General features: G+C 39.0%; 2 protein-coding genes and 1 long non-coding RNA gene across 4 annotated transcripts; 1 reads left to right on the top strand and 2 right to left on the bottom strand.

Moving 5' to 3' along the window:
* Window positions 1-39,923: 39,923 nt before the first annotated feature.
* Window positions 39,924-71,690, top strand: LOC118581521. The gene is made up of 3 exons (XR_004944711.1): window positions 39,924-40,251; window positions 54,394-54,587; window positions 71,022-71,690. It is a non-coding gene; the product is annotated as an uncharacterized LOC118581521 (long non-coding RNA).
* Aqr (aquarius intron-binding spliceosomal factor) lies at window positions 39,965-119,768 on the bottom strand. Its single transcript, XM_036183707.1, has 35 exons — window positions 119,506-119,768; window positions 114,944-115,000; window positions 113,028-113,068; window positions 109,746-109,781; window positions 105,386-105,506; window positions 103,781-103,921; window positions 101,404-101,472; window positions 100,039-100,139; window positions 98,757-98,833; window positions 93,729-93,793; window positions 92,741-92,857; window positions 91,178-91,291; window positions 87,654-87,757; window positions 86,225-86,327; window positions 83,447-83,567; window positions 80,684-80,825; window positions 76,642-76,820; window positions 73,174-73,341; window positions 72,386-72,555; window positions 69,285-69,526; window positions 66,051-66,197; window positions 65,483-65,552; window positions 64,703-64,813; window positions 62,676-62,785; window positions 60,425-60,560; window positions 59,198-59,407; window positions 57,097-57,234; window positions 56,236-56,307; window positions 54,873-55,060; window positions 54,108-54,279; window positions 50,133-50,303; window positions 48,215-48,300; window positions 45,205-45,379; window positions 43,249-43,362; window positions 39,965-41,095 (listed from the first exon to the last, which is right to left on the bottom strand). The coding sequence occupies exons 1-35, from the start codon at window positions 119,578-119,580 to the stop codon at window positions 40,784-40,786; spliced, it is 4,455 nt and encodes a 1,484-aa protein (XP_036039600.1). The 5' UTR covers window positions 119,581-119,768; the 3' UTR covers window positions 39,965-40,783.
* Window positions 119,769-128,377: 8,609 nt separating this feature from the next.
* Window positions 128,378-136,681, bottom strand: Znf770 (zinc finger protein 770). Of its 2 annotated transcripts, none has more exons than XM_036184279.1 (2): window positions 136,572-136,681; window positions 128,378-132,617 (listed from the first exon to the last, which is right to left on the bottom strand). In XM_036184279.1, exon 2 carries the CDS (start codon window positions 132,574-132,576, stop codon window positions 130,453-130,455), a length of 2,124 nt encoding a protein of 707 aa, XP_036040172.1. In that variant the 5' UTR covers window positions 132,577-132,617; window positions 136,572-136,681; the 3' UTR covers window positions 128,378-130,452. The 2 variants fall into 2 exon arrangements, with proteins under 2 accessions (XP_036040172.1, XP_036040174.1); XM_036184281.1 differs by lacking the exon at window positions 136,572-136,681 and adding an exon at window positions 136,429-136,551.
* Between the last annotated feature and the right edge of the window lie 7,498 nt (window positions 136,682-144,179).

A 144,179-nucleotide genomic window follows, 5' to 3' on the forward strand; every position in this document is an offset into this window, starting at 1 on the left:
ATGCCTGCCTAGTGCCTTCAGTGGCCTAAAGAGTACATTGCATCCCCTGGAACTGGAATTACAGATGGTTGTGAGCTACTGTGTTGGTGCTGGGAACAGAATTCAGGTCCTCTGGAAGAGCAGCCAGTGCTCTTAACCACTGAGTCACCTCCCCAGTCCCTTGCTTATCCTTTCTTGAAATTGAAGAAAGTGGTTTTTCAATTATTTTATCTTATCTCTTTTTAAAGAAAAGTCCAATCTGTATTTTGATTAATTGTGGGAGGCCAGCTGGGAGACCAGCTCCCACATTTTACCCCAGGGTACTCTTGAGAGAGGGATAAGAGATTTAGATAGAAGGGTAGAGGGGAGAGAAACAGATAGAAACACAGGACAGCCTCGGGAGGGCCTGGATCCTTATCCACCAGCCCCTCCTATCTCTTATATAGGCTATTTATAGGAATGCCAAGGGGTGAAGCAAAAGACCTCCCCCTGGCACAGCCAAGTGCAGACCCTTTCCAATCACCTGGTAACCACACACATAGTTAAACAATCCTCTAATGCAGCCCTGCTGGGTGAAGCAAGCTCAGATCCCACTAGGAAACATTTATGGACTTCCACAATTAATAAGAGTATTTGGATGAGAAAAATATTACGAGTTCAGTTGCCTTTGCTATTTCTTATTTTGAATTTACAAAATTGGCAGTCTTGATAGTCAACCAAAGGACTAGAAATGTGAATAGTGAAGTGAGGAAAGAATTCTTATTCTTTGGTGAAGCATCTCCAGGTCCTGTTCAGTTCCCCTAAGAAATAAAAGTGTAGATGTGAGTTATACCAGCGAAAGAAGAGAGATGACATAGCCTCTGCTGTGAGATTTAGGTGACTGTGTGTCACGCTGTGATTATACAATGGGAAGCATTTGAACTCTGGGAGGAAGAAAAAAAACAAGGAAAAACCCCACTAGGGTGGACCTGTCACTCTGCCCTGCCTTAATGGTTAGATGTGCATGCCTATCCGTTGATAATTTATGGGTTTTCTCCAGCAAAAATTGAGGTGTGAATATCACCTGCCAGATGAGTTTTGATACATTTAATTTAGTCAATAGAAAGGAAGAGAAATAAAAGCAACCAAGGGTCTTTTCATGACAGTGTCAGCAAGTTCTCAAAGATGATGTCTCTGATTTCACAGAAATGAAAAGAAAAATCAGATGACATAATGCCAGGAAAGAAACATTAGGTTTATAATTAGAAGTACTTCTGGATATCTGGCCTCATCCATGTGTGATATGATACAGTTTCAACACTGCATAATGCACCAGGAGGCTACAAGTCCTTGCAAGGGGAAGGCCTGGAATCGGGATATCTTTGGTTATTTAAATTAGGATTTATAAAGTCTGGCAATCTAAAAACAATATCTTGATCAAAGTCAGCTGATCCCTTCTGCTGGGAAGGGCTGGCTGGTCAGTGCCCTTACTAGTGTCCTAGCATTTAGTTTTAGAAAACCAAGGCAGAGCAGATTACTACCCTGCACTGAAGTGTAGTTGCCTACTGGAGCCTGACAGTGGACAGAAGATGGGTGGAGCAGAAAACTACACTATTTTTACCAAGCTCCCTTCTGCAGGCAACTATTGGCTATCCCAGGTTTCTGTACCCAGAATTCTGCAATGAGTAAGCACAGACACAATTGCCCCAGGAATGTAGAAGAAGAAAAGAGATTGCAACTAGCTGGAGTGACCAGGTAAGGTTTCCTGGAGCAGGTAGTATCTGACCTTGAGGTCTGGGTGGAGTTGACTAGAGGGAAGAAAAAGGACACATCATCCCAAATAAGTAGTGCAGGAAAAGCAAAGCCACAGAGGTGATGTTTTCACAGGAAGCTTAGGAGGGTGGTGTGACAGAAGCAGAGAATGTTAGACCTGTAGCTTACTAAATGCGTGTTATAGCTAAACAGCACGAGACCGCAGGAGGGAGGGAAGGGGAGACAGAGAGACGCAGGGGAGTTCCTAATAACACATTTCTTTATTGAAAAACTTGTATTTTGAGATTTATTTTGGTGTGTGTGTGTGTGTGTGTGTGTGTGTGTGTGTGTGTGTGTGTGTCCATGTCTGCTGAAGCCACACGATGGCAGTGGAGGAGCTTGCTCAACTTGGATGCTGGGAATTGAACTCTGGACTTTTGAAAGAATAATAAGTGCTCTCCACTGTTGAGGTGTCTCTACAGTTCCTTGAAATCATATTTTTAATTTAGAAATAATAATAATATTAGAATTGTAGCTGGGACCTGTAGAGACAGCTCAGTAGGTAGAGTGCTTGCTGCCATGGCAGCAGAGTTCCATCATTTGCATGCACATAAAATCCCAGGCTCTGCTGCATAATCCTGTAATCCCAGAGGTGGGAAGGGACAGACCAGAAGATCCCTGGATCTTGCTGGCTACCCAGCCAGGCCAAATGGGTGAGCTCCTAGTTCTGTGAGAGATCTTGGCTCAAAAGTAAGGTGGAGGGGTTTGGAAGATGGCTCAGTTGTGAAGATCACTGGTTGCTCTTCCAGAGGACTCAGGTTCAATTCCCAGCACCTACATGGCAATTCACAGCTATCCATAACTCCAGTTCTAGAGGATCTGACATGCTCTTCTAGTTTCCCTGGGTACTGCAAACACACGATGTACATACACATGAGCAAAACAAATAACTTTTTTTTTTGTGAAATGGGGTGAAGAGAGGTTGGTGAAGACACTCACTGTCAGCTTCTAACTTCCACATGCAGGTGCACACATGTGCCTGTACACACAACTATGAATGAACAAGTACCCACATACGCATGTCCATACACGAAGAAAAGAAGAATAATGGTAAGTCTTAGACACAGGGAAGGCTGGCCTGGGTACAAATATAACAAGCACGGTAACAAACACAACACCCACATGACTGCCACACTCCACCACCACCTTTTTTAGTCCTTGGCCTCTGCTGCTGTGCTGAGTTGTCTGAGGACACTTTGTTCGTGGGGTGTGTTGTTCTCTGTGATATGAATATTTTCTCCATGACCAACTTCAAGCCATCATCATTTTAAAGTATTGAACAACCAGTGCTCACCTCTAAACCCTAAGCCAGCTCTTGGTCGCCTGCTCTTCGCTCTTCGACAGGTTCCTTCTTCATTTCCCAGACAGCCCTTCTCATGAGTCCCTATTCTCTGGCCTTGGTAGGTAAGGATTTGTGTTTCATAATAGGACTGAAGCCATGAGACTAGGTTGGCGAAACAAAACAAACAAACAAACAAATGTTAAAGGACTCCTATTAGAACAGCAGGATGCTAAACTGTGTGTTTTATTATTTTATGTATTGGTGACTCATAAAACCAAGTATTCTAGCAGTACTGGGTAATGTTATAAACAAATGCACAAATGTCTGGCTCTTTAGAATCACTTGTGTGTGTGTGTGTGTGTGTGTGTGTGTGTGTGTGTGTGTGTGTGTGTAATCATCACACTAGATTATTAGGACAATATTCTGGGTGTAATCACCAGACTGGATCCTGGCTGGAGGTCATGGTTGCCCACCTCTGGCAGATTCTAAATTCTCTAGCTGTAGTGTAGGGCTTGGCATCTCCACTCAATATCTCTGAAAATTCTAACAAAGCCAGCCAGCCATTTACCTCTGACTCAGCTACCATAGCTTGGCTGAAATGCCTAACTGTATCCATCCTGGCAAAGTCAACTTCTAGCCCATGCGCCTCACCCAGGGTCATCAAAGCATTTCTCCTACCCACCCTTCTTTTCTACAAACCCCCTCTGCTCCCAGCTCATGCCACTTCCTGGGCTGACTGCTCCCTTAGTACTCAATCCAGTTTTAACAGTTCCCTTCACATATCTGCATCTTCAGTGAGTCTATTTATGTGGTGTCATTTTCCTATTTGTGTTCTCATGCACATAATAGCTGCTTCCATCCTCACGTCTTTAAGCACAGCACTTGTGACTTTTCTCACTCTTTCCCCCTGCCCTGAGCCAGGTGTGGAACCTGCATAAGTCACCTTAGAAAGACAACACTCATGGATCCCAACCTGACTCTTCTGGGCTCTGGTTTTTCCTGTTCCTCTCTAAGTCCTTCCCTGACTGACCATCCTCTCCCTATTCTGCAACATTTCCTTGTTTGCAGGGTGCCCATCAGAAAAGTCATCAGCTTTGGGTCTTGTGTGGACAACTTGAGCCTGGTTCAGCAAAGCTGAACAGTATTAAGAGACTATAGATGGTCCTGCCTCTCTTCAGATGTCATGTCCACTTATCGGGTATGTTTTCAGGTAGGATATTTTGCTCAAAAGAGGGACAGTGCTGCCAAACACCTGAAGCGCTTGTGAGGTTTGAAGAAGTAATTCATAGAAAAAAATTAATAAATTTAATAGTGTCATGCCCAGAGCAAGGCTGTTCACACACAGCTTAGGAGAGTTACATAAGCTCTCTGGCTCACTTCCCCATGGGTAAACTATGAAGGATGATTGCACCAGGGTACCCATGGTATAGGGCATTTATGACAACAAAGAGAAAGTGAACTACATGCAGGAGTGTGGAAATGCTTGACCCATGGATACGTCTCTTCCCAAGTCTCTCGTCCTCCCTTTGGGCAGAACTCCTGAAGTCATGAGAATGTCCCTTGCTCTGGACACTTTCACTCTGTCCACCATCCTCTGCTCCTGTTCCCTTAGGCTTTCTTCCACCTTCCCCTCTCCTGATACAGATCCATTCACTCTGTTGATAATAAGAGTGTAGTGTGGACTATCATTCATGTCCCTTAAGGCAGGGTGATGGGAAAGACCCTCAGCTGACAGGTCTGTGTACATAAATACATAGAATGATGACCATTTCTACATTACCTCCTTACTGTTGTTGAAATTGTTGTCTATGGAACATGTCAAGGTATATAGACACAGTCACTCTCTCAGTACTTACAATTCCACAATGATGTGTGTGTGTGTGTGTGTGTGTGTGTGTGTGTGTGTGTGTGTGTGTATTATCATTATAAAAGATGGAATTTTCCAGTCTTTCCAGATCCTCAATCCAAAAACCAAATAGAATCACATAGGAAGATTTAAAAAAGAAAAAACTTAACAAAATATATCATCCACCTCAGTTCAATTAAATCTACATTTCTGGGCATTCATTATTTTTATACACTCCTGAGAGGATGTTAAGATGATCTCTGAGTTCAGAGTCGCTCCCTGGCAGCAACAAACATCACCTGTTAGGTGGAAAGGAAGAGTCCAGCTTTTCTGGAGGCCATGTTCTCAATCTTTCTTTGTCCTTCTGCCAAGGTATTCTCTAATTTCCCAATGCATCCTGCCCTCTCACTCCTGAGTCTCACAAAGGTCTTTAACTAGAATCTTCACCCTCTTTTTTTCCCTCCGTCCAGTTCCAGTTCATCCCCAAGGCTCCGCTCAAGGAAAACTCAAATATAACTTTTGCTAAAGCAACTATAGTGTCTGTGCTATTTTAAGTAAACAATAGGATTGTTGGGTGATAATGTAACAGCTGATTAGCTCCATAGTTCCATTTTACTCAATGTCCTGCTAGAAACAGGAGTTCTCAGTGTGGTACCCAGAACAACAGCACAAACATTAGCGGGGAACTTGTCAGTGATGCAAATTCTTCATATACACTGAACAAGATATGCTAGGGGTGGGGCTAGTGTTTCAGGGTTTTAATCAGCTCTTAGGGTGATTCCAGCAAACATTAAAGCTTGAATGACCCTGTGATGGAGTTTGACTTCCTTGATGAAAAAGCACCACATCTTTGTTTTTTCACTGCTGCACTCCAGAGTCTACCTGAAGATTTTGTGAGGAGTATATACTCTATATTTATTACATGAATGATAGCATGTTTGGAGAAGCTGACCTGGAAAGGAGTATGTGGGCTTAGACGGGCTGGTAGAAGGAGACCTTAGGAGATATTAATGAGAACTAGGGCTAAAGCAAAGGCATTGGTCAAAAAAGTAACAAATGAACTGTGACATTCTCCAGGAGGCACAGGAAGACTCTAGGAAGGAGCTAAAGATTGTGTGTGTGTGTATGTGTGTGTGTGTGTGTGTGTGTGTGTGTGTGTGTGTGTGTAAAAAGAAGATGTATATGGCTGTGAGCCTAGCCTTTAACAGCTGAGCTATCCCTTGGAGACCTCGATTTGAGGGATGTGGGGATGGGGGCTGGCTTGGGAGAGAGGGCTGAGGGGTGGGAGAAGGGAGGAGGTGGGTGGTATGTAGAGTGAGTGAAAAAATTTTTAATAAAGAAAAATGAAAAAAGAGATGTATATGGTAGCATTCTTAAAGAAAAATAGCATGGACACCTACAGAGACTGAGATTTGAATGAGAATGACCCCCATAGGCTGATATATTTGAATGCTTGATATCCCCCCCCCCCCCCCCCCCCGCCACCATTGGTGGAGCTGTTTGGGAAGAATTAAGAGGTATGGCTTTGTTGGTGGAATTGTGTCACTGGGGCTGGGCTTTGAGGTTTCAAAGGCCCATGCCATTCCCAGTTAGCTCTCTGCCTCTTGCTTGTTGGTTAAATGTAAGCTCTCAGCTACTGCTCCAGTGCCATGCCCACTTGCCTTCTGTGATGCTTCCTGCCATAATGGTCATGAACTCTAACCCTCTAGAACTGTGAGCCTCAAATTAAACATTTCCTTTACAAGTTTTCATGGTTGTGGTGTTTTGTCACTGCAATAGAAAAATAAGTAAGACAGAAGTCTCCTGGAGGAAAGTGAACACCCGTCTTAATGAGGTTGTGGCTTATGGTGTTGTGTGCTAGGTAGGCATAGACCTATTTAATTTCTAGTCACAATGACCATTTCCTTTCTGATTGTGGGGACCATTTCATTTCTAAAAGTGAATAATTAATTTTAAAACTTATTTGGTGTGTATGTTTTTGTATTTGTGTGTGTGCACAAGTGCTTGTGTACCACTGCACACATGTGTAAGTCAGAAGACAACTTCCACCTTTACATAGATTTCTAAGATCAAACTCAGGCCATCAGGTTAGCTGTAAGGATCCTTACCTGATGAATCATCTCTCCAGGTCCCATATGGAGAGGGTGTATAATGGACCAACAAGAAATAAAACCTCATATATTTTATCCTAGTAATAGTGCATAGGTTCTGGTCTTGATTCTTGAAGACGTATAACCCAGATCCAATAGTGATTCTTATCTTCCTAAGTTTCTGGATGGGATGGTGCATTCCTCATCCCACCACCTCATTTCCTCCATTCAGTCATTTACCTGTTCTGTGTCTGATAGTATTCTAGAAACTTGGTTTTACAACCTCTACTTGGCTCCTATTCTTATATCAAAGTATCCTCTTTCTGATGTGAGATTTCCTTGATGATGACTGTCAAGGGAGAAGCATTTGTTGCCACCTGCAGAGGGGGAGTCCTGCTTTTCTAGAAATAGCAGTGTCAGGATGTCAACCCACTCCATGGTTGAAGATCACCAAGAGAGACAAGACTCACACAGGCAGTGGATGGATCAATGCTTTATTCACATAAAGGAGATGCCCAGCCAGATCAGCTTCAGCAGTGGGAGTCCACCCCCACACCAGCAGCTGATGCAGAGTGATGATCTGTCTGCATGTACTCCTCCCACACCTCAAGTGAAGGAGCTAGTTCCCTGCTGCCAAAAGCCAGTACAACAGTGAGGTTTCCCAGGTAGCAATTGAGGCGTGGGCTAAAGAGAGCAAAGAAGTATGTAGTAAGGCAGGGAGTAATGTTCTCACTCAAGTGATAAGCCAAACATAGATCTTGAAGAGTCTTAACACTTGGTAAGAGGAAGTTTTCTGGATCCAAGGCTCATTTGTGTGTGGTTACAAAGAGATCTTGAGAAGTTCAGTGTTGAAGGAAGCCTTGGGGTCATTTCATTTACTTCTTTTTTATTTTAAATTTATTTATTTATTTTACATCCCAACTGCAGTTTCCTCTCCCTCCTTTCCTCCCAATTCCTGCCCCACCTCTCCTCTGCTCCCTCCTCCATCCATCCTTTGCTTCATTTGCTTTCTCATTAGGATGGCTTTCAAAAAACATTTTTATTTATATTAATTTGGTGGGGTGGGGGTATGTGCCATGGCAGGCAAGTGAAGGTTAGAGGACTGTAGTTGAAAGTTTTCCTGTGCCTTGGCCTGCTGGTGGTCAGGACAAATCTCTCCCACTTTTATCCCCCAAGTAAATACACTGAGGCTTATATTAATTATAACTGCTCAGCTATTAGCTCAGGCTTGTTACTGACTAGCTCTTACACTCAAATTAACCCTTAATTCTTGTTTGTGCTTAGCCATGTGGCTTGGTATCTTTTCTCAGTTTTGCCTTGTCATCTTGCTTCCTCTGTGTTTGGCTGGTGACTCCTGTCTCTGCTCTTCCTCTTCCCAGAATTCTCCTCATCTGCTTGCCCCACCTATACTTCCTGCCTGGCTACTGGCCAATCAGTGTTATATTTATCAACCAATCAGAGCAATACATATTTACAGCATACAGAATAACATTCCACAGTACTTCCCCTTTTCTGTCTCATCAAAAAGGAAGGTTTTAACTTTAACACAGTAAAATTGTATGTAACAAAACAGTTATTGAGCAAGAATTACAGTTACAATATCTAGTCTATTTGTATTTGACAAAATTAAAGAAAATAGTCTGTCTATCCTATATTTGTGCCAGGTGAGATTTTAAATTGTTAAACTGCATGGCTATTACAAAAGACTCCACCCACCTCAGCTTCCCAATATGGCAGCAGTATGTTTACAGCCAGCCCTGCCATGCTCTCTGCTGACTCTGGGAGGCAGTGGGTCTATGCTTCCCTCCAGCAGTGTGTAGCTCAAAATCTTTTCTTCCTTCCTTCCTTCCTTCCTTCCTTCCTTCCTTCCTTCCTTCCTTCCTTCCTACATAAATAAACCCTTTCTTCAATACCTAGCTTTTTGGCCATGGTATTTTGCTGCAGCAATAGAAACCCTGACTAAGACACTAGGGTCTAGCAACCCAGTGCCTGGGATAGTGCTGTCCACATTCTGAATAGGTCCACCTTGCTTAATTAAACGTTTCTGGAAGCATGTTCATATACAAGGCAGGAGTTAGGTTTTCAGGGTATTTCTAAATCCTGTCAAGTTTCCAGTAAACGTTAACTATCTCAGAGAACCATCTTAGAAATTATTTGTTTTCTAGAGTTTCTTAGTCTAAGTTATGGACTTTCACTTTTGAGATTATAGTATAATTACATCATTTCCCCTTTCCCTTTCAGACCTCCAAATCTTTCCATATTTCCCTTCTTTCTCTTCCAAAACCATGGCCTTATTATCATTAATTGCTGTTACACGCATATATGTATACACATATATGTTCCTAAATATAAACTGCTCAGTTTGTACTGTTAGATATATGTATGTTTTCAGCGCTGACTATTTGGTATTGGATAATCAATTGATATTCTTGTCCACTGGGGAAGACTATTTCTCCTGCTCTCAGCATCCCTTGTGGTTCTTTGTGTAGGGTTCAAGATTCATAGACTTTCCCTCATCCACTTCAGTATGTCTGCTGTTATTGTCCTTGTTCAGCTCATGTTTAGGTAGGCGTGCTGGTGAGGCCTATGAATGTGGCATCTGACATGACTAGGAGACACACAGAACACTCCCTGATCCTTTGTCTCTTACCATCTTTCCACCCCCTCTTCTGCAATGTGCTTGAACCTTGGTGAGGGAATGTAGATGTATCCACAACTTTGCATTTTGATTGGTTGTATGTAGCAGGAAGGAATCTTAAAAGTTCTTATTAATGAAAACAAACCTGGACCAGGTATTGGGGTGACCGCAGAAAGTTCAGAGGAGCAGAACAAGCCACAGCTACCTCACCTCTCCAGTTCCTCAGCTGGTCCGGTTTCCTCAGACTGCAAGCTTCTGAGTCCTCATCCAAATGGATCTCAGCTGAACTGTGCTGCTCAAAGCCTAAAAGCTTAACCAGCCAAATGCTTCTAGTTTCTGGACCTCATGCCTTACATACCTTTCTGTTTTCTACCATCACTCCCTGGTATTAAAGGCGTGAGTCACCTGGTTGTTTCCAATGTAGCCTTGAACTCACAGAGATCCAGAGGGATTTCTGTCTCTGAAATGCTAGGATTAAAAGTGTGAGTGCCACCATTTTCTGGCCTCTGTATCTAGTGGCTGTCTGTTCTCTGACCCCAGATAAATTTATTAGGGTGCATAATATTTGGGGGGAACATAATACCACAGTTGTGGATTTTTGAGGTGGTCTCCATCTGTTGCAAAGCAGTTTCCTTGATAATGGGTGAAGACTTCATTTGTCTGTGGGTAGAAGAACAGATGTTTAGATTGTTATATTGATTTAGTAAAGTGGTGGTTGTAGGTGACTTCTCTAGCCATTGGAAGCTGCTAGATTTCCAGGACAAGACATGATTTCCCTTTTGTTGAGTGTGTCTTAAATTAAATTAGAGACTTGTTGGTTACCAATAAGGCATCTGTTCTTTAAGTCCATGTATGTGGTCTGTAACATTTATTGACGTGTGTATGTTCTACCATCATTGTGTTTCAGGGGTAAAGCCAACTTGATTATGGTAGATTATCTTTTTGAGGTGTGTCTGTGTTCTGTTTACAGGTATTTTATTAAGCATGTTTTAGTCTATGTTCATCAGAGATATTGGCTTCTAGTTTTCTATTTTTTTCTCTCTCTTTACCTGGTTTGGTAATAGAGTAATTCTGGTTATATAGAAGGGGAGTTTGGGAGTACCCATTCTTCATCTATTTTTTGAACAGTTTAAGAAGCACTGGCTGTAGATCTTCCTTGAAAGTCTGATAGAATTCTGCTGTGAAGCTTTTTTACTATTTCAGACTCCTTATTTATTACAGGTCTGTTTGAATATAAAAATTTATTTATTTATTTATTTATTAGATTCTCCAGCTTAATAGAGTACAGATTTAAAGCATTGCCTTATACTCTTCTGAATTTCTATGGTGTCTGTTGTAATGCTTCCCAATTTGTTTCTGGTTCTTTAAATTTGGGTCTGCTCTTTCTCTTTCTTTCTTCCTTTCTTTCTTTCTTCCTTCCTTCCTTTCTTTCTTTCTTTCTTTCTTTCTTTCTTTCTTTCTTTCTTTCTTTCTTTTGGATAGTTGTGCCAAGCCCTTCTCAAAGAATCAGCTCTTAGATTCATTGAGTTTTTGTATGTTTTGCTTCCATTTCATTATTTATACTATTATTATTATTATTATTATTATTATTATTATTATTATTATTGCAGTTGACTAGTTTTGGATTAGGTTTGTTCTTGTATTTCTAAACTTTTTAGTTGCATCATTAAGCCATAGCTTGTACTTTTTCTGATTTTTTTGGTAGTCTCTTAGCATCATAAATATGCCACACAGGATAGCTTTCAGTGTGTTTCAAAGGTTTTATTGTGTTGTTTCATTTTCATTGAGTTCCAGGACTTTTTTTCATTTCTTTATTGATTTCTTCTTTGACTCATTAGTCATTCAGTAATGAGATGAGTTGTTCAACCTCCATGAGTTTGTGTATTTGTTAGAGATTTGTTTGCTGTCAATTTTAAGTTTTACTGTATTATGGTCAGATAGAATACAATAAGTCAATCTTTTTGAAATTGTAAACATTTCTTTTGTGTCCCTGGAGATGGTCTCTTATAGAAAAGTTTCTGTGTGCTGCTGAATAGAATGTGGTTTTTTTTGGCACTTGTTTGGGATATTCTGTAGACATCTGTTAAGTCCATTTAATGTGTGATGTCAGTTAAGTCTGATGTTTCTCTGTTTGTTTTTTGTCCAAATGACTGGTCTATTAGAGAAAAGGGTCATTGAAATCACCTACTATTAATGGGTTGATATTAATCTGTATTTTTAAGTCCAGTAGTATAATTTTTATGAAACAGGGTATACTAGTAGAGTACTGTGCATATATGCTTAGGATAGTAATGTCTTCTGACTTAACTGTTCCCTCAATTAAAATTAGAATTCCCCCTGCATCTCTTACTAGTTTTAGTTTGAAGTCTTTTATGTCACACATAAGGATAGTAATGCCAGCTTGCTTCCTGGTCCCATTTGATTGGATTACTTTTGTCTGTCATTTTATTGTAAAATGTATTTCTTGTAGACAATAGATAGATAATTTTTTCCTTGATCCATTCAGCCTGCTTGTGTCTAATGATTGGAGAACTTAAGGCCATTAATCTTTAAAGTTACTATCCCAAAATGTGTGTGTTAATTGAGAATATTGTGCTGTTGGGTTTTGGTGGTTGTTTGTGTGCACAGTGGTACTTAATTGTGGTTTTGTATTTCTTTTCAGAATCCCTCTGCTGTGTCATCCTCACTTCAACCCAAGATATTGCTTCCTGTATTTTTCTTACATTTGTTTCATTGGGTGTAAATTTTTCTAGGCTCTTTATATCAGAAAAAAAATTTTTTTTTGAGCTGAGGATCCAACCCAGGGCCTTGTGCTTGCAAGGCAAGCGCTCTACCACTGAGCTAAATCCCCAACCCGAGAGAAAAATTTCTATCTCCTTTCATTATGGCAGATAGATTTAGTAGGTAAATTAGATTATTATACTGTCTAGATCTTTTAAGATGCAGAATGCATTGCTCTAGGCTTCTCTGGCTTTCTTTACACTTCCAAATCGGCTGTTATTTGGGGTTTTTCTTTATATGGGACTTGCATTTTTTTCTCTTGCATCTTTCTTTGTTATATATACTTAATGTTTTAACCATGAGATGCCATGGGGTTTTCTTTTCTGGTCTTGTCAATTTGGTGTGCTGTGTGTTCTTTGTTTCTGTATGCCTATGTCTTTTGTTGTTTGGGTGAATTTTCTTCTACGATCTTGTTGAAGAGTTGGTCTATGTTATTGACTTGGGATTCTTCTTCTTCATCTATGCCTATAATTCAAAGATTTGGCTTTTTCATGGAGTCCCACATTAATTTTATATTTCTTTGCTGTGTTTTCTTTAAAATTTTCATATTTCTTGCTTATTTGGTATAGATTTTCTATATTATCTTTAAGTCCTGATATTCTATCTTCTACTTGATTCTTTCTACCTGTAGGGTTTTTCTTTGAGTTTTCTAGTTGAGTGTTTGGAAATTTCAATTCCATTTTCATTCCAGTTTAAGTACTCTCTCTTCCTATTGATTTCCATTCTCAAGTCTTTGTTATTTCCATTAGCCTTTTGTTTGTATTTTCTTGGACATCATTCAGCTACTTAGTCTCCTCGAATTCTTTCTCCTTAATTTCATTGAGTTGTTTCTATACATCCTCCTTAAACTCCTTAAATTCTTTGACAACATTTATAATTGCTCTTTTAAACTCTGTGCCCTAGGGTTCATAGAGGTAATTCTCATTGACAAACATTTCTACAAAACTGGTAAATTTTGAAGAAAGGATGCTGGTTTGAATTTTCATGTTGTTTGTAGTTTTACAATGAGATCTAGGTATGTGGATTTCCTTTGTTAGTTTGAGGTCTGTATTGATAGAGCAGGTTGGGACAGCAAAGAAGGGCCTAGAGGTTGGAAATGGCTTGGATGGAGTCAAGTCATGTGGAAAGGTGTGCCTCTTGATCCAAGCCTGGAGTATGGAGGTAGATCTTGCTGGGTAGAAAGGTTGGATGCAACATGGAAGGTACCTGTGGCTTGGGGAATAGGTAGGGTGGGTTCTGGGAGGCCTAGAAATTGGTTGAAGTGTATGTAGCTAGACTAGAATAGAGCTTTGGATTTGGGATCTGGCCTAGATCTTGTGAGTTGGGGAGGGTTTGTAGATGAGAAAGTTAGAGGAGACTCACAAGGCTAGACCCTGGAGGAGAGTGTGGGAGATCTGGCTTGCTGGAAACATATTGTTACATATGTATTAGAAGGGCCCCTGTGTATGGCAGGACTTGGTGGACTCCTAGAGGTTATAACAAAATATTTAAGATATTTAAGAAATAAATTGAAGAAGACAAAAGAAAATGCAAAGGACTACATTTTAAAAACATTTTTTTAGCAGAATGAAATCTATGTCAGTATATCTCTATTTAATGGAGAGCATTTGGTTAGGGATAAAGCTATGAGTTACATCTTTATTAGAAGGTTTTGAAAATGTGGGATGGATTGAATGATTCAACTTAGATTACACTGGAAAACACACGCTGTCTTGTAGTTAGATTTTCCTGCCTGGCCCAGTCAGGACAAATCTCTCTTACCTGCCAGTCCCATAGTCTCTCAGACCCAACCAAGAAAGCACACAGAAACTTACATTGTTTACAAACTGTATGGCTGTGGCAGGCTTCTTGTTATCTACTTTTTCTATCTTAAATTAACCCATTTCTGCTTATCTATACTTTGCCACATGGCTTGTGGCTTACCAGTGTCTTTACATGTTGCTTCTCATGGCGGCGGCTGGTGGTGTCTCCCCAGCCTTCTACTTCCCAGAATTCTCTTCTCTCTTGTCCCGCCTATACGTCCTGCCTGGCCACTGGCCAATCAGAACTTTATTTACATAGAGCGATATCCACAGCACTTCCCCTTTTCTTTTTTTTTTTTAAAGGAAGGTTTTAACTTTTACATAGTACAATTACATATAACAAAACAATTATCAAGCAAGAATTACAGTTACAATATTAAAGAAGATATTCTATCTATCTTATATTTGTGAGTCTAAGGTTTTATATCTAACTTATCTTTTATCATAACTGAGGAAATTATAACTATCTAGTCTTCAACCACATCAAAGACCTCAGAAGGATGTATTATTACCTGAGAACCGGGAGAAGGATGCGAGCATTTTTCGGGAGTCTTGCAGGGTAGACAGAGACAGCTGGCAGCCTGGACAGTCACCTAATGTTCCTTTGTAAAGTTGGGGCATCTGTCTTCAGCCCACAGGGCTAGAGTCTCTTGGTCACTTCTCTCAGTGTCCTGTAGAATGTCTGGCAGTTTCCTCTGTGAAGCAGGAACCTGAAGGACCATTTTGAAGGCAAAGTTCAGTGGTCACCTTTCTATGGGTCCTGCATGTCCAGGTGATCGAGCACTCCAGGCAAGAACAGTTTCTTGCCCAAATGGCTATTTTTGCCAAGGTGAAGATAAACTCCATATGAAGTGTCTTCAATGCCCATCCTCCTCTCTGAAGTAAATTGGTGCTGCCAGGAGCAGATGTCTCACTGTCCAGAAAGTCTAAATTTTAAAAGTATTTTAAATGCCATATTCTGTAGGTATTTGAAGTATTTGAAGATTACCTATCTATCTGAACTATGTCTATGTATATCTAGAAGACTTAACTAACATGGCTACGAGTATGATTATCATAGATGACTAATTATTAATCTATTTTTAATTATCCATTACAATTTAAAATGAGCTATACAAACATAATACCTTAAACACGATTAGAAATATACACACAGTATAACAAAATTAACTTTAAGTTTGTATCAATAGACTAAAATCTATACCAATGTAAAACATTTTAAACAAGTTGTTGCTCTTTAGAAGTAAGTTCCTTAATCTACCCTTTCATCCTATTATATCTGTATCCTATCCCCTTTTCTTCTTTAGAAAGAGATCTCATTTATAATCAAACTGCTTTAAGTAAAAATATTGGTTTTTCTCTGTCCCACACCAGAGGGCTCTTCTGATTTGGGACACAAGAATCTCTTAACCTTTTCTTTTAGCAATATGTCTGGGTTTAGAGAAGGAGTGAGCCAATTCCATCTCCAAAGCCAGCTTGATAATTTTGGGAATGTGGGCATAGTTTCCCTTACTACTTCCTGCTGGAGGGGGGCGCTGTATCTTATGGGGACACAAAGAAAATTTTAGGAGTATGGAGTAGTCCATTAGGGTGAACCTCTGAGCCAGTTGCCTTGAAAGCATTCTGGATGTTGGATCATCTGGGCCATGGTGTCATCGGAGACCTTTCAGGTGGTCTTGGCTGATCAAAACTGATGTATCTTAATCTGGAACAAATCCACAGCCTCTGGCTTTCTGTGGAAACAAAAGCAGACACTCTTTTCCAAAGCAACATATCCTTATATCCAAATTTTGAAGTCAAGTTACCTTTACAATTTACATATTTATTTAACTCAACTGCTTTTACGACCAAATCTTTTTCTGCAGTTAAAAGTCCCAAAGACAAGACAAACCAGATTCTCTGTGTAATATCCATCTTTGTAAGATTGAAACGCCTCTGTGGCTGCTGGCTCTGCCTACCTCAGCTTCCCAACGTGGCGGTGGTACAGTTTACCACCAGCTCTGGGTCTGGAGCCATGTGTACCATCAACTCTCAGAAGCAGTTCTATCAAAGCAGCGCATAGCCCCCCCCCCTTTTTTTTTAAACTAGCAAAGGCTAAATCCACCACGCAGCAGAGTAAAGTGTAGTGTCGCTTATAGATTCTTCATTCCCGCCACACTGCAGGTCAGACAATCACGCCAGGAACTCGCCATAGTAGCTCAAACAGGTAGGCTGCCGCTAACTTGAGAGAGACAACTAGGAAGTTCTTTTTAGCTCTGTTTTAGAATCTTTTTTCTCAAGGTTTAGGTGGAAATTCTTGCCAACACGTTGGACGCCATTTGTAGTTAGATTTTCCTGCCTGGCCCAGTCAGGACAAATCTCTCTTACCTGCCAGTCCCATAGTCTCTCAGACCCAACCAAGAAAGCACACAGAAACTTACATTGTTTACAAACTGTATGGCTGTGGCAGGCTTCTTGTTATCTGTTTCTTCTATCTTAAATTAACCCATTTCTGCTTATCTATACTTTGCCACATGGCTTGTGGCTTACCAGTGTTGCTTCTCATGGCGGCGGCTGGCGGTGTCTCCCCCAAGCCTTCTACTTCCCAGAATTCTCTTCTCTCTTGTCCCGCCTATACTTCCTGCCTGGCCACTGGCCAATCAGAACTTTATTTACACAGAGCGATATCCACAGCACTGTCTTAGTTCTACTACTGTGATAAAAACACCATGACCTAAGCAACATATAAGAGAAAGAGTTTACAGGGGCTTAGAGTTTCAGAGAGATAGAGTCTTTAACTACTATGGCAAGGAGCATGGTAGCAGGCAGGCAGGCATGGCACTGGAACAGTAACTCGGAGCTCATGGTTTAGACATAATCATGAAGTAGAGAGAGAAACACTGGGAATGGCACGTCTTTTGAGACTTCAAGTCCTACCCCAGTGACACAGCTCCTCCACCAAGATCTTGCCTCCTAATTTTTCCCAAATAATTCCACCAACTAGAGACTAACTCTCCAAACACATGAGCCTCTGAGAGTCTCATTCAAACTCCACATGCACCTTTGTAAACAAGAAATCATTCTCACTTCTAAGAGTCATTTGGCTCTTTGTAGGGAATTTCACGACCCATTTTTCTTCTATTTACTACTATGATAAAGATCTCCCACATTTAGGTATACAATAGTAAGATTTGAAGCTAAGTTGTTTTACCATATGATTTTATTTCTGGTATGCTAATTTTGGTAGATTTTGGGCATTTAGTGCTAAAAATTGAAATAATAAAAGCCACCGCCTACACTCTACTACAGTTATAATTTTTAACTTAATGTTGGTGCTTTAAGTTGACTAGACATTATTTTAGCAAAGTTTTATTTTCTCTTGTCCTATTTATTGTCTCTTCATTGAATCAATTTCCAGAGTTAGTATTAAAAATCAATGCATGGATAGTGAATTCAGTAGCTAAGTAATCAGCCTGTTTTAACTAGAGGGGAAAAAATGAATATCAAGAGAGGAAGTCAAATCTCATGTTTTATAAATGTATCATTCAGCATGCATACTTTCCAGAATTTTGAACTCTATCTGCCTATTAGCATCATGGTCATTGGTGTGAAGAGAAGATTTTAAAAAACATGTTACAGTTCATATGCACACTAGGCAGACTGATTTTTTTTTTTTGCATTGAAATTATCCTCTCCTTTTGACAGGGAAACTAAGTTCACTAAAAATTATAATCATTATGGGATGGAGAGATGGCTTATAGATTAAAAGCATATAATGCTCTCTCCCAGCACCCGTGATGGTCAGTTTACCATTACCTGCAACTCTAACTCCAATGGAATCCAATGCCTCTACCCTCTGCAGATGCCTGCACTCACATGCAATCCTCAGACACAGTCACCATACACATAATTAAAAACAATAAAAATAAATCTTTAAAAATTATAAAAATTAAATCAATGTTTAGATATCAATTATATATAAACACTGTGCTTGCTCATACCAAGCTTAGGTTTATTTTCTGAGTCCTGAATTTTAAAAATGTGTTCATTTCTATTTTCTTCTACTTTGTTAGAAACGTTTTGATATTTGTAGTTAAGCCCAGAACTTCAGACATACTCACAAACACAAGCTCTGCCACTCACTTTTACCTTTCAGTGGTTCTTTGAGACATTCAATCTTTGTGTCTTAGGATACTATGAAATGGTTACACTTTTTTTGACCACTTAGCACAACTTCTTTGACTAATTTGAACAATCCAGTTCAATTACAAGTAAGGCATTTTAAAAATTAAACCAAATTTTTCTCAAATTTGCCTTTTCTTTGGTGAGGGATGTCTTAGGTTATCCAAAAAGCATATTTTTGTTGTTGTTGTTGTTGCTTTTTCGAGATGAGGTTTCTCTGTGTAGCTTTGGTGCCTGTCCTGGATCTCACTCTGTAGAACAGGCTGGCCTCAAACTCACAGAGATCTGCTTGGCTCTGCCTCCTGGGTGCTGGGATTAAAGGAGTACACCACCACCACCTTACTCAAAAAGCATATTTGAAATAAACACACACAAAAAATAGTAAATAGTTGGTTTGGGGAATAATTTCCCCTTCTTTCACAGGTATAATCATCTGGGTATGTTTTAAAATGCCCACTAGTATGGCACGTTTCCTCTCAATCATCAATGAACATGGGATTTCTTGAATCATGAGGTTTTCAACTATAGAACCAACTATTGACCCAAGAAAAGATATTGGGGGAACCACCCTATAGAATGTATGTTGTGGGGTTGAAGAGATAGGTCAGGTAGAGAGGACTTCTAGAGGACTCACATCTGCTGCTCAGCAGTTTCTGCTCTCCTTGGGCACCTGCACTCACATACACATAGCCACATGTGACACATAATGAAGAATAAAATAAACTTTGGGGCTAAAGAGATAGGTCTACAGTTAAGAACATTTGTTGCTCTTGCAAAGGACCTAGATTCCACTCCCAACACCCATATGGCAGCTCACTCCTTTTGTCTGTATCTCTAATTCCAGATGATATGATCTTCAGATCTTTGTCAAGACTGCATGCATGTGGCACACAGATATACATTCAGGCAATACACCCACACATGTAAAAATAAATAAATAAACCACTGAAAGTGTATGGTGAGTTATGTATTAGAGAAAAGCTACATCTGAGAATTTATAAAATACACTTTTCTCATAAAATACATTGTGCTGGATAATTTATGTCAACTTGACACAAGCTAAAGTCATCTGAGAGGAGGGAACGTCAATTAAGAAAATGCCTGCATAAGACTGGACTGTAGGCAAGACTGTAGGACATTTTCTTAATTAATGATTCATGGGGGAGGGCCCAGCCCATGGAGGGTGGTACCATCCCTGGGCTGGTGGTCCTGGGCTCTGTAAGAAAGCAGGCTGAATAAGCATAAGGAGCATCTTTCCATGGCCTCTGCAACAGCTCCTGCCTTCAGATTCCTACTCTGCTTGAGTTCCTGTCCTGGGTTCTTCAATGATGGACTATAATATAGAAGTATAAGCCAAATAAACTCTTTCCTCCCCAAGTTGGTTTTGGTCATGGTATTTCATCACAGAAATAGTAACCCCCAGACAGACATATACAACATGTTTTCTAATAAGCATTCCTATATATATTTCAGTGTGCTTCCCCCTCTGTCATGTGTGGGAAACCTCTATTACAGTAAGGATATCATAGCCTCACATCCCGATTAACACATGCCATCCACAAAAGCACACCTCTCACATAAGTGATGTGACTTTCACAGTTTGGGTGCCATTTTCCCCTTCTCTAAATATGTATGTGCAAATGAGAAATTCAGTGTGATGATATCATGGGAAGTTTAAATTTACAACAGTCAGGAAATTCCCAAAGTAGATAAAGAGCTTCTAAACATCACGTGTGCACAAGATCACTAAGTATAAATAGCAGTTGATTTTAACTCGGGTTTTCCTTGTCTTAAAAGGCATTTAACTCAGTTCACAAATTAAACTGGATTCTTTTTTGTGTTGGCTTTTCTGATTTTAATTATTTAGGACCAAAGCACCACAAAATGTGATAAACAAGGTAAATATAACATTTTGAGAAGATTTCAACATGGATCCTAACCACAAGAGAAAAATATAAGGCAGAAGATAAAGGATGAACAGGAATAGAAGATGGCGCAGCCATCTGTCAGCCTCCCAGAGGACATGTTGGTTTTCACGTCAGTGTTTGCTTTCTTTTTCAATGCTTTACTGGGCAGCATGTTGCTCAGTTAGCATTATTCATGTACAGGATTAGGACATCAACTGATAATAGTTATGTGCCTTTAGATGTCTCTTTTATATAACTTGGCCTATCCACTAACAGATTGGGGGCAATGGTTTTTAAAGCAAGGGTGTTATAATGGAAATCTCAACTTAATAAAAAAAAATAGATGTTTTACTTTTCTAATGTTTATTGTTCAGAAGCAAGGTAAAAACTTCCACAGACAAGTCCCTAGAGGAAGTAAAGACTTGTAGTTCTAGCAGACAATGTACAGGATGACTTTCAACGTGTCTGTGGTGAAGTACCAGGCAATCCACATCACATACAGCAAGACACACTCTTTAATGTAGTCGATGGCAGTGTCTTCAAGAGACAGCAATACCAAGTGTTGGAAATAAAGAGGAAATGAGAACCTGCAGAGTAGGGGCTACACATACATGAGGGCCCAGTCCATTGTGGCAGTGCCAACCCTGTGCAGGTGACCCTGAGTTGCCTAAGAAAACAGGCTGATGAAAGCATGGAGAGCAAGCCAGGAAACAATGTCCCTTTGTCATTTTTGTTTTAGTTCCTTTCTTGGCTTCCCTTTATAATGTTCTGTAACCTATTAGTCAAATAAACTGATTCCTCTGCATATTGCTTTTGGTCATGGTTTTTATCACAGCACCAGAAATGTAGGACAGATGGTCTACATCTAGTTAGGCAATATAACAAAATTGATGGAATAGTTTGGAAGTAACTTAATTCCCCCAGTCCTGGAGAAATGCAAGATCAAACTTGACCCTAGTAGACTCAGTGTCTAGAGAAGTATCAGTCTCTGCTCCATAAATGGTGTCTTTTTCCGCACCCTCTAGTCTAGGGTGTTCGTTCTGAGTCTTTTAAGAAAGAACATTAAACATGAGGGTGCAACCCTCATGACCTAATTACCACCCATTGGCCCTCCTCTAAACTAATTCACCAGATGTTAAGTTTCAGCATAGTAACTTTGAAGGCATACCATTATTTAGACTATGGCAGAGAAGGAAGTTCTGTACCCACCTTCAACTAGGCCTAAAAGCATTTCTTAATTCTGGGGGAAATTTAAAGTTAATGGAGAAGTAATTTTTTCTGAGACTGAGAACCCACATTTCAACTTTAAAAGGAGTCGAGAAAAAGTTGGGACCAGCCTCCCACTCAGCTTCATTACAAAACTATCAGTAACACAGCCTTTGTTGCGGGGGACAGCAGCTGTACTGGCTTTATCTTCGTGATACAAATCATCCCTGCCTTTTGTGCCTAGACATGGCTGCCTTTTGTCTCTAGGCATCATGTTTTCAAGATTTGCTCTCTTGGTATGTATTTATTTAAATGCTATCTTCAAACACCACATTTTACTGGCTAGTAGCTTCCTGTCTCCAACAGGCGCCTGGCTCTTCTCTTTCTTTGCAGCTGGGGATATTTCATTCCATTCATATACTTCATTCCATTCTCCTGAGACAAAGAGATGAAAAGGCTTTAACCATTTCTTTGTAAAATTCTCTCTGTTTGACCAAACTTCTATGCAGTACCTCGCTGTTTCCTTGCACAACTTCTTTTTAATTGATTTCCTTCCAAAGCTATGTGGGTTATCACAGACGGTGGGAAACAGTGGAATGCTATGAAGGAAACAGAAGGTTTTTCTCTCCCCGCTTTTAAAGGTGACTATATTCTAGAAATGGCATCTCTTTTATTTCCAGATATGAGAGTGAATTAATCAATTAACTAATGAAAACAAACCAACCACCCAAAAGAAGCTAGGGTATTCAAGCATCATTTTCCCATCTTCCAGAGTTGAATGTGTGTGAGCATCTGGGGATCAGTAGGTGATACAGTTGCCACTGAAACTCATGTTGAGCTTGTATCTCTACCGTGAAGCATCAAGGATTAGGTGTATTGAGAATTGAAGCCACGGCATCATACATACCTGGCAAGGGGTCTACCATTGAGTTACATTTCCAGCCAGCCTCAAGTGTGGCTTTTCAAAGGTGATTAATGAGTGTTCTCTTCTTTTATGGGTTCATCTCTTTGTGGGATGATGAATTAGTCAATTAAGGGGTAAATGAGTTGTTATAAGATTGAGATTACTATAAAATCCAGTTTGTCACTGTCTCTTGTATATGATGCCTCTTTCTATCTACAGAATCTACAGAATCGCAACCAGCAAGAAGACCCTCTGGATTCCCAGCCCCAAGATTGCAGATTGATTGCATTCTGCAGTGTCATTCAATTATAACAACAGAAAATAGTCTAAGGCATTAGGTGCCAGTTATCAATCCTGAGCAATACCCAAAGCTGCAGGACAACATCCAGCAGCTACTTCAGAGCAGAAATGTGATGGGTTAAAGGCCCCTGGTGAGATGTTAGCTAGAGCCTTGTCAAGATTCTAAAACTTGCAGAACAGAAAGGCAGGTGAGAAGGGCTAGAGCTGGGAGACTGAAAAGATGCCAAGCACTGTCATTTGCCTGATCTGATCTGCTCCTGTACCAGGGGTCTAATCAGGCTACATCTGCCTCCCTACTGAGAAGACCAGATGCCCTGCATCTCAACAGCCTTCCTGCATCAGCTCTCTCCCATCTCCAGGCTGCCACATGGGACTTCCAGAACAGTGTTGTCTCCTGGGACATTGACACAGCAGCTAAGTTTATTGCTGCTAGGCCTTCCACAGTTGGTGCGACTGGATCAGGGGCTGGCATCTGAACAGTGTTTGGTAACTTGATTATTGGCTATGCCAGGAACCCATCTCTCAAGCAGCAGCTCTTCTCCTATGCCATTCTGGGCTTGGCCCAGTCTGAGGCCATGGGGCTCTTCTGTTTTATGGTCACCCTTCTCATCCTCTTCACTGTGAGACACTGTGGGGTCACCCAGATGTCCTTGCTGCTTTGACATCATGCCATTTTTGGTGTTGGAGTGTGCTAAGCTTTACCACTAAATATGTTCTTTCTAAAAACAAAACCAACCAACCAAGACAAACTAAAGGAATAAAGAAATGCAGGTGAAAATCCCTTAGGAAGCAGGTGACCACACCAAGCAGATGACCTTAGCTTTTGAGATTTTGATCAGTCCTCTTCACATTTGAATATCTTCTTCATATGGGTACAGCATGCTTTCCTCTTGATGGTCTAATGTTGATGGTATAAGTTATCCTCCAAGGGCTTCAGGAAGAGTTAATCACAGTGGCTCAGGACTGAAAGAGTCCTTAAAAGTCTGTATTGAAGTTGGTCATGGTAGTGCATGTCTTTAAAGCCGGCACTCATCAGATGGGTCTGTGTAAGTTCTAGGCCATCCAGGGATACACAGGGAGAGTGTGTTTTAATAACAAATCCCCCAAAATTCTGGTTCAAGTCAAGGCTGCTGGGTTTCAGACTCTGCCCTTCTTACTATAAAATGTCATTGTATACCTTCTCTGTAACATACAGGAAAGAAGAGAACATTTCATTTGGGAGGGAAAAGAGATGAGAAATGGCAGGTCATCCTATTTAGGAATGGTTGAACACAGATTCAGGAGGGAGAAAAGGTCATTGAAGACAAAGCAGGGGTTGGGGTGAGTCTGGGGTAGGCAAGGAGAACCTGAAAACCTCTATGCTCAGGGTATACCCTGAGTACTGGTGATAACTAGCAGAATGGACCCCCCAAAAGAGTCTGGGTCACAAACCAGAAGCAGAAGAGACCTTTGAGCAGTCACAACCCAGCAGCTACCATCTTAATAGGAGACAGCCACTGTGCAGATGCCTGTCATGCCTCCCTCTTGGCTGGTGGCAGTCACAGCTGAGTGGTGAGTCAGCAGCGCTGGGCACCCATTCATCCTTTTCTGATGCCAACTCTCTAGTCATTTCTCAGAAGAAAAAAAAACAAGAAGGAGAAACTGGGTTTTCTCTCTCTTCAAAACTCATGTAGGTAACCCATTGTTTGTTTTAGTAATAAGGCAGCCACAAATTCAGTGCACTGTGGGCTGGGTATGCTGATTTACTTAACAAACATTGGCCGCCAGTGCTGCTATCACCAGGGATGGCAAAGGGCAACTGTGGTTCACCTGGTGGTGACATGTGAGGTTTTGCCAGCACCCTCTGTTCACTGAAATTTCATTCCCAGAATGAGCATGTTCACTCATGTAAGAGGCCAGAGTAAGCCAGCCAGCCCACAAAAAATGCCTGTGACAGATACACATGACCTCTCTATCATGTGTTGTCGAAGTAGTCCCCTTTGCATGCTCCTGGAACTGACATGTGGTTTCCCACACACAGTTGTACACACTAGTCACCAAGTCCAGTCTACACCTTTCCGGGAAAAATCACAATGGTGTAAACCAATCTTAGTGTGGGCTCTGTGCTCAATGATGCTGTTACAAGGCTGGTCCTACCCTTTATTGGTTGTGCAAACCCTGACATGTTTCTTTACATTTAAATTTTTATCATTTGTATAAGAGATGCTATCACAGGGTGATGAGAGTCTTGTGAGAACCAACTGCATTCAGTTGCATGAAACACAAGCCACAGTATGCAATATTGCAGAAGAGATCAGTAAATGTCATCCCTGACACCACCACTACCAACATCACTTCATCCACTACCAACAGCATCATAACATTCATCATCATCATCATCATCATCATCATCATCATCTTCATCATCATCTGTGGTCTTTCCTCACTTCAAAATATACCTGTTCTGTGTCTTCCTCCTTTTTGACACTGTTCTCTAGGAATGAAAGTTACTGAGCATGCTATAGAGGAGAATGGTATGGTTAAATTTGTAATTTGAAAGGCTGACTCCCTTCAAAACAGGGGAGGGAAACGTATTGAGTTAGCTGACCTTTGGGAAATGCTGAAGATATCACAAGTTTGACAAGGGAATTGAAACATTCAGAGAAAGACTAGACTATGGAATACTGTCAGAAAAAAAAGAATACTTCTCAGTTTATGCATTTGTCCAGTCCTCTGGCCTTCTCTCTGGCTCCTATGTCCTTCATTCCCTTGAACACCCTGGACCAGGTCTTGAATCAGGACCTCTATGCTGCTTCCCCTTCTTACCATATTCTTTATTTACCTCTTTCATGTGCTTGCTCACTGGAGCCTTCCCTCACCAGCACAGGTTATTAGGAGATGGGTAACAGTGGCTATCAGAGATGCCAGTGTCAAAGCATGCTTGCACTGATTAGCTTTTGTCAACTTGATGTAAACTAGACCTCAGAAGAAGGAATCTCAGTTGAGAAACTGCTTCCAATCAGTTTGAGCTGTGGGCATGTCTGTTGGGATGTTTTCTTGATTGCTAATTGATGGAGGAGGGCCCAAGACATAGCAGACAGTGCCACTTCTAGGCCGGTGGGCCCGAGCTGTGTAAGACAGAGAGCTGAATATGAGCCTGGAGGTAAATCAGTGAGTAGCATTCCTCTGTGGTCTCTGGTTCAGTCCCTGCCTCAGCTTCCCTTCATGAAACCCTTTCCTCTCCAAGTTCCTTTGGGTCAGTGCTTTATCATAGCAACAGAGAAACAAATGAAGATAATGCCTTAGGCCCATAGGCAGAATCTCTAGTGATAAGTTTTTATAATATTTTTATGAATTGAGAAAGTTGCCATACTGCTCTAGACCCCAAAATAATATCAGGAGGTTACTAAAGTGATTTTTGAAATATATTCAGTAAGGGGTGATCAGAAAAATTCTTCATGACTAGGTCTAAGTTACTCAGAAAGTTAAGTGGATCAAACGTCTCATCCCTTCACTCTCTGAGTGTGTTGGTAATCGTAATGCTACTGTATAATGTGAAAATTTTCAAATAGAACTAAACCCAGGCCTATAAATACACATGATTAAGGCTTCAAATATAGCACTGCTTTCTTTTCATGGGGGCTATTTCGGTGTGGTGATTGCCTGGCTGATATGCAATTTCAGAATACAAATGGCTTTTCTCCATAACTAATGGGGAAGTTGGCAGGGTGCTGCACACCCAAGCCCTCTCTGAGAAAAAGTCTGTTAAACTGTGCCGAGTGCTCTTCTGAATTACATAAGCAGAGTGGACAAGTAGCAGTGGTGTGACTGAACATCCCATTAGGATGAAATAGTGCCTGTTTGGTTTGTTTCTGCTTCTAAAAGAATACTGGCCCTTCTGTTCATAAATCACACACTGGTCAGCCACAAACATGAGCCCAGGGCCTATTGTATTCTAAATTAAATAGATTGTAGTGTACATCAGGAATAAATGCCAACAGTGTTTTTCTGATTCTAGATTCACAAGCACTTAAAAAAAATTAACTAAGAATGATGTAAATTCATTGATAACCACAGTGATTGAAACATCAAGGAGGGGCTTCAATGGAACCTTTGACTCTTATGAGCCAAGATGACCCAAAAAGTTGATCATCTCATCCCATCCAATGCAAAGAGAGGACTGAGCACCATGTGGACTCTCAGTATCATGTAGCCACCTTTCTAGGGTCATCACAGCCAACAGAACCCCATTCTAGGTCAGGGCTCAGGTCACGTTTTAGCGGTAGGATGAAATTGGGATGTTGGTTGGCAGTGCCTTAGAGGGTGATGGATTTTGTTGTCAACTGGTAAATGCTAGTTCTCTGTCTTTATTTTGTGACTTCAAAAAACAATGTTTAGAAAAGTTGAGCTTTGAAAAATGCCAACATCCTAGGGTAATTGAAAATATTAAATGAGGTAAGGCACTTGAAAGCCTGACATCTATTATATAGAACATATTAAATACCAAGTGGGCAGGAGACATTTCACATTTAACTAAAAGTTGGTTTCCAGTTTCAGTGACTTCTGAAATTTCTGCTCCTGGCTTCTGGATGCTCTTTTGGGAAACATTTGGATGTTCTTTCCTGCTATCCATTTTAGGCTAGAGTTAAGCCAGGTGTAGAGAAGCCAGCCAGCTGTGTCAGAACGCAACCAAGTGGTGAGACTTTACTTTTTTTTTTTAATGGAAGAACCAGATCCAGAGCACAGTTGCTTGTTAAAATAAAGGAATAGTAAAGAGACAATAACCAAAATGGTTACACAAACCCAAGCCAGAGGAAAGAGCTAGACAAGCCATTGAAGGTGAAATGTAATGTCTCCTCTCCTACACAGCCTCTAATTTTATATTAATAACTTTAAATCTTTCTCTTAAGCATGGTCCCTAAAGTCATGAGCTTTAGATCCTGCCTTGCTGAGCTGCTAGACAGCAAGAATAACTTAAAGGTGGATCCCAGGGCCACCCTGGGATTTCATTTTCACCATCTCCCAGTGCCTGTCAGGGTCAGCCAGACACCAGGGAGAAAGATCTTGTGGGCGTCTCTGGATTTCTTGTAGAGGAGCCAAGCAGTTATAATAAATGCAGCAGAAAGCAGAACATAGCATCTTTTCCCTGAAATCCCAGCACTCAGGATGTCAAGGCAGTATAATCCTGAGTTCAAGGCCAGGTTGGTGTACACAGGAAATTCTATCTGGGTGTTCAGAGGTTATATAGTGAGACCCTGTCTTAAACACCAACAAAAGTCTCATTTCTGAATGTTTCCTTACCTATAACAGCTGCTGGCAAATCCTAGTGTAGGACATCTAACACCAGAAGCTTTTAGAGACTGTATGGGTTACAATGATGAAAGATGACGATTGTTTTTTTCAGTGATTTATATGCTAGAGTCCCTGAAGCTTGAGTTATAGGTTGCTTTGAGCTTACTGACTTGGGTTCTCTGGAAGAACAGTACTCTGAACCTCTGAGCCATCTTGCAAGCCCCCAGATTTTATTTATTTTTTAAACCAACTATTTGTTACTTTTTATTTTATTTTTTTTGAGTGTTGAGGTTAGAGAACTTTTGGGAGTTGGTCCTCTCCTTCCATCATATGGGCCTTGGGGATTAAGTCCATATGGTCAGGCTTAGCAGCAAGTCTCTTTATCCTCTGAGCCATCTCATTGGCCCTCAAAGTTGTTTGAAGCTGTCCCAGCTATGAGGAGTTGTGGAATTAAGATTCGGATATATGAGCCCAACATCAGGATGTTTTCTTCTAGTTATTATTGATTAAATTATATGACACACAGTCTGGAAGCTCAGGAGAGAATGAATAAAGGGCAAAGCAAGCCTCTGGCAGTTTCATAATGTGATGGAGATAACTGAGTCCAGAACTTTCCAAGGGGTTCTGGTACCCCCAAATATTCCAGGCATTAATCTGAAACCTTGAGGGAGCTGCAGCTCAGGAAGGGGGTACACCCAGGACTAAAGTGTCCTTCTCCAGGACAGTGAGTCAGCCTGAGGCAGCTGGACTGGGGTGCTCAGCCTTGGTCAGCTGGCAAGAGAAAAGGGTCAACCCTGTGCACCATTTTGAGTATAATGTCAGGCACCTGTTTCTACAGACTGAACAAAATAGAAAGGACAGAATCCAAGCATGGACAGGCCATCCAGAAACTAGAAATGCCAAAATAACTGAAGGAAATAGATGACTGGGGTTTCATCCAAGGATTAGGGTTTGGAAAAAAATGAAAAGCAAGGATGCAAACAAACAGAAACCCAGAATGGTAATCATGGAGAATGAAGTAGTAGAGCTAAAATCAGAACTCTGTAGATGGTATAACATCATGTGGAACAGAGCTGAGGAAGGGTGCCAGAGTGTGTAAGAGAGGCAGGCAAAGCATGGCACAGCCAATAAAATAGACTGCATCTTTAAGGAGCCATGGAAGACTGTAGGCCCACTTTTCCAAAGAGAGACAGAAATAAGGGATAAGGTATTAAAGGATGTTTTCCAGCACGCAAAGATAATAACCAGCCATAGAGAATTCTAGACATAATGAAGATGCCTTTCAATAAAGTCAAGGGTGAAATAAAGACAACTCCAGAAAAACAAAGCTGGACAGTGTCAGGAGTACACTTGTTCTGAAGGAAATAAGGAGGGGATTTAATTCCTCAGAGATAAAGAAAGTAATCTCAATCAGAAGCACAGAAAGTATAGGAAGAAGAGCAAGGAGCAGGCCCAATACATGTAAGCACACAGTAGGTAAATGGATGGTAACTCAGAAAACAATACTAATAGCTACATTTTAATTGCAAGTGGACGGCTTCTACCAAAAACCGTTTGTAGAGATAAGGTTTATATGAATAGTAAGGGAGGTGGGGCCACCAATGTGACCAGTGTTCTAAGGACTTAGCATTAACTGGGAAGTGGCGTGGAGTGAATTCTTCACAGTATGTCAAGAATGCCTCTAGTAATCTTGAGGATAACTAGAATATGTTAGAAGTGAGAGAAGGAAATGAAGAAAATGAAAAATTACTTTATATATACAATGGGAACAAGGAAAGAGAACAACCAGGGAACACTGAAATATTCAAAACATCTAAATATAGTGAATTATTTACAGTTAATTGACCTAATCTATTTGAAATATAAACATTGTCTGATCACATGGACTGCTTGCAGAAGAAAGATCTTAAATATAAGAACACAGAATGATCCAAAGAGATGAGGAAAGCTATGCCAGGAAGAATCTAAGCAAAAGAAAAATTAACTGGCTTGGTTGTAGCATTTAGCAAAGTACAGTTTGAGGCAAGAAACATTGCAAGAGATGAGACCATTTCCTGATTACAAAAGCCTTTCTAATTAAGAAGGAATTATAATTCAAAAATCTGTACATATATGTAATAATATACCCTCAAAATAGGGAATAGCAAAACAATTGACAAAATTATGAAGAGAAATAGGTGCACTCATGATCACAGAGGACCTTTGTGTGCTTGCATCCCATGTGTGTGTGTGTGTGTGTGTGTGTGTGTTGTAACAGAAGGCTGCTCTCCACACATGCATTTCTCAAGAGGGTTGCATTTGCAGAAGAAAACCTTGAGGGATAAGGAAATGCCTCCCTCTGGGATAGAGAGGGAACTTGTTTGCTGTGCTGTAAGAGTGGAGGGATTCCCTTGTTTCTCACAATCCACTCTCCTCATTACTGTGGGATCTGGGGAGTGAGAAGAACGGACTCAAACACTGATGCTCACGCTGCTTTTCTGTGAATGGCACACCCCACTTTCCTGGCCACTTGGGAGTCTTCTGCGTTATGCCAGAAATGCACCATTTATTAGCTTAGGAAGGGGAAAAATCACACTCCAAGCCAACAGTATACTGCGCACAATAGAAGAAGCCATGATAGAAGGGCAGGAGAAAGGTAACCAAGAGAGTAGGGAAAAACAAATATGGTATAGATTTATAAATATACAGCTTTAAGGCAAGAATTATTTAAATTAAGGAGTGGGTACTAAATAGCAAAGGAAGGCTATGCATTAGGAAGATATAATAATTTTATAGTTCTGTGCTTTCAATAACAGCTTTAAAATGCTCACACAAAGTCTGGTAGAACTAAAATAATTGATGAATAAATCTATAACATACTGGGGTTTAAAAATATATATTTTGGGGGGCAGAGGAATGGCTCAATTAGTAAAACACTTGTGCAGCATGAGGAATTGAGTTCAGATGCCCCGAAGTGTGAGAGCCCACAGAGGGTTCCTAGTGAGCCTTACTCAGGGTCAGTGAATCTGAGCTTGCTTTACCCAGCAGGGATACATAATGGATGATTTGGCCACAGGCATGTTTACCAGGTGTTTGGAAGGGTCTACACTTGGCTGTACAATATGCTTTGATCTTGCAAGGGAAAAGTCTCTTGCCTTTCCCCTTGGCATGTTATAAAAAGCCTTTTGAATAAACCTTTGAGACCGTTAGGTGTTTATTGATCCAGGCTCTCCTGAAGCTATCCTGCGTTTCTGTCTTTCTTCTCATCATCTAGGTCTCTCTTTCTACCTAATATTTCTTATCTCTCTCTTCTCCTAAAAACCCTTCAAAAAGGTGGGAGCTGTCCTCAAACACCAAACCTATGATTTTTTTAAAAGCTGGAGTTGGCAGCATATCCCTGTAATCCCAGCATTAGAGATTGAGACAGGAGGATCCTGGCAGCTTGCTTAGCAGCCAGTTTGGCCTAATAGGTGAACTCCAGATTCAATACGAAATCCTGTCCCCAAAATGAAGACAGAGAAGGGCTGAAGAGATGTTCCAGTGCTTAAGAGCACTTGTTACTTTTCCAGAAGATTCAAGTTTGGCCACATTAGGTAGCTCACAACTGCCTGTAACTCCAGTTGGGGATTCTGAAACTCTCTTCTGGCCTATGTGGGCACTTGCACGCATGTGTCATACAATCACATCCCCCAACACACACACACACACACACACACACACACACACACACACACACACACACACACACACAATAAATCTTATGAACATGAGGTAGAGTAATGGAAGATACCCTGATGTTGACTTTTAATCACTTGCATGTACACCCAAACATACATGTGCACACACACACACTACCTCTGTCCTACCAAGAAAACAAGCAGATGAATAATAAAAGACATAAGAGGTTTGAACACAGCTACACAAAAATACCATGGAACACATAATCTTCAAGTAACATAAAATCACATATTTCAAAGGATTGTCATTATTCAGAACATTCCCTCTGTTATGGAATAAAGGCAGAAATGAGTAACAAAATGACAAGACACTTATAAATTGAGTAACACATTTCTTAAAAAGTAGATGTTTGAAGGGAACTCCATACAACACAAAAGTAACCATTTGAACTTGGCTTGTGCACAGTTGACTTTGGGGCCAAAGGGAGTTGGCCTGTTAAAAATACATGCTGGGTGGTGGTGGTGCATGCATTTAATCCCAACATTCAGAAGGCAGAGACAGGCAGATTTCTGTGAGTTCAAGGTCAGCTGGTCTATAGAGCAAGTTTCAGGGCAGCCAGGGCTACACAGAGAAACCCTGTCTTGAAAAACCAAAACCAAACCAAACAAACAAACAAAAAACCAAACAAAACAAAACCACATATGGGTGCTGGGGAGACAGCTCAGTTGGTCAAATGCTTCCTGCACAAGCATGAGGAACTGAATTTGATCCATAGTATCAAAAGCCAGGAGTGGTGGCATGTGCCTGTAATCCTAGCACTGGGAGGTGGAGACAGGAGGATGCCTGAGAGCTAGTTGGTCAGTTAATGTAGTTGAGCTGGGGACCCTCCCGCGTTCAGTAAAAGACTCTGATTCAAACAAACAAACAAACAAACAAACAAACCAAATAAACAAAAACCCAAAAAACTGGGGGGTGGTAGACAAAGATATCAAATACCAATCTCTGGCTCCTTGTCTTAGTTACTTTCCTGTCTCTGTGAAGAAATGCCACGACCAAGGCAACTTATAGAAGAGTTTATTGGGGGCTTACAGTTTCAGGTTGGTCTGTGATCATTGGTAGAACATGGCGGCAGACAGGAAGGCATGGCACTGGAACAGTAGCTGAGAACTTATATGTTGGGATAACAATCAAGTGCCAGAGGAAAATTACTGGGCATAATGTGGGCTTTTAGAACCTCAAAGCTCACTACCACTGACACCTTCTCTAACAGGACCTCAAATCCCTAAGCTTTTCAAATTGTTCCACAAACTGGGGTCCAAGAATTCAAATATACAAGCTTATGGGGCTGTCCTCACTCAAACCACCAACCTCTACAGGCACACACGTGAATACCTTCTGTGATGGTTTGGACATAATTGGCCCTCATAATCTCATAGGAGTCCGGAGGTGTGACTTTGTTGGAGTGGGAATGGCCTTGCTGGAGGAAGTGTGTCACTGTGGGAATGTGCTTTGAGGTTTGCTATGCTCAGGATATCATCCAATGCCTCAGTTGACTTCCTGATGCCTGCAAGATATAGATAGGACTCTCAGCTACTTCTCTACCACTATGTCTGCCTGCAAGCTGCCATGCTCCCTGCCTTGGTGATGATGGACTGAATCTCTGAAACTGTAAGTGAGCCACCCCAATGAAATGTTTTACTTTATAAGCCATGGTTATGGTGTCTCTTCACAGCAATAGAAACTCTAACTAAGATACCCCCATGAACACATACACACACACACACACACACACACACACACACACACACACACACACTCTGTTGTTCTTTTTACTCTTTGGTGGCCTGCCACCCAGCTCCCAAATAGATATACAGGGTCTTATTTATGAATGCTTAGCCTTAGCTTGGCTTGTTTCTAGCTAGCTTTTCTAACTTAAATTAACCTGTTTTTCTTCTTCTACGTTTTGCCTCTGGGATTTTTACCTTTCTTTATTCTATATGTCCTTCCCTTCTTACTCCATGGCTGGTTGTGTGGCTGGGTGGCTGGCCCCTGGCATCCTCCTCTCCTTTTCCCTAGATTTCTCCTCCTATTTGTTCTCTCTTCATGCTAGCCCCACCTATCCTTTCTCCTGCCTAGCTATTGGCTGTTTAGCTCTTTATTAAACCAATCAGCTGTTTTAGGCAAGCAAAGTAACATAGCTTTACAGAGTTAAACAAGTGCAACATAAAAGAATGCAATACATCTTTGCATTATTAAACAAATATTCCACAGAATAAATGAATGTAACACATCTTAAACTACTATACCATAACACACATGCAGACACACACACACACACACACACACACACACACACACACACACACACGTGCATATCTTAAAGGGTTACCCATAAATGCTTTGCCTCAATTCCTGGGAATGATATATAGGAGTTTCATATGTTCCATTTTTCTTATATTCATAGTGACATATGAAAATCATTATATTGAAATGTAAAGGGAAATTCCTAGAATTTTCTTTTGAAATATATTTTTTAAATGTATTATTTTTATGTATGTGTGCATACCTATATGAGTTCATGTGCATGCAGGAGCCCCCGGAGGCCAGAAGAGGGCATTAGATGCCCCGGCGCTGGAGTTCCAGGAAGTTGTGAGCTGCATGTTATCTTCTGCAAGAACTGGAAGCATTCTTAACTGTTAAGCCATCTCTGCAGCCCCTGAATTCTTTTTAAACAAGTTCATTTTAGTCACCTATTTTCATCACTCACAGTTAGTATTTGATGCTTTTCCTAAGATGAAAACATAAATACCAGTTTCAGCAAAACCAGAAAACAGCTAACATATGTATACTCCAAAATAGGCAAGAGGAGCTGTCAGAAGCTGGGATCCAGCACAGGGCAGCAGGAACACAGCTGAGACATCAGGAGATGGGATGGAGACACAGAGACAAGATGCTAAGATACAATATGCTCATGACCTCAGATAGCAGATGAGACAGCAGATATTTGCTTGCTACAAATGTGGTCTACCCACCACGTATAATGCCACATGCCACATTCCTGTTCATAGTGGTCGGACCAGAGAGGTCTCCTAAACCCAGTTTGATTTTAAGCCACAGAGATGTGGAAAACTAAATGGAGCTACACATGAGTAAGTCATTTGTTCAGGAAATTGTGGTCACAGAGGTCTTTATCCAGTGCCTTCTACAGTTACCCTCCAGGAACTATCTAGGAAGAGCCAATCTCCTCTGAAATTGAGAGTCAAGAAGCTGGGTGGGAGATGGATTGGCAACAGCAGCCTCAGGACTTATTTCTGTAGCTCAGAATGAGCATCTTGCTGTGAACTGCTTTACAAAGAGACTTAGGCTCTTGAGAACTTTAAGGCCCACAGATACTCTCTTCAGCTAGCACGCACAGGTGCTGAGTTCGAGATAGAATGTTGATTGGTGGCCGAGCCAGTAAATGGACAAGAGTAGTTTAAACCATAGATCTAGGTAAGTGCTGTCTGCCTCCTTACTAGAACTCACATTGTTTTTAACCTGCTCTGCCACTGCTTAAATAGAACATGACTTTTAGATAATTAATTAGCACGTTGGAAGCACAGAGGACTGCTTAGTAGGGTTTCTGCCCATTATGTGCTTCTCATGTCTTTTTCAAACAAAAACAAACATTAATTTGGCTTTCATCCTTTAGTATTAACACTATTAATATCAGACCATCTTTTCTACAGATGTCTTATTTCCTTCTGGCCTGTTACCCAGGCTCTTCTGGTAGCTAACCATGACAGCAAATCTTTCGTAGGCTTGCCTACTTAGGTACACAGCTTGAGTGCTGCCTTTTCTACGTTGAACTGTCTCAAGCAAGTGTATGCATAGAGGGGTATTTGCCTAGTTCTCAGGCCAATTCATTGTAGTGTCCTAAACAAATCACCGAAGACCTTGGTGTTCTTATTTACAAACTGGAGTTGCATCCTGCATTGTTGCCTGACACACACAGGCAACTCCCAGAGGGAAACCTCTACTAGCTTAGCTTAGACTGCATGACAAAGGATGCGTGGAACATGTGTGGCATAAAGTCAGACTGAGAGGAAGACAGGATCACGGAAGCAGTTATCAACCATGAGACTTCAGCATGTCATGCTATGAGTTAAAAATCCTTATGAAGGACAGACAGTACATTCAACTCCCCCAATTGTCTTCTGGCTAACTCCTACTAGTTGAGTAATTCCTTTCTTTTTTGAATATAAACATTTTAAGGCAAAAGAAATGAAGAATAGGAGTATGTTGGAAACATGAGCTCTTACTGTATGGTAGGAATTAGGAATAAAGGGTTGGTGCAAAAATTTGGAGCTCCAAATTGAAGTGTAAACAAACTGCTCAGTAACCTTCTCTTGAAAGACTCACGAGGAGGACTATCATGGTACACTCTCATTAAATTTGCACATTCAAGATGTTGCTAGTAATGCCACATAGATTTTATTATTATTATTACTGGATTATAACATTGTACACAAACCACTTCACCTCAAGCTTCCTCACTGAAAAATGTATTTGGGCTTTATTATCTAATGGGAGAGTACAAGTTCTTACTGATGTAGAGATAATGGTTCCCAAGCCATAGACTGAGGAAATAGCTACATAACGGGGCTTATTAAAAAACAAAAGCAAAAGTCCTTTGGTCTAATCTCAAGCTTGAGGTTGAGATTAGACCAAAGGACTAATGCTAGGTTAGAAGAAGTTAAATATGATTCTTTACAGCAGGTCTTTTCTGAACCTGTAATTAGCTACTAATGCATTGTGATTCTATAAAAGAAGAATAATGAATTTTGATGCCAGTGTGTTTGACCATGGAACATGCTATGCATAGTATTTGTACTGGAAGCATTTTCTGTAATATATACTGAGAAACAGTGGGATCAGATATCATTGCATATATGGGCAAAAATGTAACCTGCTATCTAAATAAGCATAAGCCGAGTAGTAGAGGTAAGTGAGGAAAGCTGACACACCGCTAGCAACCAGCAAGGTGTCGTCGGAGGCATGTTCTGGAGGACTAAGCTAGGGTTTGTTCTGAAGAAGGAAAACTAGAGCATCCACAGCTCCTAGATCCCATCTAATTAAAACCCTTTTGGGATGCTAACAAGCACCAGTGGAGGAAGAGAAAAGTCTCACATGTTTTCATTTCCAGCCTCGGCTCAGCACAGCTCCAGTTCCATTATCCTTAAACATCTATTAACATGATTGCTTCATAATTACCAAGGCCAACCGCCAAGCACTTTGCCAGGAAGCAAGACACTGCTTATCTTTAAATGCTCTTCTGGCTTGTGCAAAATGGTCAGTATTTTTTTTTTTTAAATCTTTTGTATGCTCTTAATTGAAGAAACATCTCTAAAAATACTATCTGAATGACTACAAGGTAAGAAAAAAATGGCATGTGGAAGGCACAAATCAAAGCAAACGAACAAAAAAATCTGCTCTTAGGGTGGGACAATACCAGATTCAGAGTCTGCAGCAATTATCTGCAACAGAAGTGCTCTATATATCAGAAGCAGGGTAGGACCTATCGACTTCCTTCCGGTCACACTGTGTCACTAGAGTTTTAATTCAGAACAGTCTATCCTGTATGTTACCATGGACTCACACACTAGTATCTAGTCAATAGACTTATCTCTGCTGAGCCCCAAAGGTCAACCGCCTCCATGTGTCTACGTTACCATCCATCCTTTGTTCTTTGCTCCATGGAAAGGGATTTAGCTAGCTTGACTGGCAATATCCCACTGTCACAATGCTTTGGGAGAACTTGGAGAGCAAGTGGCTTTACCAAGAATGTAGGTGACCAGATATTTTCATATTCAGTACACAAAAACAAACAGAAATGTCTGAATTTTTTTCATGGTTTTGTAGATAAAGAAAATCAGGGCTCAGAGAGGTTATATTTGTATAAGGTGAAGCCAACTCCTAATAACTAGATTAAAATCTGAGTCTGTTCTCAATGAGTTCCAAGTCTGTTTGACAGTACCCATGCTTGCGCTAATCATAAACAGCTGCTCTTATAGACCACAAACGAGCCATTTATATAGTTTCAGTATCCAGCAAAACATCTTATCTTTTACCACCACACTGACTTAAAAGTCCTGGTAATGTTTAGACCTTTCTAGCCATTTGCCTACATCAGTGGAGGTCTTTTTTCTTTGCTGTTGTAAAGAACTTTCCTAACTCAGCATTTGGTGAGGAAAAAAGCCTCACTACATTGACTGCTTCATTTCATGCTCACTCTCTGGGCACACACCTTTCCGGCCGCTTTTTAAAATAGACTTTCAAGCTACGACATATTCAAATACAAGAAACAGTTTAGAGAGCTGGGGGAACACTGACCACATGGCTTAGTACCTGTCTGTCACAACTCCAAACTAAATGGGAAACTTCAGAATTCATGCAGCAACCACTCATGTGTTCTCTTTATAGAACATAAACAAGGCACATCCCTAGGACTCTGAATTTAAACTCTACCCCTCCCTCAAGTTAGCCACCCAAGGCTCTCCATTCCATTTCCCCATTACTAAAGAGACAGAGACGAGGGGGAGGCAAGCACAAATCTTTCTTCCAATTGCTGTAAAAATTTACCAGTTCTGTTTCAATTGTATCTCATTGGCCTTCAGAGTGAATGAACAGTTGAAAATTGAAACCCCAGTGTCACTACCATCTTTTATTCTTTGACTAAATACTTAGCCAGTGTCCACCACAATTTAGTTTTTATTGTGATAGAAAGAGCCAGCAGAAAAACAAACGACTACAGTTACCTACGCAGACCCTGATTCACGCCCAGACTTGGGCTTGTTTTGGTTGCTGGCATCTTAATTCATATCTACTAACAGGTGGAGGGAAAAAAATCTTTTCCAGGAAACACCATAATACAGCAAAGCTGCTTTCCTTCCTGCATGGCCTGCTATTGTATATTCAAAATGAAAATAATTCCATGAGTGCTGTTCCCCATACATATGCCCACAACACCTGTTTTCAAAGTCTTGCATCAGAGAATTATGTAACCGACTATCTGGCTTGAGCCTTACTCTGATAAAATAGGCCAGGGTTTTTTGCTAGGTATTTCTATCTCTTCATCCTCTCCTCACATCCATCTCCTCTCCTCACCCAACATTTACACAAGTGTTCTGGTGCAGTAGCACACTGTAAGCTGAGAGTGTGGATCCTATATAGCCTGGTAGCTGAGCAAACACTTGTCACTTAAAATATAATTGACTTGACTTTCTGGGTTTGGCTTCTTTATGAGTCAATCATTTCTTTGCACTGCCAGGATCAGAGGGATTTCAGTGTGGTTCTTTTAAAGGTTCCTTGGATACGGTCAAATTTATAGGCACTAGGGGGGAGATGCATATAAAGTTCCCTCAGCAACTCCTAGCAGATCAAGATGGAGAAAAAGAGAACTAGCAGTCAATGCCTGTGTCCCATGTGCACACATGCAGGCTGCCTTCCACTCCTGCCACCATGCCCAGGGTCCTTATCAGAAGAGGTGTCACTTGTCAGAAAACAGTAGTCCCATTCATTGTTAATTCCACCACCACAGCCTCATTCACAAGGACAGCCCAGTAATTTGCGCAGAGAGCCTCTCAAGCCACAAAGTGCATAGTCACCAGGGGACCTGGTTGAAATACAAGTACAAATAAACAGACAGCTGAAACTTTTGTATCTCTAATCAATTTCTGTATACCACCAGTGCTGCTGGCTGGCTGACCACACTTCTGTAACTTGGTCCTAAGACATCTGCCTCCCCACATTTGACCAGGAAAGTTCACATAGAACACAGGGCGGCTGCACTGGGAGGCTTCCTCACTGCACACAGGAGTTTGGTTCTCTCATGCTTACTTCCCAGACTTGGATCCTGCCAACATTCCTGTTCAGCTGAATGATGAACCCTGCTTCTGTCACACTAGCCTCATCTGATGCCACCGTGTTGTGGAGAACCTGCCCTGTGTCTAAGGATCTAATTCCTTAGAGCTAAAGTGGGCCCTACCAATAAACAAGACTCCACTGGACAATCAGGCACGTCCAACTTTTTGACATTGTGCCAAAGTTCATGTTAAGAACAACACAATTGGGCTGGAGAGATGGTTCAGGGATTAAGGGTACTGGTGACCGAGGTTCAATTCCCAGCACCCACATGGAGGCTAACAACCATCTTTAACTCCAGTTCCAGGGAATCTGATATCTTCTTCTGACTTCTACGCATGTGGTACACAGATATACATGCAAGCAAAACACCCAAATACACACAAAATGAAAATAAGTAAATCTTAAAAAGAACTATATAATTTTTTTTTAATTGTAAAACACTTGAAAAGTTTTAAGTCAGTTTATGATTTTGGATTGGGCTGCATGATAGCTGTCTTTAGCTACATGTTGCCCATGGGCCACACATACCTTGGTGACTTTAAATCATTTTCAGGCTTAGAGAAGAAAATATGTGCATGTTCTTGATAGACTACAAAGACCTTTACCTCATGGCTATTTATGTCCTTACAGGAAGGAAAATGGGGGAAAAGGCTACAGGCTTGAGTGCTTGACAGAGTGCGTGGAGAAACAACCTGCTACCCAACTGGGGTCCTGCTCACAGCCGCTAAAGGGTAACTCTAGTATCATATTTGTTCTAGAGGCCTTTACTAAACTTGTGAGGTATGAGTTGGGCTGAGGTTTAGCTGGCAGGATGCTTGTCTAGCACCTACAAGGCCCTGGGTTTAAACCAGCAGGGCATAAAAGAACGTTTAAGAGAATGCAAGCAATCCCGGAACTAGGGAGGCAGGAGCAGGGGATCAGGAGTTCATGGTCTTTAGCCGTACAGGAAGTTCAAGGCTGAGCTACACAAGAACCTGAAAAGAAAAAGGGCAAGTATGCCTTATATATTCCATAGAAAACTATTTTAATGCAAGTATTATCACAGATACATTCAGCAATCAAAATTATTTTCTCTTCTGAATGAACAAATGTAAACTGGAGTTGTTTTTACAAATAAAAAATATACAAAACAAGGAAACCGGCTAATAAAAATAAGGATGGAACATTAGTTGGTGTCATTAAAGTCATATAGCAAGTGTGAAATACAAAAGGTAATTTTGTGCAGACTATAAATGGAATGTCCCGGGAAAGGCTTTGGTTAGGCTATTTGGTTTCTGCAGGGACAGAAGCAGCATCTCCTGGGCTGGCAGCTTCTGCTGCTGCAGAGACAGGCTCGGCTGCAGACGCAGTATCACCCTGGGCAGAGACATCTTCCATCTCACTGGAGGCTGCCTCAGTCTGACTGGAGCACGCAGGCTGAGAGGCTGGGGACTCTTGACTCAAGCTGGCTTCAGATGGACTGGGGATGAGGTTAGCTTGAGCAGCCATGGTTTCTTCTTCTGTTTCCATTTCTGTTTCTTGACTCTGAACTTCCTCCCCTTCTTCCACCATTGCAGGTGGCAGTTGTAAGAAAGTCTAATAAAAAAATACCATATGAATGTGAGTGTCAAGAACACTAGTTTATAAAGCTGAGCAAGCTCTCACATTACATCATTTTCTTAACATACTGCTTCTGCTACAGTTTTTTAAACACTGCTAACCATTTGATACGACAATTTGACACTTTTGAACAATGACCTTGATTCTGCTAATGGTAATGAATCCATTTATGTGTCACATAGAAGTAAAAACCAACATGAAAAGTTATGAGAGTTTTAACCAAAGGAATTTTTGATAATGCTTCTAAGGAAGCACAGTGGTTGGTTAGAATTAACTGTCACATCAACTTGAAGTTCACCTTCACTGAAGGAGTCTATGAGGAAAACCAATTTTTAAGACCAGGACATGGTGGGGAGGAGAGGAAGGGCAGAGCTCAAGCTTTCACCTTGTTCACCTGGGAGAGCAGAACAGCCATCTATGCCTAGCTTTTTCTCAATGCCTTGGCAGTCTGGAGCAAACACCATAGATTCTTTCCTCCTAGATTTTGTTTAGCTAGTCAGAAATCTGAAAACATTTTAAAAGTACCATTCAATAGCAATGGACACTCAGGGCAGAGCTAAGAGATGGAGGTATATAATGTTCATAAAAGAGACAGACTTGAAATTGGTAAGGTACTAATTTTCCCAAATTCACCCTGAATAATTTCTCTCCTGGAGACATTATTTCAATTACAGTGGGCTTTTGTAGGGCTAGAAATTGGCTGGATGAGTCTAGGTAAAATAGGTCATTTTTGAAAAAGAATGGAACTAAAATATTCATTTTGTCTAATTTTAAGATCTGCTTATTCTAAGGTACTGTAATCCGGGTGGCAGGGTGACGGGATGGACGGATATACTGAACAGTGGGATCAAGTGGAATCCGGAAAGAACACTGAGGGAGGCACTCCATTATTTTGGGTTTATTATTATTATTTTGACCAAGGTCAAGTAGTAGCTCAAAAGAGAATAAAATAGTCTACTGAGGAAATGGCAGTAAAATGACAGAATGTCCACATATGGACGTATAAACACAGTACTGCATGGGACCTTGCCGGAAATGAACTCAAAATCCATCCTACCTGTAAACACCACAACCCAAACTGTAACTGGTACACTTTGTCAACTGGGCTAAAGTATGCATTTTTAGGACATACAAGAATGAATTATAATAAGCTAATTTTATGTATTAGATATCAAAATTCAAAACTCCACTAAAAGCTGCTTTAAAAAGAAAAATAAAAAATAAAGGCATGTGTTTGATAAGGAACTTGTAGCTGGAAGAAAAGAAACCTCTGAAAGCTCGTTACAATAATACATGTGATTCATCCTGAAAGAGGATATGTAGGGGGCTAATAACAATACAAAGTGATGCTCAAATGAAGAAAATGAATTCTAAAAGACAACAACCCCCTCCCCCACAAAAATCTTAAGCCATATTGAGCTCATTATATTCCTACTGTCCCTGCTAAAAATAAAAAGGCTTACTGAATCAAGTGTGGGTGAGGATGTAGAGTGACCACACTCACATGCTCCTGGACAGAACAGCAAGTTCTATTTGAAAAACTACTTTCAAAAGCAGGTTGCTACTCTAAAGAGTTAAGCATACATGTAATGGATCAGCCAGCATCTCTCCTTGGAGGTAGAAATTCAATCTTTCACAACAATTACTTTGTATTATCCCACAATGGAAACAACCAAAATGTCTGCCAACAGGTCAAAGGGAGGGACCATTCCTAGTACACAACAACATGAATGGTTTAAAAAAAGCTGAGGAACAGCAGACTGAGAAAGTAGGAGAGCATACTGGCTGCTTGCACTGGTGTGAATATCTGGAAAGCAGAGCGTAGTCTATGCTGGCAGAAATCACACCCCTAGAGAAGGACAGGAAGTGCAAAGTAACACGGGAAAAGTGGGGACAATGGCCATGCTCATTATCTACATTAAGCTGACAATTAGACATGATAAATACAGAATGCATCAAACAGTACATTTTGAGCAAGTTACTTGATGCCAGTTTATATCTATAGAAAGGTATTAAAATATGAATGCTACACGAACAACAATGTCTGACTGTAGACTCTCTATAACAAATTAGTTTTAAGACTCACTCCACAGTTAGAGAAATGAAGTGTCAACCTTGAGCAAACTCACCTGATGATAATGATGGGTAGTCTGTATCAAATGCATGTACATATTGTACACAAAGTTTGCCATCTGGGGCATATTCTTTATTACCTGTATTTCATGAGGTGGTCTTTCTCCATTCTATAAGGAAGCAAAAAGAGAGTGAAGGATCTAGTGAAAAAAACCCAGAACCTATCATTTCTATAAAAGCCTGTTTCTGAATCTATAAATACTACGAAGGTATGGAGGACATGAAATTCCAAAGTCAGAGTCCAAAAAGTACGTCATGAAAATTCAGAAAAATGAAAGACAACAGAGCTGAGAATCATTAAGTTTTAATACAACTTTGGGCTAGTAAGTAAAACCAGAATTTCAGGATGTGAATTAATATCAAAGAATCATTAAGATAAAAACATCATGAATAGAGGAAATAAATTAACAAGGTCTAAAACAGTGATTCTCAACCTTCCTAATGCTGCAACCTTTTAATATACTTCCTCATGTAGTGGTAACCCCCAACCATAAAATCATTTTCATTGCCACTTCATAACTGTAATTTTGCTACTATTATGAATCATAATGTAAATATTTGATATGCGGGGTATCTGATATGTGATCCCAAAGGGTTATGACCCACAGGCTGAGCACCACTGGTCTAAAAGCAACAGTTTTCATTACAGCCTAGAATCCAGAGAGAATCTACAGTTATTTCAGAATGAAAATATTAGAACTACTTTCCTCTTCTTTTCTGAAGTAAAAGACGTGAACATTTATTATTACGATATGTAGCCTGTCAGCCATGGAAGTGATAATCAAATCCCTGTTTTGAAGGTCTGCAGTATCTGTCAGGTTCCACTGAGACACTGTCACAGCGCAGACCCCTTCCCTGCAGCAGCAGCCCGAATGCTAGCTTCTGCAAGTCTACAGTAAGATGAGGCTTCACTTTCGTGAAGCCGTTCTCACAAAGATCACTCTGCACTAACACAGACCTGCCACGCCAAGTCTTATTGTTGCTTACTGTAGGGATCAATGTGGAAATCTGTAACTGTAAAAACAAGTTTTCCAGGAAAAAAGGATCCTACCTTACAGTAGCAAGTACATAATAGTGAGTATAAAGGAGCCAAGTGCAGAAATGCAGGGTGGCTATCAGGGCAGTATTCGGGGCTTTTGTGATGCTACCTCCCTGTCCCCCCCAAACTACCCCTGAACCCTTTCCTCCAATTTTCTCAGAGCAGCTTTTGTTTGTTTTAGAGAAGTGAAAAATAAGTCTACTAAGTATATTTAAGACAATTTTATTTAAAATTTAATGGACCTCTGGTACATTTCATTACATGAAAACCAAAAGACCCCAAGTCTGCAGCACGCTCTAAGAAAATAAAGTAGCAGTAAGAGTATAAGCAGGGATCTGTGCCTTGGTGAGCAAGAATGTAAGCAGGGATGAACTAGCTGCATATACTTCATCCTACAGAGGAAGAGTAGTGGGAGACGGGGAAGGGGACAGGGGACGGTGACGCTGCCTGATGTCCTGCCCCACCACCCCAGAATGCAAGCTTTGTAAGAAGTTAACTAGATTACTCTGGTAAGTGACAACTGATGGTGAGAGGGGGTGTCGTGAGGTGATCAAAACATGAATTCTCAGTCAGACTGTCTGTTTTCAAATTCTGGCTCCTCCACCTACCTGATATTTGACAAACTATTTAACTTCTCTTACCCTCAGCTTCTGTACACGTACAATTAGGATTATAGGAAAGCCTCCTGAGCAGATGTGCTACTGAGATCAGATGAGACAACGAATGTCTGGAGTTAACTCCCAATATGTAATAAGTTTCAGTGTTAGCAGATATTATTTTTATATAATGCAGTTCTCTGGTGTAAGGAGCATTTCATATCAGTGATTGGGTATTTTCACTAAAGTGGTCAACTATTAGAGAACCCGCTGTCGCACTTGGGGCATACTTCTCTACACAGTGACAAAAGGCCTACCTTTCTGGAGGTTGGGAAAGGCTCTGTTGGAATGATATGCAAATGCAGCGGTCGAGCAGTGAGCTGACTGAAAGCAGGAGTCAGCTCAAAACAATTCTGGAATAGGGATACTCTCGCGAAGATATAAAGGCCAAGCCTGGCTCTTGACATGGCTACCACCAAGCGACGGACATCCCTTTAGGAAACAAAATAATTAGCATAGTTTGAAATTAATAATGTGTGTATGCATCCCCCTTTTCCTTGTTTTACACAATCCACTAGATAGTCTCAGTATAAGTTATTGCAATAAAAACCTTAAGGACTTAATAGGCATAAAGGAAATCAATGCATGTGATCAGTAAACCCAGTAAGCAAATGCTTCATTGATAACATCTTGCTAATGTGTGTATGCACATATGAGAGACACAAGAACCAATGTACTGGTTTAAAAGATCCAAGTAGCCCTACCAGAATCCTAGAGGAGTCAGGTGACAGTCACCAATTACTGCATCACTATCACTATGACAACCACCTTCTTTCACTTTTCTGCCTATCAAATTCCCAGGCTCTATCAAGATAAAAATTTCCTTCCTAGAAAATTTGCCAGTTTTACCTTAGAGTAGTAATTCTTTTTGTTTCTCTTCACATTCCTAACGTAGAGTTACTCAGAGATCTCAACACTGGTAAGTGCTAGAACTCCTTAGTAGGCGTTCTTTCACAGAAATAGAAAGGAAAATGTGAGCGGTGTTGTCTATGACAAAATGGGGTGTTGGAGGAAGGAAGCAGCTTAAACTGCTTTTGAGGAACCACTCCACTGCTGTGCTTGGTTCCCTTGTCACACCCAGGAGGCTCTACTCTTGGTACTCACGAACACACTGTCCAGGAACCACTCTACTGCTGTGCTCGGTTCCCTTGTCACACCCGAGGCTCTACTCTTGATACACACGAACACACTGTCCAGGAATCACTCTACTGCTGTGCTCGGTTTCCTTGTCACACCCAGGAGGCTCTACTCTTGATACACACGAACACACTGTCCAGGAATCACTCCACTGCTGTGCTCGGTTTCCTTGTCACACCCAGGAGGCTCTACTCTTGATACACACGAACACACTGTCCAGGAATCACTCCACTGCTGTGCTCGGTTTCCTTGTCACACCCGGGAGGCTCTACTCTTGATACACACGAACACACTGTCCAGGAATCACTCTACTGCTGTGCTCGGTTCCCTTGTCACACCCGGGAGGCTCTACTCTTGATACACACAAATACACTGTCCAGGAATCACTCTACTGCTGTGCTCGGTTTCCTTGTCACACCCAGGAGGCTCTACTCTTGATACACACGAACACACTGTCCAGGAATCACTCCTGCGTGACTCGTTTCCTGTGCTCACCCCAGGAGGTTCTACTCTTGATCACACGAACACAGCTGCAGGACCACTCTACTGCGTGCTCGGTTCCTTGACACCAGGAGCTCACCTTGCACACGCAGGTACTCTACAGCTGCTCGGTTTCCAGCAGGAATCACTCTACACAGACCATGCTGTCCAGGAACCACTCTACTGCTGTGCTCGGTTCCCTTGTCACACCCAGGAGGCTCTACTCTTGATACTCACGAACACACTGTCCAGGTCTTTCTGTGAGAATGTTTACTGCAGTCTTTGGTAATGTAGTGGCTAAGAGGCTTTTATAAGTGTCATCTCCACAGCACATGAGAATGGAATTGAAATTTGGGGCATATTCAAGCAAAAGACTCTTCCCAGTTATTTGAATGTGTTCCATACTGGTCCCCAAACTCCTCAAGGGTAGACATCATGAAAGCTAAACTTATTCCTATGTATCCAGAAGCTAGCACACTGCCAAATAACAGATGGATAAAGGTGTTTTTAATCAGAAAACCTGGAGATGTGTGGCAACACTAAGACCACCTTCTTTTTAAGTCCTCCATTCAAAATCATTTTTAGTTTTCAGAAAATTAGGCAGAGATCCCTACGGAATTCAAGTTACTGAATTTTTTAAAAATGGTTTATTTTTATTGTACATGTATAGGTGTTTTGTCTGCATGTATCTAAGGGCTGGACAGGCACCCACAGAAGAAGAGGACACAGCACTTACATAGTCACACTTGAAGCTAAGAGGTCTTAGGTCAACGAAGATGGCCATTCAGACAGTAGTTATGTCAGTTAGGGAAAAAACTGTTTTCAGAAAAGACTATGCTCGATACTTCAATAATAAAAAAAAAGCTAACTTTAATGCTATCACTTTGTACCAGTTTCTTAAAACATTGTCTTTGCTTACTCTTCTATAAAGATTAGCAGCCTAATAGACTCTGACCTAAGACTAAAAGAGATCTGGACTTAATGACAATTTATAAGAGCTTGGAGAACTTTCTCTTTATACTCATCGATAAATTAAGACAATGAACTCTAGCTCTCCTGAGTTTTGCTAGTAAGTCACATGAAATGAAGATTTATATAAAACCAAATGGCTGCTTTGTAATAAGAAGATATTACTCCCATAAATCTCTAATACATAAATACATCACAAAATGATAAAAACAGGTTATTGTTTGTTTGGATCATTCTTAATCCTGGGAGAACAAATGGCTCCTTTATCCTCTCAGAAGCTGAAAGATGGTATGGAGAGAAAAACCAGAAAAAGCCTTATGCACTGAAAAAAAAAAAAAAAAAGCTCCTGAAGAGGCTCCCTTCACCTTAGCTTCTTTGGTTCCTGATGCTGTTCCTAACAGATCCAAGACTATTAAGACCCTATGGTAAGAATTCTCTGCATACAAATGGATGATGAAGAAGGGACAATTGCTACGTCGTTATGAGGTCAACATTCAGCAGTAACAGCACTGATAAACTACATAAGGGGCCTGATGCTACTCTGACAGAAAATCCCACAAGCTGCCATAATGATTAATTATAGCAATTAATTGAGCAAATTTAGAACTATTTTGTCACTGAAGGTCGGCACTGAAACAGACTGTACCCTTGGGTAAGAGTTTAGAGTTTGAACCCACGCACCTCAGATGGCCCACAGCCCTGGTCCGCACCAGAGAAAGGAGGATGTAATCATTCTGTTGCCCTTGGAATCTATCCACAGTTGTCACCTAGGAAGAAAAGGTGAGGAGTATGGCGTCTTTTCAAAAGTACAGCAAGGCATTATCTACACAAAATGCTAGAAACGAGCAGCTTACCTTTAAGTTATCTCAGAAGACACCTAATCATATCAGTTCTCACTTGGAATTTCAAGAACAAGTCAGTGAGTGCCTCTAAAGCATGGTAGGCACCCTGGACCACGTCTTCCCATTACTCACACGCTTGTCTGCAGCACTTGTCTACTATGGCTAACAGCTAAATAACTGTTCTTGGAATCTACAGCCTTCCACCATTAGACTGCCAAGCTTCAGAAGGCAGGCTATGTTCAGCTTTCTAAGCGTCATCCCAAATACTCAAAAAATATAGCTAAGTATACTCACTTATTATTCAATGTGTGTCCCTAGTATTTGTTCATGGCATTCTTGTCAAAGTGGAAAAAAAAAAACCTCTCCAGATTTTTTATTTTTATGCAGTTGGAAAACACACATATGAATAGGGAGGGGTTCATCAAGATTCTAGCCACCAACTCTAACTCTTAGGCCTTCATCCCTGCTCTATGAATTCAACAAAGCTTACTGAATCCCTACATGAATCACCATTCGTGTTCCTTCTGATTTCAGGAAGTCTATAAGACACTTCTTTCGGAGTGGATTTCACAGAGGTACAAATTATGTACAATGAGTTTTGACAACATATTCTCCCACATAGCCACCACCACCACCATCATAATGCCCACCACCTTGGGCCCCACTGTAAACAAGTAGGCAACTTCCCAGCTCCAGGCAGTCTCTGATCTACTTCCCCTTCCCTTTTTTTTTTTCTGCCAGCTCTGAATAAGCACAAGAACGGAATTATGAAATCTTACACCCAGTTTGTCAGTAGCATGAGGCTTCTGTAGCTGCTCTGTGTTGTACCTAAGATGCTCACTCTGTCCTGCTGCTGGGCAGCCAGGCTCCCATTAATGAATGTGCTTGTTGATGGACATCAGAGTTGCTTTAACTCTGGGGATATTTAGAATAAAGCTACACTGGATATTCAATTTTTTTCTTTGTGGACATGTTTTCATTGCAGAAAGGGAACTGCAGAGCTATGCTAAGTGTATCCTTAATTCGTTAAACTGTCAAAGTACTTTCCAAAGTTTCTGAATCAATTTATACACTCATCAACAATGTCCTAGTCCCCAAGTTCCAGCTGCTCCATCCATCGCCTCACACTATCAGCTTCTATAGTTTCAACCATTCTGTTGATGTGTACAAGTACCATATTGTATTTTTAAAAATTTAATTTAATTTTATTCAGACTCATGCAGCCCAAGCTACAAATCTGATATATAACTGGGGATGGCCTTGAAGTTCTGATCCTCTTGCCTCTACCTCAACAGTTGGGATTACAGTCATGTACCACACACAGTGCTGAGTTTACGTGATGCTGAGGATGGAAGCCAGGGCTTCATGAATGCTATGCAAGCACTCTACAGACTGAACTGCATTCTCTGCTCCCTTACCATGTTTTCATTTATATCTTCCTGACAGTTAATGATGGTAAGGACAACTAATTATGGGCAGGGATGCTTTAGTGGCTATTTGGAGGTCTTGTATGAAATATGTCCTGTTCACTTGTCCATTTTATACTAGCCTGTCTTATTTAAAATGACTTTTATTAAAATTGACATTTTGAAGCAAGTCTTCTCATGTGTAGACATTATACATGGAAATTCTGTTGCCATCCTGACCTTCTAGAAAACTTGTCTGTGAGACAAAGTGGAGTAATATAAACAACTTATAATAAATTCAAAGCTTGCCAAAAAGATGAGTGTGAAAACATATTACATTCATAAAACTACCTTGTTTGGCCTTCCAATCAATGGATTATTTCCACATCGTCTATTGATGATGTCCCGAATCAGGTGCTTTTGTCCATTGTATGTTGTTAGAATACTGATCTTGTCTGCAGGGTAACCAAGCAAGCACATGTACATGAAGAGTGCTACTACATACTCTGCTTCTCCAAGGTTCTGTAATGCAAGCACAGTCATCACATTGTACATTAATTCCTTTGTTTCTACTTTTTAAGAGCTTCAAAAGAGGCTTACCTTATTGATCACCTACTTATTTTGAGCATATCTTAAGCGAAAAGTTAATAACCTAGATAGATAAGTAAATATTTTTGAGAAGTTGAAGGGTAGCCTAATTCTAGGTTAATATTGGTAAAACCCCGATGTCTGTAATTTATTTGTAACACAGGACATATAGGTTAGTATTCCTGATGCCACAATAATCACGATATATAGTATGTTCAACGTACTCATATAAGTGCAGTTGTAAAAACAAATATTAGCATAAAGGGGGAAATTAGCCAATGAGCCCATACAATGTCTGGTCTAACTGGATGTACATGTGGCAGTATTACAACTGACTGCTCTGTGCACAGCACTTTCCTAGCCCCTCCCACTTGCTGATGTTTCCTGTGAGTTTGTTTCCACTGTCTTGCCACCTGAACTGGACTCATCTAGGTGAGAACATGCGCTCTCACCTGGCAGTCTGGCTTCAGTTGGAAATTCTGGTTAAAGATGGGTGATATGGAGCTCAAAAGCAAGGGCTTTACTGTACCTCTGAGTGAGAAATCTGACCCAGAGCTATTTCATCCAGTTCAGCAGAGACCACGTTCAAGTGTCAGATGAGAAAGTGAAACAAGAACACAAGCACATCATGGAAAGCAAACACAAAGATGAGATAAAAGCTAGATTCCAGGCAAAGGCAAGAGGAAAATTACTGGATGAACTTCAGAGACACCATTTATATCCAGGTTCCTGGTGACAGACAGTCTCAATTATCTCTTTCATTTAAATTCTCTAGTTCTTTGGAAGACAGGAGACAAAAGAAGCCACATGACTCTGTAAATCTCCATTTTCTATACTGGTAGCAAAACACATTTATCTAAGGATCAGCTCCAATGTAGATAAAAGAACAAACCAGGGTCCAAGGAAATGACCTTATGTAATAAATTCTAAGGCTGAATAAAATCCAGTTTTGATTCAGGTATTTTTGGCTAGATTAGTACCCTGAGCTCTCAGTAAATAGAAGCCAATTCTTTATTTATTCGAACAGTGAAGACCACTTGGTTCAGTGCTCTGTTTGGATCAGATATGAAGCTCAACAGAAAAACAAGTATATTTGATGAACATTTTAGAAGCTGGGCCACATAAGTCAAGGCTGCTTCAACTTAGGGACTTTTATTCATTTTTCCACTTATTCTCTCAGATGCTAATTTTTAAAAAATGTATTGTTTATATGCTCATCGATCATATTTGGGGGGGGATAAAGTTTTTAATACTTCAGAAATACATTTAACTAATGGCAATCATCATTTGAGAATACCCTTATTTCTTGATACACTGAAAACTCACACAGAGACAGAATTAACAAGTAAGGAAACAGATGAGTACCTTGGATAACGTTTTAGACCGATACCAATTGGTAGCTCAGGCAAGGACTTGGAACCACTTTGCAATAAAGCTATTAGGAGACACCAATCTGTAGATGTAACTGTCTTGTTAAATAAGAAACACAGAACCAATTGCAGAGTTAAAAGCCATGAATCAGAGCAAGAGCGGAAAACCTTACCCTTCACTGCTTCTGCTGTCCTTCCTCTTTTTAAAGGGAAACGGGAGCGGGGAATCGAACCTGAAAGCCCAGACACTGTATCCTAATACGCTGCCTCAAGGCTATGGTCAGCCTTGTATACATCCTAGTTCACAAATGAGTCTGTCAGATACGCTAAGCCTATAGGCTGAAGATGATGCCCCAACACTTCAGAGAAACCTTAGATGACTGTCTAGGCAGCTGGCTGTTTCTGTCAACTCACATTTTTTTTTTGGAAGCTGCTTGCATGCACTTCCTGTTTTTATTTTTTATTAGGTAGTATTATTTCCTTCTTGGGTCTCTGAGGGAGTTGAAGATCAGTTAGTTATGGTTACAATTATCTTTGTTAAGGATTTCAGAAAAACTAAGAGCTATAAGTGTATGAATTTGAAAGACGTTATAAGACAGTCCCGTTAGTAATATTAAGTTAGGATAGAAAGTGAATCAGGTACATTTTGGACTTACCAAAATAGGATAGATAATGGAATTATTTTCTCTGAATTTGTCAAATGCAAATGAACTAGACATTGTTTAGGTATTTATTGTTTGTATATATGGTATATATAGTTATTGTACTTTTGTATATAGTTTTTCTTATATTAGTTATAACTTTTTTCCTTTTTTTCTTTTTATTAAAATAGAAAAGGGGAAATATAGTGATATTTTATTTGTATTGAAATGTGATTTTATTTGTATGTTAATAAAGTTGCCTTGAGGTCAGAGCAAGCCAGAGCAGAAACTGGGTGGTAGTGGTGCACGCCTTTAATCCCAGCACTTGGGAGGCAGAGCTAGGCAGATCTCTGTGTGTTCAAGGACACAGCCAGCATGACAGACACACGCTTTTAATCTCAATACCAACCATAGAAGACCTGGAGGTCTGTACAAACAGGCAGTGACGAGGAGGTCATGTGGCTGGGTTTACAACCAATGAGAAAACAGAACAGAAAGTCTATAAATAGACAGGACACACAGCAGTAGGTTTCTTGCGGAGAGGAAGGACAGCAGAAGCAGTGAAGGTAAGGTTTTCCGCTCTTGCTCTGATCTCGTGGCTTTTAACTCTGCAATTGGTTCTGTGTTTCTTATTTAACAAGATAGTTACATCTACACCAATCAGCTCCTGAACTCCTTCAAAGGTAGATAGATATCAGGAAACATGTTTCTATTTTGAATATGGCTCTAAATGTGTTATCATTTAAAGGTCACATTTATTCCTAAGCTTTAAGTATATGAGAGAGTGACTTTAGTATTTCTTATGTGTAGAAAAGGAAAAATCTAATCTGATAACTGTTTAAATTATTTATTTCCAAACTAATTTGTAGTGAAAAAATTTCAGTATATTAAGTCTTTATAAACTCATCCAACTTCTTGTTAAGAATTACCTAGAGCAAGAACAGTATTTTTAATACATATAACAATTTATGCACCACATTATTTTCCTACTAGAATTTCAAAATCAAGTACTGTCTGACTTAGTGATTTATTACTGTTAGGTATTTACTCATTTATTTCTAGGTAAAGTGTTTCTCTTCATTGCATTTTCTGCTAGTGTAATATTTTTAATTTATTTTTAAAGGCTTATTTTTATTTTATGTATGTATTTTGCTTGCATGCATTCTCTCTCTCTCTCTCTCTCTCTCTCTCTCTCTCTCTCTCTGTGTGCATCTACCCATACATGCCAGAAGAAGGCACCTAACCCCTGGAACTGGAGTTATGGACCACTGTTAACCTGCCCTATGGATGCTGGGAAGCAAAACTTGGTCCTCTCCAAGATCAGCAAGTTCTCCTAACTGCTAAGCCATCTCTCCAGTTCCCAGAGTATTTTTTTTTTAAAGCAACTGAGTTCTCTATACAAATTTTAGTCAGAATTTTCAATATATTGTTTTAATTTACATATTTATTCTTTTTCTCAAATCAATTATTAAGATTTTTGATTTGTTAACAAGGAGGCCCTTTCTTAAGACATCACTATATACTTGTCAATATTTAGTATTTTCTACTGAGTTTTCAGTTCTTGGTATATCAGTGATCCATCGGAAACTGACTGCCTTTGTGTGGTGAGGTGAGGCTGCAAGCTTTCTTTTCTCAGTAGCTGGACACATGCTGCAGTACTGCTGAACCCCACAGGACCCGAGCCAGGCAAGGGCAAGATAAACCCAGTGCCACGCTGTGTTTGTTACCTGATAGAAGTAGGGGTTAGGTTCCGATTCTCCCACTCCCTGGAAGTCCTGCACGTTGATGAGCTGGAAGTCATAGAGCAGGCCAGCGTTGGCTGTGCTGAACTCCGGCAGAAGCTGCACATGGGGCAAGTTGCCTAGGTTCTTGTAGCGCCAGTTGTAGAGGTTACACAAGCTGTCCCAAGACAGAGCCCCAAACACCAAAGATCAGCAAGGTGGGACCCTCCAGGACACAAAGGACATTTTAAGGAACCACAATTTTTAGTTGCCACGTTTGCTCATCTTTTAGGAACAATATTTTGGCAACTTTAGGCTACTTGTTCCAAGTAAGCAGGAGTCAAGGGAATGAAGGTGTTACAAAAATGACCGCTCTCCTGTGCTCCTGTGCAAACACCGTTGCTGTGTCATAAACTACAAAGCCTGGAAGGCCTGGATGTGGGGACACAGGGAGGACCTGTGAGGTGGCTGGCACTCCTTATGAAGGTAAGAAGCAGTGTTTTACTCTTGTTTACTTTTGCTTTAGATTTGATAATCACGGTAAGGCCATGCATTTGGAGACAGGATGGAATGAAGCCTTTCTGTCCTTAGTATCAATTAAATGAACAAAACAACTCATTTGGCCAACACATACCTTATATACTCTTATATGAGGCAATAAACATGGTTTCAGATTTGTACGGGGCAGGTTCCTAGATCTTAGAGGAGGCTAAACTTTATGTAAAAGGTGTTTCAGGGAACCTATATCCTTAACTAGAAGTGAATCTTCACCTTGCCCTGGCTCTCCCTTGAGCATCGAGGTCCACAGTAGGAACCCCAACCCGGACAAAGCGAGTGAAAAGAGATTGCTCCATATTTGAATACTTCTGAAAGGCCATGTTCTTAATGACTGGAGGTAACTGGTGGTGATCACCAATCATAATCCATCGTTTCAATCGGCTGAATCCATCTTGAGGATTCTAGAAATGAAAATTGAAGAAATACCAAAGTACTGTAATTAGTACATCACTGACAGGTTTCTAGCTTACCAAACACAAGACTTGTTCATTAGATGACTTCATTAATTTACAAATTCTCAAGCTCCACCAGCTCCATAAAGGAGCTCAGCAAATTCACAAGATGAATTAGCTGGCAAGAAGCAAGGGTGACTGGTGCTCTTGATGGACAGTAAGCAAGAGTGAAGGTCTGAGAAGGTCTTCAACAGGGTAACGAGAAGACATCTTGAAGGTTAAGGGCAGCGTTAAGCAAAACAGAAATAAGGAGAAACATTCCCAGAACCAGAAGTGGAAAGACGTCAAAGTGAATACCAAGTGTCAAAAGTATACCAAGAAGTTTTGAGAACATTAAGAGTAAAAACCATGTTACTAATAGCCACGTATACTACTAACTTCAATTTCTTACTCGACATGTCCCCCTGTTCCTGGAAATATGTCCTGCATTGGATATAATAAACATTTATATGATAGCTTACAAAAGCAATTTTGATAACTAAATTTCTGTAAATTAAATGGTCTCTATAGTCTTATGCTGGTAATTACACATTTTGTTTTAACACTTCAATAATAAAGAATATCGTATAACAAGAAACATTCTTAAAATAACACTACTTGGTTTTAAATTTAGGCATACAATTAAGAAAAACAATGTATCCAGAAAATACCAGAAACAACCGTAGAAACAATTCTAACAAAAGAAAAGACAAGTAACTAATCTCCCCTCCAAATTACATAATAATATAATTTTCTTGATTAAAATTCATCTTTTAAAAACTATGTTGTTACACATACAGACACCATGGATATTTTTTATTTGTATTGGTTTTTTGACTGTCTTGGAATTCACTATGTAGACCAGGTGGGCCTCCAACTCAGAAATCTGTCTTGCTTCTACCTCCCAAGTGCTGGGGTTAAAGGTGTGAGCCACCATGCCTGGCTTACACCATGCATTTTAAAAGTCTCTCAAAGGGAATAAAAAGCCAGGAGTAGATTAAAGGGAGAGTTTACAGGATGGAATTGGAACAACAAATAAAGTGAAATCAGGGAGAGCATGGAACCCTGACAATCAGCATCCTAAGTACAGCTTTCCAATGCCCGTGAATTCCTAAAAAAATCTGTCTTGGATCTTTATTTCTTACCTGTAGAAGAAGAGGTATAAAGGTTTCTATCTCCAGAATCTGAGCAGCCTCTTCCATTAAAATGTTGTCATACTGAAAAAGGAAATCTTGTCAAATGGTAGCCGAAAATCCAAACAGTTACCACCGTAAGCCTAACAATGGTCAAACAGCCTTAGTAATTTCATATTAAAACAGCAATGTATAAATTATGCAATCAAGTTCATAGCCTGACTATTCTTCAGTTGTCCTGAACCTCAGAGGGTGAAGGCTTGCACACCCGTACTCCAGTGAAAGCTTTGGTTAGTACTGCTATCAGTGACAAAACTGAAAATTCAAATTTATTACTCAGTTGTTCTGTTCTACTTTAACTGCATCATAAACACCACATCCTCTCATATTTATCACACAGTAAGTTATTTTAATATCCTATCTGACAGTATAAACAAAATCATCCTACTCTGAACAGACAATGGGGACTGGATGCACGTTTACTATGTGAATAATGTTTGTAGATGAATGTCTCCAGTGAAAAGGATTTTGAAATACTACTTCCATAGCTTTCAAATATGTTTAAATATATATTCTTTTAAAATAAGTGATACTCAGTAAAACTGAAAACTTAACTATAATAACTTGGTTAGACAGTCAAATGATTGATGCTAATTGGTAGACAAATTACTCAAAAATTAAGTTCGATTTAGCTTCATTAATCATATAAATGTTATATTACTACATACTTTTAAAAAAGGGCTTTAAAACAATACAAATGAGACCTTTCATAGTGAACGAACCCCCAAAGAAAGACTCCAAGATCATCACAAAAAGAAAAGAGTGAGGGAACCAAGACCCAATGAGAAGATGAGCTAGGATGGAAGTCTTTACCTTGAAACCCAGTTTCACCAAGTCATGTCGTTTCAAGGCAGCATGAGTACAGGTCATAGCAATGATTTTGGCTTCCTTCACCAAAAGGTATTTAGATCTGTCCAGTCCACTGCGAAGCAGTTCTGAAGCTCTGAACTCCTATGGATTGAGCACCAGCAAGAGACAATTTTAGGACAATAGTTCATGTGTACACAACTACAACCCACCTAATCAGACAGTTCTTGAGATGTTACTAATATAATACATAAATATATTATAAAACAAGCCTAATAAACCAAAATAAAATAGTAAACCTAATGAGTTATAATTCCTTTTGTTATTTGGACGCTGTTTGAGTTCAAGTAAGAATTGATATTCAAGCGATAATTTGGACCTTTTTGCATATAAACTATTTACATTATGAAAAAGGGCACTGGTAAAATATTAATGGCCATTGTACCTGTATTATTCTAAGTCCCTCTACAAAAAGAAAAACTATCTCATATATTCCTATCGACTAGCAAACAGCTGGCTACACAAATGACAAAAGACTAAGCAGCCAGCCAGGGGGTGAATTAACCTAGAGACTGGCAGCAGCAAGGCAGTCACCATTACTCCTGGCTTAGAAGGGTAAAAGGAGAAGCGGTGTTGTCAGAACCCAGAGCCTTGGGCTGCCCCACCAGCTGGAACTGTCGTGGGCCAGTCTAACAGAAACTGGAGTAAAAGGAGGTCAGACCCAAGCACAGGGAGCTGAGGTCAGCAACTCTGGACTGTCACTTCCCAACTCCTACCACCACCTCTCTCAGGATATGGCTGAATATAGCTGAAAGGCAGCTGACATAGAACGCAGGGCCATTCAATCTGCAACGATCAGTCTGAGGCTCAGCTGTGGCAGAGGATGGACAGGTACACAGGACCAGGTTTCAACAGACTTCAACATCACACACATCTACTTCAATTTTTAAAATAGTTTGACAAATAATCTAAGCATTACTGATTCAGGTGAGGTGCTCTGAACACCCTTCACTACACTCCCTCAAGAAGGCAGCTGCTACTATGTATTGAATATATTTTTATCCTATGATGTTGTGTTTATGTAACAGCAATGTAAATTTTCAGGTGTAAATTGTTATTACCCTATATCTCCATCTACCTACTCATAAGTATCAATATTTACTAAATAGCAACTATGGGTCAGATATTAGGAAACGGGGTGGAAGCATCTTTAGAAGATAGAAGACACCAAGTCCCTCTTCTTTGTACTTGAGTGACACCTTCTAGATGTTCTTACTAAGGAAACAAGCTTGAAGATGACTGCTTAAAAGACCACTGCAAAGAGGGTTTGCCATAGGGCTCCCAAAAAGGGATACAGCTGGCTCCCAGGTCTCAGTCTTCTGTCTCCTGTGTGTAATGATGGTCCTTACTTCACTTTAACATCAGGATGAGGCATCCGGGCTAATACAGGAACTTTACTTTGTGTCTGCTGATCAAGAGGCACAAGGAACTAATAAATGGTGTGTCTCAAGTTCCCATTTGAAGAACTACTACTGTTAAGTTTCCTGATGGAGGGCTGTGGTATCAGTAGCTCAACTGGCAGAGTGCTTGCCAACTGTGTACAAAGCCTGTTCGCTGTATGAATTAGGTGTAGTGGTGCACATCTGCAATTGAAGAGATAGAGGAGAATCAGAAACTTAAGGTAATCTTCAGCTACATAGTGAATTTGAGATGAAAAAGAAAAGTAAATTCTAATGGGAACACTACTTTCTTAAATACTAGTCGAATAAAAGGGACATAACTCATTTAACTCTTGCTTATTTCTTAACTAAAACTCTACCTGGCTCGGTGTGACAGTGCATGTCAGGACTTGGAAGGCAGAGGCAGGAAAATTTCTGTGAGTTTAGGCTAACTTGGGTATATTTATGTAGAAAGTTCCATGCCAGCCAGGGCCTACATAGCAGTCTCTCTCTCTCTCTCACACACACACATACACACAGTAAATATTTAAGAAACTTTTTCTTAAACTAACAATTTGATTTGCAATATCTGACTATTTAGTTTACCTCATTAAAGAGATAAACCACAAACTTTTTCAAGAGCATTAAAACAAGTTGAGAAGCCTTACTTCAAGCTGAGTGAAAATTTTCTTAATATGCCTGAAACACCCTTCAGCAACTTCCATGTCTTCTTCATAAGATCTGCCTTTAAAGATGGGCTGTGGAGCGTTGGCAAAGTACTCATGGAACGGGAAGAATGTGGCGACTTCTGCAGCATCTGGTGAGCTGCTCCCTGTGTTTTTAACTTTGCTGATGTATTCTTCCCAACGTGACATCACCTGGAAGAGAAACCCAAGGTGTACTCTGCTGGCTAGACTGTGCACTCAGTAAGAAAATGGATCTAGTGAGAACTGACTCAACAGTCTGAACCTAAAGCAGACTCCTTTGCAAGACAGTGTGTATGTCTTGTTTGTCTCACAAAGCCTGTAAAATCTCATTTTGAATACACTCAAGTGTTCTGTGCAGCCACTGGTGAGATTAAGACCATTCTCTCATATTTATAAAAAATTTCAATGTTATAACATTGCTAAAATATACAAACAGCATACTACAATGAAAACAAGTAACATAAAACTGGCACTATTTGATTATGTCTTAATTCACTTGGAATTGTTAGTAATGGAAATGACTTACCGTTTATTCATTTATGTGGTTTCCTATTTCTCAATGGTTTTCCTGCTCAGAAAATTAATCTTAACAAAATCACAGTCTTAAATTGGAATCAATTAGTCTAAGAGATACTTTATTTCTGGGTATTATAAAGAACAATATGCTTTCCCTTGCTAGCTAATAAAAGACATAATTATTATGTCTTTTATACTTTGCTATGAATTGGGTAGGTAGAATATTTAGTTACATTATTTAGTGAGGTAGAGAGAAAATGAGAATAGCAAAAAGAGAGGGAAAATGAGTTCAAATGTAGCAATATCAGCTTTAATTCAGAGTTGTTTATAAACAAAACTGAACCATAAACTATGAAAACACAGGCCCTGGGAGATGGCTCAGGGTAAAAGTGCTTGTTACCAAGCCTACAATCTCTGGAGTCCACCATGTGAGAGGAGAGAACCAACTCCACAAAAATGTCCTCTGCACACACAAAATAAACAAGCAAATGATAAAAAATAAAAATAAAAATGAAGTAATAGTAAAAACACAGAGTGTTCCTAATAGTTTTGGAAATGCCATATATTTTACAGTACTAAAACAACAACAATAGCATTTCAAAAGAAGTCTCTAGAACTCAGAGCACTTTCTACTTTAGACAATAACTATGAAGTCCAGTCTTTAGGTCCTACCTGGTATAAGAAGAAATAGCCTGCAGTTTCACAGGTATATGAAGCATCTCCTGGAACCCCCAGACTCTTCTGTAATCGTTTGACTTCTTCTAAAAGCTCTATCCTTCGAGCCAGGACATAATTAACTCTTCCATACCTAGAATTATCAGACAGGTAAGAAGGCAAAACTGTAATGAAGGCTGATGAAATCTGTCAATAGAATTCAAGAGACCATTACAGAAACTACAAATGATCAGAGAGAAAGAAAAAAACGAAAGTTCAATTTAACTTATATTTAATTATGAATGGTGGATAAATTAAACTATGAGTGGTTTATCTTGTTCCACACCAGAAGGGAGATATTTACAATATAACCAAAGGTCCAGTACTTCTATGCAAACATGTTAACAGTCTGAGTGGAGAAACAAATCAATCAAGCAAGCGATCATTTTTTTGTACCTCTACAAAACTTCCACATGTTATAGTGCATTCTGGAACAGACCAAAAGGCTAGGGCAGAGTGGGCAGACTGGGGACTTTGAACAGCTCAACTATCCTAAAAGCAGAATGCTTCAGAGACTTTGAAAAGTAATTTTAAAATGCATTCTAGATTATCTATATTTTCTAGCATACAGTCTGGCACTCAAATCTAATTGAGTGAGTGAGAACAGAAGTTTGGGAGTATCTTGTCCAAAGATACATGGGAATAAACCTAGTGGAAACAGACTTAGGCCGAGTCTATACACACTCTTTTCACAACACTTCAATGTCTGAATATGAGTAAGTAGTCTGATTAGTGCTATGGATCATGTGACAGGCTTGACAAAGGAAGAGTCTGTTTCTGAATTCCTAGGTCTTCCAGTGCGCAGAGGCTTACCCGAAGCAGCAAGAAACAGAAACTGGTCTATATTTATATTTCCCTTTCCTTTCTTCTCCTCTCTCCTCCCTTCCTCCCTCAACTGTGCTTTAGCCCAGGTGGGCAGAAATCTAGTCTCCTCTTTCTTATTTTTTTGTTTTTTTTTTGAGACAGGGTTTCTCTGTGTTGTTTTGGTTCCTTTCCCGGATCTTGCTCTGTAGACCAGGCTGGCCTTAAACTCACAGAGATCCACCTGGCTCTGCCTCCTGAGTGCTGGGATTAAAGGCGTGAACCACCACTGCTGGCCTAGTCTCCTCTTTCTATGCCTCCCCAGTCATGAGGTCACAGGCTCCCATCATTACACCAAGCAAAACAAGATGTGTGCTCTGAAGAATGAAAAGTTGAAAAAAACTTACACGGATATGCGGATATGATATGTAACTTTTTTTTGTTTGCTTATCTATAGTTTAAAACTTTTCTACAATAGACACTTTGGTCACAACAAAAAAAAAAAAGAAAAGAAAAAAAGGAATGATTTTAAAATTATAAATTCCATTGGATTGCAATTTTAAGCATTCTCTTAATGTTCACTGACCTCTGAACAACTAGCTTTAGCATTAAACTCATTTTGATGTTTAAACTTAGTACTATTACTACTTTTATTTACTATTACTACATGCACACATATGTAAGGCAAAGGACAACTCTGTGGAGTTGGTTCTCCTTCTACCGTCATGTGGAACCCAGAGATCTAACTCAGGCTATCAGGCTCATCTGCAGGTGGGAATCACCTTATATACCATCTGGACTCCTCCTACTCCAGTTCTAGAAATGGCCTTGACCTGAGGAAACACCTATGGAAAGATTTTACAAGTATCGCCAGCTGATCCAACCCAAGAATCTAGGGCCTCATCAGCTTATACTGTGCTGTTCTTTCTGTGTAACTCACTAACTTTTAAGCTAAGTATTTGTTGAACTCTGTAATAAGTCAACTCTGAATAGATATAACACAGTCATATAATATTCTTTTGATGTCTATTACCACTTTAGGCCAATGGTCATATTCATCAAACAAGAGATACATTAAATATGTACACCTATTTGTGTTTTTTATCTAAATTTCTATATAAGTGAAATGAGTTACTGTAATCTGAAGAAGCACATTATTAATGTAGAAAGTTTGATTTATATAATTTTACCCCACTTCTAATGAATAAAATGAAATACTGAGGCTAAAGTGCACCACGGTGCCTGTACTTCCAGGTCAACATACAGATTCATCAGTGACACCAGAATCCTTGGAATTAAGTTTGGTTACCCATGTCTTTTCTTGGTATGTTTTTTTTTTTTTAATAAGGAGGAAAAGGTTAAAAAAAATTCTTTTGTGCATTTTTCAACATTCACCCTATTCTCTTACCTGCTAAAATCTTTCTCTGTCTCTAGCTCTTCTTCTCCATGACCCAGACGCAGGAGGTGGCGTTCATCTATGTCTAAAGCCATGATTTTTTCAAACAACTGGTTTAGAGCCTGGTCAGCAAGGCAAATGAATGACACTGAGTTTAAAAGACTCATTAAGTTCTTTGAAATAGAACAAAAACTAGTTTCTAAAACCATACAGTAATGTCCAGTTATATAAGAATCAAAATTAAAATTGAAGAAAGTAGGTTTAATATAAGCCATTCATAAACTGTAACAAGATTATATTTAATACTGCTTCTTATATTTGTATTATATAGACTTGGCCAAATGAGTGCCTAGAAATTATAAGAACCATCTACATGTAAAATCTCTATGTCTAATTTATAAAAAGAGAGCGCAGCATTGCTGAAAAAGGGCAGTGACATGGCAGAGTATCTCTCTCTATATACACGTGTGATGGTACATTCACCAAGAGGGCCAGAGAAAGAGAAAGCACATCATTCACCCTCCAGGCCCAAAGCCCAATTCTCTCTCTACAACGATAAGAGAGCACTTGCTGCCATAAACTGCTCCGACGGAAACCATTTAGAACTCACTTCTCTCTACCTCTGAAATGTTTATATTAAGGGTTCTCTCAAATACTAATACTTATTCTCTAACCTCTGTGGTTAAGGAAAAGTTTTGTATAAAGGCAAAAAATAATGCAGAAAAGTAAAAGTCTGATAATTTGGGAAGATACACTAGATAAAGACATTATTTACAGTATCAGCCACTGGTCAGCACCCATCCTCACTCATCACTAGTCCAACCCTACCCCTCAAGCTAACATACATATTCAGGCTCCATAATGCTACATGTATCCTTTGCTGCCAAAATTCTAGCAGATTTAAGGATGGAAGTCATTACTTTTTTTAAAATTTCAAATTCCCACTATCTAGTTTTCCATACTATTCAAAACTCAGAACCCCAACAATTGGACTGCATACTATAATTAGTTATCTGTACTAAGAATTGAGACAGAAAAATTATATGTCATAAATTCAGAAAAACTTCAAGATTTCCTTCTGAGATAGAAAGATACTGGAGAAGTGCTTAGAGGAAACAGTCAAGTGAAGAGTTGGCAAATGAAATAGTTAACAAGTCAATGAAAATCAGCTCTTTGACACACACCAGGGAATCTGCATTTCAAAGGACAACACAGCCTTAGTAACAAGGGCTTCTTTGGTATTTCTGCAACAGACCCTCTCTAGGGCTGCTACACAAGCCCATCCTAAATAGCATGCACTGTAACAAGTCCCAGCAAGGCATGAGACTGAACTTAGTCAGAAATGCTGTGAGATAAGGTATGACTTACTGTTTGTGCACCTTAAGAGCTTACTAATAGATATGATTATACACTAAACTGTATTAAATAGAAAGAAAAAAAAGTCCTAGAACTTTGTTTTATTGCATTTATTCAGGTGGAGAACAAATCGGCATATTGTACAAACTACCCACTATTTACAAATTCCAAAACTATCGTTAAAGCATGCCAGATGAATAAACTGTAGTATTACTAAAATAAATAAAAATGCAAATTAAGCAAACAACAGAATGACTGACAATTCAAAATTCCAAAGATGCATCAACTGCAGGAACTGGCAGACTAAGTTCCTCGAGAGTTAGGGGAAGCCATTTCACCAAGGGGGATGCTCTGGGAGCTGCTGGTCACATTTCTGCTAGAGCTAATGCAGAATACTTATTCTTCACTGTTCTGACACCCTCAGAAGCATTAACACAGCACACAAGGATCCTTTATGGGACAGATTCACATGTACCCTCACAGGCATTTATGCTCAGACTGGTACTCACACACTTTAGATCTCTGTGCTGAGAAACACATTCTATTAAATAAAGAGAACTACATACTACCAATAGGGTTAGTCAATGCTTTCAATCTCAAAATGAAAAGTCCTGAGTATGTGCATGTGCATATACAAATACACAGACAGATGGACAGATACAGACACACAGACAGTCAATTACCTGATTTGAATGAGTAACAATTAAAGTTCTCTGTTCTGGAAAATTGTGGTATATGTTGGATATGATCTGGACTGCAACATCTGTTTTTCCTGTACCAGGTGGGCCCACAACCTAAAATAAATGATGAACACATTTCAAACACTAAGTTACTACATTATTAGAAAACAAAAATAAAAAATGTAGAAAAAAAGAAAAAGAAACTTCACTGGGTGGACTCAATAGCATAATAGGCAGAATAGAGGAACCCAACCTCAGAAACTCATACATCTATGGAAGAGCACCAAAAAGTATAAATTTCATGTCATTGACCTCCAAGGAGAGAAAAAATATATACAGAAAAAGTGTTTGATTAATGACTAACACTTTTAAATACCAAAAATTCTGTTCAGAAAAAAACTCACTTCAAACAAACAAAACAAAACCAAAAACCAAAAAGTGAAATGATGAAAAAGAAATATCACATAAATGCATACTCTTGGACTATATCACACTTAGACTAAAAGGCAACAACTGAGAGCTAAGAGAAAAAGTTGCACGTACTAGGAAATTAAACACTTCCGATGCAGACCTTTCTCTGGAAAGGGCCAGAAAGTAAACATTATTATAGGCTTTGCTGACCAAAAATCTGTTGTGGTTAACAGCAAAAGGAAGGTAGGTGATAAAACGGAGATGCCATATTCTAACACATGTATCTGTGAACACTGAAATGAACAGCAATATCTCATGCATACAATGCTGCAATTACTTAAAAACACTCAAAAGTCAATCAGTTTTGCTTACCATAGTCAGTCCAGGCTGCATCCCAGCCCGGATGGCCTCTATCTGTGTATGAGTGAACTGAATTGTATTACTGCAAATAGATGAGCAAATATAAGTTGGTTAGAAATGCAATGAAATTTAGTGAAGATTCAGATAGACATAAACGGAGAGGTTAAAACAGCTACTTGTTCTTATTTCCTGACCCTCAGAGAATAATTCTTATGGACAGAGGGACAGAGCAGTTATTTCCAATACACTTAGCTTATTCTAGGCCTCATCTGGCCAGCAGAAGTTCTAGTTTCCAAATGCACTGCCCCTGCAGTCCCACCACACACCCACGAAGACCACCACTACACAGCTCTATGTTCACATGCCAGTAGTTGTGTAGTGCTGACTTTTCACAGTGCCAGAAAACATTTGCTTTGCAAATGCAACTACAGAATTAGCTAAAATTTCTGAGCTACTCAGACAATTGACAGAACCAAAGGGAAAAAAAATCCTAAAGCTTGAAACAAAAGTATCCCAAATGCTTTAAAAGACTAAGAGAAATTAAAACCAAGCTTGTAACTAGGGTAGGCAGTCAAATTACCGTTTGGGCTGGTTGTAAGGATAAGGGCCTCTGTTAGGAATAACGTGAGGTTCTACAATTAAGGTCTTTGCTTCTTCGGCGTCGTCTTCTTCCCCCTCGGCATCTTTCCTTTTCTTCCCTTTTCCGCTTCGTACTGGGAAAGTTATTCTACAAGAGCAAAACCCCCATTCATTTTCAAAACAAGAAATGATCCAAGCTGAGGTGGGGAGTGGACACAACCCCCATCCTTAATCCAGAAGCTAGCAACCACCTGAATAGGAAACATTAGTTTTCTCCAATGGAGTCCCACTGGCTACACAAACACACTTTAGAGTAGGCCCCAAGCCCAGCAGTAGGTGGCTCCCACAAAATGAATTCAATGGTATTTCTGGGTATTTTTTTTTCTCATAATGCTTTATTTGGGCTTTTTAAAAAAATTTTACTGTTCATATATTATGGTTCCAATTTTGTGTTTTTATGGTGTGTGTGTCTATACATGTGTTTTTTCATGATTTTGTTTTTGTTTTTGCTTTTGTTTAATCCACCCCTTCCTCCACCTCTATCCCCTCCACCTTGGCCTGTTTGTTTTCCAAAGAGAAAGAAAGAAGACATGGAGTTGGAAGGGTAGGGAGGTGGGGAAGTTCTGCTGTACTTCGCCAAGGCAAGGTAGGATAGTCCTTCAAAATTCCCAGCTTCACAGGAAAGTCTGTCAGATAAGCTAGCCCTATAGGCCAGAGTTGGATGCCTCAATGTTATAGAGGAACTTTGAGTGACTGTCCAGGCAGCCTGATGTCCTTGTCATTAGGTAACATTTCACCCTTATGGGGTCTTTGATGGAGTTGAAGACTAAATAATTATAATTGTTTTCCTTAGTTATAATAGAAAGTAAATTAGATACAAAACTTGAGACTCATTAAGATAAGACAGGTAATTTATTTTCTCTAATTTTTCCAAATGCAAATAGATTGGATATTGTTACCATAATTCTTAATTAACTATTTTTGTTGTATATAGTTTTACTATATTAAGGTTAAAAACCTTCCTTTTTAATTAGAAAAAAAGGAAATGCTGTGGATTATGCTCACTGTTAATGAAAAACTGACTGCCTGGTAGCAAGGCAAGAAGAGATTGTGCAAGACAGCCTGATGCAGAGAGAATGATGGGGGGAAGGAGGACAGAGTCAGGAGAGTTGGGGGAGATGCAAGACAGATGCTGGGCAAGCAGGACATGTAGAAAATGAGGTAACAAGTCATGAGCCATGTGGCAAAACATAAATAAAAATATGGGTTAATTTAAGTGTAAGAGTTAGCTAATAACAAGCCTGAGCAATTGGCTGGACATTTACAATTCATATAAGCCTGTGTGTTTATTTGGGACCAGGCAGTCAGACAGGAAACATCCAATGGCAGGGAGGAGATGAGGGAACTATGATCAGAATACATTATATGAAAAAAATGTATTGTCAATTGAAAAAAGAGAAATTACTATCTTGTACATGAGATTGTATGGAAAATAAAAAGATGTATAAGAAAGATTTGTGATTTATTTTTCCATAAACTTTGAAATAAAGGCAGATGTATAATGATTAAAATGGGTGTTAAGTCTTCTTTTGGGGAAAAAGTCATCCACTTAATGGACGAATCAAAGAAACACTAAATACTTGTCATATGCACTGTAAAGTGCTTCACTGGTGCTCATATATTCAGAAGACTTAAACAGTCGGTTTTAAAGAACAGAGACTCTCAGAGACTCACAGCCAGAAAGGAAAGACTTCCCAGAAAAAAAAAGTAACAGGGGAGGCCAAATAAAAACAGCCAAACACTGCCAGAGTATAGAATACAACAGAAAAGAGGAAGGACAGACAGACTGGAGTCTTGTAGCATCTCTGGAATGCCAGGCTTTAGACCAGAGATTCTTAATTTAGAGTTAGAAGCCAATGCTTTCAATGAATTTCCTAAAATTAAACCAAAAAAGTAATCCTCTCTGTGTACTTTTCCCAATCTTCTTTCCCATTCTTAAAGTACAGACAGAGTCAAAGGTTGCCAAGAACTAAAGCGGAAAAGAAGTCACCTTACTGGTAAGAAGAAACATTCACGTCTCCAGTGAAGGAGTGAATGGCTCTTTCTAGCAAAAGGCATCTGAGAGTTCAAGAGAGAAGCGGGAAATATAGCGCCATCAAGACTGAAGGGCCTAGAGATGCTGAAGTCAGGAGGGACACAGATTGTTCCTAACAGACCTTATGATATATAGCAAGAATCATGAAAATAGATAGCTAAAAAATATTGGGGGGGGGGGATGAGCATAATGTCTTTGTAGTTAACAGAAGTTAAGGATGGAAGGAGAAAGACAAGGTATGGGTATTATGAAAGATATGTTGCAAGTATGCTGAATAATTGTATTTATATTAATAGGTATGTGTTTAATAGGTGTGTGCTCTAGTTTCCAGCTCAAGAAGCAAGATCTGAACTCTACGCACAGCCTCTGATGTTTATGAACAAACTCTAGCAGCAGCTGATGACTCCAAGCACATCATTCTATTCCCACTCATCAGCTAAAGCTATTTGACATTAACATACTAACTCTGTTTTGAATACATATTGAATATCCCTGATTTGAAAACATGAAATTGAAAATGCTCCAAAGTCTTAAACATTTGGGGTACTCAAACAATCCTCAAAAAGTTTTGAATTTTTGAACATTTTGGCTTTTGAACTTTCAGAATAGAAATGTCCAAGTGGTGATGTCTATGGGAATATTTCAAAATCTAAAAGAGCCCCAAACCTAAACTATTTCTTGTCCCAACATTTTAAATAAAGGATATTCAACCTGTATTTAGTATCTGCAAATGGCAGGCAGAATTAAAAGAAAACTTTAGCTTCCTAAAATCAAAGTGAAGTTCAACATCACTTGCCTGTATGGTAGTGGATAAGAAACATAATAGACTATGTGTGAGATGTTCAGGCATAGTTCTTTAGTCAGCTACTATATTTATATAGTTCTTTCCAAATCACAGACACTTACTGATCTCTTTTGAGACATGAAGCTACTTTTAATGTGGTCTTAAAATAGCTCTGTACTAAGAGTCAGGAATAGATTCAAATATAATAGTCTTATCCCAGTGATTATTACAGCAATGTAAGGACATCCAAAATGAAATCCAGACACAATGCTCAAAACTCACTTAGCCAACAGTGCTGATGCTAGCACAGATGGACTACAGAATGGCTGCCAAGAGCACATCCATTCTGATATTACCTGAAAGGGGGTATTTGTAGGGCTGGGTCAGTCACAGTCACTTTGACATTATGACCAGGAAAGCTGGCTTTTAAATGTTCAATGGAGAGAAAGGTATCATTGAAATCCAGGGTAGCAATCTGATTGGGCATTTTTGAATAATGGGCACTACTTGGGTCCCCATAACCTAAAATGATGTCATGCAGCCAGTCCGGTACCACACAGTCGGTATTCATCAGATTCCGAATAGTCTCCAACACAGCCTGCCAGTAAAAGGACAGAAAAGCATCGTGTCAGTTGACATCTCAAACATTTGCACTTCACTGGAATGCAGAGCTGATGGCACCAATCCGGAATGCCCATGTGTTTCAAGGCAAGAAGTTATTTTCTGCTGACAGGTGCTTGGCAAGACTGAATCAACAGCTATATTTTCAGCTGATACCATACACTGAGTTAAACAAAAGAACTAAGTTAGCAAGAACAGTTTATCCACTAAGAATTCATTTAGACAGAATGACATAAATGAGTTTGCCACTTGACTCCTATTGAGCATGCTGAAAATAAGATTTATGGCAACCCAATTAAAAAAAAATTACAGAACAGGGCCTTTTAAACTTGAGTTTTTCCCTCCTGATAGTACATAGCTCTTCAGCGAAATGCAGCACAACTTATAAAATCAGCATGGGGAGAAATAAAAGAGCAAACACAATGATAAAAATGTCACATAAATTGAAGATTTAAAGAGCTGGGACTAAGCTTGGAAGTGGTGGTGCAAGCCTTTAATTCCAGCACTTGGGAGGCAGAGGATCATCACAAACAAACAAACAAAACAAAAAGAACTGGAACTACAAAAAAGGTTATTATAGTAGTTAGCATATATACAGTCAAAAGGAATTAACAGAGCCAAGAACATCTTTTTTAGACTATCCAAAAACCATTCCGATAAAATAACATATCCCAATATGGAAATTAGGAGGCAAAGCCTAATTAAAAAGAACACAGAAATCAAATCAACTTTTTTTTTTTTTATACTCAGGGACCTAGCATAGTTTAAATATGGGATGGGGGAGTGATGGACAGACAGATTCATGAACACTGAATAAGATGAGAGCTCTGCCATCTAAGGAAATTCTAAATCTAGTAGAGAGGAAGGAAGACATGGACCATGACAAGAAGTAGCAGAATGTGACAATCTACAATAATTAGTAAAGAATCCTAGAAAATACAAAGGGAATGTACTACAGAAGACGAGACATGGATGGTGGGGAGACAGACATGATATTAGGAAAAGCTTCAAGGAGAAAAGTGCCATTTTAATTTAGTCAACAAATAATTTCTGATTTATTTCATCATTAATGGAAAGTTACAGAAACACTTTATGCAGCAGATTATAACGTATCAGTGTTCAAGAGACTTAGGAAATACACATAAACAGAATTATGAAGAGACTAGAGGAAGGTAGCCATTCCAATGGTCCAGGCAAGAAGTGGAAGACCCAGGTTAGAACAGGCTGCACTAACTGGAAAGCAAATGAAGCAAAGAAACAAACGAGGGCTCCTAGCAAGTTCACAAGGAAAAAGCAACACACCACACAGGCAGGGTCACTGGCCTCCTTTTACATCAGGACCTGAATACCTCCTTTAATTCCCTTTTTAAAAAATTACACTGGGTACCTGCTAACCTTTCATGGTAACTACTTATATTTCTTATTTCTTGACTGGTAGTTAAAGTATCAACCATGTTCATTCTTCTCTACAGCTCCCATATAACGAACCACGGCATCAGACACACAAGAGACACTCTCAACAGAATGGCAACTAAAGAAATATTTTGTAGATTTCAGACATGTGACTGCGATTCACTTGTTGAAAAGGAAATGTGAGACTGTCCTAGGTCCTGCACAAGCTGGAAACAGACCTCTCTCAAGTGACACTTAGACTGAGTTGTTGCTTGTGTGAAGTGAAGAACAAACTGTAAATATACCCAAGGAAAATCATCTAAAGTGACACTGTGTAAAGTCTTGGGTTATCTGAAGAACAGGGTGTGTGATCGATGTGGCTACAGTGATGTAAGTAAGGGGATGGAGGACATGACAGGGGAAGCCATGGGCAAATGATGACGTAACGACAGTGTCTTGGGTTATTAAAAACTCTTCAATGTGATGAGAAACCATTAACGAATGTAGGGCAGGGGCACCAAAGTATAACTCACATTGTGAAAGAAGCACACAGAGGCTGTGGAGAGTGATGTAAGGAGGAGCCGAGGGGTACAGAGCAGGGATGTGAAATGAGGGTGCTGCAAATGGCATCAGCAGAGGTGGCCAGCCACTCGGCCCTGACAAACTGCTTGGGGAGTGAAAGGAAAGGAAGTCAGGGATTCCTCCACTGCATCTGTCTTCAGTAAAAGAAGAGATGGAGAATAAATGTCTGTGTTTGAGAGCTTTTATTTTCTTATACACAACAACAGTATGGAAATGCAAGGCAGTGTGTAAGCAATGTTGCTTGAGGCAGAGAGGAAGGAAAGGCACCCTGCAAAAACTGGAAGTTACCAATGTTAAAACAAGTGTTGCTCATAGTCCCTACTAGTGACTTATATGTCAGCACAGAACAAGTATTTTCAGATCTTCCTTTACTAAAATTCTCCTCTAATCTATGAAAGCAAAAACTAGAAGCCCCCGTGTCTCCCCATCCTCAATGAATGAAACGTGTCAAAATGTGTATCAGAGCATCATTTAGCAGTGATGTCCCACGTCTGTTTTCTAAAGACATCTGGAAGTATATCTACTTTAGACTTAAAAAAGAAGACCCAGTAAATGAATGAACAGTCTTCCTCATCATTCTGGGCATAAACTGAGCCTAACATGAAAAAGCAAAAAAGGAGCTGACCTTCAGAGCAAAACCTGGATTCATTTTTAATTTCTAATTTTTTTCAAAAGCCAAAACAGACTTAGCAAATGGATTTCCTTAAATGTCATATTTAATCAATATGCTATAAAATTAAGACTGCTGACAAAATTAAAGTGTCCATATTGTCTTTAAACCCCTTTACCCAGCATGCATGTGTTTCTATTTAAGATTACATTTTTAGGATAGAAGGATGTTTAGCTACAGTCCCAACTTTACCTTAAAGTTATTCTCCTTTGGTTTCCTCCTCATTATGACATTGAAAGTGTCATAGACATCTTCGGCTCCGTTTTGTATAGTATTGGTCATATCCTGTTGATACTGGTTTGGATCCAAAAACACTCGAAATGTCCTTGACTCTCCTCTAAGATTGGGTCTGGGTTCAGGTCCTAGATATTTTTAAAGAATTTGTTAAATGAAATATGTATTTTTAAACTATCAAAGTAAGTTAAAAGTATTTCTTTTATAGAAACGATAAGCCACTAAACTTACCGCCAGTACCCCCCACGAATAAACTGCCCTCTACTTAGACAATTCAGATTCCAAGTTAGAAGTATATTCCTCTTTTTTAAAATTCCTATCATTTCTTACAGCTCATGTTGTGTAGAGGCCAGAGGGATCACAGTTGTGTGCTATCATGCCTGGTCTGCTTAGAAGTATTAAAAATCATATACTTTCCATTATAAAATATAGAAACTTTAAAAAGGCAACTCATTTGCACATAATAGTTGTGCACAGTTATAAAGTACAATGGAAAATTCAATACATTTAACAGTTTTTTTGTTAGGCTGTTGTTGTTCATGCTGGGAACTGAACGTAGGGCATACATAGCACATGCTAGTGCCCCAACACCACAGACATGACCTACTCTGCAGCTGTGAAGTAAGTACCTCACACATAACCTTTCGTGTTTACTACATAAAACAACTACAGGTCTTTGAAGAAAGCCAGCATAGAAATGAATCACTCTAGACACACATTCTCTCAAATGCAATAGATCACCATACCGTCTTCAATGACTCGCCCTTTGTCATCCAGCATGCCCTGGATTTCACAGCCTCTGACATACACCAAGCCAACTTGCTCAATAAAAGGTCGCCTCCTGTCAAACTTAGTACCATAAGGTTTTGTGGGACGCACAGTAATTAAGAAGCATACATCGTGTTTTCGAAGACCTAGTAAAACATAAAGGCATTTTTATGTATTAGAATTACATTGTTTTTGGTCTTTCATTCGCAAATTCTTAACCTTTTTTAGGAGAGGAGATTAAAAAAAAACATTAAAAATAAAAGAAGTGACCAATAATGTATTTTGGATTATAACATAATTATGTGTTTCCTACAGTTTTTAATATTAAATATTTCATAGCAGTAATTAAAAGGAAGATCATTTTATATTAAAATTAGAAATTTCTGTGTCATGAATTAATTACTGAGTAAGACTTCCAAGTCATGTTACAGATCCAAAATTGGATGTTCATCACCATTCTTATTTTTAATTCTTAGTAAGTAACCAAAAATATGGCTGGCATATAATTCATCTGTATCATAGTCATCAAATTTCTACCATCAGTTTCAGCTATCAATCAGTGTCATTCCAAACAACCTAAGTGCACTGGCCCAAAACAGGTTAACTCAAGAATAACTCATCAAAGCACAGGAGTATCTACAGATACCACTCACAGAAGACAGCTCACCATATAGTTTCAGTCAGCCAACAGGGAATCTTTCTAAGTGAACGTCAAGAGACTGGTGTCAAAGTGCAAAGCTTCCCCACTGGCTTCCCAGCTCCACCAATAACACTGACACGGGAAAAAATGGAGCATGTGTTACACCTCACAACATGGAATGCTGTATCACTTCATCTTTGTTTCTTTTCAGATCTATTCTCTTCAGCCATTGTATGACAGAAATGAAAATTGACATAGTCTGTCTACCTATAATCTTCGAAAAAAAAGATGTACAGCTAGATTAAGCTACCAATGTGAAGTTGGAATCATCATGGCCTTTTTTCTTTTCTTTTTTTTTTTTTTTTTAGTGTTTGAATGTAAGTAAGGTTGAAAATAACTCCAATCTGTAAGGGCAAAATTAGATGCAAAGGGGCAGAAGAGGCAACGAGAACTATAAGGAACGGTGTTCTGCTGTAACTGTTAGGCTGCTGTATAACCTTGAGTCTGTACAACTCAAACATCTAGGCTCTAGAGACATAGAAGAGGTCCCGAGAAGCTGCCATCAAAGCAGGAGTCACTTTGTGATGTAAATAGCGATGGCTGACTAGCTCTCGAAATTAGACCATGACAGGAGGAGACACCTTAAGTCTACACTTAAAGTCTGTTCTACAATGAGCTTGCTGTCCTCAAGCATTTGTAACCACCATTATACTTGTGTTTTTAGAGGCAAACCCCAATATCCAGTTTCCATATGGGGTAATAATAATGAATGACCCAAGCTCCAAATCTTGAGGGAGGAGAGCTTTCTAATTTTTTGTCGAAAAATTTCAAAGCTATTCTGTTTGTAAGACAGCATACATCATAGTCCTCCTCATTTTCTGCTCCCATTTTGATCAATTCAAGGGCTGAACGTGGGCCCTGCCTTATGAAAGAGCACTTCTCTTTCCTCTATGTGCCAGAGTACGAATCACTCATCCCCAAATACTCCACAGTACCCTGGCTTGTCCATCAAAATCCACCCATTGTATTTCTCATTCTACCAGAGGCCTATGGTAAAGGAGGATGTGAGGGGAAAAAAAGGAAAAATAAAGGAGCTGGGGCTGGGGGAAAAGTGAGAGAAAGCAATTAAGAAATATATTTAAAAAAAAAAACTCCTTTAGGTACTTGAAGTAGCAGTCCCCAGAGCAATGGAGAGAGGGCTTTGTTAGGAGAGCATCTTCTCCCCCTAACTTTATAAGGCAGACCTGTCATCTCTCATCTGTAAACTCCTGTAACAGGTCTTTAAAAACTCTAACTATTACTATTTATTTCTGGGAGTGCCAATAAATCACTTCATTTTATGTCCAATGTGTAAAATAGTGTTAGATACCTCCTTAAGTTTCAATGGGTAATAAATGCAAGACCCTCTCCAGCAACTAATGAATTCTCAAGGCACAGTAATTTATAAAGGTGTACAATGTTCTAGACATGTAACGGAACAGAGTGGAACTCACAGAAAGATACAGGACTCAAAACAATCTGTCACAAATGATACCCACTAAAACAGCCATTTGTCAAACATTTGGCCACCTTCATTGCTGGGTTCCCTCAGAATTCCTTTATAGTCTAACATATGCCCCATGGTGACTGCTGTGCTGGGAGCTATAATTTCTGAAAACTGATCCATCATGGCACTATCCCTTTCCTTCTGGCATTTGAAGAAGGTAGCAGGAGATTAAACCTCCTGGCTGCTAGTTCTTACCACAGGGCAGCAAGTGGGAGCCCTTAAACAGCTGAGGGCAGGCAGGCACAGGAGGGGAGCAGTGGCAGGAGGGTGGGGAGGTGGTGAACACACACACACACACACACACACACACACACACACACACACACAAACACATGATACAAAAGTGGCTACTGCCTGTTGCTTCTTACACAGGTGTTATCAAAGTTATAACTGTTTTTCACTTAATAGTTTTGAATATAGCTTCCCCAAAAGCTAACTGTGATACACAACTCTCATTGCTAAAACCTTATGTAGTTAAAAATAAATAAGGAAAAGAACTGGTTTACTTTCCAATTATCGCACAACCCCAGTAGAGCTAGTTTCTCTGCTTCTCTAGCCACCTTCCTTATTCTGGAAGAATCAACAGGTTCCTTCTGACCTGCTTCACTGCTGTCTCCTCACCGGAGGAGGCCTCCGGCAATCTGCGTTTTCCATGAGTCCACCATCTCTCTTCGACTCTGGCTGCTCTCATCTTTTCAAAGTATTACTTTCTCTACTTACACTGCAAATGTGTGTCAGTTAAGTCTGAGTCTCCTTTAGGATACATTAATGCTTTTAGACTGATTCCACAAATCCAGAAAACATTGTACTAAATTTACAATTTCCTCTCAGCTTGCTTTACAAACTGTAATCTTTAGAACACTTTGATAGTTAGAATTTTGTTACTAAAACACTGAGATACTTAAAATACTCTTGTATGATCCTTAGCACTTTTACTATTTCAAAGGCAACTACAATGTTTATATCAAATTTTAAGAACTGAATAGGATTTTAAAAGGACAACATTTAGTAAGAGTAGTCTGCAATGCTCTAAATCAGTGGTTCTCAACATGTGGGTCATGACCCCTCTGGGGGGGGGTCACATATCACATATCCTGCATATCAGATATCTATATTACAATTCATAACAGCAGCAAATTACAGCTATGAAGTAATTTTATGGTTGGAAGGGCCACCACATAATGAGGAACTATTAAAGGATGAGAAACTATAAACCAAAGAGGAAAAAAGTAGCCATCACTTCTTGAAATGCCAAATTACCTTCCCATTCATCCTTGATGTGGTCTCTGACATTCAGATTGATGGTGACATCTGCACGAACTCGGGTCGGCCAGTTTTCACCAATGTTGGGTTTGGCAACCTCGACTACAGTAAAAGCCACAATGGGCTGAGCCATTCGTGCCCAACCACCAAATACCACACCACCATACTCAGACTGCCTGAAAAATCCAAAGCAGTAGATTATTACACAAACAGGAATGTCACAACTCTACACAGGAAAAACTTGGAAGAATAGATGTTTAGCTCACGGTTAAGTGCTAACCAGTGCTGGTCCCAGGGTAAGGCCCTTTCTCCTAGAGACTGAATAGTAAGTATACTATACTGTATATGTGGCCACACATGTTCTTTACTCTTTGATCTCTACAGAGACACAGGTGGTTTCCCTACCTTAGCTGTTGACAACAGTGCTGCAATGAGCATGAAGAACATGGGTCTCTTCAAGACAGTGATCTTAATTTCTATTAATACATATGCACAAGTAGGGTTACTGGGGAATGTCCATACTGTATTCTATAATGACTCTACTATTATAGTCCCAACAATGATGCATAAGCTTTCATTTTCTTAATAACCTTGCCAACACCTATCTTCCTTCTTAATAAGGATGAGTTATTATCTGGTGGCTGGAACTCCATTTCCTGATAATTATAGAGGCCTGAGCACCGCTTGTTTGTAGCTGCTGGCTACCTTTCAATCTTTATTGCAAACATGTCCATTTAGGATATCTGCCATTTCTTTTAATTTAAATGTTTTATGTGTTGAGTTGTCTATGTTCCTTATACTTCTGATATTAACTCATAATTAGATATAAATTGCAAGTATTTCCTCACATGTCATAGATCTCCTTCTCGTTTCCTTTTTTTGGACAGAGACTTGTTAGTTTGGTACACTTCTACTCACTACTGCTATATTTTTGTCTTTGCTTCCTCTGTTTTTGGTGTCATAACCCAAGACAAAAAAACAAAAGCAAAAGCAAAAAGGTTAAGAGCAATGTTATGGGAATCTTTTCTATTTTCTTCCAGAAATTTCATGGTCTTAAGACTTTAATCTGTTTGATTTCATGCTGAATTCATTTCTTTTTGGCTTTTGCATGCAGATCTAGTTTTCCTCTATTTAAGACATTCTTCCTACTTGACTGTATATTCTCAGTATAAGTGTCATATATACATAGCTTTATTCCTGGGCTTTCTATTGTTGGGTATTTGTATATGTACCCCTTTTTGTTTGTTTGTTTGCTTGCTTGCTTGTTTTCTTTTGGTTTTTTGAGACAGGGTTTCTCTGTGTAACAGCTCTGGCTGCCCTGGACGTTGCTCTATAGATCAGGCTGGACTTGAACTCTGAGATCTGCCTGCCTCTGTTTCTCAAGGGCTGGGATTAAAGACATGGGCCATCACCACATATGTCCCCCCCCCCACACACTTTTTTTTATGTCTACTGTGCACTATTTTGTATAAATCCCAGAGGTTTATAATATACTTTGAAATCAGGAAATGCAATGCCTCTAGTTTCACAGTCCTGGATGGAATCTGCTTCAGCTACTTTGTCTTTTCATTTACCTACTGGAAGAATTCCTTTTAGCTTCTCCTTCCCTTCCCTGGAGAACTCCTTTTAGCTTCTCTTCTAAGGCATTTTTGTACTCCTTCATTTCTAAAGGACAGTTCTACTTAGGGTTATTTGATCCTTTCCTCTCTTCAAATAATTTCAATTATTAACATTTTATCTTTTGTTCTTTACATTCTTATATAATGTTTAAAATACTTTTTAGAACAAACTATTATTTAAAAAACTTAAAAACATGCAAAAATCTTCATTGGGATACACTTGAAACATCAATCTAATCACTTAAAAAAAGGTCAGAGGGGAAGTTGATTGCTAACAACCAGCAGCAATCCCCAAATACTCATTCCTATCTATGTTGTTTTAATGTACAGTAAAAATTAACTTTTATTTCTACATTAAATGGTGTATTTGGAATATAAGCAAAGGCAGCACTTTAAAACTTAAATTTTACATTAATTCCAAAAATTACATTCCAACAAATTTAAATTAAATCTACTATGAAGATTATGTGCTGTAACTAAAACTATACAACTTTATAATATCAAAGAAAAACTAAGAGTAAAAGTTTGACAATGGCTAGCATTGGGACAACTACTCAAAGGCATGACAGTGTGCTTAAACCCTTGTAAGAATCCCTACCACTTTGACCCCCCTATAGTTAACACTGTCTTGTAGAACTCATTCACTGTAAATGTACAATTCAGGACTTTAAAGCAAATGTACACGATATGCATCTACCATCACAATCCAAGTCTAGAACATTTGTATCGTCCCTGAATTCTTTTGTCCATAAGCAGTCAATTTCCGCGCATCCCAGGCAACCACTTCGTCTTATTTCTTACATAACTGAAAAACAAAGGACAGACTTCTGCTATTTGGAAGCACATCAGCTTTTACTGCTGTCCAGTGGCTTTAGCCATGTGCAAACGTGACCTACAACATGTAATGTACAATAGCTCCTAGACCTCTTTTCTTCCAGTTTCATGGTGTGACCACCCCTGTAGCAATTTCTTCATGGGCATCAGTGCTAAAATTTTACAACGATTTATTATTTCAAATGTGAACAAACTAACTCCAAAATTATCATTTTTTCTTATATCAAAAGAAGAGTAATTTTAAAAAATCCTCTATTAATAGAGAATAAAAACCATGAGTAATTGTTTATTTTCTTTATGTGTGCATTTGACATTTAAATTAAATGTACAAGTGAATTCTATTTACTTAAGTGCTAGTTAATAAATCCTTATTTTGCAAAATGGCCAAAATTAGGCTCTGATTCTAGGCATGTAAATGCAAGGTAACCATAAATTGTAAAGGAATTTCTAGATCAAGTGTTCCCACAGGGTCCAAACAATGGGCAGTATTTTCAGCAAAGCTGTGGGCAGGGATGAGCAGCCAGTGGATATACAAATTTCATAACCCTAGCCTACTTACTGACTCAACTGATTATTAAGTCAAAAATACTTTGTGTTAGGTTTTATGGTCTCATGCAGAATAACTTCTCACATAATAATTAAAAAACTAGAACTGTGTATAAAATAAAATAAGGAAGTGAAAAAATAGATCATAATCGCAGTGCCTGTGGTCGCTCTCTATGGCGAGGAAAAGGGAGAAGGCTAGGATATTCGTAAGGAAGGTCACACTCCAAAAACCATTAGGCTTTTCATACTGAGTCAGCATCACTGTGTGTCCCTACTCTGCCTGACAGGTAATGAAGATTTACTTCACAGATCAGCTTTATTGATAAGCAATTATGTACTTTTAATGTACATGATTTATAACTATCTACTTATAAACAGTGAATGAATTTACCCTAACTCACTCAAGGGTGAAATTCCAAAACCAACCTTCACAGATCTCATAATGCAAAACAGTCTACCATAGCTAGAACAAAAGGCCTTTCTTAAAGAAACTCTCCAGATAAAGCCAACGGTGGAGAGAAACAAAAGAAATCCCCAAGTAACTAGACTTGTAAGTGAATCCTGCCAATGTGGTACTCATAGAATGTTCTGCAACAACCTCAGCCCTAGACAGTTCCTTTGGGCACTGACTCACACTTTTAGCTAGTCATAGGAGCCAGTATGGTAGAGAAGCATTCCTTTATTGTAAACTCTAAGACTAACAAAGAGCATGTACTCTGCCCTATAAAGGACTGCTGGCCAGCACACATCCTCCCCTCTTTACCCTGTTACTAAATATCTAAGCTAATCTCTTCTCCCTTTCTCCCCTTTCCTGACTAAAACTACCTCTTCTCCCCAGTTCTCCAGCCACACTTCCAGGTACTCAGAAACATAGTTTACATTTTAACACTTCAGAAGTAAATTTACATTATAAAAATTCTCAAATAGTGGGTATCTTTGACAGGTATCTTCATATTGCTAAACACACTGATTTTCCTAACACAGTGTATCAGTTTACGGTACACAAATTTCTTCATTACAAATGGCATCAATTTACTGACCATGGCTTCATTCTGCTGACACTGTCCTCAATGTCTTGTCTAATTTCATACGTTGATTCTAAGCGGAAGAGATTAAAGTTCCTCAGGAGGTAGTCATGTAGAGTTAAAAACTGCAAATTCAATTTGGGGAGAGCAAGACAGCCTGAAAAAGAAAACAGTATCGATGATGGCATTATTCTTTGAATCAACCATTTGGTCTATGTACAAAAACCACACCAGCTACTAGAGAAGCAGCTACTGATGCCTATGAAACACAGGCACATCTTCACATTTCCATCTGCAGAGACACTAAAGCCAGACTAGCACAGGCTATTTTTTGAGAACTGAGGGTACGGATACAACTATTCATAAAAGTAAGCTATATCAGCATTTCATATGCCAACAGTGCTTCTTAAATGTTTCTAAAGATACTTAACACTAGTACAGACTCTAGTAGCTTAAAAATGTCTTCCTCTCATATTCATGCCATCCAAATCCTGAAGTGTGTAATGTTAGCATAAACTCACCCTGTGACAAAGCTTACTAAGCAAAACTTACTTAATGATGTCACTTTGCCTAAAGAGAACTCCAAACATTCCTTTGTCTAGACTTTAAGGGCCAAGGCATTATCTATATGTTATTCCAGTCCTTCTCTATTAGTGAATGAAGTCTTACCATTATTTAGAGAGCAAGTACTCTACAGCATTATCAAAGTAATACTTAAAGTCACAATACATTTAACTGACAAATCATGTTTTTATAATCAATATCTGCAGTAATGATTATAGCAGCAGTAATAAAAGAACTTAAAGGCAAGAAATGATATGCAAAATACTCATATCATTTTTATTAGGAGACACTGACTTGCAATCTGACTTAGTATCTTTCAGGCATAGGATGAAGGAAAGGTGTCTCATTTTCATTAAAAACAAAAACAAAAACCTGTTAGCACCTTGCAAGCCTCACTGAATTAAAAAAGGTTACATAGAAAGGAATGGGTTCCTCATGGTATCCTTGAGTATACGTGTGACATCTGGTCTCCTCCCTCTGTCCTCCTAGTTCCCTAGGTAGTCCAGCCTCTGCTTGATTACATGGATTCCTGTTTTGGGATATTTGTACACCATGTGAAGGTGTATTGCTGTGAATGGTGTATTAAGACGGTGGTATTTCTGGAGAGAGAAAGGAAAAGGAGGAGAATCTAAGTGCGCAAGAGATGCCAGGAGACATGGAGAGAAAACAGGAGGTGCAAGATGGTAGAGAGCTAATGTCACATGATTGATTAATATAAATGGGTTAATTTAAGTTGTAAGAGCTAGTTAGGAACAAGCATAAGCTATACGCCAAGCTTTCATAATTATTAATAAGAAGTCTCCATGTCATTATTTGAGAGCTGGCTGGTAAGATAGAAAAAGACTCATGACAGATTCCATTACTCTATGTCCCATTTTCCTAAAGATCTCTTCCTCCTGTCTCATGATCCCTGCTCTAGTGTCTTGTTCTACAGACAGACAGACACACACACACACACACACACACACACACACACCCTCCTACATATAATTTAATTTCCATGTTCTGTATATAGGAAAGAACAAGCCATGCTTGTCTTTCTGATTCTGGCTTTGTTTTTGTTTTTGTTTGGTTTTTGGTTTTTCCAGATAGGGTTTGTGTGGCTCTGGCTGACTTAGAACTCACTCTGTAGACCAGGCTGGCCTCAAACTCACAGAGATCCACCTGCCTCTGCCTCCTTGAGTGCTGAGATTAAAGGTATACTATGCTACCACCACCCAGCTCTGGCTTATGTTGTTTAGCATAATGATTTTTCTGAGGGTGGATTTCAGGAGGGAATCTTTTTTTTTTTTTTTTTTCTTGAAGCTGAGGATTGAACCCAGGGCCTTGCGCTTGCAAGCACTCTACCACTGAGCTAAATCCCCAACCCCGGGAATCTTTGGAATAGTAACTATCAAAAAAAAACCTGACTCCTTTAGAGTTGTCGCTAGTATAGTGCCACTGGTACATTTGGGCCAAGCTCTCATCTTCAGGGTATTAACAGGTAGTTTTGAATCAAAACTATAGGCTTAATAGCTAGTACATGCACTTGGGAGGTAGAGGCAGGAGTTCAAGGCCAGCCTAGGCCACACAAGGCATATATCAGGTTAGTCTGTACAGCATGACACCTTGGCTCAAAATAATAAGAACAAAAATGAAAGTTAAAAACACCAAGCATTTGTTACCAACTGCTGCTATGTATTTTATGATAGTCATTACCTGGCTTCACAAAGAACTTTAAAAAGGCTCTAACAGAACTTTTGAAAGGCATGTCTATTAAATAGCCTATCACAGTGATACAATGAAAGCTGTACTTTCTACATTCTTAAGCTTCCTTAAAAACAGCCTTGTGGCCAGGCGGTGGTGGCGCACGCTTTTAATCCCAGCACTCGTGAGGCAGAGCCAGGAGGATCTCTGTGAGTTCAAGGCCAGCCTGGTCTACAAAGCGAGTTCCAGGAAAGGTACAAAGCTACATAGTGAAACTCTGTCTCAAAAACAAACAAACAACAACAACAAAACAGCTTTGTGGTTTAATAATCACATTTTATACAGGGCAACATATCCTAGGGTATAGTTAAATTTCATATAAATCCTTATGTTAAGCATTTAAAATTCTCACTCTTGTCTAGCTTCTAATATAAACTTCAGAACATCGAAAAGTATTAATGTGCATTTCAGCTATATATGATGAACATAAGTTCACATCACATCTGAGCTCTGTATTCCTTTACCTACCTTCCCCAGAATAGTACTCAGTTGGGACGATGTTTTCATCCCATATAATTTTCTCAGTTGGATACAAAGGCATCTGATTCAATTGCTGAATTTGAGAGATACGACGTTCATGGCGAGATACCTAAAGGAAGGAAGCAGGTTTGTGCAAAACATGAGTGACACAACAGTTTACTCAGAGCAACCAAGAGAGGCTCACCATTATGCATGGAGTGAGACATTCCCGGCCTTTCAGTCACTGAGACACTCTAATGAGACTTCATCTTTTCCTTTCCTGTTTTCCCTCATAAATCACAGAATAAAGAAGTATCAATCAAATGTACTAGGGCCAAATCCCAGCTCCTCCATTTATAAGGAAGTTACTATAAGCCTCTTAATCTTTGTTTCCTTCTTAATAAACAGGTGAAGTGTCACTGTCTATCAAGGTTCTATGAAAATGAGATGGAATATTGTACATCGTATCAAACTCCCTGGTATATGCCAGGAGTTTAAGAACTGTAGCATCTATGCAAAAACCAAACAAACACCCCAAAGAAAAATTCTGAGTCCTGGATGTAATTTTCACATTTCTCCTAAGAATCTCATATAATCTGAGGAAGTTTATTAATCCCCTGGTCTGAATCTTCTCCACTGGCAATGAACGAGAGTGAGCTGTACTTCCCTTCAGAAGCAGTCTCTACATATGCACAACTACAGTTGTGCACCTCACACATAAACAAGTCTGTTTTCGAACTAACAACATGAAAATGACATTGCTGTTTCTGGGAAAGGTCCCTGGGAAAGGACTATACTTCTTTTGTTCATAAAAACTTTTAGTATCGGTACCAGCAGCCAGATTCAGAAGAGAGCTCAGGAATTTTTAGGAAGCATTTGCAGTTACAGACAGTGACAAGTGACTTGTAGGAGGACAGGCAGAGATAGCAATCTAAGACACACACTCCACAGAGTAAACATGCAAGTAAAAGGACGCTCCATACTGGAGCCAATTTAAAATGCTCCCCAAGGCTCTGTCCCCAAATGACACTCAAGCACCTGTCACTGAGCTTTAAACACCTGCTACACATAGTTTCTTGTCTCTGCTCCCCAAATTTAGTGTATCATCATCTTTCCAACAGTGAAGGACTATGTTCTACATCATGTATTAAAAATATAAGCTTGGTGGGGGTGGGAGGGGGGAGGACAGAGGAACCCATGGCTGATGTATAAAATTAAAACACAAATACAATAATAATAATAAAAATATAACCTTGGAAAATAAATCACAGAACGGCACACCTAGTATGGTTCAACATGCATAAAAAAAATCAACAGATACATGTTTATTTATTCATTCATTCGTTTGTTTATTGCTTAGGCACAAATGCCTGAAACAGATGAAAAGCTACCCAATCTTATAATAGTAAAGAAAAAACCCACAAACAAAATCTTAAACAACCATTTTAAATCCTGGAAAACTGGCCAGACCAAGGATGGTGAGAAGGTAGTGGACACACTCATCACACTCATCAGACAATGGCAATCTACACATTTTGGAGGATAACCAGGCAGCCTCTTTTTCAATGTAGATCAACACACACATCAAATAACCAGTTCCTGGTTCTAATTAAATGTTCACATACGGATATACACACACACACACACACACACACACACACACACACACACACACTCTGCAGCAACATCTGTAAAGGTGAAAACTGCCAACAACTTAAAAAGCCAGTAGCTGGCAACATGGTAAACAGTCTTCTGAAGGGAGAAGGTGTTCTTACATTACACAGCAGACGAACCCCCAAACATGGCGAAATGAAAACAATATTAAAACTTTTTTTAAAGTTCTGGAATTACTTGAATATTTGCTCCTTTGGTGTTGGGGATCAATGCATGGTATTGAATATATTGTATGTGCAAGCACTCTATCACTGAGCTACATGCCTAACTTGAATTTTGACCTAGAGAGTTCTAAATTATAGCAATTAATTGTACTCCACTAATATTCAGATAATCATATCATATATACTTAAATTTTTTTTCTGAAAACTTTAGAAGGGTGTAGGTGCAGAGTTTAGTGTTTACTTCTGGGCAACAGGAGAAGCCCAGGTGGACAAGTTCTTCACTCATTGACTTTAACCACTGAGGAACTATACATTACTTACAATGTAAAACAAACACAACTCAAAAAAACCAAACGACAACAGCAGTAACAGCAAAAAGCCCCGCTCCAACAAAAACTATGTTTCTATAAAGCAACACAAAACTAGAAAAAATACCAGTTTAAAAATTAAAGCCTTACTACCAAAACTGACTGAAAATGCTTAGACTTCCTAAGCCACTTAAGGATATTTATTGTATTTCTAAATTACTCAACTTATAGTATCAAGGTTATGACTTAATATTGGACACATTCTGTTTGAATAATCACCTTTACAATAACCACATGACCACAGTTATTCACATGACTGTGTCTAACCGTGGTCTCCGTTAACTCTGGACCCACAAACTCTGGACCCCCAGAGCACGAGCCCACGGCAACACATAAGCTGATCTGTGATATAATGAATTCCTGCCATAAAGAAGCTTAAAGGGATGAAAGATGTGTTAAAAGAAATTAAAGAAATGAAAAACGAGCCTGACTTAAACAAATAAACAAACACACACATAAATAGAGAGAGGTCAAGGTAAATTGAGTCTGTACAGTAGAAGTCAATACTGTTTACATCTCTATGAGTGATTCAAAAAGGTAGTAAAAGACACAGGAGAAATACTGAGAACACTAATATTTACCAGCAATTCTAGAAGAAATTCTTTTTCAAAAGTTGTGTCTTCATTTTTAGGAAGCGTTGGCAAGAGGCAGAGGTATGATGCCACCTGGTGGAGAGTGTTCGAACTGCAGAATGGAGAATATTTTATTCAGATCAACTTATTTTGAAACATGTTTTCCTACTCTTATCTTAAAAAGTAAATATAACCCTAAAGCACAGGCAGCAAAACAAACAAATAAAAACAAACAACAACAATAAAAACTAAAAACAGGGACTGAAACTTGTGAATTATTTTCCTGGGACCTGAAATCCACGGAAGCAATCTGCAAGGACAGATTTTTTTTTGTTTGCGCACTGGCCAGAACACCGAGGGTAGAGGGTATGAAAGCAGTGGTGAGGACCGCAGACTCGGCTGCAGCCAACAGCTGGAGATGTCTTGCCTCCTCACTCCTACATGCAGGACTATCTAAAGCCAGTTTCACCAAGAACGACCTCAATGAAATGGAAAACGTCCCTACTGAAGAAGTTACCAACACTGGACTCTTAAAGAGCCACTTAAAAAAGCATGTGACATCCAGGAAAGGCACAAAGCTACACAGAGAAACCCTGTCTCAAAAAAACAAAACAAAACAAAACAAGAAAAAGCATGTGACAAAATTCAAAGTATGTATTTGCATGTATTTTTTTATTTGAAAGCATGATAAATTATGCTTATTTAGTCTTTTATTAATAGTATTTTTCTTTTATGAACAAAAATTTTTTTCTCACGTCATTTTATATCAAGCCCCTCTTTTCCATTCTAAACCCTGGAACTGCTCATCTATTTTCAATCCTTTTTTTTAAAAACCAGGTCAAATAAATGGTCTAGAAGAGTCAATAGCTTTTCATGTTGGCTCTGTACTGCACTGGAGATTCAACAGCAGAGTAATCAAGAAGCAGTACAATGGTACCACTAGCAGCATGCCTGGAGACAACTAGAAGATCTGGGACTATTTTAGGCACATAGCAAATATGGAAGTAAATAAGCTATTGACTATTATTTTCCAAAAAATACAGTAGTAGATATGTACTAGATAGTATTGCTGATGGTATGTATATATCTTAAACCCACAAAATTTTCCTAGGTCACACCTCTAATATCAAACATGAAGCTTTACTGGTCTCTTATATTCTGTTTAAGGCTAGTGAGATTTGGCAAGTTTAATGTTCTGTTCAAAGAACAATGGCCTAAGTTATTAAAAATATTTTCACCCCTCCCCAAGGAAAAGATGGGCAGTTATGTTTAAATGACTCAAGAATTCCTAATGGCTAGAGATAAGCTCCAGCTGTGAGGTTAACAGAGGGCCACCACACAGTCTAATGCACCACAAAAGGGTTAAAAGCAACAGAGGAAAGAAAATCCCAACAGCAAGATCCTGAGGGAGAATGCTCTTCTTTTCATGCAGTCTTACCTCAGAGGGCCAAAAAACTTGACCAGGGAATCCCGGGCATCTACTTCTGCCACATTGGAAAGAGAGAAGTCATAGAGTTCAGGGAAGTGTGCGAATGCAGCTCTCTAGAAAAGCAGAATGTCAACAGTTAATGCCTGTGCATCAATACAACCACCTGTAATTCCTAGGCCATAAAGGGGACAGCATGTTGTTCAGTCTCCATGCATTTGTGCACTTTCAATTCTCTTGCTGTTGATATCTAGCTTTATCCCATTATGGTTAGATAAAATACATGGTGTTATTTCATTTTCTTCTATTTGTTGAGGCTTGCTTTTTGTCTTAATATGTGAAATATTTTGGAAACGGTTCCATGAATTGCCAAGACAAATGTGTAAACTTTAATGTTTATGTTTGTAGATATTTATTAAATCCATTTGATTTGTGATTTCAATAAGTAAATAAACGAATAAATTTTCACTACTCCTTCTTCTATTTATCTTCTATGTGACTTGTGCCTCATTAAACTGGAAGCATGTTATGCAATGGGGAAGACATCAATTGTTCTAGCAAAGCAACAGCATCTGTGGTTAGTGCTCCCTCCCCATTGCTGCTGGGGAGTGAACCCAAGGCCTCATGCCTGCTAAGAAAGCACTCTACCAGAGATACACCCCAGCTTTCTGTGACCCCAACACAGTTGACATGAAAATGACATGCGTATTAGCTTCCTTTGCAGAAAATTATTTTATTACCAAGAACTAGCCAAACAGTACTAAAAGAAAGCTCCAAGGGATAATATACTGGAGATTAACCCAAGGGAGAAGCTGAAAACACAGCATGCTTTTAATTGACTGATCTCTGGGAAGATAAGACCCAGCAAGGGGCATCCTGACCAATCTGGAGTAAACGACAAGACAGCCACACTGTGGTGATCTAACAGACCGAGGTAACAGGCCTTGTCTTCTACCATACCTCTGCATTACAGAAAAGAACCAGAATTCTTGTACCATGGTGGATGGCACAGAAGGTCACCAAAGGTAGAGGTAGGAATGCCATGAAATTGCTACAGACAACTGCCAAGTAAGCCTAAAACCAAGCCTAACAGTAAGGGACCTAAACCAAGAAAAGCATGAGTCAGCTTAAGAAGAAGACATCAAGAGTAAGGCTGGAGCCAATGTTAACAGTGAAACAGCCAACTTCTTTGGGGCCAATCATCGCACCTACCTATGCTAAAAGAACAGGCCACATGCACAGTGGCCAAGGACACATCAAGGGCAGAGGCAAGAGGATGAAAGCACCACTGCTCTGCAGAAGGCAGAAAGAGATGTCTGAGCTCATTCTTCCTCCAAAAAGATGTGGCACCTTAGTGCTCCATGTCACCCACGTAGTATTTGGGATGATAACCAGTGAGAGATCAGGACTGATTTTGAAAGAGTTTGAATTAAGCATAATGTTGTTATTCTTTAGAGACACTCTGTAAAATAATTTAGTTTCTTTAAACTGACAAGCCAGGTGTGATGATTAATCTAGAATGTTAACCTGATAGGGTTTAGAAACAAGTGTCTATGAGAGATTATCCAGATTACTTTAACTATCATAACCGTGTGCAGCATCATCCCATGGCCTGGGATCTTGGACTGCATAAAAAGGAGAAAATGGTGGGGCACCAGCCTTCACCTCTGCTCTCTCACTGTGGATACAATGAGATACCTGCCTCACACTCCTGAAACCATGCCTTCCCTGCCCGATGAAGTCACCCTTGAAACGAAAAGCTAAAATAAACCCTTCCCTTTCTAAGTTGCTGTATACTGACTGGTGTTTCACCATAGCAACAAGACAAATAACTTTTCATTGATGTGGTTGTAATCCCGGCACTCAAGAGGCAAGGGCAAAAAGAGTCTAAGTTCAGGCCAGACTGGACTACATAACAAGACTGTTTCTCAGAAATAGTAAGTAATTGATGAATAAATGAATAATAAAGTGATAGGGAACAAAGGGAATTTTGGGCCTATTTGTGCTATATTGGTAAATCCCGCTCTTATCACATGTTTATTGTAAAAATATGTATAATGCATGATTATAAAAATAAAATATATGAAAATACCTAAAAATAAAAATATGTATGGGTATAGGTGTGTGTGGTGGTATTGTGTTCCCCAAAATATTGTGTACCCTAATAAACTTATCTGGGATCAATGAACAGAACAGCCACTAGATACAGAGGCTAGAAAATGGTGGCACTCACACCTTTAATCCTAGCATTCCAAAGGCAGCAATCACTCTGGATCTCTATGAGTTCAAGGCCACACTGGAAACAGCCAGGCATGGTGACACACGCCTTTAATCCCAGGGAGTGATGGCAGAAAGCAGAAAGATATATAAGGCTTTTAGATATATAAGAAACTAGAAGCTTTTAGCTGGTTAAGCTTTCAGGCTTTGGAGCAGCAGTTCAGCTGAGATTCATTCTGGATGAGGACTCAGAAGCTTCCAGTCTGAGGAAACAGAATCAGCAGAGGAACTGGTGAGGTGAGGTAGCTGTGGCTTGTTCTGCTTCTCTGATCTTCCAGCACTCACCCCAATACCTGGCTCAGGTTTGATTTTATTAATAAGACCATTTAAGATTCATGCTACAGGTGTGTGTGTGTGTGTGTGTGTGTGTGTGTGTGTGTGTGTGTGTGTGTGTGTGTTGTGTGTTGTGCGCATGTGCGCATGTGCGCCCCTGCAAGCATCATGGCAGGCAGGGAAACAAACCTTGAAGAGATGAGAATGAAAACTTGGCTCAGCCTGACTTAATGAGTTTGGATCAAACCTCTAGAGTCTAATCCCAGAAGGTTTATTGTAAGCATATTTAAACACAATAGAATTTGGAAAAAAGTTTTCAGATAAAAATCATTCTAATTCTAGGTGAACAATAGGCTTAATACACGACAACATAGAAACTCCTTTGCAAAGTACATATGACCTTGAAGATGGTTCTCATAGCTTAAGGGCCTAGGATCTGATGTGGTCTCTGACAAAGATAGTGTAGAGGTTAGCAGGTCATAAAGTACATGATATGCCTCCCCTCAGGAGGGGTTCTATTAACTGGGACCTAAAGGTAAGGTCTTAGGAGGGAGAGTCTGGAATAATCAATCATTCTGGAGGATTTTGGCGAGGTCCAGCTCTACAGATAGCAAAGGTCACCAGGTCACTAACATCATCAGTCTTCTGGGTGAAATGCAGGTACTTTACCTCCTCTTTTGAAGAGATGCCCTGTGTGTTTACCATTCCTGGTTCCACTAGTGCTTATCAGTGAATACAAGGACCTCATGCCCTCTACACACAGGCTGACTCAGATTTTAGAGTATTAAATGCCAGCACGGAGACTGATTTACAGGTTCAGATAGACTATGAAAGTCATTTATTTCATACATTCATCAAAAATGAGAAAGTTAAAAATTTGAGGATGAAAACAATATTAACACATTTTTATTTACACATTACAAGCCTGAGTTATAGAATGACTCAACAGGAAGGAGCATAAGAAAGGTACACTGCATTTCCTTTACCTGTAGAGATGTGATTCTGTCATAGTGAATTGTGGTCATCTCATTTTCTGTCAGAGCATTGCCAGTCTGGTCGTTAATTTCAAAGCCAGTATAGAACTTAAGCATGTCTAAAAGCTGGAAGGAGTAATTTAAATTAATAAAGTATTTCTTAAAAATAATTTTAAAAACCTGTATGTTTTTCAGGGGTTGAAAATTTCAGAATGTAGCATTCTACAACAAATACCTGAGAACATACCAAATATATTTAACTTATGTGAAAATAAAATGTGTTTTATGAATAAATTGTTAAGCCTACTTCATACACATAGTGCACCCCTACGGAGAAGAAATTCACCTGCAATCCCAATAAAGCAGAGGTATTTTGCACACAAGGTTATGCTGTGGCAGGCCTGGGAGGGACTGCCTTGACAACATTGTGGGTGGGCACAGCCAACTGTGGGCGACCCCAGTCCGCGGCAGATGGTTCGGGGCTGTTTAACAAAGCTACCTCAGGATGAGGTGAAAAGCAATCCACCAGGCAGCAGACCCCCATAGCTCTGCTTTGGTTGCCTGCTTGCACTCTTGCCCGGACTTTAAGGATGGACCGTGACTGGGAAGTTTGAGACAGACACTTTCCACTCAATGGACCGTGACTGGGAAGTTTGAGACAAACAGACACTTTCCACTCAGAGTTGCTTTTCATCACAGTGTTTCATCACCACCACAGCAGAGCAAATACATCAGTCTATTACTTAGCCCTCTTATGAATTTCCACGGCCATCAAACCTCTTTAGCTTAGCTCATAATGAAGAGGCCTTGCTTTCTGTACGTGGAAGCAGATCCAAGGAACATTCTGGCTGCATTCACTAAAAGATTTATTATTTTTAGTTCTAACCTGTCACACATTACAGTCAATTACTAAGAATTTAATATATATGGGAAATCACTGGGAAAAGTTGTTTTTTTTTTTAATGAAAAAAAAATAGAAGTGCTTAGTAGGACATGAAATTAAAAGTATGTAACACAAAAAATCTGAATCTCCAATTTACTCTCACCCAGAAAAACATTATTACAAATTCATTAGATATTTTCTTTGGTTTGACATTACAGGAAAGCCCAAGTACCAACACGTTGTCTTTCTATCCAAAGCAGTAAGCTGAAATACATTTGCCTTCCCACTCAATGAACCATACTAGGTGTAATACTCTTATATGCTATCAACTGCCTGTCACTGTTGTCATAGGCAAGAGCAAGCCATGGTACTAGGACACAATTAATTTGCAGTTAATGCTCATTACCTATTATATCCCACAGTGATTATTCACATAAAATTAAAGTATATGAGCACATGAGACTACATTTCCAAAGTCATAATTTAGATCAATAATAAAAGAATGTATAGTTAACATACAAATTAAATAACTACTAGAGTTGTATAGGTGCATTCAAGCATGTATACAACATTCAAGTCAATATTTTAGAATTTTGCTTTGGCTCACTCCCTGGTTCTTCCAGCTACATGGTGAAGCTAAGATCAACTTAAGAGATTACAACATTAAAAATGTCAGATCCACCAGGGCTCACTTGGGAAAACAGATGGCCATCCTCTTCTCTGTGAACAAGACTGGAAAGGTAACAGTGAACCAAAAGGTGGGAGTCATCCAGGATGGTATTAAACCAGCGCCTCGTGGGAAGCAGAGCCTGGGAAAAACAAACACCAGAGCATTCATTTTGCATGTATTCTCTAGAGATAAAATCTACTACTATTTCACACAAAGTGGACATCACAAAAAACCCTCCTGCATGCTCGAAGACACCAAGTGTATAAACAAGGTTCTTATCCCTGCTGACAGCCAACCTAAAACAACACTCAGTGGCAATGCTTGTCCTTTTCAAAATGATGGCGGCACAACTTGGAAGATAAAAATAAGAGCTGACACAGAAGAATCTCACAGATCATCTTGTCTGAAGTTTTTAAACCAAATCTATGTGAAATTCCAGTATGTACTGCATATAGTTAAAGCTCTTTTCCATGTCCTGTTCCTACTTCCCTTCTGACAGTAAAAAAGACAGTGATAAGAAACTGAGACAGGCAGTTTTACAACTACTTATCAATAACACCACTGCACAGACAAAGTTGCTAAGATCTGACATAGTGAGAGGGTATAAAGTAGTCATCAGTAGAGTTAGCATATGAATAGAATTCTCAAGAATGATTGTTAGTCTAATAGTTTTAACACTCATTTCAAACCAAGGGACAGATTTTCTTTCAATTTCCTACATTAGAGAGGAAAAGGAAAAGGATTACTCTGAACTACATCAACTGTATATCTGAACTTTCCATTAGAATCCTGTACCTAACAGTAGGAAATCTTTAAAAATTGACAACCCATGTCAATAGGACACTTAGCACAAAACCTTAAGGAATCAAACCCTGCAACTTCCATGTCTACATGAAACCTTGAAATAGGAATAGACCAAGGGCCATTTCAAGTAATTCAGATATAGCTGTAGCTTGATCTTAGACTGATAAAGAATATACAGTAAGTCACTATATATATGTATTTCTTACCTCTAGATCAATCATAAGTTCGATGAATCTTTCACAATAATGAACTTTGTCCATAGTGACAGGCTCTAAACATGAGACAAACATGTTAGAATTTTACCAAGCCATTTCGTGTGCTATTTCTTAAAACTGGCAGCTATTAAATAATTTAAACAAAATCATTTGTCTTATTCTATATAACTAAATTATGATTCAGAATAAGAATCTCACATTTTTTTTTTAAGACAGGCCATAATTATTTAGTTCTAATATGAGAAAATGAAGGAATATAGATTGGGTCAGAAGTATATTTTAATAATCTGATGTAAAAATAATGACGTAAATTATTTACAGCTTTAAACTAATTTTATGTGTTTTGCCTACATGTATGTATGTGGACCATGGTCTGCAGAGGACAGAAGAACTAGAGTTACATAAAGGTGAGCTGTCATATACATGCTGGGAGCTGAGCCTGGGTCCTTTGCAAGAGCAGCAAGTGTTCTTACTCATGAGCCATCTCTCCAGTCTTAATAACTATGTTTTTAAAAATCAAAAGTAGTTTTCTTTTTAATAGAGGCAGTTTTATATTGTTTGTTTCACTTTCCTCAGTATATATCAAATTCATAAGAATTCTCATGAATAAACACACACATCATAAATGTGTATATGTAATATACATATACAAATATATGTAATATACATATATTGTATAGAACTTTGAAGTAGTAAATATACACACCAAAGAAGGAATATTTTTCTACTGTCCATGTATGACTTTTTGTAATTTTAAAAGGAGATTATATTAGTTTAGAAAGTGTATTAGCTTTGACATGTAAATGTCAATGACACAAATAAAAATACAAATTTAAAAAAAAACATAACATTGATTGATGGTATTCGTGAACATAATGTACTTTTTAAAAAATATTTCATTTTTAAATGATAACAGCCTTGTGAAGTAAAATACTTTCTAGATGTAAGTTTTTGTTTTTTTCTTAATACCAGGAAATAGTCTACTATTTACTCTCTAAAACCATGGTGCCAACATTGTTTCTACTGACACACAGTTTTTTAACCATTGCTTAGCTGAGATTCTAAGCAGTGACTAACCAAGCACGACCCTTACAAATATCAACCCATAAATGCTTAAAAATGCATTTATTCATTTGTAATATGCAGGAAAATGGAAGGTTAAATGTTATAGAAATTTATAGAAGTTTCTACTTACTATATTAAAATGTTAATTGTAGTTTTTTTTTTCCCCAGAACTTTTCCATTTAGTATCTACCTATTACCCAGATGCCAAATCACTATCTGGAAGAGACATTAAATATCTATTCTAGAAATTCATTTTCCAAGTAATAAACTGATGAAGATGGAGAACTGGAACCTGGTTTTCTGACCTTATCCTAGGCCATAGGGCTCTTAGGGATAAGGCCCGGTAGGTCAATTCATACAGTCTTAGCACTCTGGATGATATAGCAGGAGGAGCATAGCCACTATGTTCTATACAGCAAGATCTAACCAACCAACCAACCAAACAACAAACAAACAAACAACACTCCCCCCACAAACAAAAACAACAACTAAAAACCTCAAGGCAACCAATAAACCTACCAGGCAAAACTCACAATTGCCTAGAATGTACAAGGCCCTATGATCAATAAACTAAAAAATTTAAGAGAACTATGCTTAAATTAAATCCTTTCAAGCTAGCATTTGGGTGCTGTTCAAGATATATATATATATATATTTTTTTTGCCTAAAACTAAAAATCAAAACAAAAGCAAGCTCTGTATTTTCTACCTTTATAACTTGAAAACACTGGCAATGGTCAGGTTAAAATTAGAATACAAAGCTTGGTGCATAATCTCTGCTCTGGCAGACAGAGGTGCATTCAGTAAAAGCCTCTCCTAATATTGCACTTGGCAGCCTAGTCCAGACACTTGTGTGTATTATACACATAAATCTTTCTCTGAACGACTCATCTATTTGGCATCTCTAGGACTCTGCCTTCATTGAGTTACATACAGGTACACTCTGTTCCAAACAAAAGAATAAGTTTATGTTCCCCCAAACAACCATCAAACTTGAACAGTTTCTATTTAGACATATTCCCAGTTAGAGTTGGATATGAAACATGGAAACCAATGCAGTCTGAACTAGTTCTGAGTGCATGTATAGTAATTCCAAGTTGTGTCCTCAAGGTAGCTTTTAAAGAGAATCCCTTATTTACCCCCTTATGCCTAGGTATAATTCAGTGTACATATGATTAAAATTAGATTTGCTACCGGAAGAGAAATGTGCGGTAAAGAAACCATTATAAGATCTAATTTAACAAACAAAACAGAGAACCACTTTCCCTATGCCCTTTAGTAACCAAACTCCTCCATCTCTTGACCCCATAAAAGAAATACACAAACAATAAATTTGGGCTCTTGGTAATCTTCACCCCTGTAGTCTACTGGCCCCTGCAGTATACACTGATCTTTGCTTTAAATGATATTTCCTTGCTCCTTTTGCAAATCTGTATGCATGCTTATTTGAATTTCTTCAATAAGAGGCTAAGAACCCAGAAACACCTGATCCTGACCACAACAATCAGTAACATATATGTGAAGAAAGAAAATTAATGAGAAAGACCAAAAGTTCTAAGAACTCTGATATATGGAGTTGAGAGATAAAATCTATGAATCCATAAGGTAGGAGCTAAGATAAAATCCAAAGGCACAAACAATTCATTCAGTAAAATTGTAGAAAATTCAAATGTTGGGAAGGACTGAACATTCAAACACAAGAGACACTTAGAACTCAAACAGACCTGACCAGAGATGGTAGCTGACTCCCCCCACCCCCAACAGGCAATGGAGGCTGAGAACAAGTTTGAAGCTATTCTGAAATCTGAGAGAGTAGGCTAAACAACCAAACCAACAAAACTAGCTAGAGGAGAAAAAGTTAGCCGCTACAAGGCTGGGGAGGGAGCAGAGAGCTCAGTGACACTGCTTACCTAGCAAAGGCCAAGTCACAGATGCAATTCTAATACAGAAACAAACAAACAAAACCCCACAGTGCTTCAATAAAGGGAATAATTCATCCAAATGACACAATAAAAGAACTACTTACATGCTATGTGTCTTAGGTTTTATCTTCAGCTTTACTCAACATAGAGCTACCTGGAAAGAAGGAACTTCAAACTGAGGGGCTGTCCTGTGGGTATGTCTGTGAGGAAATGCAAATTGAAACTGCTATGGGATTCCACCGCCATCAAGTCAGAATGCTAGCATCTAGAAATCAAGACCAGCAAGATGGCTCACTAGGGAAAGGCACATGCCAGTGAGTCTAACAGTCTGAGTTCAATCCCAAAACCTACACTGTACGTGAGAACTGACTCCACAAAGCTGTCTTCTGATTTCCACAAGCATGCAGTGTGCACGCCGAAGTAAACATACAAAATGAAGCCCCGAGTGATTGTGACATGGGCATGGCCGTGTCAAGGACTCCCACACCTCAGCTTCATGGGAGTGGCAAAGTCTTCTGGTGAGGCTCAGAAGGATGGCCAAGCTTTCCTCAGGTCTTTATCTCCTGGGTGTCTACAGCCTAAAGACTGAATCCCTACTGAGATTAGCTAAACCTACCTCTTTGATGCAATTATATACCACAAACACTGCCTCCCTGTTCAACTGTATATAATAACACATTGAGCTTCCAGGTGCTGTGACTTCTCCATCAGTTTTTCTGTGTGTCCATGTGCTTGTCTCTTTTTTTTGGTTCCCTTGCCACCTGAGTGAGGTTAGTCCCCAGAGCCATGCTGGACACAGCACCGAATGAATGAATGAATGAATGAATGAATGTTTCAAAAGAAAAAAGGAAAACAAATGACAAAAACATGCTGGCAAGGATGTAGGGAAAGATGAACTTTTATATATTCCTTAGAGGTTATGTAAAGTGCTACAGCCACTATGGAAGTCAGTGCAGAGGATTCTTAAGACTACAAACAGAACTACTATAACCCAGCCATACCATTCCTGGGTATATATCCAAAGGACTTGTAAGGCCTACCACTCAGACACTTACAAATGGATATTACTGCTGTACTGTTCACAACGGCCAAAAAATGCAACCAATGATACCCATCAATAGATGAATGGATTTAAAAGTGTAGTAAATATGGACAAAAGAACTGTACTCAGCCTTAAAGAAAAATGAAACCATAACATCTGCCAGAAAATGGATGAAACTAGGGGTTGTTACCTGGAGTAAGCCAGATGCAGAACAACAAGAAAAGCAAACACCATGTTTTCTCTCAGATGCAGAACCTAGGTATAAACTTGCATGCATACAAATATGTATGTATATGCGTGCATGTGTGTGTGCACATGAGCATGTGTCTTATGCGTGTTTAGGTCAACCTTGAGAAAAGATCTTTGGAGGGTAGGGTCAACTGAATACATGTGACATGAAATTTGAAAGGCAGATAGTTTTGGGGAGAAAGATAGATCCACAAGATAGAGACAAGAGGAATGAAGGAAGGCAGTGAAGGAGGGAAATGAATGAGAATAATGTATGCATGAAAATTCCATGATGAGACCCATGACATTGTATGCTAACTTAAAAAGATCAAAGAAATACAGATGAAGACAGACTTGATCCATCTTATTTTGTAGCTTATTATGTCAAAAACAACTTATCCCCCCAACTGAAATCTTATCACTTGAAAACACTATTCAGCACTGTATTATAAAAAAGCAAATGAGGTCTATAAACACCTTATTCATTATTGTCCCCAGCATCCTGCAGAGAACTTGGACCTGGTAAGCAAACACAAAATGTTTCCTAACTAAATGAACTTTTCAATAACCATGTTGGTGCTTCAATAACCCTCCAAGGGTATTGCAACACTCAAGCTGGCAATATTCAGAAATGGAAAAGACACACATTCGCTATTACAATTTTAAATCACTTTGAGAGTAGTGTTGAGAGCAGAAGTGAGTAAATTCCAGGAGGGCAACTACATAATAATGTACAATGAGCTGAGTAAAGGTGGCTAATTACCAGAAAGTGGGATGGACTTCAGCACGGAAATAAATTTCTGGATGAGCTGGGAAAGAAACCTTCTTTCTTTGTAGGCCCTAAAAATCAAACAGTAACCCAATTATTTCTGAGTTATTAAAAAGCAAATTTAAACCCAGAGCTGTTCAAATGCTCTGTCTCTCTGATATTGTGCACATAGTATCCTTTTGTAACTACACAGGAAGGCAGGAACAGCCTCATGACTGGCCTGATTGGCCTACTAAGCACCTCCTCCAGTTACTTTAAATTTCCACTTAAATTCAGGGGTCATGATTGCATAGTATGTTTCAAAACTCTATCTACACTGTCTAAAAAGTCTAATGTTTAGGGGCTGGAGAGATGGCTTAGCCATTTAGAACACTTGCTCTTCCATAGGACTGGTGCTCAGTTCCTGGCACCTCCACGGTAGTTCACAGCCATCTGTAACTCTAGTTCCAGGAGATCTGATGCCCTCTTCTGGCCTCCAATGGCAATGAATGCATGTGGTACACTTACAGATGCCGTAAAACTCACACACACACATTTTTTAAAAATCTCATGTTTAACCAGGAATGATGACATATGTCTTTAATCTCTGTACTCAGGAAGCAGAAGCAGGAGGATCTCTGCGATTCAAGGCCAGCCTGGTCTACATAGTGAGTTTCAGGCCAGCCAGAGTGAGATACATAGTGAGACTTAAAAAAAAATCTATTGTAGATAAGTTGACAGGAGCAGCTTTATACCTTAATATACTTACAGTACCAAATACAGTGAGAGTATTAAAATGGCTAAAGACTTAAAAATTAGTTTAAAAATCAAGTTCCTACTGCTTCCTGAATTAACCATCAATTAACAAACACATCAGGTATTAGATAGCTGCAAATGTTTATGTAAGCCTGGCCAGAAATGTAGAGTAAGAGAAGTGATACTGTTATGGGTAAAGTTGTGCTTTTATAACAACCTTGAAGACCTGAGCTTGGGTGCCTGGCACCCATGGAAAAAGCCTGGCATGGGGCTGTGCATCTGTAATACCAGTGCTGAGAGGCAAATACCAGGGAGGTGGCTGCACAATCAGTGAGACCTTACTCAAAAGAATACGGCAGATGGCAATAGAGAAAAACACCAAACACCAGTCTCTAGCCTCCAAGCACACACACTACACACATTGCAGATCTCTGTAAAAATACTCTAATTTATTTGAATTCAGCACTATATAAAAGGAAGCAAGCAATAAATTAGTGATGTGACCCTAAAGTCTAATGTGGAAGAAAGTTTGCCCACATACTGCTCTCTTGCTTCTGGGTCCATCTTTTCATCATTCTTTTTAATCAAGTTCCAGAATTTTCTTAACTTTGGTGTCTTTTTTAATTCTAATTCCAATCGTGCCTAAAAGAGAAATATGATATACAATAATCAGTAACAGTAATATTTATGATATTTAAATTGACCATTAGCTAGTCTCGCAATACATGATGATATGTAAATAAAAAGACCAAGTGTGAAAACTAAGGAATGAATTGTATTTCAGTTATTATTCAATTCTACATTTTTAATAAAAATCAGATGGAAGAAACTACCTCTAATAATCATTACTATAAGTTCAATATTTCTAAAATTAAGAATGAATGGCTGAAAATAATAAAAGCACAAATGCTTACAAGTATTATCACTGAAGTAAAAAATCTAAGTCTCCAACAACAAAATTAAAAATAACTGTCAAGGCTGGGCATGTAGCTTGGTGATACATGCTTTGCTTAGCATGACAAATGTCTGGGTTCAACCCCCGTGCTGGGGGCAGAGCAGGCCCTGCCAAAAGGAAATAAGGAGTAGCTGGTTGAGCATGGTGTGTCTCCATATGTTCAGCACCAATAAAAGGAATGCAAGGTCCAGGCCAGCCTAGGCTACACAGGATCCCATCCCATCAAACAAACAAAAGAAATGGAAGTGCTCACATCAGCACACTTTGTCTTGGGGTACTTATCACCTTTTTACTTAGTTTTGTTTATATGTGTCTCACTCTCCGACTGGTACTATTTATCACATTTTAATTTAGTATTGTTTTTATGTGTCTCACTCAGTCATCTGGTGCAGATGATTGCTCTGCATATCTGAGTGTGTACAGAAACATGAGCAGGAAACAGAATTCTGCATAAAGCATTACACTTAAATTGGGTAATTTTTAGTTGGTACAGGAGATATGTTAATCTACTACATACACATCCTTCAATAAAAGGTTAATGGACACACAGAGGTGGCTAATGTTAAACATGCTCCAGACCTTCTATAGCTGTACACATACCCTAAGCCTGGAAAACAAATAAAATTCAAGTTTACATTTAGCCTCACCCAAATACATACATAAGGATAATAATCACATTTTGCTAAATTATCCTCTTTCTCTTCAAGTTCAATAAATAGCCCCTCATTTACCTTACAAGATTAAAATTAAGTGGACCATACATTAGACTGCATGCAACAATCCTTAAAACTGTAAAAAACTATATTCATAATAAGTTAATACAGAGTTAACTTCTAAGGAAATAAATTTTAGCTGACACATTTTTTCTGCCCATGTTAAAACCACCCAGTCTGAAACAACATCTATCACGTGTAACAGATACATGGAGAACATTCTGAAATAGGTACTTACAGGCTGCAAGCCCATCCACATAGGGAGGGAGATAAGCTGCTGTACTTGACTCCTTATCAAGTCTACTTCCTGTTGAAAGCATGAAGAAAACAAGTTTATATATACTCCAGCATTTTAATCTAAGTTCTTATATACATAGTTTATTTCCTTTTAAAGTCCTGAGAGAAAAACATGTCATCATACTTTAGAATTGGTGATATTTTAGTATTCAGAAGTCAGCAGGGGACTAGAGATGGCTCAATGGGTACAATGGTCAAGAGCACTTGATGCTTTCATAGAGGACCAGGGTTTGGTGCCCAGCATGAATCTTGAGAGGATCACAACAATGTGTAACTCCAGCTCTAGAGTATCTGATATCCTCTTTCTGGCCTCTGTTGATACCCACATATACACGGCACACACGTGCGCAAGCGCGCACGCACACACACACACACACACACAATCAATCTTAAAAAAAAAAATTCCCATTTAAAATGGCAGTTTTCAATATTTTCAGATTTCATATTCAAAAATTCACTTATCACAAAAATGTATTTGTAACCCCCAGATTAATACTCACTGCAGTAATCACAAAGAGCACAAACAGCAGAAGCTTTAAGTTGCCCCAGGCACCTGTCTCTCTGCTTCAGTTCCAGCTATAATTCACCAGCAAGTGTCCTTTTTGAGATGTGCTGTTATGTCTTTATTATCGTGTCTTGTTGATGATTTCATCCTTTTAATATGGACCCCCAAAACAAGGCTGAAGGAGTATCTGAAGTTCATGAGTCTAACATACTCAATACACTGCCTGATTTAGTGTGTGTGTGTGTGTGTGTGTGTGTGTGTGTGTGTGTGTGCGCGCGTGCGCGCATTTGAGAATACCAGAAGAGGACATAAAATCCTCTGGAGCTGATGTTACAAATAATTAAAGTAGCCCTACATGTAGTACTGGGAACAGAACTCAGGTCCTCTGGAAGAGCACCATTCAGTCATCCATCTCTCCAGCCCATGCATGAGTCTTACATAGAAAATATGTGTGTTAGATAAATTGCATTTAATAACAGTACTGATGATGGAGAGCTTACAGATAATCAAAATTATATATTAAGTAGTATGTCTTTAAACAGAAACAAGCATAATAAAGGTTATGACCTGGGTAAGGTGCCATACACCTGTAATATTCCAGCACTAAGGAGGCTGAGGCAGAAGTATGAGTTCAAGGCTAGTGTGGGCTACACTGAAAAATAATGTCTTAAAAAAAAAGTTATGTAGTTTACAGTTTGACAAAAATATTATGACCAGACCTAGAGAGCTGGCTCAGGGACATATGAGACTTAGCATGAGACCTCATGTTCAATTCCCAGCACAAAATAATAATAATAATAATAATAATAATAATAATAATAACAACAACAACAACAACAACAACTAGAGGTCTGCAGGAATATATTTCTTCCAGGAGCCAGTATATTCAAAGCTATGCGGCAGCTATGGCCTAACTGGTTCAAAGAAGATTGGAAAAAATAAAAGATAAAATTATTTCAATAAATAAACTGGGTTTTAAGTTGGTTAAACCTAGCACCAAACTATTAATATTAATTAAACCCTGTCCTGGTTCAATGGCTGATAAGGAATTATGTATTTTTTTGTTTATAAATTTTTTAATTTATAAATGTTAATGAGATAATAGCAGTATCTACTGAAAGCATAAACTTTTTGTATGTTTTCACAAGACCTAAGCCATCAGGTAGAGCATAGGCACCTAATAACCACCCATCCAACAGCATTAGGTCTGCAGGGTAAGAACAGACTGGATTTTCCTGCATAGGCCTAAGGGTTTGATTAATTCAGAAGCATCTGTCTTTAAACAAGTATGCACATACTTTCAGATACTCATAGCGAGGAAGCTGAAGTGAAATATTAGTTATTAGAAATATTTCATTTTTTATAAGATAATTTCACGAAGGATGAAAAATATATAACAACAAAACAAGACATTTCCAAAGACTTAATGGGCTTCGTCAGCCAACTTAAAACAAGGCTCTCCTGTTGACTAGCTAGCCTGAGCATGAGGCATGACCAAAAATAATGATGCTATTTTTTTTAGCATGAAGATTGTGGCAGACTTCACTGTTCAAATTACTTATTAACCAGACTCTTGGCTCCTCCTGATAGTCATGCTCTTACTTTTCATTTTCAATAGGAGAGGAGGACTCAAGTCCTGAACTACTAAAATGAAACAAGTTTTATAAAATGATCTGAGGGATGCTGAAATGAAACTCCCAGCACCATCACTACTCCCTACTACTATACACAAAGTGACGGCCTTCAGGTACTCATCTAAACTCACTCTGAAAGAGTAAGGAAATGTGGAGATTTGGACGGAAAGTAAACTGACCAAGCTATTGAAGCAATGATCCAGGAAAAGCAGGAGGACGGTCTGCTCATGGAGGGAGAACTCGCCATCAGTCTCAGCTAATGCCGCTTTCAAGATGCACTTAAAAAAGAATGGGAAGTGGTCTGGCTTCTTCTTAAAGGTCTGAAAGAATAAAAATTCACTTTAAGCTAGGGTGGGGTGGCACACAGCTTTAATCCCAGCACTTTGAAGGCAGAGACAGGCGATCAGCCTGGTCTACAGAGTGAGTTCCTAGACAGCCAGAGCTACACAGAGAAATCCTATCTCAAAAAACCAACCAACAAACAAACAAAAAACAAACAAAAAATTCACTGTGAGCTTTTGCTTGCATTTTTCCTTCTTAAAGAAGTACTGGTAGGGGTTTTAGGAATGGATTAACAAAATCAAACAATTACATGATTATTTGTATATGTGATAGGAGAAGCAACGCATACTTCTCATTAATGACAGCAAGTCCAATATAATTTTTGACAGGACTATGGGAGACCTAAAGCTAACAGAATAATGGCTTTAATTCTCTTACTTGTTCTTATGTTTACTTTGATTGTAATTAAATAAAGATTTATTTTTTTATTAAGACTTTGGAATATTTTATTTCCTTTGGTTTAAACAAAACAACTACATTTTTGGCAAAACCCATAGTTTTCAAGTTGTAATCTCAAGACAGCTTTTCTTGCTCTGTATCAGCTCTTGACTCTTAAAATGTAAAGAACAAAAATATATTCAAGGCCCTGCTACATATTACCACAGACAGGTAAAGGAGATGTATGGCTATTCTAGTTGTTACCATTTATTTCTCTACACCACACTCTACCAACAACATTCCCATGATACTAATGGCAGTTAAGCCCAAAGGACCCTTACCCTGTTTCATTCTCTTCCCAGGGCTTTGCATGCTAAGAAAGTGCTCTACCACTGAACTACATCCTGGCTCCTGAGCTGCCTGTTATTGTAGTTAACTTCTTTGTTACTTAGACAGAAGTTTGTAGCTAAGGTTCTGGTCCATTGTTCTTCTGCAACTCACACTACCCTAGGCTCATGATTCTAAAGATCCATCTCCAGTCCTGGTCGCCTCACCTCCTGATCCTTAGATTTGTCTGTTTTACTATTGGATCACAAAGGTAATTTAAACTCCAACACCTCAACTAAAAAACTTTTCAGTTTCCTCAATTCCTCTATTGTTACCTTTTACAGTAAATAGTACCATCATCTATTTCCAGCTGCCTAAGTTTCCTGTTATTGAATTTAATACACTTCCTTAATGCTACTTCAATTACCAAATCCAATTGGCTTTTTAGTTTCAAATCTTGCATGTCCTCTGAATCTATGATAGTTTATGCACTTTATCCATAATTTTGCTTTCTGCAATTTCAGTTACCTGTACCATCTACAGTCTAAAACTATTAAAGGGAAAATTCTAGAAGAAACAATTTATTTGTTTTCATCAATACACTGTTCTGTACTTTAGTACTGGGTAAGCTCCCATCCAAAGGGATACCTGCTATCAGTGAAAGATTCTGCTGCTCTGTAATGGCTTAAGTGGGGCCAGAGCGAGAGCTGTGAAGAAATTTAGTTGTTTTTATTTACCTCCCAGGCCGGGACATTTTCTCTGAACTTCTCGTTCACCATACAGCAGATGGACATTAAATAGGCCTTGCTGGAAACTTCCGGAGAATAATTCATCCAGAGATAATTTTCAAGATACTGGCTGCAAAGAGTTAAAAAATGCACAGACTGTTTCATGAGTTATCAGCAGGCATTGGACTGCATAAAGTACCTGAAAAATAGGAGCACTTCTAGTTTTGTGAAAAATATTAACAACTGTTATTTACAACTTGCCTATGTTTCACAAATGTCCTTATACTCGGTGTTGGTGCTTCCTGCTGTAACCTTACATGTAGAAACTGTGGCTCCAGAGAATGACAGAGCTGCACTTCCAATAAGACGATATCAAAAGATGGTTACAGTTAAATCTTCATTGGTAACCTAACTGGATTTAGAATCATATAGGAGACATACCTCTGGGTGTGTCTGTGACAAAGTTCCCAGAGATATTTAAATGAGGTAGGAAGACCAACCCTGAACGTAGCCATCTTGCACTGAACAACAACAACAAAAAGTACTAAGTGAGCTGAACATCAGCCTCATTTCTCTTTCCTGACAGCAGAGGCAATGGTGTGGCCAGTCACCTTGGGCTCCTCCTCTACCATGATGTGGACAACTGTACCTTCAACTGTGAGTCAAACCAAGCCCTTCCTTCCTTAAACGGCATGGCAAGTACTTTGTCATGGCAACAAGAGAAGACACTAATCCACTGACACACAAAATCAATCAATTCTGAATAGTCCCTAACCCGAAGGCTCACACAAGTAAAAGTAATATCATTTCACAAATATTAACTCTAAACCAGGAAGCTAGATGAGAGTCTACATAAGTACTGGGCAAAAGAACCAAAGTGTGCTATCCAGTACATGGGGAAGGACGCATTTCATCCCTTATGTGAAAATTCTTTTTCTTAAATCATGTCTTAGAATTTCTGTCAGCCATATTGGTGCCAATCACTTTTTAGCTGACATTCATTTAATCGAAGTTTAGCTGGATATAGAATTCTAGGTTATGTTGGCATTTTTCTTTTCTATGTGTGATAATGGAGTGTCTCATTTCATACCTTCTCTAATACTATAACTGAAAACTCTACATTTGATTGATGTGTCTTCTTTCTTGCTAAGAACTTTTGGTCTGACAGATTTAAAAATCTTCGTTCATTCTAGACCCCATATTTCCTACTTTCTTATTTTTCATGTTTACTATTTTCCAATTAATTTCTACAGATAAAATATCTGAAATCCATTGTCACCAATCAGGAAGCAAAGTAATGGGTGCTAGTGTTTGGCTTGCTCTCTCCATCTTACCCACCTTACCCTGCCCAGGCCGTGGTCCTGTCCACAGTTAAGATGGGTTTTCCCACACCAACACCTGCTCAAGACATTCCCAGAGGCTAATCCTAGTCAGGACAGCCCCTTACAGGAATCCCAGCAGTTTATCTCCCACATGATACTAGATCCTATCACACTGACAACACTATCCCACCACTTTTCAGTAATTAAACACAGTTTACTATTCTTAATGCATTCATGAAAACCTTTTCATTTCTTAACACAAGAAGACTAATTCATCTTAACTGCATAGAAATACCTTCTTAGTTTTTATCTGTCTTTGCTATAATTTGGTTTTGAGTGTCACCCAAAGGATGATGCTAGGCTTGATTGATAGCTTGTTGTGCTACTGGAAAGTAGGAGAACCTTCAGGAAATGGAGACTCATAGGATGTAAGTCACTGGGTATATGCACCTGGAAGGAATTCTGGGGTCCGGGCCCTTCCTGTCTTGTCTTTGCTTTTGGTTGCCATGAGGTGAACACCGTTCCTACTGTGATGCACAGTGCTGTCACAGGCCTAAAGCAACAAGCTCAAATTACCATTGACTGATCACTCCAAAATGACCTGCCAAAACAAAGCTTCTCTAACTATTTCAGGTATTTTGTCATGGTAATGAAAAGCTAATGGTTCTTGAAAAGTGACATGGTGTGGTAGAAAGTATGTAGTTATTTGAAAGCTGGAAAAGACTCATTTCCTGATTCAGTTTTCTCCTAAATAATCCAGAAACATCTTTCTAAGATTATTGTGAGAATAAAACTGAATTGTTAGAGTTCTTAGGATATACTAGCTAACTAACCATAAACTCCAGTTTCCCTGTAACAAAAGACCACTTACATAATTACATTAGTGTACATAGGTGTCCTATGTAGTTCTCTGACAACCTGACATAAATAACAGTCATTTGGGAAGAGGGAATCTCAACTGAGATAATGAGCCACTAAACTGGCACATTTTCTTGACTGATGACTGGTGTGGGAGGGCTCAGCTCACTGTGGGTGGTAATTATCCCTGAGCTGGTGGCCCTAGTTGCTGTAAGAAAGCTGAGCAATCATTGAGGAGCAAGTCAGTAAGCAGCATTCCTCCATGACTTCTGCTTCAGTGCTTGCCTCCAGGTTCCTGCCCCTTCTAAGTGCCTGCTCTGACTTCAATGATGAATAGTGATATGGAAGTGTAAGCAAAACAAGCCATTTCCAACCCAAGTTGCTTTTGGCCATGGTTTTTCATCACAGCAATATTAATCCTAACTAATACATAAACTGATACCAGGAGCAGGGTATTTTTATGACAGACCTGATGATGTTTTGGCAAGGACTGTAGGACATTGAAACTTTAGCTAGGAAAGCTATTGAGTACTCAAAGCTTGCTGAGCTGTTGTAAGAGTTTGGAAGAATAAAGGATAATGCTGAAGGCTATTAGGTTCATGTACCAGCTTGTGAAGTTTCAGAGGGCAGAAAAGACTCTATTGAAGGCATTTGATATTTTGAATTAAAAAACTGTGGTTCTGGTCAGCTGGGCTGAACAATCAGCTGTGATTAACAAAAGACCAGTACCACTGAAATAAAAGGTTTGCTTTATTGGGATAATCGATGCTGGTTAGCTGGAGCCAAGAAATCAGCTATGACTAAGAAGAGACCAGTATCACTGAGATGAAATCTGGGAAGTATTTGCTCAGGCTCAGCACACAGAAGCTGTAGTCCAGAGGCAGCCAAGTTGTACCCTGGGATGGCAGGCCAACTTGGTAGTGTAAGAGTCACCTAGGTGGTACTAGTTTTGAAGATATAAAGTGGTCATGGAGAGCAGCTGAGGCTTGGCACTGTGAGAGGCCAGAATAATAGAGAATAACGTATAAATACAGAGGCTCTTACCTCTGATAAAGACCAGAATTCAAGGAAGTATAGGGAAGTAAAAAAGCTTTGAGCTTTGGCATCAGACACAGCTATCTCATCTCTACCAATAACTTAATTGCACCATCTTGAAAACACCTGTGACTTCTATTTGTTCCAGTAATTAGAAGATAATGCATTTATTTCAGGGTGACTATGAGTGATGTGTATACAAAATATTTGGCAGTGTTTAGCTTAAGACATGCTTAGTCTATGCTGAATAGTACTTCTGTTTTTATTTTTACATGCTAGCCAAACCTAGATGTAACATGCTCTCTTATACCTTCATAATTATAAGTTGTATATAAGTAGGGCATGGTGGTACAAGCTTTTAATCCCAGCACTCAGGAACAGAGGCAGGTGATTCTGAGTTCCAGGTAAGCTTGGTCTATACAATGAATTCCAGGCCAGCCAAAGCTGCATAAAGATCTCAATCTCTCCCATTCCCCTCCCCAAGACAGGTGTTCTCTCTGTAGCTTTGACTGTTTTGGAACTCAGTCTGTAGACCAGGTTGTCCTTGACTCACAGAGATCCAGCAACCTCTGCCTCCAGAGGGCAGGGATTAAAGGAATTAGACACCACCACCCAGAGAGAGCTTTTCTCAACAAAACAAACAAATAAAAAACCAAACCTGTTCTTGGGCTAGAATATAGGTCAGAGGTGTGGCACATGCTGAACATATATAATGTTTAGCAATCTGGAAAAATACTACATTGTCTCGTGTTTGAGACATTTACATATCAGTAGCTAGGTTGGAACAATGGCATCTTAGTCACAAAATCTCAGCTAGGAAGGAAGAAAAATGGTTATAGAGTATATCCTGATTTATTCCTGCAGACCACTTGTAACTAGTGAAAAACATCTCAAAATACAAGTTATCCTGTATAATAATAGGGTTATCTTTCAAAACAAGGGAAATATCATGTAAGACCATCACAAAAATATAGTCATGAGTCTAGATTTTATTTGCTATTGGGAATTAAACCATGGCCTTGTACATGCTAAATGCAATCTGTATCCATGAGCTATTCCGAAGGCCTATACAAATATTTTCTTTACTGCAAATATGACAGTTTACTCACTGGGCCATCTTCATCACCCATCCATGAAACTGCCTTTTCACTCACCTAAATTCCAGCAGCATTATTTTTCTGATGGCAAACCTAAAAACATAAAAAAAACACTAACTATGAAATAGAAAATATACATTTCAGAGATCCTAATTCTCAATTCATTTGGAATCTTTTGTAATCAAGTTAAATGACATATCAGATTTTATATCATCAGATCATAACGTCTGAAAGACTACCTAGATTAACATCAAAAGCTCCAATGCTCTCACCTCAGATACACTTACCAAAGTACCAAATGCAGAAATCAAGTGTCTCACACTCTTGAGTCTTGACTGTGGGGAATACTAGACATTTCTCTTTATTATACTCTTCTTTTATAACAGACATATGTGGCCTTACATAAATAAACGAAGCTTTACTAACAAGGTATTGCTCCAAAGGCAGTTCAAATGGTTAATTTTGTTTTAATTATTTTCTAATATTGGAAATAAAGTAGCCAGACCAGAACACTGCCACTAGGTGGTAGTTTCCAGATTGGAAAATTAAATGTATAAATCCCTAGGAGACCCTTACCCTGTCAAAATTCTATTCCACAGCCTTCTGATCTCTTAAAACAGTTTCACCAAGTACACACTGTCACAGAACTTTAGCAAGGATGAAATGAATGGCTTTACTGTGCAAAAGCAAAAAGCTGGAGGAACCATGACAAAACATTAGCTCCTACATTTCAGCAAGGCTACAGAGTGGACGTGACACCTTGAGTGACATACTCTGGAGTGGCAGCTTAACTAAAGGTGTATGTATAAGACAGAAAACCACCCTAGGCAACAGACCCCAGATCGGAAGAGTTTTGGAGATGTGAAAAGCTACAAGTCATAATCACAAATATAAATACCTGGAAGTAGTTTGTATATTTTTCTAAGTTAACATTATTGACTGACAACATGCATTAAGCATGACACTGTGCTCAAAACAAAACATATATTTCATAAATCCATCCAAAGTTGGACAATTTGTGTATAACAAACTAGGCCCATTGATGATATCAGCAATCAAATGCAGCTGATAAAGAAACATTAGGCAGACATGGAAATTGCTTTATTAAAATACATCCTCCCAGGATGTAGTTGTATGAACATGGGATTTGGAGTTGTACAGCACCCTCACAACCACATTGAAAACTATATAAAGAGAAAAATATATTTTCAAATGCTAAAAAGAGATTTGTCATTATGAAAATGTGATTATGTACGTGTGGGCACATATACAATATATGTGGAGGTCAGAGACAACTTCATGGAGTTGGTTCCAGGAATTGATCTTAAGCCTCCAGGTCTGTAGGGCAAGTGTTTTTACCTAGTAAGGCATCAGGCTGGCCCAAGTCTGTTGATTTAAAGTTCAAAATAATAGTATTTATTTTTTCATTTCATTTATTTTTCCACTTATGAATTAAGATGTTGGAGGAAGGAACAAACAGTGGCTTCTAGAGTGCTGACAAAATTCAAGTTTTCTTTGTGGAAATATTATAATCTATAAGGGTATACTATATCCTTTCAGTGTCATATTTCATAATAAGATAGTTTGTACATTTCAAATAAAGATAAACAAAAAGTGGCAAAATAAAGTATTTGATATGTCACTTTTATTTATCCACCATAAAATCTACCTGGTGGATTCATAACAGGATTAAGAACAATGCCAAAGGATAAAAGGTCCTAGAAGAAAATGGATGCTATTCCTATTAAAGAACAAAGTATTGGATAAGAGCAAAGAAAATAAGCCAGTGCCTCAACTACTAGGAAATGCCTAAGCAAGTTCCTCAACCATACGCAGTAACAGTATCACAAAGTCCTTGGGGTGGGGTAAATGTACTACTGTATATAAAGTGCTTAGAGCAAAGCCAGCAGACAGCAAATACTTAAATAGGAATGACTCCTTCTTTAAAAGAAAGTTGAATGAAAATAGAGTAAGAGAAGCTTTCTAAAACTGACATTGCAAGAAGTAGCAAAAAATGAATGAATTATGTAATAAGCCATACTAACCATGTGACTAGAGAAAAAAGCTTTTAAGATTTAATTTTGAGATCCTAATAGTATCTATTTTTATAACATAAGAATATTAAGATATGAATAGCTTATGAGTATCATGATATTAAAAGTATCTTATGACTATAAACCATCTATTTTGGTAGTGTTTTATAACTAATTAATAACTATTACATCAAGCCATTCCCTAGATACTGAAGATGACACAGTGCTCAACGAAATAATTTCCTCAGGCACTAGTCTAAAACACTGTTCATTTAAAGATTTTAATGTATTTTGCAAATTATGTTATAAAAAATTCTTAGCAGGCTCACAAACAAACCATTAAACAAAACCATTAAACTGCCCTATTTTGACACTGCCTTATTTCTGCCTTCAAATTATTTAATGCAATTTACTTCTTTAAGAATTAAACATAGAAAATACAAACAAAAGACTTTATAAAATTTGAGCTTGCATGGTGGCACAGAAGTGTAATCCCAGTACTCAGGAGGCTAAGACAGCAGGATCACAAGTTCAAGGCCAGCCTTGAGCTCTACAAGACTTTATCTAAAAATAATTATAAAATTACAACATTCAGACAAGTATTTTTTAAAAATATTGACTGGGCATATATATGTACAAGTAAATATGTGGAAAGATGACCAATCTACATGGCTAATTTCTTTTAAAGCATCCCATGAGAGAATGGTCTAAACCCTTTGGTGTGAGGTGAGGAAGGTAAGATAAAAACTCTACACAAAGTGGAAGACACTGGTGAATAGGAAGAGGAAAGAAGGTTTTCGTAAAGAAACCCCTTTATGTATATAATCCATAATTGACTAATTATGCCTTGGTTTTATGCACTGTATATATAATAATTATTTTGAATTTATATCTTAGTTTATAATTTTTAAGAGTGTTTTTAGAAGAATTATCAGAAATAGTAAAAAAAATTATTAGTGAACTTGAAATAAATCTATCATCTATCTATCTATCTATCTATCTGTCAATCAATTTATCATCTATCTATCTATCTATCTATCTACCATCTATCTATCTCTATCTTGGTCCTTCAAGAACCAAATAAACTGTATGGAGTTTAATCCCTCTGATCTGACCCTGAAACTAGAAGACATAGTGATAATACATGACTCATCAATATCAGCACAGAAACAGTCTTGCCATCAACACCCCAGTGAGCAGTACAGAAAATAAAATGATCCTTTGCAGCCTAAGAGCAGGACCGGACACTCAGACATGTCCCATGTGATCTACATAATCCCAAGGTACCACAATTTCTTGCTCCTACCTTGATTTGACGATCTCTTTTTCATATATCTCTTCAATTACCTGATGTCAAAAGTATAAAAATGTTTAATGTGTCAATCACATTGCTTTTCAATCTAAACTGACAGTTTTCACTTACTGAGTCAATTATTTATTATAAAATAATTTGGTGTAAGAAAGATCAAATATTTAAATAACAAGATTTTTTAGCAATGACATTATATGTCTCAAATATAAAATAACAGAAAGTAAAGTAGTAGAAATAATAAAATCCATCACATAAATACACAGCTCCACAATATTCTTTAAACAGGATGTGTTTATAACATTTCTAGACAAACAAACCTCATAAAGCCATATTTTCAAAACTTAATTATAACATCACGATTTCTATTCATCTGAGCTAGGGTACATAGAAGGCAGGCTCTGGAGTTGGAAGACCGCCTAAACTATCACTGTTGGAGGCTGGGACTCTACAACAAGCATCTGACCTGTCTAACATAAGTTTCTTCATCTAAGAAATGGACCCCAAATACAGACTACTATACAAGGTTGCCATGAATAAGATGGAGCATCTAAATGTCTACTACAGCCCTGAAATGTGGTGAACTTTTAGTAACAGTTACCATAGAAACATAGTACAGATGTTAAGAGTAGTAAAAGTGTTTTAATGTGAGTGGTACTACTGTCTACAGTGTATACTGTTAGTGCTTCTTAAATACTCAAAGCATGTATGTCAAATGTTTATGGGCAGAGGAGAAGAGGTAATGAGTTTGACCTAGACAGAATTCTCTATCATTGTTTTCTTATGAAAATTCAAGTTAAATTATTAGTTTTAAATACAAACAAATTGTAAAATTGAATGGGTATATATAATTTCACCTAGAACTATCTAACATAAGGGAAAATGATTTAAATATGAATTTGGCTCTCAAGAAAAAGCTTTATAACTAGGTCCAAGTCAATCAATCTGGTAGTAACAGCATGGTATTTGTTATTAATGGAAAACTACTCTAAGGACTCCTGACCCTAACAAACAAAAGTAAAAATATACATACACCATGTAGTGAGATCAGGCTACTCTGCTGATGATTAAAATTAAATCACATGTGCTGTTTCCATGACTATCCTCCTGATGAATAAAACATGACTACTAGCAAAACAAAAATACATTTACATATAAAACATTGAGGCTCAAATGATGCAATCAGTATTTTAAGTGTGGCTTTAACAAGGCACCTAAAGCACTACAACTTGTTCACACTGTCAGAGATTAAGGTGTGAGTCTTCATATTTAGTGCTCTAAAATGTCAACATATATCCACATCAAGGCTTAGCATTTTAAGACACTTCCAGGAAGAGCCTCCATTTAGAAAGTCTGTTATTCATTTTTTTTTTTTTTTTTTTGGACAATTGTTTTGATGAAACCATAAGTCCACTGGATAGTCCTGTCTTTAGTCATCTATCTAGACAAAACAGTTTCCACTCTTTCCACCCTTATGAATCCTTTGCCTCAGTCTAGCAACCTAAAATCAATCAGGAGACAAAAGATTCTATTTTTAATGAAAAGCCAAAACTTTTGTATAGATTTTCCAGATATTTACAAAAATATTTGTTGCATGGTCATCTGTAATAATAAAATATTTAAAGTAATCGAAGAATCCACAGTGGGGAAATCATTACATGCACACATTTTTGGAAAGAACTAAAGGAAATGAAACGATAACACTGGTCATCTCTATGTAATGATTTTTATGTTCTTAAGTGTAACTTTTAAAGATTCCAAAATTTCTAACATAAGCAATTATTAGTTTGATTGTGAAAAAAGTAGTATTTTCAAGTTTAAAAAATGTATTGAAAGCTTTTGTTGAACTAATCCCTAAAGAGATACCAAGAGTACAACTTTTTGTAAGTATGTTGTAAAACAAAACTACTTACTTTTATATCAAAAGGTGATTTCTTCTTGATGTGAGGAGCCCAGTATTTACATGCTAACTATAAAAGAAAACAGAATAAACATTAAATTCCAGGTTTACACTACTGTACCACTTAGACAGGTCACTTAACGTGAAGCAGTTTCTTAACAAAACAGATCTAGGACTAAAGAACTGGGCAATTTTAAAGGTACCATATAGGTGTGCAATTTAGCTATCATCCTTGGCCCCAATCCAATAAATACTAGTGATGTTTTACATGGTAACTAGCTACCATGATATTCAGAACACCAAAACATCCCATTTCTGAAACCCCTGGCAAATGATTTGTGTATAATCAATGTAAAAATGGTTTTGGTTCATTTAGTAGGAAATTCAGAGCTCAAGAGATTTAGTGAGCTACCTAAAGTCAACAGCTGGGTAAGTATAAATCAGTTTCAGAATCTTTAGGAATGTTGATATGTAAAGAAATAAACCTTTAAGTGATTAATATACACCCAGACATAAGTAGACAAGATCTTTAAGAAACTGTAGTATAAAGGCTAGTTATTAGAGGATATAGGATTTGGTGTTTTATATTTTAGCAGGTGAAGCTTCATATAGAAATTTGAATACACATACATAATCTCTCCAGAAATGGAAGTGGATTATACACCTGTCAAGAATTGTGCACTAGGGCTGGAGAAGTGAGTGGTTCAGCAATTAAGAGCACTTGGTCTTCCAGAGGACCTGGGTTCCATCCCCAGCACCATGCTAAGTGGCTTACAACTCCCGTTCTGGGGCCTCTTCTGTTCTCCATAGGGAACTAACTACACACACACACACACACACACACACACACACACACACACACACACACCACTCCCCTCAGCACATAATTAAAAGTAAAAATTTAAAAAACTGAACAGTTCTTACTGATTTTTTTAAACCAAAATAAAATCTCTTTAAAAAAAAACAACCTGGAAACTCTAGCAAGCACAAAGATTCAACAGATTTATGAGTAGGTAACTGTATTGTCTGGCATATGGGTTGTACTTAAATGTTGGCTATACAGACAGACAAATATACAGATGAAAAGATAAAAGGACAAATGAAATCAAGGCTGAAATGTTACTCTTCCATGAAGCTTTCTCAAAACTACTTGACAACTACCTCATCCTTTTCAGTGTGTAAATAAGTTCAGTATACTCTTACCTTTCTGAGGTATCCTCATTGAATCAAAATATAGGATACCTATGTGTTCTTTGCATTTACAACTCAATCCTAACTAACAATCAACACACTTTAAGAGACCTCTGATATGTGAAAACACTACATTTCCTGCCTACTTTAAGTAAGCACTTTTTCCAAATTATCAAACACACTTTAACCCAATAGCAAACCTCTCACTTCTCCCCATGTTATCCCATGATGTCTTTACTTCCTCTTTCCCCTTAAGTGAATCAACTACACAAGCTCAGGCATCTTCTCCTCAAATCCTACGTAAGAGAACTGAATATAATCTTTTGGAAAGATTCAGATCTTACAGATTAAAAAAAAAAGTTCTGCAGTTCTGTCTTCTGACTTGAACTGCTTCCTGTGAATAAGAACTTGAGTGCAAATCTAGCAACATTTCCTAAGCATTCATCATGCCTCTTCTCTTTGAGTCTCACCTTTTCCTTAGAATTTGAGTGACAATTTCAGACTCCACCACCTTCAAGCATAGCCTGCCCACCCCTTAACTGTCCTGCCAGATGTAAATGCAAACTCTCCATTCTCCACTTAGTACAACTATGACAGCACAAACTGCTCAGAATGAACTTCATTAGAAGACAAAGGGGAAAGTAACTAGAGTAGCATAGAAAAGTGTGGTCCCAGAGTCAGAACACTGCTATACTTTACCTTCTTCATCATTTGTTCACTATATAAGACATGACCCTTTCTCTAGGCAGGTGGCAGATGCTCAGAAATTATCTCGAAGAAGAGGTGATGCATCTAACCCCAACACACCACTTACCCATGACTGATTTCCACACTTTGAGATCACTCCTTTGGTAAATTCCTTAGACAAATTCAAGCAATTTAAATTACGTCTTCAAATCACTTCCTTCACATTTCTACTCTGGCATTTCACATATTAAACTTGAAGCTTCTTAGTCTCCTTCCAAAGACCATGGACTCAATGAATGCAAGGATAATCTATCTTTGCAGCTTAGACAAATAGCATACGGCAAACCCCACACATTAATTCTTGCTATCATTGCCACCCAATACTGATGAGAATCTCTATTCTCTTTGATACATCTTAATGAACTAGTTCATTAGTTCATGGATTCACTTGTCTACTCATTAAACAAATATATACTAAACATTCTATATGTGTTTAATATGATGCTGGCGTTCAGGAGTGCACAGTGAATAAAACGAACTGGTTTCTAGCTCAACTTTCACAATCTAACACATGATAGAATAAATATGCTTATAAATTATTCTCTCCAGACACTCCATTCCAACCTATAGTTTCAAGTATCATTTTGGGTAAATATCAATATGCTTTATCCTCACATTCAAGGGCCTTTTCAATATATTCACCTAAATGTCCATTAGGCATATCATAATTAACATAGTCAAAACTGCACTTTTGATATGCCAGAGCAACCAGCTTTTTTCATCTTAGTATATGCCAAAAAATCTACCCAGCTGTTCATAGTATTCTTTATTATTATTATTATTACTATTATTATTATTATATTTGTGTTTTAATTTTACACATAGCCATGGGTTCCCTTGTCCTCCCCCCTCCCGCCCCTACCCCCACCTTTTCCCCATTCCCTCCCCTCCATTCCCATCTCCTCCAGGGCCAAGACTCCCCTGAGGATTCAATTCAACCTGGTGGATTCAGTACAGGCAGCTCCAGTCCCCTCCTTCCAGGCTGAGCAAAGTGTCCCTGTGTAAGCCCAAGGTTCCAAACAGCCAGCTCATACACTAAGGACAAGTCCTGGTCCCACAGCCTGGATGCCTCCCAAACAGTTCAAGCTATCATAGTATTCTTAATTAGTATCTTTCTTCCACAAGTTATCACCAAGTCATAGTCTCAACTTGAGAACGTAACCAGTCTACTTTTATCTTTAATAGCTGAGGCTCTCCGATCTCTCACTGTATATTAACACTATCGTTATCCCTACTACTACATTTTCTTTCTTATTCCCACCTAACTTCCTTATTTTAGGTAGGTGATATTCTAACAATATCATTCACCAGGCTGCAAATGCAAAGCCACTGTATTTAGAAGAAAATCCAAACTTATTTGTCCTCTCAAATTGCATATGATCTCACGCCTACATATTGCTTTGTACTTATCTCATACCGGTAATTCTCCTTTTTATTTCTTTTTTTTTTTTCTGGCTGTTGATGTTTGGGACAGAGTCTCATGTACCCCATGCTGGCCTCAAACTTGCCGTGTAGTCAAGGCTGCTTTTGAACTCACATTCCTTGTCTTCACCGCCCACATGCAGAGAATTAAAGGAATGTCCTATCGCTCCTGGTCCCTTTCCCTCTCAGTGCATATATTCCAGTCATTCCACCTCTCTTCACATTCAAACTTTAAGCCTCAGCACTTGATACAGCCTGGACTGTTTTCATGTTCTTTCTCAAGCTGTCTCCTTATCTGCATTTAACTTTAATGCAGTTGAGGGAGTCGGGGAGAGCCTCTCTAATGCGCTGCAAAGGGATGAGAATGAATAAAGGAAAACGGGTAGAGTTGGGATTCCCAATAGTGGGAACAATGTCCAAAACAGTCAGATGAAAGTTACCATGGCGCATTTAAGTAACTGAATCTGAGAGTGGTGAAAGCACCGAAGTTCCAACCGGAGAGGAGAGAGAGAGGACACTTTAGGTAAAAGCACAGGCCAGATCACACAGCACTTGCAAAGATGTCAGTCATTATCCCAGGGGCAATCAGAACTGTTTATGAGGATTTTTAGGAAGTGATGTGGGCAGCTTTACACCCACACTGTGAACTCTGAAGCAACCTGGAGAACGGACTGCAGGAGAACAGGAGGAAATATGACAGACAGATCAGGAAGCCTTAAAGTGGAGGGCCGGGCAACTTAGGGTGAGAGAGGCTCCTTAATACAGACAAATTAGCATGTCGGCACGCAAGGGCAACAGCCTCTGGGCTTCTGTCTTGACAAATGTGCTGAGACGAGAGAGAAGCGGGTGGGCTTAAAATTTTCTGCACTTACACTCCTAATAATTGCTAAAGAACTAACATGAATGTGAAAAACTAGTTGAAGGGCCAGGATTGGCTTTGCTGTCTCCCAAATGAAAACTCCAGAATGATGAACTAACGCTCATAGACGGATCTACTTGTAGATGGAGAGTCGTGTCAGATTAACAAAATTCTATTCAAAAGATAGGTTTTGTAGTCTCTTTTCTGTCAATGCGGAGCGGCCTCTCTCTCGGCGGCATTAACAATGTTAATTAACTCGTAACTTGCACGTCCACAAGATACCAAAGACAATCTTAACCCTCCTAACCCGACATCTTTCCTCCCCGCCTTGCACAGGCGTACACGCCGGGGCTCACCTGGGTGACGAACTCAGCGTTGATCTGGGACACAGTGGGGGCCACGATTTTCTTGGGCTGCGCAGGGGCCGCCATCGCAGCAGTTGCCTCCCGCCCCGGTGCAGATCAGAGGCCCGCGCTCGCAGCGGCGACTCCTGGAAGCTTTCGAGTAGCCGATGCGCTGTCTATCCCCGAGGTGCAAGAAGCACCCGGCCCGAAGAGAATTGGCTCTCACAGTTCCTCTGGGAACCAGTAAAGGGATCCCGGCGTTCCCCCGGAAGCAGAGCTAGTGGGCCCGGAAGTTAGGGCAAGCGTTAAGCTTGAGCTAGAAAGACTACAAGCTTTTACCTGGCGCTTTATCGCCCCCTAATGGAAGGAGGAGAAAGATAACACCTAGCGTGCAGGATTGAGGTCATAGGGATGGGGTTGGCAAATAGTGTTGGATGTAATTAGTAAAGGTGGGAGTTGGAAGAATAGGATTTAGGGTTTCTTTGAACGCTAAAGAAAGATGTAGTATGAAAAACATACTCTTGAAATTCTAGGCATTCTGTGACTTTAACAGCTGTCTACAAGTATTGATTGTCATACAATAAATGCAGAATGTAAAACTTGATACATTTTGAAATGGTTGTATATCTATTAAAGTATCACCAAAGTCATGGCAATGGAATTATCCAATGCCTTTAAAAGTTATTATGTATTCTGTGCATTCAACCTTACATCACTTCTTCTCACTCAGCCTTCTATCACCATTGATCATCTAGGTCATTAGAAAATTTTATTAAATTTTATGTAATTTTTAGAGAAAAAGAGACGATTTCACATACACTTTAGAATATAACCTTTTCTTTTTTTTTTATGGAGCTGAGAATAGAACCCAGGGCCTTGCGCTTGCTAGGCAAGCACTCTACCACTGAGCTAAATCCCCAACCCCATGCTGGCCTCAAACTCACAGAGATCTGCCTACCTCAGTCTCCCGAGTGCTGGGATTAAAGGCGTGCGCCACCACCGCCCAGCTTGCCCTTTTCTTTGTTCACTCAAAATTATTTTGAGATGCATCTGTGTTGTTGCTCATATCAGTCACTGATTCAATTTTATTGCTAAATAATGGTCAATCTCTTTCAGACATATCACAGTTCATTGATTTAGTAATCCATTGACAGGCATTGACATTGTTGCTAGTTCTTGATTACTATAAACAAGTCCTCTAAAAATGATTCTAAGTCACTATGGGGAAATATATCCCCTCTGAAGTAACACACTAAATGGCTAGGCCATATGATAAGCGTGTGTTTGTTCACCTTCCCAAAGTAGCTGTACCTCACTTTTTGTGTTTGAGACTTGTGTTGTCTTCTTTTCCCCAGCAACATTTAACATGGATAGTTTTAAAGATTTTTTAGCCATTTTAGTAGCTATGTGGTCTATCACACACTGTGGTTATAATTCATGTTTCTCCAACAACTAAAGATATTGAACATCTTTCTGTGAGCTTCATGCATAAATAGTCACTAGGGAAATACCTGTTCTAAACTTTCATTTACTTTTTTATTTAATCACTTATTTTATAATTCTCAGGTTTGCACACACCTATTATTTACAAATTCAGACACAGGTTAAATGGTTATCTCTAGCAAGTTCTCTCTGGAGAAATATAGTCAGGAGGAGTCATTATCTCTCGCTCTTTTAATTTAGACATGTAGTGCCCTGCCCAAAATGAATAGTTTAAAAAGTTGCTGTAGGTCTGGAGATTAAGTACATATATGTAGATTTATCCCTCCATCTTTTACTGTATATTTATAGAGGTGTGCCTGAAATTGGCATGATTACAATTTTAAATGCAAAGGATTCTGAAAATATAATAACCACTGATATCTTATTTCCAAGTGGAGCATCTATAAAACAGGGCAGGTTTTCTAATGGTTTTGGTTATGAATCTTGATAACCTGAAACTGTTATTTCTATACTTCACTGTAGCTACCACCTAAAGCCCTAGAAACAGATCATGATGGAAGGATATTAGGAATAAGGAATGAGACTTGAGTTATTGAATGTCTTAAAATCTAGGGAGAAGACTGTTGTAAAGACAGTGTGGAACCATAGGTTGGACATTATTTTGGCAAGATGCTTTTTGAGTGGTGTTTGAGAGATCGGAGTAGGTAACATGGGGGTGGGAATGTCTGGTAGAAGTACCAAAAACCTAGGTTGAAAAGGGTCAAGAATGAGCTCTATCAGGAACAATGTAATGAAAAGAACAAGTGAGGAAGACAGTGCAGAGACAGTATAAGCATAAATCTATTCAAAGTAGTTGAAAGATGTGCAGAACTACAAATCACGTAGGGAATACAGAGGTAGAGTGAGTTTTAAAGGGAAAAATGACTCCATTACATATAAAAACAATCTGAGGTAGTGTGGTGATATGTTGTATATACTAATAAACTTTCCCTGAAGATCAGAGGACAGAACAAGCCACTAGATTAAACATAGAGGATAGACAGTGGTGGCACACACCTTTAATCCTAGCACTTGGGAGGCAGAGATCTGTCTGGATCTCTGTGAGTTCAAAGCCACCCTGGACAAATGAGATTAACTCAGTATAGGAGAGAAACAGAGCCAGGCAGTGGTGGCACACACCTTTAATCCCAGCACTGGAGAGCTCATGCCTTTGCTAGGGAAGCGTACAGGCCTTTAATCCCAGGAAGTGATGACTGGGCAGAGAAAGGCATATTAGGCGTGAGGAGACAGGAATTGAGGCTTTTTCAGGCTGAGGAGTCCTAGAGGTAAGATGTGGCTGTGGCTTATTCCTTTGTCTTTCTGATCTTTCAGCATTCTCCCCAAGACCAGGCTCTGTTTTTTGTTTGTTTGTTTGTTTTGTTTTTTTATTAAAAGACCTTTAGAAATTCAAACAACAAGGTAGCAGGGAAAAAAGCAGGGGACATCCAATTTAGCTACTTGTTAAATTCACAGTTTATCTCATGATCAGGTGGCCAGAGGAATACTAAACCAATGAGCCCTGGTCCTATGTCACTTTCTAGAGAGAGATCTGTGTAAATGGCTGTAAGTTCAATGCCCAACCAATCTGTGACAAAATATAGTAATATGATCTCCCTTCCTGCCTCCCTCTTTTCAAAATACATTTATATGTGTATGAATATAGGAATGTGTGTATGCAGGTGCCTTTGGAAGCTGGAAGGGGCCAGATCCCCTGGAGTTAGAGTTACAGATGGTTGAGAAATAGCTGATATGGTGTTAGGACTCAAACTCAAGACTTCTAAAAGGGCTGAAAATGCTCTTAACTATAGAGACATATTTTATAGCTCTCCTGGACTAATCTCTGCTATGGGGTATTTGATTATACTGTGACCCCTGACACTGTGTTAATAAAGTTAACTTGAATCATCAGGTGGAGCCAGTGACTAGTTAACAAGAATTAGTCATAAAGACTACAGAGTAGCCAGGATATGGCAAGAAAGGCACAGGAAAGAGTAGGGAGGGACTTGGAGATTTGCAGGCTTTTTGTCAGCCCCTCTTCAATCTGGGAAGTGTGGAGAGAAGGTTAGGTGATTGCTCCAATGCAACTTCTTTGATCTATCAGGTTTTTAACCCAATATTTGACTCCTGAGTCTTTATTGGTAATAGAACAAATTAGATAAATACAACAAACCTCACTTGTCTAAACTGTGACAGAAAGATTAGGATAGTATAAAATATGTGTAATAAATATTTTTCCTTTGTCTTACACATTTCCTATAATATGTTCTTAAATAAAAAAGCAAAGAAACCCTGGAGTCAAAGAAGAAGGGCTGCAAAGGCAAGGGTATCATCAGTGTTAAGTGCTTAAGGCAAGCAACAGGACAAGAATTCCACAAAGACCGGGAATTGGGCAATTAAAAGTCTTAGTGATCAACATTAGTTGGGATGTTTATTGTTGTAGGAAAAAAAAATGAAAGTTGACTTTAAAGTCAAGAATGTCCCTATGAATGAATAAAAGGACTAGTGACAACGTAGGCATCAGACAGACATTTGTGAGGGCTCTGGTTCCATTTCTCCTTGACTTTTCGGCTTTGACTCTTCCAATTCTGTTTTGACTTGATAACCAGTTCATGGCACTAAAGCAGAGTGTGTACTGTTTCCTCCTGCAATCTGAATTAAGTACAAGAATCCACTCTGACCACCTCCTTAGTTCAGTGCTTACACCAGAGCCAATTTGGGCGACTTAAATGAGAGATAGAATATGCTAACAGGTTTGGCAAGATCAAGCCCGACTGATGAGCTGCAACTAGACTCAGCCTGCCCCAGATCTGGTGCAGGAGAGATGTCACTGTAACCAACAACAGCCATTCAATAACTATCTCGAAGGCAGAATTTAGTGGAAGCAGGGATACCAGGCAATGTAAGACTAAGAAGTGCATGAGTGAAGAGGCAAAGGAGGCAGTAGGGATGCAGTATATTCCACCATTTCTGAGCAGAGAGTAAGAACGGTGAAGTATGACAGTAGCCAGAAGAACAAAGTCTTTATAACCTGTCTTTTGCTCTTACATGTTTGCATGTGTGGTATGTGTCCTATGCATATGAGGGTGTGTGCTGTGTCCATATAGGTGCATCTGAAGTACAGTGGTCAATATCAGGTGTTTTTTTCTATTGTTTCTACCTTACTTTTAGAGACAGTGTCTCTCACTGAATCTGGAGTTTGCCATTAGAGCTACATTGGCTGGACAGTGAGTTAGCCCCCAGGATCTACCTCTCTCCACACTCACCCTCAGTGCAGGGGTTACACAGGTATATGTTTGGCTTTTGTGGGTTCTGGGGGTCCACACTCAGATCCTCGGACTTGCTCAGTAAATCCTTTTAGCCAATGAACTATCTCCCTACCCCCAACCCTGTTTTTAAGCTAGGTACAAGGATGGTGTTGTCTTGTAGGCAGAATTTTCTGTCCTGACTGCCTGCTCCCAAATAACTGGCAGCTGCATGCCAAATAACTGACTTGGAGACTTAATATAAATTATAAGTGCTCAGTTGATAGCTCAGGCTTGTTATTACCTAACTCTTATATTTAAAGTAGCCCGTATTTCTTATCTATGCTTTGCCACATGGCTCATGGCTTGTTAGCACATTTTCTACATGCCCTGCTTCCTCGGCGGCTAGCTGGCTGGCTGGCATCTCCTCTGACTCTCTCCTTCCTCTTCCCATCATTATCCTAGTTTGGTTGCCCCAACTATATTTCCTGTCTGGCTGCCAGCCAATCAGCATTTTATTAAACCAATTCGAGTGTACAAGAGGATTATCCCACAGCATTGTTTTTTCATTTTTCTTCAAATACACCCTCAAATTCCACCAGTTCCCATACCATCTTCATATATGTAATATTAGTACAGATGGAGTCAGTCCTGCCTCCCCTGTCTGTCTGTGTCTACAGTTGGTTCATGAACATTCCTGGGAGGTGAGGTTTACTGAGCTTCTGAGAAAGTTGTACTCCACTCTTGTGAGTAGGATCTCTCGCTCACATCCTACTACTCTCCTTTCCATGAAGGAAGCTGGGGTACATTACAAAGCATTCAAAAACCACAAAGAAAGTAGCCTGTTACCATGAAAGGCGGAGCAGGCAGAAGGAAGCAGAAGAGATCTAAGAATGTGATTGGACAGCTCAACAGTTGTCTAGTCAGTTTCAAGCCATGGAAGCCGGTAAGTCTTACTGTTAAATTCGTTTGAGGCAGGTGACCTATTAATCTCAGCAAAACCATCTTACTACGGGAAAATATAGGCTTTTAAAAAAATCTTGTATTTAGAGGTAAAAGAATCAATGGAGAAGTAAAACACTAGACATTAGGGGAAGAAGGATAACTGATGTTTCTAGCTGGGGTTAAGGAAGAAGGTGGAGGATCATTCTGAGGAAGATGATGAGAAAGAAGAATAAGGATAGAGACATTTGTGAGTGCAGTTTAGAATGCATTTGATTTGGCTTTGATCTCAACATAATCTAAGGCAAATACATCCTCTGAAAGGATCTAAATGAGGTTACAGATTTAAAACAATTATCTCTAGATTGTTTGACCAGATCAAACACTGTTTCCTCTAGAGCTGGTTGAAGCAATACATACCCAACCTCACCACATGCCAAGCCAGAGTATGCCCCAAGGGCTGTGGCAGCAGAGTAGAGACAGGTGGACAACTGCCTCCTTCCGGCCACTTTGCCTTCCCTGTTCCTGCCACATGGTGAGTAATCCCCCCACATCTGTGTCCAAAGACTGCCAAACCATTTATTAACCCCAAGAAAGGGAACTGAGACCACAAGGGAGCCAGTGTCCTCCCAGGTCCCTTTTCTTCAATCTCCACCACTGGTTTCCCAAGATGAACTCCAAAAGTCAACTCCTCCATCCATAAACATACTCCTTGACATTTGCATGATCATATAAAAATACAATATATGCAGACATTTTTCTTTTTCTTTTGAAATAATTTCACTTGCTTCCAAAATCTCTGTGCTGCTGGCATTGTATATTACAGATGTCTTTTCGGTAAAAAGAAAAATCAAAATATCTAGGGAATATTAAATGCTTGTAGTAAACTCTTCACTAACTTCTTTCTTCTGCACTCAAGTTGCATTTGAGAATGTGTTTTCTTGGGTACTATATTAGGCACTAAAGAGATGCATTCCATTTTTCTTTCCAGAAGCAAGCAATTCACCTCTGTATTTAAAAAAAAAAAAAATGTTTTCTCAAAACAGCAACAGCTAACCTGTGTAAATGTATTGTGGGTTCAAATATAATGAATTAGAAATGCTGTTGTACAGTTCAGCCAGCAATACTTCTAACAAAACCAATTCACATGAAGCTTGATGACTGTGGTGATTACTAACAGTGACAATAGTCTAGACTTGGAATATGCCCATAAGGCTTAAGGGCTAACAGCTTGGTGCTATTAGGTGATGGGAACACCTTCAAGAGGTGAGGTCTAGTGTGACATATTGCAAAATATTTGTTTACACCGTGAAGATGTGTCTTTGCCAAGACACCTTCTGATTGGTTTAATGAAGAGCTGAATGGCAAAAAGCTAGGTGGGAAGAGGTTAGGCAGAACTTCTTGGGACAGAGAAGACTCTGGAAAGAAGGGAGGAGTTACCAGCCAGGCATGGAGGAAGCAGAATGGGCAGTATGGAGAGATGAGGTAACAAGCCACTCACAAAATGCAGATTAAAATGGGTTAATTTAAGATATAAGAGCTAGTGGGACAAGCCTAAGCTAAGGCCTATCTTTCATATTAATAAGTCTCTGTGTCATTATTTGCAGGCCTGTGATCCCTTCGAGAAAGCATATTTCAGTGACATTTACGGTTTTTGTTGGGCCTTTGAAAAGGATTGTAGAACACTGTCTCTTGTGCTCACTCTCTTTACTTTGCAACTGCCATAGGGCGAGAAGCTTGCTCAACCACATACTTCCTGCCATGATGTATCACCTTTTCATAGGCCAAAAGATAACTATCCAGCCATGTGAACTACATGAATAAAACCTCCAAGACTCAGGGCCACAATGAACCTTTCCAGTTTGGACCGTGATGATTTCAGGCATTTATTAAAATGTAACAGAAAGTTGATATGAGTTATAAGCAAAAAGCAGTGGAAGCCCAGGGAATGGGTAAATAAAAAAGGCTACCAGAGGAACTTTGAAAACCAACAGAAACTTGCCTGTTTAGCTGCAAGATATGATGTACTGTGCTCTGTATCCCACTTAATACCATCGCTCTACTGTTCTTTCCAATTGTTTCCTTGTTTCCTTCTCTAGTGTTAACAGAATTCCACCTAGTACTGAAATTCTAAGATCTTCTAATTGACAAGAAATCACAAGATAGGGATTAACTGTTCTCTCTTCCTGAAGCTTCTAAAGGGCAAACACCACTCAACATCATAAAACAGATCTTCCAAGTATTATTTCTAACAAAGGATTCTTATAACATCCCTTGATTTCCAAGCCTAAAGCCTGCTGTTGATCTGCCCGAAAAGATCATTCATTCTAATAGGTTGTTTTAGATAATACATAATTGGACTCTATATCTTCCAGCATCTATTTTAAGGGCTTTTCTCCCACAACTGTTAAGGAAATAGAAAGGAATAATGCTTGACTCAACAATTTCTCTGAATAGTGTGAATGTGTCTAAATACTGGATAGACAATACAGACAGATGCAGAAAGAATCATGGTAAAGTCCTGGAGAAGGCAAGTCTATCAGTACAAATCTGTAGAGGAAAGTCAAAGAGAAAGGCAGAGAGGTAGATTAAGTAAGTAGGTCATATGACAAGCAATGGAATTAACATATTCTTTCAGAAGTGATAAGGAGGTATCACAAATAAATGATATCATGAGGCCAGAGAGAAGGCTGAGCAGTTAAGACCATATACTGCTTTTGTAGAGGACCCAAGTTTCAGTTCATTGCACCCACACAGAGCAGCTCACAACCACCTGGAAATCCAAGGGACGTGACGCCCTCTTCTGGCCTACATCTTTACAAGTACTCACAGGCACGTAACTGCATACAAATAAACACATGATTAAAAAGGAATCTTTTTTTTATCAAGAAATGAAGTACATGATTAGACAAGCATGTAAGCTCATTGTAGGAAGTGGTATTGGTAGCTTGTTCCAATATTATGTGACTTTTTTTCCCTTTTAAAAAAGTGCAAACTGTGTAACTTGAAACTATTTTTAAATTACTCTGAAATTTGAGTTTTTCAAGAACGTTAACCATTATCTACTTCCCATCAACATATAACATGTATTAATAAAATCAGACACTGTTGTAGTATAAAACATGAAGCAGTAATTGCCCTACCTCAGCTAATCAAACCCCTTCAGTAAATAATCATGCTAAAACCTCTAACCACCCAAACAAAAAATTCTAGTTCTGTTAAAAGATATTTATAAAGTTTATTTTTTCCAGAAAACCAAAATAATTGACTCAACAATAAGTACAGTTCTAGCATGCAGCAAACCGTCATTTAACATGTTTATCTTAACATGAATTCGTACTTTATTTTCACTTCTACAGTTCCCATAAGAAGCTTGCAATGATAATAAGGTAAGTATTTTGTTACAGGTACTTCAAATAGCACTACAGTACATCTCTTGACAAAATTTTTACAGTATTCCAACTTTCAATATGAAACAGCTTTAAAAGGCATGAGCCAAAAAACAAAAAAACAAAAACAAAAACAAAAAAAACCCACCAAAAAACAAACCAAAACATAAAACAAGCATCTTATTATTACTCAGGCAAAGATTCATAGTCATACGAGCACAACATTCAACTCTCCCTGTTTAGGTGGGAAAGAAATATGTCAGGCATTTCCCTTCAAATAAAATTATATAAATAATTTGGGAAATGCCCAAATCCATAATTGTACACATTAAATAATTCTTGAACTTTTACTTGTGGAAAACATGAAGTATTTATGTTTTGCTTTTATGCAACGATGTCCTGCAAGAGTTCTGTGCAAAGACAATTCTGTAAACCATATCTTGCTTGTGCTGGAAAAACACACCTCAAATCTCAAAGACACAGAAGAGAAGTTATTCCTTCAAGCACGTGGCTCTCCTCTTTAGATGAATATCTCTACTTAAAAACAGGCACATCTGTATATCATTCGGATATTTTACTCATACCATCACATTTTATCTCTGTAAATTAAACCAAAGTTTCGTAAGATTCACGTGGATTGAAAGTTTTTCCTTTTTCCTCCCCTCACAAAGTGCAGCTCTTTACACCATGCTCAACGATTACACTTACTTCACTGCCCACACTTCCAGCAGCAGACCTTTCACTATATTTAAGTGTGCTAAATACCCACCCATTTCCTTTCGCCTCAGAACAGTTAACCTTTTCACTGCTAGATGTTAGTCAATGATTTGACAAACTGCCACAAATGTGAAGCACAATTTGTGACTGAGATACTTCTCTCGAAGATTAGGAGTAAATGAAATATTGTGTCAAGTCATGACAATACTGTGTAGAAAAAATGATGCCCTGAACCCTAGCAGCGTCTTATTCCTATACAGGGACAATATCCTTACTAATTGAAGTAACAACAAAGATTAAAACACTACTATAGCATTAGTGTCTCTCTCGGAGGTGCGAAAACCGAAACTACATAGCTATCTCCATGTGATCAAATTTGACAGAATAGACTTAGTTAAGCCAGGGCCACTCAAAGAGCAGTTAAAACAAAGTTTTGTTCCTGGCTAGTGTTCTCAACCACTAGTGTGCAAACAGGTGCACTGCATTTAAGTGTCTAAAAAGACACAACTGCAGACATATCAGAAAAGCTCATGGCACTTGGGAAATACCCATGTAAATGTAAACAGTATTGGATGGTAAATACTCACGGGTGTAACCCACCTTCTTCCTATGTTTCAATTCCTTAGGGAAAAAAAATCAGCAGCCTAGATGGGGAGGGGACACCTCTGTCTAACAAGATAAAATTGCCACAGTCTCAAAAAATGACTATGAAAAAGCTGTTCCCTGTTTCCATATCTGTTGTCCTCTTATCTTTTAACTTGTAAGAAAAATGTTTTGCAATAGAACTTAAGTAAGTGTCCATGTAAAATAAACCATGACAGGGTGATGTACTATAGCTGAATGGCAATTCTGGCCTCATTTTGGGATATATATATCCCAAATATATATATACACAATGTCTTAAGGAGTAATTCAACAAATCAGGCCAAATTGATGATGGATTCATACCTTTTAATACAACCAAAGTTATACACTGACCACCTTAGGTACCTAGTCATGGCATCAAACCATGGTATTCCTTCTCGAGTCATTTGGCTGTTTCTAAAACACTGATTTTATTTAACTTACTCCTGAATTACGCAAGACAAGCAATTGCCTAGGAAGCCATTCTCTAATATAGGCCTTCAGCAAAATGTCTCAGAGGGTGTTATATCACCAGAGACCACAAATGCATTAGTGGTTTTGTGTTACCTAACTGAATCTAGAACAACCACTTTCTCCTGCGGCCGTTCTTTAAAGTGAGTGAGCTGATGTCTCTTCCAGTGAGGAGCTTGTCTGAATGTTTTGCCACAGACTGAGCACTCAAATGGTTTCTGCCCTGCATGGATTAAATAGTGTCTTTCTAGTTTGGATGGAGACCGGAAATTTTTACAACACACACTGCACTGGTAAAGGAGCCCATCACTTCTTTCGGGACGGTCTAAATAACTGTAACAGTGACGGCTCTGCTCTGACTCCAAAAGTGTGTTGTTGGTGAGGTAAGACTGCCTGTTCCTACAGTGGGGACCGAGAATGAAATCCTCTGATCCTGCCTTGACATCAGTCCCTGATACCTGATTGGACTCTGAGCCCTCATACTTCTGAAAACTAAGCCCCTCACACTGTTGGGAGGCATTATAGCTAACATCATCACTTGGATGAACAAAAAGTTTGTTCACATTTCCAAAGTCCACTTGCCAAAAGGAACTATAGGGAATCTTTTCAATATGAGTTAGTTTATGTCTTTTTAAGTGAGCCGACTGTCTGAAAGATTTCCCACAAACATTACAGCCAAAAGGCCTCTGTCCAGTATGAATTAAATAGTGTCTTTGTAGTTTAGAGATAGAAGGAAACACTTTCTCACATTTATCACAGGGGCACATTTTATGTCCAGTATGTATATTTTCACTTGAATCTGAAAACCCACACTGAAGCATGTCACAGTTATTAAAGTATTCCTCACCTGACGAACCATAGATTGACAAGTCTTTATTATTCACAGAACCATCCATAGTTAATAGGCTTCCTGTTGTAAAGATACCTTGCAAACTTTTACCCACATTTTGGCTCTGAAATTGCTTTTGCCAAGAAAATGGCAAAGTTAGTGTTTTCTTCTTCTTTTTGCTAACTGCCTTACATGATCCATGTCTGCTAAGGGAACCCATAAATGTTCTCTGAGTTTGTTCCACGTTCTGCTCACCAGGAGTACGTTCACAATTTTTCAAGCAGTTGCTTTTAAATGTTCTTTTCTCTGATTGAAGGTTATCTGAATTTTTACCCCCAGCACGTTTAAGTTTAGCCAAGAGCTTTTTAACAATGGTCTTATAGTTACAGCTTCTTTTGAGCCTGCTTGGAATTCTGCCACCTCTGGCAGGAAGACACTTGTGTCCATTGAGAATCTGCTCTGACTCAAAGCATTCTTCACACTCTGAACACTGAAAAGGGACGATATAAATAGAGTGGACATCAAGAGGATTATTCTCCTCAGACTCACCCATATCACCATTTTCAAAAGCATCCTGCTTTGCATTTAATTTATTAGGTAGGGGACATGATTCAGGACTCTTTACTTTTAAAGAACGATTCTGAAAAGTCTTATTCCTAGTGTGGATTTGTTTATGCTTCACAAGTTTGCTTTGAATCTTAAATCCTTTTTGACAAAAACAACATTGAAAAGGTCTTTCTTCTGAATGTGTGAGTTGGTGGATTTTCAAGTGAGTTGACTGTCGGAAAGATTTACTGCACAGGACACATTTAAAAGGCCTCTGCCCAGTATGAATAAGTGCATGCCTATCAAGTTTTGATTGTGATGGAAACATTTTGCCACAGATTGTACATGCATGAATATGCTTTCTTCTCTTTGTAGTGCTGTACGTGGGATCAGACTTAGAGCATGGGGGTAGTGCCCGTCTTTCCTCTGCAGTGAAAGTATTATATACTCCATACACAGGCTTCTCTTGCTTGGTCTCAAGCAATCTTCTGACTTTAACATCACTGTGATAGGATTCATTGTGAAGCTGCTGGTGCTTCACAAATGTCTTCAGATTTTTAAAGTGGCGTTGGCAAGTATTACAGCTAAAAGGCAAATTGTGAGTTAACTGGTGCCTCTCCAGATGAACTAGTTGTCTAAAGTTTTTATGACACACATCACATTCAAACGGCTTTTGACCAGTATGAATGAGATAATGCCTAGCTAATTTTGATGGTGTTTCAAAGTGCTTGAAGCAAATGTTACAAATATACGGTCTGTTCCTAGGTAGTTTGTTGGCTACACGTTGCTGAATCGTCAGCATCTTTAAGTTGTTTTCAGCCATCATATTCTTCAGTGTCATTCTCTGACAAGCTCCATGGTGTTCTTAAGCTCCACAGACATCTACAAATTAAAAAAAACCAAAGTATTAATTTTAAGATTTGTATAAAGGCAAATAATTTAGTTGTCCATAGGCAGAAGATTAAAAGTAAGAGAGAATTTGGACTTTCTTGTGTTTCTAAGTAACTTAACAACCATCTTAGATGAATTCTTTAGAATCATAGAACTAATTTTAAACAGATATAATTCTCGAGTTTATCTAAAATTCTACTTTTCTACTTGATAAGCTCTATTTAAAAAGGGCCAAACTTGATTTTTTAGATTAAATAGCCCTTTTAGTTGCAACTTTCTTCCTTCATTATTAGATGTGTCAATGAGTTGGTTTGTCATAAAAAAGAAGAAAAAAAGGAGGAAGAGGAGGAGGAGGAGGAGGAGGAGGAAGAGGAGGAGGAGAAGGAGGAGGAGAAGTAGTATCAGCAGCAGTAGTAGTACCTGCTATTGTGGTACACTTCTGTAAGGTCAGCAATCCCAAGTTAGACACAGGAAGGATCATGAGTTTGAGGCCAATATGGACTATCTAGCAATTTCAGGCAAGCCTCAGCTAGTGAAGCTCTGTCCTAATAATAAATAAATATTTTTAAATTAATTAAAAGGTAGATCTAAAATATTAAAAATAAGACATATTGGCATTGTAGTATAACACATGCTGTAGCCATGCTCTGAGCATAGAACGTTTCATTTATTTATATTTAGATGGTTGAATCACAGTGTTAAAACTGTCTCTTCTCAATGGGTTTGATGGCACATGCCTTTAATCCCAGCACTGTGAGTTAAAGCCACCCTGATTTACATAGTGAATTCCAGGATAGTTAAGGCCACTCTGATTTATATAATGAGTTCCAGGATAGCCAGCACCAAAAAAATGAGACCCTGTCTCGGAAAGAAAAAAAAAAAAAATCAAAAATAAATAAATACTTACTCTCAATTATTTCTCAAGATCAACAAGGACAACAAGAATACTATTCACAGAAGACTTGAGTTTTAATCCTAAATTTGTCACTGTATAAGTTGTGTGTCAGGAGAAAGGGAATTTGAGAGTCTTTAAAGTGGGAGCATGCCTTCTGCCATCCCAGGTTGCTGTACAAGAATGGCAACGATGTATATGCATGTGCCAGAAAACTGTGAAGCACCATAGAAATGTGGGCTATTGCTGAGCTCAAGATTAAACAGATTTTATGTTGTGACTCTTATCTCCTTAATACTGTAGGTTTCTAAGATAAACCTACTAAATTCAGTTCACTTCTCCCCTCTGTTTTGTTGAAGGCTTCCTAACAAAAACAAGTGCATAAGATGAGGCTGACAAACTGCATATTTACATATGTGTTTATGAATAAAGAACGGAATGTTGAATGTTGTTCTTTCATCAGACAAGATTCAACACAGGTCATTCTGGTCTAAGATGTACTCTTTACAGATGTCTTAGAGACACACTAAAACTTAACAAACATTTCACAATTCTCACATATCACTGTCCAGAAAAGACAAATTTCTTCTCCTCTTATTACTATTCCATTAGCCTTAATTAAGCCAGCAATTAAGACAAAAACTAAACAAAACAAAACTCCATCAGTTCTTTCATTCTAATATATAAGGATTTACACCTCAACAAGAAACGCAGAATTCTTTCAGCTGCTGGCTTGGCAAACAGTCAACCTATATGTTGCTCATCATCTCAGAAGACAACGTAAATACAAAATCAGAAACACTCATTGCACAATCTGAATAAGAAACACAAGCTGAGAGACTATTTTATACTAGTTGTTTATCATAGTGCTTTTCAAACTACAGGTCCATACTCATCATTGGACTGAAGTCAACTCGGTTGATGATGATCAGCCCAATTCGTTTAAGAGAGCATAAAGTACCGTGTAGCAAGTATAAAAATTGTTCTCTGAAACTTCAGGTGGAAGAAGTTAAAAGGTATGTGAAAGCTGTTCTTTATACACCTATTCACAAAATACCAGACAGGGGAACCTGCAATCAATCAATCAATCAATCAATCACTATGTTCAATGAGAAGTAATCTATTAGGGTGACAAAGATCAGTGGCCACAGGCAGGAGTACTAAAGGAACAACAGAGTTCTGTTTTCTTCCCATGGGCCATATTATTTTAAAATATGCATGCAAAATTATTATATTAGTGGTCAAGTGGAAAATGTCATTTAAATAAGTAAAACAATTGGACCATAAGCCACTCGACTAATTTATAAAATACATAATATAACCTAGCAACAGACAGCTGTTGGGGTTATGGATGCTTTTACTTCACTCAGCTAAAAAAAAAAAAAAAAAAAAAAAAAAAAAAAAAAAAGCTAAGAGTGAACAACCTGAAAAAAAAAATCCTAAACATGTTAACTAAAGTTAACAGCTATGAGAAGTAAATTTGCCATAAACCCAGCAAACTACAAAGAACTTAGCAATTTATTTAATTCCCGACAGGCAATGAATTTAATTCCTGTTGAGCAACAAATGTCAAGATGGTCAATCAGGACAATGAGCCAAGCTTAAATTATCAAACCTTATTCACTTGCTACAACAGTGTAAGTGGGACAAAAGGAGTCAGTCCCCCAGTGGACTCTTAAACAGAAAGACAGCAAGTGAGTGTTCAATGGACACAGTGCACAAGAGGAAAGCTTCTAAGGGCTCCTGACTCCCGTGGGCCAATGTGCCAGGGGGAGGGCTGTTGAATAGCTGGGAAAGGAATGAACTGTACTGTCCTGTACTAAGTGCTAAGTCTGGTATGGGAAGCCAGCTTCTCTCCATGAAGCAGGCAGGCAAAACCTCTTAACTGCCACAGACAAGCTACAGGGTTTGGGCTTGGAGTAGGGTCTTCTCCATTCTTTTTATACATCTCTCCTTTCACTGGGTGACTATTTCTATAGAATACCACCCCTCCCCAAACAAAAAGTCCCACACTAAAACTACACAAGGCAACTATCTGATTATAAAGAACAGGAATTGGCCACCTAGAGCTCCTGTGCCCCAAAAGGGTTGGTGGCTGAGCAGCCATCACTAGTATTAAGACTGGATACTCCTGTCACTTGCTTTGGGAAAGCACTTCATGAGAACCCTACCTTGTCAGAATCATTTGTGGCAAGTGGTGATCTCACCTCCTATTTATAAGTAAAAGGTCAGAGATTTCCACACTCCAAGCACAATCCCCCTGTGCACTTAGAGGCTGAATCCCATTTCAACTGGTTTTTCTTTTCTCTCCACTGAATTTGTCATGATTTAAAAAAAAAAAAAAATACACTAAGGCTATTTTTTATGTCAGAATACGAACTAATGGATGTGCTCAATGACTGGATCCAGATATCATCAAGACAGGAGCTCAAACAACATTAAGCCAGATAACTATAAAAACTGACATCAATAAAATTCCATGTTGTCTCAGGGTTGAAAGCACCAATGTCTTAGCAAATACCACTTAAAAGACATCTCCAATGTATCACAAAAGTAAACGAACAAGAAACAAAACACCTGGGAAAAAAGCAACTTCCAGCTCGAGAATTCTTTCTAGTGACATTTACAACAAGCTTAGCCTCGTTGTACCTTGTTCTGCCCATGGTCCATACACTCCCTTGAACTAAAACTTGAACTGTTTTCAGCCTAATCTCCCGCAAGCAAAGAGCATTTGGGGGGTCCAACTGAGCTCAGGGTCTGTAAAAACCCCACATCTGGCACGGGCAAGGGTGAAAGGTCCACGGACGGTAGCCAGGAGATGGGGAGCAGGGGAAGAGCAGAGTGAAAGATGGGAGAGAAGTGATTCGACCCCAGGAGGATGGGCACAGGGCTCAGCTCTTTTGAGTTTACCGCTTCCACGAAGCACACGCAAGGAGCTGAGGTCGTGGCACCCTGTTCGGTTCCCTGCGAACCTCGGCGGGGTTGAGCAGGCCTGACCCTCCCCGGAGTTCATTCCACCTGGCACGCAGGATCCTGAGGCCCTCCACACGCACCTGGAGCAGGTAAGGGCCCGGCAGCGGCGCATCTCTAAGCCAGGGGTTCGCGAAAACGAAGCCGAGAGCGCACGTCCGCGGGGTCGGCGCGGCGGCCGGCTGAGTGCGCAGGCGCGGCGCTCGGGAGTGCTCCGAAAGCGGTCCTGCCGGAAACAGTCTCTCGCGATGTCTGGGCCGGCATTAGCTTCTTAGAGGACAGCGGGTCCTAGCGCGTTGTCCACCCTGTCTTGCTATTTCCAAGAAGAGAAAACAAGACGCACAAAGGCTGCACTTCCCATCAAACTGTTATCAACCCTTCGTTATGGAAATCCCAGACAGAACTGACTGCAAGGCTCCGCTCTTACTGGAATCGAGGGTCAGAGTTCAAAGCCCACTAACGTTTTGTAAGGCCGAGGCTGTGGATAAAATTCTCTGTATTAGGTACATACTGGTTTAGGAAATGTTCTCAGAAATTCATATTTATGTAAATACAACGATGAGGTGAAAGGTCCTGGCCATAGTGTCACACAGAACCAGATTCTTCGGTGAGGGGTGGAGGTTGGGGGAGCTGATCTCCATTGGTCTGCCAGAGGCTAGTTTTGCAGATCTCACTGGTTTTATGTATTTTGGACGTTTACAATGTACAAAACTCTTTGCCCTGCATTTTGACTTCTTGAAAATTTAAATAAGATGCACTTGAACAAAATTCATGCAAGGCACTCAACATCCATTATTTTTATACTAAGTACAAAAGCTTTATGAAATGATAGGATCTTGTTTTAAGATGAGGAAAGAGGGACTTGGAGACGTTAGGAGCTTAGTAGAAGACAACTAATAAATGACAGAGGTGGGATTTGAAGTCAAGTAGTCTAATAACAGACCTGCCCTTTCAGTTCACTCCTTCCCAAATCATAGATATTTCAGCATATTTTGTGTACACAAATAAGGGCCAACTGTTAGGGTACAATTACACACTGGAGTGGCATATTGTCACTGAATAAGATAAGGTGTCAAAGACTTTAAGCACAAAGACATTAGAGAAGGATTATTGTAGATTTTTGCAGGTTTGAATTATAATTGTCTCACCTTAAGAGAGGAGAAAATGAAAAATTACAAACTTTTCTGACCATAAACAACTTTTGGGTACTTCCCAAAGATGTGTGTGTGTGTGTGTGTGTGTGTGTGTGTGTGTGTGTGTGAGAGAGAGAGAGAGAGAGAGAGAGAGAGAGAGAGAGAGAGAGATGGGGTGGAGGGCTCAGTTTCTAACATGAATAAATTTTCCAGAGGGAGAAGGGAGAAAAAACAATTGGACTGATTTTTGAAAAACCAAGGCTGCTTTGGATGTGGTATTATGTGAAAAATGCCTACAGGAAATAAGCTTTTGCTTCTCATCTGGGAACCTTAAAGGGTCGCAGATCCCCTTTCAACTGAAGAATACATGGAGAAGGAAAGGAAGGAAAAGCTTTAGATGTCTTGAATGCTGATCCAAAGGTGGGGATGCTGTGAGTTCAGATAATTTGTGGAGATTTGCTCCATTTTTCAAGTTCTCAGAAAGTGTAGCCCATTCAAATCATGCAGACCAATGCATCCATTGCTAATCACACAAATCCTTAGGAGAAATAGCAAAGTCCTGAGAATGCTACCTGAAATTGTAGACCAATGGATGGAAGGATCTGCTCCTTATTTGTTACCTGAAAACCTGATGATATGGTATGAAGTGCCTTTAAGAATTAGATAAACCATTCTCCAGTGCCATATACTGTTTGTGATAGCCTTCTCTATTTACTCTGAGAACTATCTTGGGAAATTTCTATAGAATGTGTGTGTGTGTGTGTGTGTGTGTGTGTGTGTGTGTGTGTATTAATGTAAATAATAGCCACCAAAGAAAAGTTCATGGAATAAGATTCAATTTGCACTTAGTAGTGGGTAGAAGATGGGTAAATAGAAACTGGGATAGGAACAATGAACATGGAAGGTAAGAGGTAAGGATGAATACAGGTCACAAGATAAAAATGGGAATGCATCTTGTTTTAGTCTTAATAACTTTTCTCTGCAGCTTCCTAGTGTTACTAGAAGTTATTTAATCTTCCTTATCTTCAGTTTCCTGGAGCTGGAGAGATGGCTTAGTTTGTAGAGTGAGTATATGAGGATCCAAATTTGAATCGCCAGGACCCTAATAAAAAGCCAGGCACAACAATGCTTACCTGTAATCTCAGCATTAGGGAGACAGAGACAGGAGGATCCCTGAGGGTTGCTGGACAGCCACTCTTATCAAATTGGTAAACTTCTGGTTCAGAGAGACACCTGTCTCAAGAAAAAGAAGTAGTCGGTTGGATGCAATTGAAGAAAACTATTTCTGAAGCTAGCTTCCACATATATGTGCACACAGACACTAACATGTACACACACACAAAACCCAACTTTATTTCTCATTTATAAAATTAGGCCACAATCATTTATCCAAGGATGTATCACATGGAAAACATCAAGGATTCACTTCTGAATATATACATATCAATCAAGCTTTCAACAGTAGACAGGCAGGTATTATGTGATAATAGATCCTATATGCAGTGTTTATGGAAGATACAACATCTCAAGGCTTCAGGTGGAGATGGATTCTGAGCTGAGACTCTAGTCAGCCGTTCATTCGTGCAATTTTTCAGGTATTTTTTTTTTTGTGTATATTTATCAGGCTTTTCCTGCATACCAAGCCTATTCTAGGAATTGGGTAAATATGCAGATAAGTAAAAATGAAATCCATCAGAGTTAATTTTATGTACTGAAATGGAAGTAGAAAGTAAACAGTAAATATAAGGTTGAACATTGATAAGTGTAGAGTAGGAGTCAAGCACAGAAGTAAGCTATGAAGTTTTGTGGGCAATGTGCTGATTGGTTTCAACTGTCAAATGATACAACCAATAATCATTCTAGAGTCTTAATGAATTATCTGGATTGGTTGCCTTGCAGACATGTCTTTGGAGAGGGAGTTGTCTTGATGGTTAGTTGATGTAAGAAGACCTAGTTCCTTGATAGCATTACTGGGATGTGGTAAAAGATAAGAGGTGGGGGGTTGGGGATTTAGCTCAGGTGGTAGAGTGCTTGCCTAGCAAGTGCAAGGCCCTGGGTTTGGTCCTCAGCTCTGGAAGAAAAAAAAGATAAGAGGTGGGGCCTACTTGAAGGTCACTGAGGGCGGGTCTGTCCTTGGGGTCTGTATCTTGTACTAGCTCTTTCTCCTATTCTTTTTTCTTTGCTTTCTGGATGTCATGATGATACTTTATTCAGCCATGCCCTACACACCATGATGGATTGATGCCTGTGAAACTGTGAGCCAAAAATTTATTCATCTTCTTAATTTTTTATGATAGATATTTTTATCACAGTGACACAATAGCAGCTAACATATTAACAAATTTCCTAGCCCATGGTACAAATGGGTTCCTTTCTTTAGGCAAACACACATAACCAACAAAGCTCTGGGGCTTTAAACAGAAAAACATGGCTGCTAAAGCATGGCTTCCTACTGGGAGGCATACTTACAGAATCTAGCAGACTGCTAGTGACATTAAAACCAAATAAAACCATTTCCCTTCAAATGACTTCTGGTCATGGTTTTGATCACAGATATAAAAAACAAACTAAGATAACCCCTTACTGAGACTTGGTCATGAAGAAATAGAAAACCTAAACAAATCAATGAGTAGTAAAATTGATTTTATAATATATAACAACTGTTAAAAGAGCCCATCAACAATAGGTGAGTTCACTGCTGAATTCAAATATTTAAATAAAAGCTAAAAGAAATGATCAAGTTATCCCAAAATTTAAGGAGTAAGAAATTCTTTCAAATTCAGTTTATACAGAAGGACACATATATACACACAACAACCTACAAGCTAATCATTCTTCATGGACATCAAAACACAATCCTCACCAAAATACTAGCAAAGGACTCCAAAAGCACATCAACAAAAATACTCACTGTGATCAGTGGGATACATCCCAAGTACCTAAAGATGGTTAATATGCAAATTAATAAAAGTTATGTATTACTTCAATAGAATGAAGTTTTAAACACATACTCATCTTAACAGATGCAGCAAAGTATTTGATAAAAGTTCAACAATTCGATCAATGCCCCAGTTGCAGGCCAGCAGGGAAGATTCCTGTGGGCAGGCTTCTCTACCAACAACCCCCATCTGACCCTGCAATCCACAAGACCCACTCTCTACCCCAAACACACCCATCCCTCTGTGACCTCAGAGGCTTCCTGAGAACAGAATCTGCCAGCTCTGATGGGACCAAGAGGGGAGTGAATCTTTTACCACTCTGAGAGTCCTGCCTCTAGGACTTAGGCCCTGAGGCACAACCCATGCCTCCCCACCCCCACCCATTGCTGCCCCAGTTGCAGGCCAGCAGGGAAGACTCCTATGGGCAGACTTCCCCACCAACATGCCCATCTGACCCTGCAGTCTACAAGATCCACTCTCTACCCCAAACCCACCCATCCCCCTGAGACTTCAGCAGCTTTCCGAAACACAGAATCTGCCAGCTCCAATTAGACCAAGAGCTATGATTGGACCAAGAGTGGCCCCCTGCGACACAGACACAGCAAGCACATATTGGACCAAGAGCAGCTCCCTCAGACACAGATACCTTTTGCACCTATTGGAGGAAGAGATGGGTAGATACCAGTGCAAAAGTACATACAACAACATAAAGAGCAATATAGCCCCATCAGAACCCAGCAGTTCTACAACAACAAGACCTGAACTTCACAATGTAGAAGCATTTGTAGAGGAAAGCGACGTTAAAAATAACTTTATAAAAATGAAAGAGGCCTTTAAAGAGGAAATGAAAATTTCCCTTAAAGAAATGAGGAAAAGACAAACACAAAATGGAATAAGTCAATAAATCCCTTAAAGAAAGCCAAGAAAAAGCAATTAGATAGGTGAAGGAAACAGTATAAGTCCTAAAAATTGAAATAGAAACAATGAAGAAGACACAAACAGAGGGAATGCTGGATAGAGAAAATCTGAGTAAATGAACAGGAACTACAAATGCAAGCATAACCAACAGAATACAAGAGATGGAAGAGGATCAAGAATCTCTGATGTGGAGGATACAATAGAAGAAACAGATTTGCCAAAGAAAACACTAAAGCCAAAATAGTCCTAATATAAAACGTGCAGGAAATCTGGGACACCATGAAAGGGCCAAACCTATGAATAATAAAAATAGAAGGAGAATACCTACTCAAAGGCCAGAAAATATATTCAACAAAATCATAGAAGAAAACGTTCCCAACTTAAAGAAGGAAATACCTATGAAAATAAAAGAAGCTTATAGAAAACCAAATAGACTGAACCTCCCCCTGCCAAATAATCCCCTAGCCATATAATACTTAAACCATTAAACATATAGAATAAAGAAAGAATATTAAGAGCAGCAAAGGAAAAAGGCCAAGTAACTTACAAAGGCAGACCCGTCAGAATAACACCTGACTTCTCAATGGAGACTCTGAAAGCCAGAAGGTCCAGGACAGATGTAATGCAGACACTAAGAGACCACAGATGCCAGCCCAGACTACTATACCTAGCAAAACTTTCAATCAGATTCCAAGATGAAACCAGATTTTAAACAATACCTCTCCACAAATCCAGCCCTACAGAAAGCACCAGAAGGAAAATTCCAACCGAAGGAAGTTATATGTACCCACAAAAGCACAGGAAATAGATAACCCCACAGCAGCAAATCCCAAAGCAAGGAAATACACACATATACAATCAGCAAAAAATAAAAATAGCAGGAATTAGCCAGGTGGTGGTGGCGCACGCCTTTAATCCCAGCACTCAGGAGACAGAGCCAGGCAGGTCTCTGAGTTCGAATCCAGCCTGGTCTCCAAAGTGAGTTCCAGGAAAGGCGCAAAGCTACACAGAGAAACCTTGTCTCAAAAAAACAAAAACAAACAAACAAAAAATTAGCAGGAATTAACAATCACTAGTCATTAATATTCCTCAATATCAATGGACTCAATTTGCCTATAAAAAGACATAGGCCAGCAGAATGGATACAAAAACAGGATCCATCCTTCCACTGCATACAAGAAACACACCTCAACTTCAAAGACAGATACTACCTGAAAGTAAAAGGCTAGGAAAAGACTTTCCAATCAAATGGACTTAAGCAAACTGTTGTAGCTATCCTAATATCTAACAAAATAGACATCAAACTAAAATCAATCAAAAGAGATCAGGAAGGACATTACATATTCATCACAGAAAAAATCCACCAAGATGAAGTCTCAATTTTGAACATTTATGCCCCAAATATAAGGGCACCCCCATATGTTAAAAAAAAAGTACTAAAGCTTAAATCACACATCAAACCCCACACACTAGTTGTGGGAGACTTCAACACCCCACTCTTACCAATGGACAGGTCTGCCAGACAGAAACTTAACAGAGAAATAAGGGATCTAACAGATATTATGACTCAAATGGACTTAATACAGATCTACAGAACATTCCACCATAACACAAAAGAAAATACCTTCTTTCAGCACCCCATGGAACCTTCTCTAAAATCGACCACATACTCAGTCACAAAGCAAATCTCATCATATACAAAAGAATTGGAATAACCTCCTGTATTTTATTGGACCACCATGATTTAAAGAGTTAGATTTCAACAACAAAAATTACAGAAAGTCTAAAATCTCATGGATATTGAATAATGCCCAACTGAATCACCAATGGGTCAAGGAAGAAATAAAGAAACTAAAGACTTCCTAGAATTCAATGAAAATGAATGTACAACATATCCAAACTTATGTGACAGCACGAAAGCAGTGTTGAGGGGAAAATTCATAGCACTAAATGCCCACATTAAAAAAAATTGGAGAAATCTCACACTAGCGATTTAACAGCACACCTTAAAGCTCTAGAACAAAAAGAAGCAAACTCATCCAGGAGGAATAGACATCAGGAAACAATCAAGTTGAGGGCTGAAATCAATAAAATATAAACAAAGAGAACAATACAAAGAATCAGTGAAACAAAGAGTTGGTTCTCTGAGAAAATCAACAATATAGACAAGCCCTTATCCAAACTCACCAAAAGGCAAAGAGAGAATATCCAAATTAACAAAATCAGAAATGAAAAGGGAGACATAACAACAGACAATGAATAAATACAGAGCATTACCAGATCATACTTCAAAAGCCTGTACTCCACAAAATTGGAAAACCTAAAAGAAATGGACAATTTTCTGTAGAGGTACTACATACCAAAATTAAGTCAAGACAAGATTAAACCATTTAAATAGACTTATAACCCCTAAGGAAATAGAAACAATCATTAATATTCTCCCAACCAAAAATAGCCCAGATGAAGATGGTTTCAGTGCAGAATTCTACCAGAATTTCAAGGAAGAGCTGTTTTGTGCTGGTGTATATATAAATGTGTGTGTGTGTGTGTGTGTGTGTGTGTGTGTGTGTGTGTGTACATATATCTGTATCTACCTACCTAACTGCTGTTTATTTGCTGCAATTTTCTATTTAATTTATTTCAAAATAATTTATAATTACTTATTGAAACATTTTTAAGAATAACTGCCTAAAAATTCTTG

Source organism: Onychomys torridus, chromosome 4, assembly GCF_903995425.1.
Source record: "Onychomys torridus chromosome 4, mOncTor1.1, whole genome shotgun sequence".
NCBI lineage: Eukaryota > Metazoa > Chordata > Mammalia > Rodentia > Cricetidae > Onychomys > Onychomys torridus.

Coding starts and splice junctions, on each gene's coding strand:
- Znf770 (XM_036184279.1), bottom strand. CDS start 132,576: ATGACACTGAAGAATATGATGGCTGAAAACAACTTAAAGATGCTGACG.
- Aqr (XM_036183707.1), bottom strand. CDS start 119,580: ATGGCGGCCCCTGCGCAGCCCAAGAAAATCGTGGCCCCCACTGTGTCC. Junction 92,858..93,728: donor AACTTATGATTGATCTAGAG/GTAAGAAATACA, acceptor TGTTTTTCCCAG/GCTCTGCTTCCCACGAGGCG. Junction 59,408..60,424: donor GCTATTTCTTCTTATACCAG/GTAGGACCTAAA, acceptor TTTCTCTTCCAG/GTGATGTCACGTTGGGAAGA.